This window comes from Hirundo rustica, chromosome Z (assembly GCF_015227805.2).
Source record: "Hirundo rustica isolate bHirRus1 chromosome Z, bHirRus1.pri.v3, whole genome shotgun sequence".
Taxonomy (NCBI): domain Eukaryota; kingdom Metazoa; phylum Chordata; class Aves; order Passeriformes; family Hirundinidae; genus Hirundo; species Hirundo rustica.
Window position 1 is genome coordinate 20635870 of NC_053488.1, and position 108735 is coordinate 20744604.

The window sequence follows — 108735 nt, forward strand, 5'->3', positions numbered from 1 at the left end:
TCCGACAAAATTCACAGTTCCCTGCACTGTCTTTCCGGGAACACAACAGGAAGGGCAGTAGACCTCCCTAATGCTCACACCCTCCCCCCGCCCCAGGTTGGTGGGTTGATGCAACCTTTAATTGCTGTCTTGGCACAGAAAAGAGGAAAAGGAAGCAATGTGCCCAGCCCTGGGCAGAAGGGCACAGGGTTTGTTTTAGGGCCAGCCACTGGCACAGCTGCTCCCCACAGAGGCATTTTCTGGCTCTTTGCCTTACTGTGCCTTGCAGGCAGCAGAGAAGAAAACGAGGGTCAGGTCCTTCCTGCTTTACCTCTGGGTAGGGAGGCACATCCTGCTCCCTCCAGCAAAACTCCGCAAAGAACCAGCCAGGATCTGTCCCCTCCCTGCCTCCCTAGCCCTTCAGCCTAGTCCAGGACGATAAAGGGGAACTGCAAGAGTTCCCTCTTCCAGTTTGGTCCTGTGCCAAAGTAGACACTAAAGAAGAATGAGAGTAGACAGCTGGACAGATTTATTAAGAACTGAAGTGATTTATCCCCTTAAATGTGCTCCACTGCCTGCCCCCGATGCCAGCAGGGAGGGGGGCCATGGTACCAGACCAGGACCTGCTTCTTGGGCTCAGATTGTCACCGTCCAGGGAGCCGGGTCTCCCCTGGGGATTGTATCTGCCACAGGCCCTCCTGGGGCAGAGCCAGTCAGTATGTGCAGTGTCAGGCCAGGACAACTACAGCATCCATGTGCCTGAGTGCACCAGTCCAATATCCTCACGCACACATTCACCCACACCTTGCTTTCCCTGCAGGACAGGTTGTGGGGTCTGAAACCTGATCTCCCCGCTTTGACCTAAACCTAAGACTCCTCCCCTAAAATACCCGATAGAACCCACGACCCTGCCCCTACTCCCCCTCTTTGTCTTCACCCCTCTTCACTTTCACTCCTTCCCTGGCTTGGGATATGGGGGAATAAATGGATTCTCATGCTTACAACGAAGACTTGTCTTGTCTGTTTCCCTGCCGGTGATTGTAACCTCTCTGGACAGGATGCACTGTTGCCACACAACGCAACAAATGGTGGATGAATGCGGGCAACCAGTGAGGACAACAGGACCTGCACCCCATAAGTCACCTCTTCGGGACCGCCATAAAAACATGGGGGTAAAAAGCTTATGGGGAGGGAAACTCCCAAGAAGGAGACTGGTTCTCTGGGACTGAGAGATGAACTAACATCTTCCATCACAAGTCTTTTCATTCTTCATGGGAACGAGTTTTTAAGAGCTACAAGCAGCTAGTCTGCCTGCAAAAAGGACCATGCTGGGGACTCTTACCATCTCTCCTGACATGTTTGCTGCAACTTATGAAAGATAAAGCCCTAGTGGCTACCTGTGGACAATTATGGATGATTTGCATGCAGAGTGTCAGTGCCCTAGATCCGTGGTCCTCTCTCCTGTGAACTTCCAAGTTTTTCAGCTTCTGTGAAGCTGCCTGTATCTTTCCTTACCCTTTCTTCTTAAGAGGGCAGCAAGGAGTGAAAACTGCCAGGATGACACAGAGTTGCTACATTTCTCCGTCACCCTGTGCCCCTCTCCACCCCTATCCCCCTTTCCCTGAAGGCAGGACAAGGTCGGAAACCATCCAGAAGTGATACAGGTGCACTACCATCCTCCCGCCGTCCTGTGTCCTCCTTCGCCCCTGTCTTTCCATATCCTCTATTCCCTGCCTGGGAAGGCAGTGGCTGTGTCGTCCCAGGCGCTCCTTGTAAAAAATGGCGCTTACCGAGGGGTTTTGAGATCTCCTATTTCCCGCCAAAATCTTTCTCTTCCAGTCCTGTGCCTGCCTTTCCCCTGCCTACCTACCCCTTCCTGCTGCGCGGCTGCAGCTGTCCTGCCCCAGGCCCGCACAGCAGTGGAGGTGAGGTGGGGCTGCCCGAGAGTGCCAGGCCCTGCTGTCCCCTGCAGCTGTCCCCAGCAGAGGAGGTGAGGTGGGGCTGCCCGAGAGTGCCAGGCCCTGCTGTGCCCAGCAGCTGTCTCCAGCAGAGGAGGTGAGGTGGGGCTGCCAGAGAGCGCCAGGCCCTGCTGTGCCCTGCAGCCGGCGTGGCAGAGGAGGTGTGTAGGAGGTGTGGCAGAGCCGCACAGCCCCGAGAGAAGGCCGGACCCTGCTGTGTGCTGCTGACAGCTCTAGCACTGCCACTTTCACCATTCCTCGCTTCACAGTCATCATGACTGTCTTGGTTTGAAAAGACAGGTGTCTGCTAAGGAGAGGCAGGCCTCTCCAGGAAATGAGGAATTCAAATCCTTCTCTCCGTGTTATTATATTTTGGAAGATTAAAAAAAAAACAACAAAACTTTTCAGTCAGAGCTATGGGAAAAGGAATAACAGTCTTTTACTAGTAAATATAACAGGACAGACAAAAAAAACCAACAGCAATTATAACAGTAGTAGAACAGAACCAAGAACCCCAAGGGCAAACGGTGGAAGCTCCGGCGCTGATGGCTGGAAGCCGGGCGCGGTGGACTGTCCTCCGCAGGCACGGGGTGTCCTCGGCAGGCAGAGGTGGCAGTGCCGGAGAAGCCGCAGCGGCTGGACCCGGGCTCACCCAAAATCCAGCAGGACAGCGAAGAAACTCCGAATTCCTGGATACTCCAACAGATGGTAGAATTCCCAGGGCCAGACTCCTCCGTTACCCGTGGACTCCAGCAGCCAGCAGTGGCCCGATCGGTGTTCTCCCCGGAAGAAGAGAGCCTCGAGACTCCCCCCACCCTCAGCTCTCTCCGGGAGCTTTTCTCCCTCCCCCAAACTAAGTTATCAGTTCTTTTGTCCAGGTTAAGCACTCAGCATTTAGTCTCCTAGCAACTTGGGAGGGGGAAAAAATTCTACAGTAAACTTAACCCTCAACAATCATCTACAATAATAACACCCACAACACCAGCACCAAAGCTGAGACCAAACAGTAAGAACTGTATCCTTCATAAAGAAGAGATGAAACAACTGCACTCCTTCTGGTAGGAAGAGCAAATGCAAAGGAGATTGAACTATTAACCCATTAAGTGAAAATGTATTCATTTAATTCAGTATCATCAATTCTGTTACTTTATTCTCTGTAATTAAGTCTCAAATGCTTTTGTTACTTGTTAATTTACTTAATAATGTTCATTTTAGTTTTGCAAACCAGTAAGTCATATTCCCAATAATCCCTTATAATAAGTTATTCAACACACCTTTTAAGCAATTTATATAAAGGGAGCAGTTGTGGAGTCCTGTTTTGAGAAGGCTGAAATCTGGTCTCCCCCCTTGACCTAAACCCTAAGACTCCTCCCCTAAAACACCCGATAGAACCCCCAACTCTGCCCCTGCTCACCTTCTTTGTCTTCACCCCTCTTCTCCCTCACCCCCTCCCCAGCTTGGGGAATAAACGGATTCCCGTGTGTCGTGGTGCCTAAGGAGTGGTCTTTCTCACGCTCGCCTGGGCTAGCACAGGCACCGTGGCATGAAAAGGTACAGACAGCTGGCAGCGCCAGCTCATCTGATCCTGTGGGGCCTTGGCTCCCACACAACCTCGGCGGCAGGCACAGGTGGTGCAAGGCAACGATGGTGGAGATAGAAATGCGGACTCTGCTGAGCGGGGTCACAAGAGTTTATTGGAGCCCCAGCACAGAACCTCCTGACCTCCAGGTAACTGCCCAGGCAGAGTCCCCCAGGCTCCTTGCCATCACCTTTTATTTGGGGGTGGAACAAAGAGAAGAGGCAGTGGGTGAACAAATCAGGGATCATTTGGGGGGGGGGGGGGGGGGGGGGGGGGGGCGGGTCACACTGGTGAATGACATTTCTATAAACCAAACATAAGTGACAGGGAGGGTCCCCCTCTGGATCTGACCTATCACTCCACGCCCTTGGAAGAACTTTCATAGCTCCAGGGGAAGGCCCCAAGATGACAGGCAGACCCCATAGGAGGGGGGAGTGGGGGATTGACATATAACGGTCGGAGGGGAGAAAAACAGGGAAAGACCATGGGGGGAACAACCCGGGGTACATAGGAGGAACCATTCAATAAATTAACAGAACATAGAATAAAACCAAAACAAATCCCACACCACTACACTCGTGCTTACAACAGAGACTTGTCTGTTTCCCTACTGGTGGTTGTAACCTCCCTGGACACGATGCACTGTTGCCGCAGACAAAACAACAAGTCCTTACCGTACCCAGCCCAAAGTCTGCAGGAAAGAGGTCTCCCGTGCCCCTGGACAAGGTACCAGCTGCAGTTTGGGATGGCTGGGGAACCTGCAGACTCTAAGAGCTCTGAGCCCACAGAGATGGGGGGCATTGGGCTTAGTGCTCATGTGGAGCCCTCAGGCTCGGTCTAGAGCAGGAATAAATTTTCCATGAGGAAAAGGGCAACACTACTTGCCAGGTCAATTATCCCTAAAGAGTACTTCAGGAAAAAAACAGGAGGAAGCGAAAAACCCTCTTTCCTCAAAAAGATTTTAAAAAATTCTGCTCAGCAGAGTGAATGAACAACTCAGGTGTTGAACTACATTCCATCTTTCTCCTGGGGAGGCTGACACCTCATCCAGCTAGTGCATCTCCAAAATCAACTTCTCTCCTACAGTCCCTGGTTAAAGCTCTCACAACTCTAGAAATTTTGCTTTGGGGCCCTGGCCACCAAGACCACCCTCATCTGGTTTTTTGTTACAAGTGCTTGTTCTGTAGGGTAAGGACTATTTGAGGACCACACTTTCTCCTTCACTATACTGTTCTCTCAGTCTCTTCACCAGCTACAGGAACCATCACAATGCCTTCAAAGAGGGACACCGGCCAAAGGTGGACAAAGGACTGTCCAGGATCAGCAAGTCTGGAGGTGTTTTTCTGCCAAAGGCAAAAATGATGACGAAACCAGTCTGATAACATCAGAATTTATCTTGCAGCTGCAAAGTCCATGTTGTAGATACTGTTAGGTTTGTTTGTGTAACTGCTGGGAATATTGGAGAAAGAAAGTACAAGAAAAGTTCATCTTCAGGTCAAGGAAAAACAAAACCAGCTTAGTCTGGATGAGTTACAAAAAACTTTAATACTTTCAGTTTTGTAATTGGGTGATGATGCAAAGGGTTGTGACTTAGAGTGTGCAACATGGAAGGAGAAGAAGTAGCCTGGGGATGAAGAGGTCGGACTGAGGTACACAGGACCCCTGGTGATTTTCTGTATCTGGTTGTAGATGCCTGGAACTTTTCTCTCAAGGGAAAGTTAAAGACTTCTGAAAGGTCAGCTGTGCTTTCTGGTTAAGCACTTATTTCAGAAAATTATCAGGAAAAAGTAAAAACTACCTCTGACTATAAGGAAAAAAATATTCAAAAAATTAAGTAAGAATTCAAAGTATTTACCAGAATAGACTGAAGTATGAGCTCAGCGCAAGCTATTGCCAAAACAGAAAAAGAGAACAAAGGAACACAAAATGAAACCCTGCAAGCAAAAAGAAACCAAAAACCATCATCTAGCTCCTGAGCAAGGAAACAACCTGCCAGCCAAGCCAAAAGCAGCAGAGCAGCAGCACAGTGAGGAGTACGATGAGATTAAAATCCCCTGCACACAGCTGAAAATAAATACAACATTTGCAACACTTTCATTTTTGACAGTTAAGATAGGAAATGTCATTGCAGAAGTCATGGAGTAACCACAGCATCTACTTGTAAGAGAGGGATGTGCCATGAAGTTCATCAGCACAGCCCAGGGACATGCCAGATACTTAATTCTCAGTCGGGGTATGCCAGAGCCAGGGGAAACTGAGGCTGGGATTGCTGGGCAGTCCAAACAGAGAGCTTTGGTGGACTCAAAGCAAAAGCAGCAAATCCTTCCGCTCTTCTTGGCTCAAGCCAAGCATCCCTGCAGATGTTCTTCCCCTGTGTGGCTCTGAAGATGAGCCCAGGGGATGCTGTGGGAATCAGTGAAGGGGTGGTGTGCCCTTCTCTGTCAGAAGCTTTTGGGCACGCTTTCTTCAGGACTGGATCCCAGGCTGTTCACTGCTGACTTGTGCATGCAGCGAGGCCACGTTAATGAGGTTACGGACAGGAGTGATGCCAGCCAGGCAATGGATCAAAATACATGGAAAACTCCATGAAATGTCATAGTAACAGAGGACAGAAATTCACCAGTCCCACATCCAGCCAGCTCAGAGCTCTCCAGAGAGCAGGGAGAAGTGCCACCTTCAGCAGGGGGAGTCTGAGGCTGGGGAAAAGCAGGCCAGACTCTGGACACCTGCTGTTTCCTCCCCAAAAGAGTATTACTGCAGGAGGGCTGGCCCAGATCCTGCCTGGAGCCACAGGCACAGCCCCGACCCCACTCTGGGTTAAACACAAGAGGGATGACCAGGTAAAGTCACCCGAAGCTCCTCTCTGATTTGCCAACAGACAGTGAAGTGGTTTGTCACCCTCCCACAGATAAAGCCACTCCTCCCTCCACTCACGAGAGCCCTGTGCCTGCCCACGTCCACCAGAAAGCTTTGCTGTGACAACAGCCCACAGAGTACAGATAACCCAATGGTTCTCCACTGCCCCTCCCTCTTTAAGGTATTGCAACATCAGCAGCTGCTCTGACCATCCCACCAGATATGAGGAGTCTGCAGCCAATTCTTCCGTTGCAACTGAAGAGACACAGACTTTAGGATCATGAACAAGTCTCAGCCCTCTTACATATTCATATAGGGGGTTTCAAGACAGCAAATAACGTGTAAAGTTGTGTTATAAATAAATTGACCAAATTCGATGTACCAAAAATTTAGAATTTTATTGTGAGACAAAATATCAGTCTCAGAAAGCCACAATTAAAAGGACAGCGTCGAGCCCGGGATCGCCGCTGGGTGAACACGGATATCAGCTTCTGCCAGCCTGGTATCCCCCCAAGTTCACAATTTTGGGTCTCCAGCCACCCTTTTTTATACACTAGATCGCGGAGTGAAGTCCGAGATTCTGACGTTATCCTCTCTGAGGCGTCTTCATTAATTATGCAAGTCCCGGTATCGGGAGTCTGAATGGACCGGTAGGGTGGAACAATGCAGCTGATGGCCGAGCCCGGGTGTGTCGTGGATATGTTAATTTCGACGGAGACGAGTAGAGATATCCATCTGAAGTGATTATCTTGGTCTCCGGACTTGTATCTCCGTCTTCCGTGGTTCTTTGTCTCTTTTCAGGGATTCCCGGCAGCGATAGTTTCAAGGCCCCCTCTCTGGTAATTCCAATCATACTTTCCTCGTGTCCCTCCTGTGCTTCCCAAGCTGAGGAAATTTTACCATTTTGGTTTCTACATTTTACCTTTGCTTATGTTAGTTTGAGTACATCTTTAACACTCATATTTATACAGTTAACATTTACCCTTTATAATTTGATAACACGAATTAACTTTAGCACATATATCACAATCCCCCCTCTTCCAAATTCACCAATTTAATTCGTGTTCTGGTTATAGTCTTTTTCCTCTGTCAAGATAAAAAAGCCTCTTAACCATTATTCGGTTAACCTTTCCCTTGTCGTTTTGCTCCAATATGTTCTTTCTATGTTTCCCTCCTGTATCTGAGCTTCAAATTTTTCTAACACTTGGGCAGCAGTACTCTTTTCCCCAGTTAAGTTCATAATTTTTGAGGTAGCTTTGTTTTTGGCTAATCCCCCTGAGGCTAATTCAGGGTCCATAGGAAGGGCTGCTATTTGCATTCCTTGGACTACGGTGTGAATTAGTCTTATTAGGCAGGGTATTAAGCAGGGTAAGAACACTAATCCGGCTACAGAACACAGGATAAAGAATCCCACCTTTTTCCACCAATCTCCTGCTCCAAATATTTGATCCCACCATGATGCTTTTAGTATCGAATTCCATTTCTGCACTGGGACATGTGCCACTTTCTTAATTTCTGCAGCCAAATCTCTGATAGTTTCTCCATAGTCATTTATTTCGATACAACACTCTGAGTCATTAAATTTTCCACAAACGCCCCCTTCTTCCGCTAATAAATAGTCTAGAGCTATTCGATTTTCGTACACGAAAGCTCTCATCTGTGAGTGTTGTTTGGCTAACAACTCCAGGGCGTCTGAGGTGTGGTTAGACACTATTTCCACTACAGCTTGTAACCTGATTAGCCGGTTCAACAAGTATACTGGGGTTCGATATCCCCAGCTTCCATCCTGTGCCCAGGTGGCTGGACCATAGTATTCTATGATGCGTTCTGCAGGCCATTCTTCCTCTCCCCATTTCTGATTCCCTCCCACTTGTGGAAATTCCTTCTTCACCTCTCGCTTTCTCCTGCTGAGGGTCTCATACAAAGGAGCCCCTAGTAAATTGCTACCAGTTCTGGGGAGTGTAAAGAAAGAGGGTCTAATCATACCTAGGGTACAGGACCCCTTCCATCTCCGGGGTAGCTCACTGTATGCTCTTTTCCCACAGATCCAATAAATTCCGCTGGGTGCTTTCCATTTAATGTTTATATTTTCCGGCTTGTCCCAAAACTCCACCAACTCAGTCAAGGAGTAATAAGGGTTAGCGTTAGCGAATTCATGCCAACAGAGTTCAATTTCCTCTACCCAATTACATTTTTCTTGCTTTTCCTTTCCCCAGTACCCATTAGGGGGTTCTGGTTGCCATATCTTGGATCTATTGTTGGAATTTACAGCTAGAGTGGATAGACAAGGATTGTATCCCACTACATCACTGTAAACATTTCCTTCTCTGCTTATACAGATTGTTCCTATTACTCGTTCATCCAGTGTCCATCCTCCTGGTCGGGTCAAAGTGTTTAAGATTTTGTTATCCCATTTTAGCAACTGTTCAGGAGTTAAACTCTCACCTTTCCAGGGCCATCTTTCTGTGGATTTTAATCCTCCACAGATCCAACAATTAGTCAGCCCTAATTCGGTAGCAATTTCTTGTACCAAGTCCAGGAAAAGGTTTTTGCTGGAAGTAGCCAGGCTCCAATCATTAGATTGTTTTTCTAATTGTTCATATTGTTCACTTAGTGTTCTCATTCTTTCCTGCTCCATTCTCTTTTTCTTAGCTGCTAATTCCTGTCGTTTAAATTCTAGGGCTACCTTTTGTGTCTTGTTCTCAGGGTCTAACCCTTCCTCATCTTTAGAAAAACAAAAAACTTTGTCCATTCTTAAACAAACCCTTTCATCATTTTCCCCCAACATATCGAGTAATATGGGTCCGTTGGCTAGAGCAGCTGTTTGTGATTTCTCATTTTGTCCCACCCAATATGTTTTCCCACTCAAGGCACACATTTTCAGTTTCCTCTTATCATAACATAAAGGGTTAACTTGTAGATATCCCACAAAAGTACTTTCCCTTTTTCCTCCAATCCAGACAGTTTTGTTACATTCTTTGCAGGTTGTGATCAAAGGAAGACTGCTTACCTCCCTTCTTTTCCTAGCCATTGCCATTGGGTGATTGGATTTGTTCAATTTAACCCCTTCATTCCATTTGTGATTCTCCCCCCTTTTTAGTGTAAACCAGTCTACTCGTACCCTGGATTCTGAAACTCCATTCCTGGTAAGGTTTGAAGGGACCGTGGAGAGATTAGTTCCTTTCCCCATCCCCTCTTGGGGTTTGTGGAGGCCATTCGTGGGGTACATGGCTCGACTCAGGATCACCAGGGTTACCCATAGACCTATCCCTCTGCTCCACCCTTCGCCCGTTGGGTTGCCACCAGCGGCGGGGTAAACCGTCTTCTTGGCAGCAGGGATACTCTTCCGGGTCCCTGCCGGTGCTTCTCTGAGCGTATCGCCTCTTGTACTGCTCCCACCTCGTTCTCCTTATTTGATCTGTTCTACAGGGTACTTTCAACATTCTCCTGCACTCAATTACGAGTGGATCCGCCCTTTTATTTAATCCTCCCCTTATCCCTTTAGTGAAATAGTGGAACCACTCAGGAGAATCCAATTCGAACAATCCCAATTCTGTGGCAACGTATAGGAATAGATTGGTAAGCCTGACTTCCTCCTCGTGACAAGGTACACACAAATTCCAAGGTCTAGCTCCCCAGACACAATGAGTTACCCAAACTTGCTCACAATACCCGCACTTAAAATGAACAAAAGGATAGCAGGGACATCCTGCCTGGGTGCAACTTATCCGATAAGCGCTGGTCATTGGGTGTCTCGATGAATTCTCAGCTTTAAATCTCCAGGCGCTGAGGTGACTTTCCACCGCGGAGAGCTGCTGTGTTGTTCCACCTTTTTCACTCGGGAGGAGTGGGTCCAGCCTTTTTCTGCTGTTCTCACGGCAGTATCTGTAGTGAGGAGGACGAGGAAAGGTCCCTCCCAATGCGATGACAGCGGTGCTTCTTTCCACGCTCTGATCAGCACCCGATCACCCGGCTGGATTTTGTGGATAGCAAACCCCAGGGGGGTGCTTTGTGCTATCAGTCCACGTCTCCGGAGTTCCTGTAAATTTTTGTTAATCAAAACAATATAAGACTGGATCTGACAATCCTCTACCCGGGGGTGTCCAATTGGCATTCCATGCTCATAGGGCATTCCGTACAGCATCTCGAATGGAGATAATCCCAAACCTGAATGAGGTTGCGTCCTAATATTTAGGAGGGCTAGAGGGAGGCATTTAATCCATGTCATTTTAGTTTCCAGCATAAGTTTTGACAACTGTGCCTTCAGAGTTTGATTCATTCTTTCTACTTGACTTTGAGGATGCCAAGGTGTATGATATTCCCATCTGATTCCCAGAGCTTCTGCCAGGTTTCTTACGACTTTGGATGTAAAATGGGTTCCCTGATCTGAATCTATGGAGTCAGGGATCCCATATCTGGGTATTATTTCTTCTAGCAACCTGCGTGCTACCGTCTGAGCTGTAGCCCTGGGGCTAGGGAATGCCTCTACCCAATGTGTTAATTGATCTACTATCACTAGCAGGTATCTATATCTACCTATTTTGGGTAACTCTGTGAAATCCACTTGTATTCTTCCAAAAGGACGATATGCTAAGGGGCGTCCCCCCAATACACTGTGCTTGACCTTTGACTTATTAATTTTCTGGCATACTAAGCAACTCTGAACCTCCTGCTTTGCTAACTCAAAAATACCTTTGCATCCAAAGAACTTTAGCAATTGTTCTGCTAAAGCTTGAGTTCCCCAATGGGTTTGTGCATGTAATCTCTTCAATATGTTCCTGGCATAGGCCTTTGGAATCAATTCCCGACCGTCAGTCAATTTCCATTTTCCATTTACTAAACTACCTCCTGTTTTCTTGAAATCCTCTATCTCCTTTTCTGTGGGATGAGGAGAAAATTCTCTGGGGTTTTCTGTTCTGCTATCCAGGGTGTCCAGGGTTAGGAGAGCTGCTTTCCTAGCTTCCTGATCAGCCAGATTATTTCCACGTATTCTGAATTGCAATCCAGCTTGGTGACTTTTCACATATACTACTGCAATAGCTTTTGGTTCCCTTACTGCCTTGAGAATTTGCCTTATCAAATCCTCATGTATTAAACCTTTCCCTCTAGTGTTCACTAGTCCTCTCTCCTCCCAAATTTTTCCAAAAGTATGCACTACCCCAAAAGCATATTTTGAGTCAGTAAAAATAGTCCCTATTTTCCCCTTAAGTCCTCTGAGAGCTTGTAATACAGCATACAATTCACATGCCTGGGCTGACCAAGAAGTGCCCAAGGGGCCTGATTTGACTACTTCCCCAGTTTTCCCATCTATAATAGCATATCCTGATTTTCTTTTTCCTTCTATAACTCTGGCTGACCCATCTACGAACCATTTTTCCCCTTCTTCAAGTTCCTCGTCCTCCAGATCCTCTCTAATTTTTGTCTGTAATTCTATTAGGTCTGTACAACTATGTATAGGCTCAGATGAAGCTTCCCCAAACAGGAACCCAGCAGGGTTACTTGCTTGTGTTGTTTTTAATTCTAATTCTGGAGCATGAAGAAGGATGGCCTCATATTTCAAAAGTCTTGCATCCGTGAGCCATTTCTCAGCCTTTTGTTGCAAAACTGTTCTTACATTATGTGGGGTATAAACTGTGATGGGAGCCCCAAAAGTAATCTTTTTGGCTTCCTCTACCAATAAGGCAACAGCTACTATTGCCTGTAAACATGTAGGCCACCCCCTGCTTACAGGGTCCAATAGCTTGGAAAGGTAACCTACAGGCTTTCTATCTCCAGCCCATTCTTGTGTCAACACCCCATATGCTGTGTGGTTCCCTACATTTACAAATAATTGGAATTTCTTATTTATATCAGGGAGGCTTAATACTGGGGCAGTTACCAAAGCACCCTTTAATTGTTCCAGTTCTTTATCATCCTGTTCTGTCCATTTGATCTTTTCTGCAGTTAATTTTTCATACAAAAATTTAGCCTTTTCACTATACCCTTCTATCCATTGTCTACAGTATCCTAACAGCCCCAATAGCTGATGTACTTGTCTTTTGGTTTTAGGGGGAGGCAGTTCTATAATCCCAGCTATCCTTGCAGGATCCAATTTCTTTTACCCTTTTACCAACTAATGCCCTAGATATTTCACCCCAGATTCAGTGAACTGTAACTTTTGTTTTGCTACTTTTAATCCTTTTTTCCCCTAGAAAGTTCAATAAATCAATGGTACATTCTCTTACACCTTCCTCTGTTTCACCAGCCACCAATAGGTCATCTACATATTGTAAGATCTTTGTCCCTTTCCTAGGGGAGAACTGACTTAGCAACTGTTCTAATGCCTGTCCAAATAAATTTGGGGAGTCCACAAATCCTTGGGGAAGTGAGGCCCATCTTAACTGTTGTTTCCTGTTAGTATCTGGATCCTCCCATTGAAATGCCAAAAAGTCCCTGCTGCCTTCAGCTAAAGGGCAAGTCCAGAATGCATCCTTTAAATCTATAACACTGTACCAAGTATCCTCCGGGGAAATCCTATTCAGAAGGGTGTAGGGGTTAGCCACCACAGGGAACCGGGTTCTTGTTCTTTCATTTATGGCTCTCAAATCTTGCACTAACCTATAATTCCCATCTCCCTTTTTAATGGCCAGAATCGGGGTATTGTGTCTGGACATACACGGCTCCAATATGCCTTTTTTTATTAAATCCTCTATTATAGGTTTCAGTCCCCGTCTCCCTTCTAAAGGGATTGGGTACTGCCTGATCCTTATGGGATCTTCAGGCCTCTCAATTTCAATTGATATAGGTTCCATAGCCAATTTCCCGGCTTCCTTCCCTGTATGCCATACCTTGGGGTTAATTTTGTCCTCATCTTCACGGGTTAGTTTATATATGCTAACCATAATCTGTGAATTCCTTACAATGAGGTTAATACCCAGTGCAACAATCAGGTCCCTACCCAGCAGGTTGTAATCAGCTTCTTCTACTAACAACATGTCCCCCAAACAAATTTTATTCTCTGATTCAATTTCCACATTTTTTACAATGGGTACCTTAAACGGTTCCCCTTTAGCTCCTATAACCACCATAGATTCTTTGCTTATTTGGCATCCTGGGGGCAACTGTTTAAATGTACTTTTCTCAGCCCCCGAATCTACTAAAAAATCCATTTTTGTTCCTTTGGGTCCTATTTTCAATGTTATCAAGGGCTCCCCCGATGTTATGGACCCCAAAAGATAGAGCCCCTGACGTCCCTAGTCCTCCCGAAACATCTTTTCATCCCTTATCCTCTTTGGACAATCCCTTTTCATATGTCCCTTCTTTTTACAATAAAAACATTCCAATCCCTCCATTCGATTCTCTGAAGTCTCTTTCTGCGGATGTGTTGCCCCCTTCGGAGGTGCTTTCCTTAAGGGTTTCTCCGAAGCTTGTGGGCGTTCCTGTTTCTGGGCTTCCCTTACAGCAGCCACTAACACCCTAGCCTGTATCTTCTGTTTTTCCTCATCCCTTCTCATATAGATTTTCTGGGCTTCCCGCAGCAATTCCTGCAATCCCTTCTCCTGCCATCCCTCGATCTTTTCCAGTTTTTCCTGATGTCCTCCCACGATTTTGCTACAAACTGGGTTTTCAACAGTACCTCTCCCACGGGAGAATCAGGGTCTGTCCCTGAATATATCTGGAGGCTTTTTCTCAATCTTTCTAACTATTCTGTGGGAGTCTCATCTTTCCCTTGGCATTCCCCGAAAACCTTACTTAGATTTTGTCCCCGGGGCACGGCCTCTCTGATTCCTTGTATGATGATGTTCCTCATATCAATCATACTTCTCCTACCCTCCTCGGTCTGAGCATTCCATCGGGGATCTTGGCTTGGCCATTTCTGATCTCCAGGAGTGCTCTGAGGGTTTCTCCGCTCCCATTCCCTTATCCCCGCTTGTCTGATCATTTCTCTTTCTTCTGTATTGAACAAGAACCGGAGAATGGCTGTGAGATCTTCATATGAATAGATGCTAGTTCCCAAAAACTCGTCTAGCCTTTCGGAGACCCCTAAAGGGTCATCCATAAGTTTCCCCATCTCCTTCTTGAAGGCTCTTACATCGCTGGTATTAATCGGGACGTTTACATACCCGATAATTCCCGGAGCAGTGGGTATTTCCCTTAAGGGGAGAAGATTAGCTTTTTCACCCTCCCCTTCACTCTCCACCTCATTCATTCTCTTTAGCTGTCTTCTGGTCCTCCTAGCGGGAGGTGAGTGTTTTGCTTCTGCCCAACTCTGCTGTGTATTTGCAGGGGGACTAAAGAAAGCCGCCAAATCTAAATCAGGCAGCAGGTCATCCCGTGTTGGTGCAGGGGTGTGTGTACTCTGTGTCCTCCCTCCCAGTGGCTGAGGGACCTGCACAGGTTCTAGCGGGAGAGGGAGCCCAACCGGTGGGAACGGGGCCCCTGACTGTGACTCCAACGGAGGGGCAGATGGAAGAGACGGAGGCACAGGAACTCCTCGTCCCAAAGGAGGTCCCAATCTCCCAGGGTTTTGCGGATTATTTTGCTCTGGGAGGGGAGGGGGCGAGGGCACGATGTATGGTGGACGTAAATTGTCTAAGGGTTCCCATTTATCCCCTGAGACAGCGGTAGGGTTTTCTATCTTCACAGGTAGCAACCTTGCATCTATTTTTCCCCAAATCCCAGCATATTCCTGTTCCTCCGCATTTCCCTTCTCTCTGACATAAAGCACTAGTGCCTTACATATCCATCCCTCAAATGTTCCAAACACGGGCCAAGTTACGTGATCCCGTATTTCCATCCCTCCCCACACTTCTATGCAATAATGTATCATCTGTTTCTTGGATTTTCTTTCCCTTATGGGACATTCTTCCCAGTGTTCTAGCATCCATCCCAGCAGGCTCTCAACTGGGATATCGGGGATTCCTTTACCGGTTCCCCGTTTTGTCTTTCTTAAATTCCTTTTACTAGCTTTGCTTTTTGTTTGTCCCATGGTGTGGGTTTACCAGATACTTACCCTTTGTGGGTGATCGCTCCCCCCCCGGGTTTTCTCTGGTGTGTGCGAGCTCTCTCTTCTCCTTACTTCCTCCCCGGACCGTCCCTGGTCCAAGGCTGAAAGGTTTACCAGTCCCCAGAACTCTTGTAAGGACGTAACCTTCCCTTTCAGCCTTCCTGTGACCGACCCCCCCTTTCCGAAAACTCCCCGAGTTTTCAGGGCTTAACGTGTGAGGTGCGTTTTACCCCCGAAACTTTCGCTTCCCCCGCAACCGACCACGTCCCTCACGGAACAATGGAACTGCGATTTTGGGGTCCCACTCGCTTTGTGATAAAATCACGTCTCACTCACACGCTCGGTCACTCCCCACTCAACCACGCAATACTTACGATCCTTTTCCTGCGTGGATTCTTCGTGCACGTAGATTTTTATGAGTAGATTTCTTCGCCGCGGCTCCGGAGGTTCTGCTTCCAAAGAAAAACCTCCCCGAGTTCCCCGAGAGCTCTGACCTCGCCTATCTCCCTTTTAAATGTGGCTTTTGCTGTTTTTGTTCGTCGTGTGGTTGATCGGTTCCACCCGGCTACCCCGGCTCCGCCAGGCCGCTGAATTCAGCAGGGCGCCTCCTGGTCAGAGACGGGGGTCCCACGGGGGTCCCAGTATCACTCCAATCACGTCGGGGTCACCAGAATTGTTATAAATAAATTGACCAAATTCGATGTACCAAAAATTTAGAATTTTATTGTGAGACAAAATATCAGTCTCAGAAAGCCACAATTAAAAGGACAGCGTCGAGCCCGGGATCGCCGCTGGGTGAACACGGATATCAGCTTCTGCCAGCCTGGTATCCCCCCAAGTTCACAATTTTGGGTCTCCAGCCACCCTTTTTTATACACTAGATCGCGGAGTGAAGTCCGAGATTCTGACGTTATCCTCTCCGAGGCGTCTTCATTAATTATGCAAGTCCCGGTATCGGGAGTCTGAATGGACCGGTAGGGTGGAACAATGCAGCTGATGGCCGAGCCCGGGTGTGTCGTGGATATGTTAATTTCGACGGAGACGAGTAGAGATATCCATCTGAAGTGATTATCGTGGTCTCCGGACTTGTATCTCCGTCTTCCGTGGTTCTTTGTCTCTTTTCAGGGATTCCCGGCAGCGATAGTTTCAAGGCCCCCTCTCTGGTAATTCCAATCATACTTTCCTTGTGTCCCTCCTGTGCTTCCCAAGCTGAGGAAATTTTCCCATTTTGGTTTCTACATTTTACCTTTGCTTATGTTAGTTTGAGTACATCTTTAACACTCATATTTATACAGTTAACATTTACCTTTTATAATTTGATAACACGAATTAACTTTAGCACATATATCACAAGTTGCAAACATTTTTTTATTCTGTTCTTATAAGTTATTCAATGCACCTTTTAACCAATTTATAAAGGGAGGAGTTATGGAGTCCTGTTTTGAGGAGGCTGAAATCTTATCTCCCCCCTTCACTTTAACCCTAAGACTCCTCCCCTATAATACCCGATAGAACCCACAGCCCCTCCCCTGCTGTGTTGCGGGGAGAGTTCTGCCACTGGCAGCTGAACCCTGGCCTTTACCACTACGAAACAGTCATCGCCAATCAGGTAGGGTCTTCGAGGGGGGTGAGTGTCGCTGCAGCAGCCTGGGCGGTCAGGACATCTGCCACAGGGCTCGTTTCATCCCCTGCACGTGCTCCTCTCCTCCACAGTTCACGGTGTGCCTGCGGTGCAAGGGGCAGACGATTTACCAGCAGGTCCTGTCCGTGGAGAGACCCAGCAGCCTGCAGGGCTGGAACTGGGGCTACTGCGGCCGCTACGCCTTTTACCACGCCCTGTACCCCCGTGCCTGGCTGGTCTACGAGCTGCCGGGGCAGAGCGTGGTGCTCACTTGCCGCCAGGTCTCTCCTGTCATCCCCCGTGACTATAAGGTAAGGCAGCGACGGCTGAGGGCGGCGAGGGCAGAGCTCTCGCTAGCCGGGTTTCCCCGCCTTTCCCCGTGCGTGCCCTCAGCAGCGGTCCCAGGCGGGGGAAGCCCCGCGGCCCTGCGGGAGCTCGGGATTGCGGCAAGGGATGGCTCAGCGCTGCCCGTGCTGGTGCCAGCCCCGGGCAAGGGCGGCAGCTGTGCTGCTGACACGTCTGACCTTCCTCTTACCCCAGCGCAGCACGTGAGCCTGTATCAACCTGCCAAGCCGATGAGTGATGAGACACCTAGCTGAGCCCTAAATGCCGCTTTCCGCCTCTCTGCTGCCCGATGTGGCGTTTGCCGGCCCAGGGCTTCTCTTTTCAATTTTGTCTCGCCTGCGTCCCAAATTCCTCTGCTCCTGCTGCTGCTCCTCAGCTTGGCAGCAGACTCCAAGACCAAGTTATTAGTCCCGGTGCTCTTTCTCCCGCTGCATCCTGCGTGGTGTCCCCAGCAGCGGGGGATACGATGCTGCGGCAGCTGCCTGTGGAGCAGCAGCCCTGTAGACAGCATTCTGTGTCTCTGCCAGGACTCCAGCTTGCCAGTGGGAGTGTTCATCTGGGAGGTGGAGAACAGGAGGGATGAGGACGTGCAGGTGTCCATCATGTTCAGCCTGCAGAACGGCACGGGAGCGAAGGAGGACGGGAGCGGTGGGCACTGGAACGAGCCCTTCACCTTCCAGAAGGATGGCGAGCGGGTTGCTGGAGTCCTGCTGCACCACTGCCCGGCCGTGAACCCCTTCACCCTGGCCATCTCTGCCCGGGAGAAGGTAAAGGGCTGTCCCTGCTGCTGTGGCTCCTGCTGGGGAGGTTGTGCAGCCCTGCTGGATGTGGGGGAGGAGTTGTTTGCAGGCAGCGGCTAAAGGATGGGTGTGCAATGGCTTGGGGTTGGCAGCGGTTCTCAGTGCTTGCCTGATGCCAGGAGTGGGGACATGACCTCCCTGAGGGCACCCTCTCTGCGGATGGTGTCAGGAGAGCAACAAGATTGGAGTTAGCGTTGCCGGGCAGCATGTGGGAAGTGGGTGTGATGTCCTGGTGGCAGGTGGTGGGGAGCATTAATTTTCTCCTAGGCAGCAGCCCCTGATGATGCTCTTCCCTTCCCCAGGCTGGCACAGGAGTCACTCATGTCACGGCATTCAACCCCACGGGATTGGGTAGAGAGGTGTGGCAGGACCTCCTGCGGGATGGCAGGCTGGATTCACCCACCGGTGAGTCCCTCCATCCTCCGTGGGACGGGTGGAGGAGGAGCAGGAGGAATGGGCGGCTGTGTGGGTTCTGGGCACCCAAGGCAGGGCAGAGTTCTTTCCTCCAGCCTCTGTGGCTGTTAAAAATCTCTCCGAGATGCTGTGGCTTGTTCCCAAATTTTGGCTGTATGCAAACTGCCCTTTCCTTATCCTTCCTGTGGTTCTTCAAAAGCTGTTCGTACCGTGTCCAGACTTTTCCTGGCTATTGTTTTACATGTGCTAGTATCTCATTAGTCTCTGTGTGGTTGCGTACTTCTGCTAGGGAGCCATTGTGCTGCCCAGCCACATTCTCTCAGTTCCTCTGTCCAGATATATGAGCTGTGTCCTGTCAGATTTGTTCCCGGCCAGCATTTAACAGTGCTTGAGGAGGTTTAGTGCTGCCATCACTTGCTGTCCTCTTCCAACTGTAACAGTTCTCTCAATGTCTCTGGTGTTCCTTTGATGATTCTGCATCCATGCTCAGGTCTCTGCTCACTCCCTTGGGAGGAGCCTTGAAGCAGGTGGCATCTCCAGCCTTTGCTCACCTCCTATTGCCATTGAAGGTGACTATTTCCCTAATGTCTCTCAGTTTTTAAACAAGGATGATGCTGACAAACTAGTGATGCTGGGTCTTTGCAAGATTTCTTGAGGCTTAATTTGTGTAAATGAAATGTTTACTACGTAATTTTTTTCCAGAAAAATAAGCTTCCTGCCTAGATGCAATCAGAGCTCTTCAGGCTATTGGGATGTGGTTTTCCTTCATGCATGCCAGACATTATTATAGTCAGGATCTGTGCTTAGGTTGCTCTAATGAGTTTACCTTTTACACATGTCAGAACCAGCATATAATTATCCAGCCACCTCAGGGCTTTTCTTAAATACCATCGTGACACAAGCACCCTGCAAAAAGCTGGAAACAATGACTGTCCCTAGAAAGTCACAGTGTCTCTGAGTGCAATGCAGATACAGTCATGGGATACTCTGTAGCTTCCATTCATGCCTGGTGGCTTTTCCTGCCTGATTTGTTCCTGTTCTTGGATGACTGAATCCTTTTAACCACTACTCCCATGGCAGGTATTTTTTTTCTGAGGCAACATCGTCCCTTAAAGCCCTGGGCTGTACCTTCCAGGCTGTAAAGGGACTTTGGTGTGCCCACTCTTATCTCCCTCAAGGTGTGTGTGAACTTCAGTTACCTTCCCTTTGTCTTCCTTGGTTGCTTAAGAATATCTTAATTTTTCCTGACAGGTAAAAGCAGGCCAACAGAGAAGGGGGAGGTGACAGCAGCAGCAGTGTGTGCCAGCTGCAGGGTGCCTGCCCATGGGCACAAGACATTGGAGCTGGCGCTGGCTTGGGACATGCCCTGTGTTCACTTTGGCTCCAAGGAGAAGCTGCACCTCAGGTGGGTGGGCTGTCTCCAGTGGTGTTTGTCTCATGCCCCCAAAGCCCCCTTTTCCCTACTTCCAGACTTGTGTACCATGTGGGGACCTTTTGGCACCCACTGCTCGTGCCTGTGGCCCTGCCAGCTCAGGGAGGGGACCCTTTGTCCAGCCCCTGCTCCTCAATGCCCCTGCAGTAGCAGCCGAGATCTGCTGTTCACTGTAGTCCAGTACGCCTCTGTGGTGTCCGTGTGGGTTTCCCAGGTGGAGCCCACGGGATCCTCACCAAACCCTCACTTGGCAGGCGGTACACCCGGTTTTTTTGGCAGCGAAGGCAATGCCGGTCCTTCCCTGTCCCATTATGCCCTGACACACTACAAGGAGTGGGAGAGGAAGATCGAAGCATGGCAGAATCCCATCCTGGAGAACAGGTAGGGCAGATGTGAGCACCTTCCCAGTGGCTTCCTGGGGTTGGCTGCTGCAGGAACATCACCAGCTCAGCCTCTGAGGGTGAGCTTCCCTCTTTCCCGCAGCCAGCTGCCTTCCTGGTACAAGTCGGCCCTCTTCAATGAGCTCTACTTCATGACGGATGGGGGGACCATCTGGATGGAGGTGCCCCCTGATTGCTGTGCCGAGGACCTGCAGGGGCCGGCGGGGGCAGGATTCTCCCACCTCCTCCCTGTCCTGCGGGAGTACGGAAGGTTTGCTTATTTGGAAGGTAACTCGCAAGGATGTGAGGGACTCTCCCAACTCAACCCCTCCCATTACTGTTGCCCGAGTTTTTAGCCTAGTGTGGGGATGTTTTTCACACTCCAGTTGTAGGGAGCAGTGCTATTCCCAGGAAAACCCCTTGTAGCCCTGAAGGATTTGGCATGAAGTGTTCCCCAGATCCTTGGTGCTCTATGTAGAGAATGAAACCCTCTTGGAAGGGGAGCCCCTGCCTGTGCTGGGAAAGTTCCCCCTGTCCTGGGCCACGTGGAGGGAGGACCTTTCCCCCTTTTCCCATCCCCATGGCAGTCTCCTTGCCCTCACCATCTGCCCCATCCTGCCAGGCCAGGAGTACCGGATGTACAACACGTACGATGTCCATTTCTACGCCTCCTTTGCTCTCATCATGCTGTGGCCCAAGCTGCAGATCAGCCTGCAGTATGACATTGGTGAGTGTCCCCAGAGGGTTCTGCTTTGGTGCCTGCTCAGGGCTTCACCTTGGGAAGAGACGGAGGCTTTGAGACAGCTGCGGCTGTAGGGATGTGTGCTGTGGAGCCAGCATCCCCCTCCAGCTGCTCTGCTGTGCCCAGGACTTGCAGCCCTGGCATGTTGCTGCCTCAGCACCTCTGTGCCCAGCACTGGAGGTGTCTTCTTGCCATGCTCAGGGTGCACAGCTGGCTCTGCTTGCCCTGGGAGAGCCCCATGTCTTCCCATCTCTGTCCTTGCCCCTTTCAGAGCAGACACATGGAGCTGTTGGTAGACTCCCAGTGCTCTGGCTGGGTTTGATGGCTGCTTGGTGATGGTGTTGGTAGGGGTGTGGAGCGTGGCCCTTTGCTGGGCTCTGGTAGGACTGAGCCCATTGGATTCCCTTCCTAGCCCTCCTTTAAGGGGGTAGTGACAGTTGCAAGTCCCCTGCTGAGTGGGGGATGGAGAGCAGCCTGTCCTCTAGCCCTTTGTAGACAGCTGTGATCTTTGAGCTCCAAAGGACTGCTTAGTGTGCTGGTATTGGTGGTTCTGCCTGTGTTTATGCTTGGACTTCTCCTGCAGCAGTTTCTGCTGCCCTTCTTACATGTCCTGTTTTGTCCTCTGCAGCCGTCACTGTGGTGAACGAGGATGTCCAGCCCCGGCAGTACCTGATGTGTGGTCAGACAGCCCAGGTGAAGATGAAGAATGTGGTGCCACATGATATCGGGGACCCAGGTGAGGGGTCTCTTGGGCCTGTGGAGGAGCAGAGGGGATGCCAAACTGTGGGAAATTAGTATTGTGTATGAAATACCCTGTCTGTTATTGTCAAGCTTTGGAACTGGCTGCCTGGAAAGTGGTGGTGCCACCATCCCTGGTGTATTTCAAAGAAGTGTAGATGTGGCACTTAGGGAGGTGGTTCAGTGGTGGACTTAGCAGTGCTGAGAGGTCTTTTCCAACTTCAATGATTCTGTGATTCTATATTTTCTGGGAATGGAAAGCTGGATGGTGTGGGGTGGTGATGAAGACCGTGCTGCATGGAGCTTTGACAAGGGAGACGGAGGGAAGTAGCAGGAAGGCTGTTCTCACTAGAGATGGCACAGGGTACAACACATTATTTCAGTGCTGTTTGATCACAGCATCCTTGGGTCCTTGCTCCTGTGTAGGAGGAGGGATGTTTGTTGCTTGCTGCGCTGCTGCATCTGCTCTGTCCTGGTGTAGGTGATGAGCCATGGCAGCGTGTCAATGCCTACCTGATGCACGACACTGCTGACTGGAAGGACCTCAACCTGAAGTTTGTGCTGCAGGTGTACCGTGACTACTACCTGACACGTGACTCCCTGTACCTGCAGGACATGTGGCCAGTGTGCCAGGTACTGGGAGATCAGACCATGGAGCATCACCCTTTCCCACTTCCCTCAGGAGCCAAGCAGCTTCCTGAGAGGATGGATGCTCCAGAGCAGAGTGTGAGGAGCTTCCAGGATGTGAGGACTGCGTGACCATCTCCTGCCTCTCCCACAGGCTGTGATGGAGTCGGAGCTGAAGTTTGACACAGATAATGATGGGCTCATTGAAAACGGTGGCTTTGCTGACCAGACGTATGACGCATGGGTGGTGCATGGAGCCAGGTGAGCAACAGAGACAGGTGGGGGTTGGAGATGGGGGCTGTGGGGTATGAACATAGCTGAGAGCTGGGCCCTTGTATCCCATTTGTCATAGAGCCCTTGAGGTGTCCCACATTCCTGATGGTTCTCTTGTTTGGCTCTGGCAGTGCCTACTGCGGTGGACTGTGGCTGGCTGCCGTCTGCATGATGTGCAAGATGGCAGAAGTGCTAGGGGATACTGAGATCCGGCAGAAATACCTGGACATCCTGAGCAAGGGCAAGGAGGCGTTTGAGAGGATGCTCTGGAATGGTGGGTGCTCAGCAGTAGTGAACCACACTCAGCTGGCCGTGTGTCCCTTGGAAGGGAGTGGCTCCTCCTTGGATCATGGAGCCTTGTGGGGAATGGGGGAAGGAAGGGGTGATACTCTCCCTGCAAGCTGGGGAGAAGGAAGGGAGACACTGCCACTCTAAATGGAGGGGAAGAAGCAGGTGTCTAGGAGGGAACAGGTGTAGGAAAGGAAGAAGAGTCTTGTGGAAAAAGCAGCTGTGCCCCTGCCACACAGGGAGGTGTGCAGGGACAACTGACATGAGCCAGTATCCTAATCTACCGATTTTAAACCGCTTCTTGCTTTTTCCAGGAAAATACTACAACTATGATAGCAGTGGAAGTGGCACATCCAGCAGCATCATGTCAGACCAGTGTGCTGGGCAGTGGTTTCTCGGAGCTTGTGGTCTGGACCAAGGGGAGTTTGAGGTAAGAGAAAGGGCTGCCTGGTGTGGTTGGGGTGAGATGGGATCTGTGGCAGGAGGGAAGCAGCAGCAGGGCTCGTATGTATTGGGGGTTACTCTTTAGGGCTGGTGTGGGGGGAGCTGCCTGCTCTCTCACTCTGCGCACCCTAGTGGAGGCTGTTGTATGGATACAATGGAACCCATCCTAAACCAAAACCCTCCCACAGAGCAGCCATGCAGTAGAGATGTGTAACTGCAGATAGCTTTAGCTCCAGTGGGGTTTGCTGTGGGCAAGGTGCTATTTTTTTAAAAACAGTAGAAAAAAGTGTATGAAGCTTCCCACGTTATTTGCTGCTCTAAAAACTCCAAAATTAATACTGGAGGGAGCTATGACTTATTCCAAGTCTTAAAGTCTGTGTCTCTTCAGTTGCAACAAAAGAATTGGCTGCAGACTCCTCATATCTGGTGGGATGGTCAGAGCGGCTGCTGATGTTGCAATACCTTAAAGAGGGAGGGGCAGTGGAGGACCATTGGGTTATCTGTACTCTGTGGGCTGTTGTCACAGCAAAGCTTTCTGGTGGACGTGGGCAGGCACAGGGCTCTCGTGAGTGGAGGAAGGAGTGACTTTATCTGTGGGAGGGTGACAAACCACTTCACTGTCTGTTGGCAAATCAGAGAGGAGCTTCGGGGTACTTTACCTGGTCATCCCTGTTGTGTTTAACCCAGAGTGGGGTCGGGGCTGTGCCTGTGGCTCCAGGCAGGATCTGGGCCAGCCCTCCTGCAGTAATACTCTTTTGGGGAGGAAACAGCAGGTGTCCAGAGTCTGGCCTGCTTTTCCCCAGCCTCAGACTCCCCCTGCTGAAGGTGGCACTTCTCCCTGCTCTCTGGAGAGCTCTGAGCTGGCTGGATGTGGGACTGGTGAATTCCTGTCCTCTGTTACTATGACATTTCATGGAGTTTTCCATGTATTTTGATCCGTTGCCTGGCTGGCATCACTCCTGTCCGTAACCTCATTAACGTGGCCTCGCTGCATGCACAAGTCAGCAGTGAGCAGCCTGGGATCCAGTCCTGAAGAAAGCGTGCCCAAAAGCTTCTGACAGAGAAGGGCACACCACCCCTTCACTGATTCCCACAGCATCCCCTGGGCTCATCTGCAGAGCCACACAGGGGAAGAACATCTGCAGGGATGCTTGGCTTGAGCCAAGAAGAGCGGAAGGATTTGCTGCTTTTGCTTTGAGTCCGCCAAAGCTCTCTGCTTGGACTGCCCAGCAATCCCAGCCTCAGTTTCCCCTGGCTCTGGCATACCCAGACTGAGAATTAAGTACCTGGCATGTCCCTGGGCTGTGCTGATGAGCCTCCTGGCTCTTGTCTCTCTGACAATTGTAAAGCAGATGAGGATGATGTGGTTGGCCAGGCCCCCAAAGCAAATCCCCAAGCGATGGGGAAGGGACTTGGCCAGTGACTGTGGGTGAGAAGGTGTTTTTGGAGATCGACTAGTTGGATGAGCTGTCAGCATCCTCTTGAGGAATGTGGAATGTGGTTCAGCACCTCTCTGTTAAGTACTTTGGGGGCTTTTTATCCTTTTGGGGGAAGAGACATTTCACTTCATCCTGTTATTTTTCTGAGGTGGAAATTTGTTATTATTGACCCAGTGAGCAGTATTGCACTTTTCCTCATGGAAAATTTAATCCCGCTCCAGACCCAGCCTGAGGGGTACACGAGCACCAAGCCCATCTCTGTCCGCCCAGGTTTTCCCCAAGAGTCACATTCTGAGCGCGCTCAAGACCATCTTTGAGAACAACGTGCTGGGCTTTGCGGGCGGCACCATGGGGGCAGTGAACGGCATGAGACCTGACGGCGTGCCCGACACCTCCAGCGTCCAGTCCAACGAGGTGTGGATTGGTGTGGTCTACTCCCTGGCTGCCACCATGATCCAGGAGGTGAGTAGGGATGCTACTGCCGCACTCCCCAGCACGTGCTGCCGCGCAACCTTGCATCCGTGGGTGTGCTGATGGTCCCGTTCCCTCTCCTGCAGGGCATGGTGGAGGAAGGCTTCCGTACTGCGGAGGGCTGCTACCGGACAGTTTGGGAACGGCTGGGCATGGCTTTCCAGACACCAGAAGCCTATCGCGAGAAGAAGGTGTACCGCTCACTGGCCTACATGCGGCCCCTCAGCATCTGGAGCATGCAGCTGGCCCTGGAGCGCCGGGCTGGCCAGGCGCCAGCGCTCGCACAGCTCCCCCCGCGCCACACCCACCCTTGAGCCTCATGGCACTGGGCAGGGCGCTGGGTGCACCGCGGGCTGGTGGGGCTGCAGATGGCAGGCAGAGACCCTCCCCTCCCACACTGTGCTAGTACTCACATTGCTGTTTCCCTTCCCTACCTCCACTACATGCCCTTGACCTCAGGGGCCTTCCAGCTGCTGGTGCTGAGCACAAGGTGGGGACCAGAGGTGAGGGAGATGTCTCCTCGGAGTGCGGTGTGTTGAGTTGCTGCTGGAGCCTGTGCCTCCCCTTCCCCATCGCTCAGGGCTCTGATGGCCTGCAGGTTCCCCAGCCATCCCAAACTGCAGCTGGTACCTTGTCCAGGGGCACAGGAGACCTCTTTCCTGCAGTCTTTTGGCTGGGTAAGGTAGGGACCTGTCCTGCAGGGAAAGCAAGGTGTGGGTGAATGTGTGCGTGAGGATATTGGACTGGTGCACTCAGGCACATGGATGCTGTAGTTGTCCTGGGCTGACACTGCACATACTGACTGGCTCTGCCCCAGGAGGGCCTGTGGCAGATACAATCCCCAGGGGAGACCCGGCTCCCTGGACGGTGACAATCTGAGCCCAAGAAGCAGGTCCTGGTCTGGTACCATGGCCCCCCTCCCTGCTGGCACCGGGGGCAGGCAGTGGAGCACATTTAAGGGGATAAATCACTTCAGTTCTTAATAAATCTGTCCAGCTGTCTACTCTCATTCTTCAGTGTCTTCTTTCCACCAGACCAAGCCAAAAGAGGAAACCCTTTCTGCTCCCATGTTTCTTCCTGGACTAGGCTAGAGAGCTAGGGAGGCAGGGAGGGGACAGGTCCCAGTGGTGGCTGGTTCTTGTGGAGTTTTGCTGACGGGAGCCAGATGTGTTCCAGATGTGGCAGCAGGTAAGACCTGCTTCTTGCTTGGCTCCTGGTTCTGCCCTGCCTTGCAGGCAGCAGGGGAGAGAGCATTACTCCTGAGAAGGCCTCTGTGGGGAGCAGTTGAGCCACAGGGCTCCAGGCCCTCAACTAAATCGAGGTCCCCCCTGCCCAGGCCTGGGCACCTTGCTTCCTTTTCCTTCTTTCTCTGCCACCGCAGTATTTGAAGGCTATACCGTCCCCGTGTGGAAGGGAAAGAAAGGAGGGAGCTCCACTGCCTGTCCTGTTGTGCCCACAGACACACCGATATCCTGGACAGATGGTTACTCTATCCCTATACAGAGAGAGAGACACCCCAGTCCCCTTTCTGTGTCAGGATGCTCTGCCTGCAGTGGGGGCGAAACAACTTGAACAATTCCCTATTTGCAAAGCTACCAGTGGTGAATGGAAAAAGAGGTGTCATGCTGCTTTTGGTGTTGAAAATGCTGAAATGGGTCTGACTCATCAGTCCCCAAAGTTAAGCATCCTGATTAGTGATGTGAAAATGTGATAGAACTGGTAAAGAACCAAGTAAAGCAATGAGCAAGTAACACTATTGATAATGTATCTAAAGCTGCTGAGCTGCCACAGCTGACATCCAGATGACAGTCAATCACATTATACTGTAAAACCTGCTCCCAGTTTCTAAGGGCAGGGTGTTCTAACACCTTCCTTCCCAGAGTGTGTGGGTGGAGATTCCTCCCTTGCATGGGGATACCCGCTTCCTGAGGCTGAACCACAGAGATTTGCCCACAATTACTGGTATGGGTAAGCTCTACTTTGTAATTGGGTTTGCTAGCTTTAATATAATGAATACTGCTTCAAAATAGTGCACCATACTATAGTAATTATTATAGCTTCTAATCTGTAGTAGATAATTGTAATTAAGGTATTTCTGTCTAATTATAATAATAAATTATTTGGTTTTATATATGTATATCTGATTTGCCATCCTCAGTCCTGGGGAACTACATTGTACAAAGTTTCTATTACACCTGTGTAATCCTTTAGACATAATCCATTGACAAAATCTGGGGCTGAGCTGCATCCAGCTGTGCCCAAACTCTTCACTGGGCAAGATTCTAGAATGCCAGAGAGTCCTTTCTGAACCTTGTGATTCAATGAGAGGGCCTTCTTAATAAACCTTGTCTGCAGCTCCCATTCTTCCTGTGACACTCTCCCAGGCAGACACCCCCACACTCCCACGTCCCACATCTCCTCCAAGTCCTGAGGCAGGAGCAGATGTATGGGCTAGGTCTGTGCCCACAGCCAGGACTCCTGTGGGTGCCATGAGGGATTGGGGTGCCAGCTGGGGGACTCCCCCCTCCCAGCGCAGGCAGGTTTCTTGCTGCACTGTACCTGAAAACTGCCACTGCATGGTGAAGCCAAAGGTGGGGTCGCTCTTGGCTGCTGGGCCAAGACACCAGGATCTACTTGCTGGTGGCTGCCACTGCAGTGTGGCAGGAGCCCAAGAAAGTCCCAGCTGTGTTCAGGGCCAAAAGGGTTATGTAAGAGCCCGTCTCATTTCTCCACAGACCCTGCAGGTTACCCTGGGCCTTGTATGGGTGGCTCAGTCAGTGCCGAGGCACAGTCCCACTTTCAGCCTCCCTAAGCAGCTGGATGTGTGTCCTGCGGCGCCGCCCCTCCACCTGTCAGCTGGGACCAGTGCATGGGCATCAACTGGGGAAGCAGTCCTCAGTGTCTGGGCAGGGCAGCAGAGCTGGAGGTACCGGGTACCCCCCCTGTAGCAGGGTAGGCGACCCACAGAACCCCCAGAGACAGCACAGCCAGAGCTGGCATAGCATGGCACAGCATGGTAGAGGACGGTACAACCAGAACATGCAGCCTCTCAGGCACAAACCCTGTGTGCTGGGGTGGCACAGGACAGCACAGCATAGCACAGAGAAAAACATGCACCACAGGGAAGGCACTGCCAGGGCGTGCAGCCCCTCAGCCCCCACCCTGCACCCGGGACAGCATGGCTCGGCTCGGCCGGACTCTGCCCCAGAGCTGCCCTTATCTCCCTGGATGCAACACCATGGGGCACGAGCAGGGCGAGCAGCAGCAGCAGCAGCAGCCCAGGGTTCCCACAGCAGTGATGGCCATGTGTGGTGCCCAGGTTCTGCTCCTTTTATATCAGAGGGGGCTGAGCCACCTGCCAAGGGACACCCGTGAGGTAGGAGAACCGCATTCCCTCTGGACAGTGATGGAGACTGAGTGGACTCTGAGGGAGGTGGCAGGGAGCATGGCCAGGGCAGCAGGTGAGAAGACCATTAAAGATATCACAGGCGACTTCTGGGAATGTTATAAATATGCTGCTAAAATAATACATTTAATAATATAGAAGAGTTAGTTGTGATTATGTGTAGAAAATTGCAATGTATAAGTTAGAGGAGTGTTAACAGTGCTTAAAAATGTATTTAAATATGCTAGCCGTATGCAGCAATAACCCCCTGCATGGAGTTACTGGAATTCCTGTCTTTTTTCGGGAAACTGGAGATTATCATGCACACCAGTGTCATGGGTTGGCACAGTTTTGTTTCTAGTTATGGAGAAATGTGGAATGTTTTTGCCTGCTAGGACCTTGAAGTTGCTTTGGGTGGGGAAGGACAGGGACCTACCAAAAAACTAGCCAAGATATTGGCAGCTAGTTTAGCCACTAAAGATGATGAATGCAACTTTGGGATGGACATATTTAAAACCCTCATCCCCGGCACGTGAGCCTCCTCCTTCTCAGATAGCCGTGAGGTGACATCGTGGGCAGCAGGGGTGGGCCCGGGTCAGGTCTCACTGCCCTCTGGGCAGGCCAGGCCTCCGGGAGCCGCTGCCCGCACGGGGAGCAGCCCAGGGAGGCTGAGCCCCATTCCCTGGCCAAGCCCCCTTTCCTCCAGCTGAGCCCCCCTTTCCTCCGGCTGAGCCTCCTTTCCCCTGGCTGAGCCCCTTTCCCTGGCTGAGCCCCTTTCCCTGGCTGAGCCCCATTCCCTGGCTGAGCCCCTTTCCCTGGCTGAGCCCCCTTTCCCCTGGCTGAGCCCCTTTCCCCTGGCTGAGCCCCTTTCCCTGGCTGAGCCCCTTTCCCTGGCTGAGCCCCATTCCCTGGCTGAGCCCCTTTCCCTGGCTGAGCCCCCTTTCCTCTGGCTGAGCCCCCTTTCCCTGGCTGAGCCCCTTTCGCTGGCTGAGCCCCTTTCCCTGGCTGAGCCCCTTTCCCTGGCTGAGCCCCTTTCCCTGGCTGAGCCCCCTTTCCTCCGGCTGAGCCCCTTTCCCTGGCTGAGCCCCTTTCCCTGGCTGAGCCCCCTTTCCCCTGGCTGAGCCCCTTTCCTCTGGCTGAGCCCCTTTTCCCTGGCTGAGCCCCATTCCCTGGCTGAGCCCCCTTTCCCTGGCGGAGTCCCTTTCCTCCGGCTGAGCCCCCTTTCCCTGGCTGAGCCCCTTTCCCTGGCTGAGCCCCCCTTTCCCCGGGCTGCCAGCAGGGGGGAAAAGAGAACAGCTCAGCAATGCCCCGTGCTTACAGCTTTTGTGGCAGCTCCGAGCCGGGCCACCCTGGCTAAGACCAGGGGGTGGAGGGGAGGACATCCACCAGCCTCCCCCGTCAGCACGGCTTTGCATCTGCGCAGCCCGGGGCAGAGAGCACTGGCCACTGCAGGCCTGGGCAGATTGAACCCTTTCCTGGCAACTTGAAGCTTCTAAGGCACAACTCTTCCTTGAGAGAGAGAAGAAAGAAAACAGAGGGTACGTAGAACAGACACCGCATAAAATCAGTGGATTAAAGTGAAAGAACTGATAATATTATTGGGAATAGGATTGAAGAAGTGGACATTTTTAACCGGACTTCTCTGGAGTAAACTACGGAGAAATAGACTGTTCTTGGTAGCATCTTAATGTTGTCAGGGGAATGCTGATTCTAATAAAAATTGGGGACTGATGTGATTGAGATTTAATTGAGAACTTTAAAGCCCTCACTCCTGGGTTAAAAGGAGGTCTCATTCTTTAACAGTACCCCAAATACACTAAGAGGCCTATATGTAGCCAAGGGAAAGGCAGCTAATAAATAGAACATCACAATCTGCAAAAACTCCAGGCGGACTTGTGACATTGAGAGCCACTGGACTATTTTCACAGAATCACAGAATTTTTTATGTTGGAAGAGACCTTCAAGATCGTTGAGTCCAACCCATCTCTAATACCTCAACTAGACCATGACACCAAGTGCCACATCCAGTCTTTTTTTAAACACTTCTAGGGATGGTGACTCCACCACCTCCCCGGGCAAGCCATTCCAGTACTTTATCACTCTTCCAGTGAAAAACTTTTTCTTAATATCCAGCCTATGTCTCCCTTGTCGCAGCTTGAGACTCTGTCCTCTTGTTCTGTCCATTGTTGCCTGAAGAAAGAGACCAACCCCCAGCTGACCACAGCCACCCTACAGGAAGTTGTAGAGAGTGATAAGGTCACTTCTGAGTCTCCTTTTCTCCAGGCTAAACAACCCCAGCTCCCTCAGTTGTTCTTCATAGGGCTTGTGCTCCAAGCCCCTCACCAGCCTCGTTGCCCTCCTCTGGACACGCTCAAGCATCTCAACGTCCTTCCTAAGCTGAGGGGCCCAGAACTGGACACAGCACTCGAGGTGTGGCCTCACCAGTGCAGAGTACAGGGGAAGAATGACCTCCCTGCTCCTGCTGGTCACACAATTCCTGATCCAGGCCAGGATGCCATTGGCCCTCTTGCCCACCTGGGCACACTGCTGGCTCATGTTCAGCTGCTGTCACCAGCACCCCCAGGTCCCTTTCCTCCTGGGCACTGTCCAGCCACACCGTCCCCAGCCTATAACACTGCAGGGGGTTATTGCGGCCAAAGTGCAGGACTCGGCACTTGGAGTTATTAAACCTTTTGTCTTGTGATGAGTGTCTCCATGAGACTCTAGAGAGACTGCTCTCCCAAAGTAATGAAAGATCATGTTTCAATGGTTAAACTGACTTATTAAAGAAATATGGGTATTGATCTAGTATCGATACCCAACTGTGATGGACAAAAACTCTCTTAACAGTTCAAAGTTAGAAAGTGTATGTTTATTACGGCCGGGCAGCACGCGGGATATTTCCCTAATACGCACTGCGAAATTTACAGGTAATTACAAAGCCTTTTACTTACAAAAGTGTTGAATACCTAAAATAAAAATACATATTCATACCCTTGTCACCTCCTATTCCTCGCTTCATATGCTAATTGGCAAAAAGGCTATTAAGCATGCGTAGTTTATTTCCTAAAATGAGTCGGGGTTCTATTCTGGGGAGGGGTCACTAAAATGAGGAAGTAAGATGAGTCTTCCTTATCCTGACCTTTCTACTTTTTCAATGCATTCGTGACAAGTGAATCCTTGGTAGAACTTATAGTTTCCTGTGTTTAATGGTTCTTTTAAACACGAAATCTGCAGCTATCTTATGCCCTATTTACCACATTTTGGTTTTCATTACAAGCACAGCTACATAAACATAAAGCTCACAAACACTGAGTTACTAAATCCGGGATAGGTTATCTAAGATCCAGCTTCTGCTAAATGCGAACAAAGCTTACCTATCTACTTCAGCTAATTCAGCAACTAACAACTTTCTTAAAAATTCTTAATTCTTTAAAATTAATGTCTCAAAACTGACTGAAAATCACAAGTTGTGTCTTTCTATGTTGTTTTGTAAGAAAGTTAATGGTTTGTAGGGGGAGGGAAGAGTGTTTTGGAGTTTCATTCTGTTTTCTTTTAGTTTTTTTCCTCAACTTTCTTTTTCCATTCTTTTAGTGTGTGTTAATAAAACAATGTTAATTTTTAAGCTTGAGCCTGCTTTGCTTTTCTCCTAACCTCTCTCCCACAGAAAAGAAATAAACACTAAGACCACTATACTAAATTTAGCAACCAGAATTTGGCAAATGTAAAACCACTACATTAATTTTGGTTTCTGCCCAGTTACATTAAATTAAAACCATTACAACCAGTTACTCTGACTGGACATGTCCCACCCTTCCGATCTAGATTCACTATCAGGGGTTTCAACCAAATATGGAAACACCCAGATTGAACAGTGCCCTTTTTTTGCTGCCAACCGCCTACCTGGCAGCAATAAAAGGGAGAGGGACCAGGAGCACCAGCAGAGACCTGCAAGGAGCACATCCCCAGGTACATCAGCTGTCTACCTGCTGCAGAGATGGTGCAAGCAACTCCCTTCCTCCTTGTGCTCTTCCTGGCCCTGGGGGCTCAGGGCCTCTCTGTGAAAAAGGTACTGTCAGGGCAGGATGCACAGGGTGGGGTGGGCAGGGGCCTGTGGCTGCAGGCAGCCGTGCTGAATTCCCTGCTCTCCAGTGCTCCCTGACTGGGATGTGGATCAATGACCTGGGCTCCAACATGACCATCACGACCGTGGACGCAAATGGTGACTTCACCGGCGCGTACTGGACAGCTGTGTCAGCCACCCCAAAAGAGATCGAAGTATCACCACTGCTGGGGTCTCAGCACCTCCCAAATCAGCTGAACCAGCCCACCTTCGGCTTCACCGTCCATTGGAGCTTTTCAGGTACTAAGTCTTTTCTTAGCATCCTTATTGTGTCGCCAGACCTTCCTTCTGTCCTTTGCTGCAGTGTCCCTGCTGGTTCCCTGTTTTCCCCTGCACTATCCTCACTGCTCTCCCTCTCCCTTCTCTGAGGCTCCCCCATCCTTTTCCCTGGAGCTCCTTGGTTGCTGTCAGCTCCCAATCCCGAGGTGCAGGAGAGGCAGCAGGGGCTGAAGCCTGCACTGTCTGCCCATCTCCGTGTGACACCCCCAGCCCTCTGAGCCTTCCTGCCTGCTTTCCCCATCCCCACTGTCCCGGAGGCCAGGGACAGCAGGGGTCTACTGTCCCCTCTGCTGGAGCAGCTACTGACCGGTCACCTTGGCAATGCTCCCCTCCTCCTCCTGTCCTGTCCCTGCAGACTCCATCACTGTTTTCACGGGCCAGTGCTTTGTGGATGATGATGGAAAGGAGGTTTTGAAGACCATGTGGCTGCTGAGATCACGTGTGGAGAGCATCAAAAGTGACTGGAAAGCCACCAGGTGAGCACCCTGTCCCTGCCCTGCACAGGGCCCCTGTGCACCCCCGAGGGGTTGGGGATGTCACAGGTGAGGGGTTTAGGTTGCTTACAGAGCCACTCTTACAGCTGTTGGCAAAAGCAGATTTAATATCTGTTTTAAAAGCACTACTTAACAAAGCTCTATGGCAAGGTTCACTTGATTGCTTTGTGCATGGGTAAAACACAGGAAAAATACCATCCCCTGGGGTCCTGCCAAGGGGCAAATATGGTGGGGGAATACAGAGCTGGGTGCGTGTTTGGACACTGCCACATCCCTCCCTTACATTTCCTCCTCGTCCCCGCAGGGTCGGCACCAACATCTTCACCCGTCTGCAGTCATAGGTGTGAGGGTAGCAGCGGGGGGCTCCCGGGCCAGCAGCAGCGCCAGGGCTGTGGCCCCTGCTCCTGCAGCACCACCTGCTTCTCCCAATAAAGCTTTGCTGCAAATACTCGCAGTCTCCTGTCTTACTGTTGCAAAATGCGGGAAAAGTAAATATTTCTTTAAAAGGTTTGTTCTTTGATTGATTTTTTAATGCTTTCAAGCGTAATCAACAAGAAAGGAGATTTAGTCTGTGAAACAGCAGCAAACAAGCTCTAAGCTATGTCCAGGTGTTAGAAAGAGATATTACTTGGTAGAACTGCCTTGTAAAGGTTTAGGTCTTGACGGGCTTCAATGATCTCAGACCTGGGTGGAAGTTACAAAACTTGGGATGAACAATATACCACTGGTAGTGGACACAAAGAGTGCAGAATTTACAGGACATTTGGCAAAACCCCCAAGATCAGAAAAAACTAATAAAGACAACTGGATCAGCAAAAACTCAGCGCTGAATCAGCTCTGACTGGGTAGAAGGTAAATTCTGGCAGGGGCAGATCGTGACTTATGGCTGTCTTGGTTTGAAAAGACAGGTATCTGCTAGGGAGAGGTGGGGCCTCTCTAGGAATGGGGAATTCCAATCCCTTCCCTCCGAGTTATTATAATTTAGAAGAATAAAAAGGCTTTTCAGTCAGAGCTATGGGGAAAGGAATAACAGTCCTTTACTTGTAAATATAACAGGACAAACAAAAAACAACATCAATAATAATGATAATAAACAGAGCCAAGAGCCCCGAGGGGCTTGTCTCACAAGTCCCGGGCAGTCTGATCTCTTGGGACCCTGAGAGCACTAAGCCGAAAGGGTGGAAACTCGGACTGATGGCTGGAAACGGTGGGGTGTCCCGGCAGGCAGGGGGTGTCCCGGCAGGCAAGGTGAGCAGTGCTGGAGAAGCCGCGGCGGCTGGACCCGGGCTGACCCAGCTCCAGCAGAGCAGGTGAGGGGCTCCAGATTCCTGGGCACTCCAGCAGATGATGGATGGTGGCAGAATTCCCAGGATCGGACCCTCCGTTAACAGTGGACTTCTCCCGACCGTCCTCTCAGAAACCGAGAGCGGAAGAAACCACCCCCAGGTCCTGGGAGCCCCTGAGCATTTCCCTCCCCCCCAAACTAAGTGATCTACCACACTCCCACTTCTTTGTGTGGGTCAAGTACCCTTTAAGCATCAGTATTTAGTCTCTTAGCAACTTATGGGGGGGAAAAATTCTATAGGGAAAGAAAAAAAATCAAAACCAAACTTAACCCCTAACAATGGCCCACTGAGTCAAGGAACCCACCAGCTCAAGAGAAGAGAAAGGCTGAGCCTACAGGTTAATTAGCATCAGATGCAGGAGAATTCTTAACCAATAGGAGAGAGAATAGTATTTAAAAAGAGAACTAAATGACTTGTAGCCAATGAACATTAATGCCTTTGTTTGCTAAAATGTGTAAATAGCAAAATGTTTTGCTGGTTGGTGTGCTTGATCTTTGGAATAACACTGAGGACCCAGGTTTGTCGAACTAAAATAAATTATCAATGTCTCCCTTGAGGTGTACAATTACTGCCTTGCTATGCACCAGGTAACAAATCCAATTTTTCTGGACAATGTCTTGGCTTAGCACACACATCCCCAATCCCCCCCCTACGGTCCCTTCTGTCACCATACCCGAGGCCTGATGCATGTCCCCTGCTGTCACCCTCCACGGCAGAGTCCTCCTATGCAGACTCTCCACACAGCCATGGTCCTTGGGACCCCCAGCTGCCCCAGGGGAACAGGAGCCCATCGAGCCTGGAGCAGTGGCTGGTTGCCCGTCTCCCACGGGGTGTCCTTTGGCAGGAGGCCCGGTTTTGGCAGCCGCTGCCCGGCCACAGCCCCCTCTGCTATAAAAGGGGCTGGGCGGGTGCTGGCAGCACCGCAGGCAGAGCCTGGGCACCGCGCAGCCACTGCCACCGTGGGAACCCCGGGCTGCTGCTGCTGCTGCTGCTGCTGCTCGCCCTGGCCCTGCTCGTGCCCTGTGATGCTGCATCCAGGAGATAAAGGCAGCTCTGTGGCAGAGTCTGGCCGAGCCGAGCCGAGCCATGCTGTCCCGGGTGCAGGCTGAGGGGCTGAGGGGCTGCACGCCCTGGCAGTGCCATCCCTGTGGTGGACTGGGAATGGCCAAGGGGCTGCCTGTTCCTTCTGTGCTTTCTGGCGCTATGCCTTGCCTTGCCGTGCTGTGCTGCTCCATGCTGTGCTGTGCCACAGCCTGCGGTGCTGTGCCGTCCAGTGCCATGCTGTGCCACCCCTGGGACACAGTGTGCAGGGCTGACAGGGTTGCAGGTTTTTACCATGCCATGCTGTGCTGTCCTGTGACACCCCAGCACACAGAGTTTGTCTGTTCATCTTGTGTCCTGCCATGTCCTGCCATGCCGTGCCACTCCACGGTGCAGTGTCCGTGACCAAGGAGGCTGCCAGCTCTGGCTGTGCTGTCCCTGGGGGCTCTGTGGGTCATCTGCCTCTGAAATAGGGAGGTATAGGCTGGAGTATTCCCAGCTCTGCCATGCCCTGCCCAAGGAGGGAGAAGTGCTGTCCAGCTGGTGCCCATGCATTGGTCTCCGTTGCCACACAAAGGAGTCCTGCTATTGGACACACATCCCACTGCTTAGGGAAGCTGGGGTGGCGGGTGGAGAGGGAACTGTGGTTCAGCACTGCCCAAGCTACCCACATGACCCAGTGTGACCTGAAGGGCCTGTTGAGAAATGAGCTGGGCTCCAATATGACCATCTTGGCCATGAACACAGCTGGGACCTTCTCAGGCTTCTACCACACTGTAGTGGCAGCTACCAACAAGCAGATCTTGGAGTCACCCTTGCAAGGGATCCAGCAGCATCCCAGTGCCAAGAAACACCCCACGTTTGGTTTCACTGTGCAGTGGCAGTTCTCAGGTACAGCAGTGACTGTGATCCCCTGCCCATGCTGGGAGCGGGGATCCCCCTGTCCGCAGCACCCAGAGGTACCCCAGCTGTGGGCACAGTGGGGCCACACACACACATTCCTGCCATGGGAAGTGGTGGTGGGAGAGTGGTCTGTCTGTGGCGGGTTTCAGGATTGTCTGGAAGAGATGATGGAGGTGTCCATCTGTCTGTCCAAGGGGCATGGCAGGGCTGATGCCGAAATCTCTGTTGGGTTCATATGTGTAATGGTCTTAATTTAATGAAACCAGGCAGAAACATCAATTAATGTAGAGGTTTTAGTATTTATTATTTTTCTGTGGGAGGGAGAGATTAGGAGGAAAAGCAAAACAGGCTTAAGCTTAAAAATTAACAAAATAGTTTTATTAATACACACTAAAAGAATTTAAAAAATAGAAAAAGAAAACTTAAACTAAAACTGACTGACAATTTAAAACACTCTTCTCTCCCCTTACAAACTATTAACTTTCTTATTAAACAACACAGAAAGATACAACTTGTGATTTTCAGTCAGTTTCACTATTTAGACATAATCACTCATTACTTTAGGAGAAGAGTTTCTCTAAGGTTTTTCATGGGGATGCTTGCTACAAGCAAAATAGTCCAGCGGCTTTTAAATGGTACACATCTGCTACCACCCGGAGTTTTTGCAGACTGTGATTGTTCTATCAGCAAGGCCTCTCAGTGTATCTGGGGTACTATTTCCAAATACTTCTTCTAGTCTAAGATCATCTTTGTCTCAAAGGCTGAGACCTCCTTTAACCCAGGAGCGGGGGCTTTAAAGTTCCCAATTAAATCTCAATTACATCAATTGATTAGAATTAGTATTCTCCCCAACAACACTAAGATGCTACAAAGAACAGTCCATTTCTCCATAGTTTACCCCAGAGAAGTCCAGTTAAAAATGTCCACTTCTTCAATCCTATTCCAATATTTTCAGTTCTTTCACTTCTAACCCACTGACTTCATGCAGTGTCTGTTTTATGTGCCCTGTGTTTTCTTTCCTCTTTCTCTCAAGGAAAAGTTGTGCTTTAGAAGCTCCATGTTGCCAGGAAAGGGTTAAATCCACCCAGGCCTGCAAGGGCCACGTACAGGCCCCGGGCTGCAGGGCTGAAGAAAATACAAAGCTGTGCTGATGGAGGGAAGTTGGCAGATGTCCATTTTTCCACCCCTCGGTCTCATCCAGGGCGGCCCGGCTCAGAGTTGTTATGAAGCTTTCTTTCTCTGCTGCCAGCGGCGATTAAGCTGGGCCGTGTTTTGGCCCCTTCTGCCACAGTCCTGAGCACGTGGCCAGCACTGCCGAACCGCAGCCGCCCCTCTCCCTGGACAGCAGGCAGGGAAAGGGGCTCAGCCGGCCCAGGCTCTCCCTGTGCGGGCAGCGGCCCTCAGAGGCCCGGCTGAGCCCGGCCCGGCCGCCCAGAGAGGGAGCAGGGCCTGACCCGGGCCCGGCCTGGCCGCCCATGATGTTACCCGTGGCTGATTCGGAAGCAAGAGAGCCATCTGCTGAAGGCTGGAGTTTTAAATGTCCTTTCCAAAGTCGCATTGGCATCCTTATTGGTCAAACTAGCTGCCGATATCTTGGCTAGAGTTCTGATAGGTCCCTGTCCTCCCCCGCTAAAACCACTCCGCAGTCCTGGCAGGGAAAAACATCTCACATTTCCCTATAAGCAGAAAACAAAACTGTGCCAACCCATCATAATATGGAAGCGGTCCATCTGGCCAGTCTGGCAGGGAAGGCCCTCACTCTGTCCAGGGCATGTAGCTTCTGGTGTTTGTCTGTCTGTCTGTCTGTCTGTCTGTCTCCAGGATCAGGTGGCCCAGGCTTCCCTATCTTGCGGTGCAGGCTCTCACCCCACTCTGCCTCTCTTGAGCCTTTCCAGACTCCACCATTGCCTTTGTGGGCCAGTGCTTTGTGGATCACTGTGGGAAGGAGACACTGGAGTCCACGTGGCTCCTGCGGGAAGAGGTCCTGTCGCACAAGGACACCTGGAAAGCCCCCAGGTGAGCTCTGCCCCTGCCTTCTCTCCCCACAGCCCTCCCTTCCACCTAGCTGACACATCTTCCCTGCAGGGTCGGCACTTCCATCTTCACCTTCATCAAGTGATGGGAACAGGGACCAGTGCTGCCTGCACCCTGCTGTCCTTCTGCCTCCCCAAGCCTCCCCACTGTCCCAGTCCCGAGCTGGGCTCCTGGCAAGGAAACACACCCTCACCTTGCCCTGCTTCTTCCCAGTGCCTCCCAGCAACCTGCTGGTGGGGCTCCCCATTCCCACACTTGCTGTCCTCACACATGGAGCCAAATAAACCTTTCCCCACTGTCTTGGTTTTGAAAAGACTGGTGTCTGCTATGGAGAGGCAGGCCTCTCTAGGAAATGAGGAATTTGAATCCTTCCCTCCGTGTTATTATAATTTGGAAAATCAAAAGTAAAACTTTTCAGTCAGAGCTATGGGGAAAAGGAATAACAGTCCTTTACTAGTAAATATAACAGGACAGACAAAAAAAACCAACAGCAATTATAACAATAGTAGAACAGAACCAAGAACCCCGAGGGCAAACGGTGGAAGCTCCGGCGCTGATGGCTGGAAGCCGGGCGCGGTGGACTGTCCTCCGCAGGCAGGGGGTGTCCTCGGCAGGCAGGGGTGGCAGTGCCGGAGAAGCCGCAGCGGCTGGACCCGGGTTGACCCAAAATCCAGCAGGACAGCGAAGAAACTCCGAATTCCTGGATACTCCAACAGATGGCAGAATTCCCAGGACCAGACTCCTTCATTAACCGTGGACTCCAGCAGCCAGCAGTGGCCCGATTGGTGCTCCTCCCCGAAAGAAAAAGAGCCGCGAGATCCCCCCACCCTCAGCTCTCTCCGGGAGTTTTTCTCCCTCCCCCAAAAACTAAGTTATCAGTTCTTTTGTCCAGGTTAAGCACTCAGCACTTAGTCTCCTAGCAACTTGGGAGAGGGGAAAAAGTTCTCCAGGAGACTTAACCCTCAACACCCACACAGCAAAGAACTATGTCCCTTTTGTCTCTGATATACAAGCAGCCACTCTGCAGGCACAGGGAGAGCAAGGTGCTGGCAGGGGGACAACAGGAAAGTGTTTTGGAGGGGCTTTGCAGGGGGAAAGATGGGGTTTGGGGACAGTAGCTGGGTAATTCTGCTTCCTGATTGTGATATATGTCCTAAAGTTAATTCGTGTTGATAGATAAAATTTAATATCATCTAAATAAATGTAAGGTTTTATTTTAATCCAACAAACTCTGAGTTAACTCAGAGTTAAGCAACTCAGAAGAGGGTGCAGGAATTCCTCTCGCTTGAAAGGACAAGGGAGGGGGAAACACGAGACATAACATGATTAAGAATTACCAGGAGGGAGACACAAACATGCATCAACTACCAGGAGAGAGACACAAACATGCTTTGGCTACAGATCGTTAAAAAGGAATGTAACATCTGCTCTGAAGTTACTTCATGTTAATAGAATATAAATTGTAATACTGAATGTATGATTATAAGTCCTGTATAAAGTAGCATGTTAGAAGTTAGGTTTTGTTTTAGCATTTTGTGGGTTAACTTGGGAAGAAGGGGGATTCAACAGAATACAAAATATCCCTAGCCTGAAAAGGTTTGGGAGGGACACGGAAAGAGCTTGATTGGAATTACCAGAAAGGAGGACAAAAGACTGTCACTGCCAGGAATCGCTGAAAGGAAACAAAGGGCAACGGAACACAGAGATGATAGCCCGGAGAACCCGATGATGGTTTCAGATCTGTATCTCGATGGTCTCCGGCCAAAATCAGCATGTCTACACCACACCTGGAACCGACCATCGACAGCATTGTCCTCCTCCGCTGATCCATTCAGACTCTTAGAACTGAAACTTGCATACTTAATGAAGCTGCTTCAGATGGAGGACTTACATCATCTCAGGCCTCTCTCCGCGATCCAGTGTATAAAAAGAGGCTGCTGCAAACCCCAGATGTGAACTTGGGGATAACAGACTGGCAGAGTGTGTTATCGTTGTTCACCCGGCGCCGACCCCGGGCTCCACGCTGTCCTTTTAATTGTGGCTGTCCGAGACTGTTATTTTGTCTCTTAATAAATTTCCAAATTTTGATTTATCGAATTTGGTCTTCTCATTTATAATATATGCTAACTACGATCCGTGAATCCCTTACAATTAAGTTAATACCCAGTGCTACTATCAGATCCCTTCCTAACAAGTTATAATCAGCTTCCTCCACCAATAACATGTCCCCGCAACAAAATTTAGTATCTGATTCAATTTCTACATTCTTTACTATGGGAACTTTAAAAGGTTCCCCTTTTGCCCCTATAACCACCATAAAGTCCTTGCTGACCTGGCATCCTGGGGGTAACTGTTTAAATGTGCTTTTCTCGGCCCCAGAGTCTACTAAAAAGTCCATCTTCGTTCCCTTGGGTCCAATTTTTAATGTTATCAAGGGCTCTTCTGATGTTATGGACCCCAAAATGTAGAGCCCTTGACATCCCTAATCTTCTTGAAACATCCTTTCATCCCTCATCCTTTTCGGGCAATCCCTTTTTACGTGTCCTTTTTTCTTACAGTAAAAGCATTCCAACCCCTCTGCTTGATTCACCGGGGTCCCTTTCTGTGGACGCACTGGTCCCTTCGATGGTCCTTTCTTTAGAGGTTTTTCTGAAGCCCGGGGCCGTTCCTGTTTTTGGGCTTCCCTTACAGCTGCTACCAGTACTCGAGCTTGTATTTTCTGCTTTTCCTCATCTCTCCTCATATATATTTTCTGAGCTTCCCTCAATAGCTCCTGTAATCCCTTCTCTTGCCACCCTTCAATTTTCTCTAACTTTTTCCGTATATCCTCCCATGATTTTGCTACAAACTGGGTTTTTAGCAAGACTTCTCCCACAGGAGAGTCAGGGTCTGTTCCTGAATATATTTGTAGACTTTTCCTTAACCTTTCTTACCATTTGGTAGGGGTTTCCTCCTTCCCTTGGCATTCCCCAAAAACCTTACTCAGATTCTGCCCCCGGGGTACGGCTTCCCTGATTCCCTGAATGATTATGTTCCTCATATCGATCATATTTCTTCTACCCTCCTCGGTCTGGGCATTCCATCGGGGATCCTGGCTTGGCCATTTCTGATCTCCCGGGGTACTTTGAGGGTTCCGCCGCTCCCATTCCCTTATTCCTGCCTGTCGTATCATTTCTCTCTCTTCCGTGTTAAATAAGGACCTCAAAATGGCTGTGAGATCCTCATAGGAATATATACTAGTTCCCAAAAACTCATCCAGCCTTTCAGATACTCCTAAGGGGTCATCCATAAGCTTTCCCATCTCCTTTTTGAAAGCTCTCACATCGCTGGTGTTAATCGGGACGTTTACGTACCCGATAATTCCAGGGGCAGTTGGTACTTCTCTTAAGGGAAATAGATTTGCCTTTTCCCCTTCCCCTTCACTCTCTGCCTCATTCATTCTCTTTAGCTGTCTCCTAGTCCTCCTAGCGGGTGGGGCATGCTTAGCTTCTGCTGGGACCTGCGGTGCCATGGGAGCGGGACTAAAGAACGCCACCAGATCTAATTCAAGCGGCTGGCCATCGAGGAGCGGGGCAGGGGCGTGGGGAACCTGCACCACCCCCCCTGATGGCCGAGGAGCCGGCACCAGTTCTAGCGGGGGAGGGAGCCCAACCGGGGGGAACGAGGCCCCACGTTGTGACCTTAACGGAGGGGCAGATGGAGGGGGTGAGGGTCCGGGGATCCCTTGCCCCAAAGGATCTCCCAATCTCCCGGGGTTTTGAGGTTCATCTGGACCTGGGAGGGGAGGGGCTGAGGGCACTAGGTAAGGTGGGGGAAGGTTATCTAAAGGTTCCCACTTATCCCCTGAGACAGAGGTAGGACACTTTAATTTCACAGGGAAAATCCTAGCATCGATCTTTTCCCAGATCCCTGCATATCCCTGTTCCTCTTCACTTCCCCTCTCCTTAACATAAAGTGTTAGTGCTTTGCAAACCCATTCCTCAAATGTCCCAAAAATGGGCCAAGTTACATGGTCCCGTATTTCCACCCCTCCCCATATTTCCATACAGTAATGCACCATCTGACTCTTTGACTTCTTTCTCCTTATGGGGCACTCGTCCCAATGTTCTAACATCCATCCCAATGGACTCTTAATCGGGATTTCAGGGATCCCTTTACCGGTTCCCTGTTTGGCTTTTCTTAAAGCCTTTTTACTATTCTTACTTTTCGTTTGCCCCATGGTATGGGTCCACCAGATACTGTCCCTTTAAGAGTGATCGCTCCCCCTCAGGGTGTTCTCTGGTGATTGCGAGCTCTCCTTTCTCTCTTCCTTGGACCTTTCCCGGTCCTAGGCTGAAAAGTTTACCAGTCCCCGGAACTCTTGCAAGGACGTAACCTTCCCTTTCAGCCTTCCTGTGACCGACCCCCCCTTTCCGAAAACTCCCCGAGTTTTCAGGGCTTAACGTGTGAGGTGCGTTTTACCCCCGAAACTTTCGCTTCCCCCGCAACCGACCACGCCCCTCGTGGGACAATGGAACTGCGATTTTGGGGTCCCACTCGCTTCGTGATAAATCACGTCTCACTTCACACGCTCGGTCACCCCCACTCAACCACGCAATACTTACGATCCTTTTCCTGCGTGGGCTCTTCGTGCACGTAGACTTTTACGAGTAGATTTCTTCGCCGCGGCTCCGGAGGTTCTGCTCCCCAAAACCTCCCCGAGTTCCCCGAGAGCTATGACCTCGCCTATCCCCTTTTAAATGTGGCTTTTTGCTGTTTTAGTCCGTCGTGTGGTTGATCGGTTCCACCCGGCTCTCCCAGCTCTGCCAGGCCGCTGAATTCAGCAGGGCGCCTCCTGGTCAGAGACGGGGGTCCCACGGGGGTCCCGGTATCACTCCAATCACGTCGGGGTCACCAGAAATTGTTATAAATGAGAGGACCAAATTCGATAAATCAAAATTTGGAAATTTATTAAGAGACAAAATAACAGTCTCGGACAGCCACAATTAAAAGGACAGCGTGGAGCCCGGGGTCGGCGCCGGGTGAACAACGATAACACACTCTGCCAGTCTGTTATCCCCAAGTTCACATCTGGGGTTTGCAGCAGCCTCTTTTTATACACTGGATCGCGGAGAGAGGCCTGAGATGATGTAAGTCCTCCATCTGAAGCAGCTTCATTAAGTATGCAAGTTTCAGTTCTAAGAGTCTGAATGGATCAGCGGAGGAGGACAATGCTGTCGATGGTCGGTTCCAGGTGTGGTGTAGACATGCTGATTTTGGCCGGAGACCATCGAGATACAGATCTGAAACCATCATCGGGTTCTCTGGGCTATCATCTCTGTGTTCCGTTGCCCTTTGTTTCCTTTCAGCGATTCCTGGCAGTGACAGTCTTTTGTCCTCCTTTCTGGTAATTCCAATCAAGCTCTTTCCGTGTCCCTCCCAAACCTTTTCAGGCTAGGGATATTTTGTATTCTGTTGAATCCCCCTTCTTCCCAAGTTAACCCACAAAATGCTAAAACAAAACCTAACTTCTAACATGCTACTTTATACAGGACTTATAATCATACATTCAGTATTACAATTTATATTCTATTAACATGAAGTAACTTCAGAGCAGATGTTACATTCCTTTTTAACGATCTGTAGCCAAAGCATGTTTGTGTCTCTCTCCTGGTAGTTGATGCATGTTTGTGTCTCCCTCCTGGTAATTCTTAATCATGTTATGTCTCGTGTTTCCCCCTCCCTTGTCCTTTCAAGCGAGAGGAATTCCTGCACCCTCTTCTGAGTTGCTTAACTCTGAGTTAACTCAGAGTTTGTTGGATTAAAATAAAACCTTACATTTATTTAGATGATATTAAATTTTATCTATCAACACGAATTAACTTTAGGACATATATCACAATCAGGAAGCAGAATTACCCAGCTACTGTCCCCAAACCCCATCTTTCCCCCTGCAAAGCCCCTCCAAAACACTTTCCTGTTGTCCCCCTGCCAGCACCTTGCTCTCCCTGTGCCTGCAGAGTGGCTGCTTGTATATCAGAGACAAAAGGGACATAGTTCTTTGCTGTGTGGGTGTTGAGGGTTAAGTCTCCTGGAGAACTTTTTCCCCTCTCCCAAGTTGCTAGGAGACTAAGTGCTGAGTGCTTAACCTGGACAAAAGAACTGATAACTTAGTTTTTGGGGGAGGGAGAAAAACTCCCGGAGAGAGCTGAGGGTGGGGGGATCTCGCGGCTCTTTTTCTTTCGGGGAGGAGCACCAATCGGGCCACTGCTGGCTGCTGGAGTCCACGGTTAATGAAGGAGTCTGGTCCTGGGAATTCTGCCATCTGTTGGAGTGAGAAAGATAAAGATTTTAACAAAGGGTCCAGGCCATTAGTTATTAGCAGTTAGTAGTTAGTTGTGGGTATCCTCTGTTCTATGTATCAATGTTATCTGTTAGTTATCTGTTTAATGTACTGTTGTACCCTAAAACCCAATCGTAAATGCACTGATTCTGTGGTTCGAATGTTACATTCATCCCGTCCCGTACTTTCCCTGCACCCCTACCTTAGTCTGTAAGCCCTGCTGCTCTCCGAGACACCGCCCACATACCAGCCTGCCCATCAACTTGGGGGCCTCGCCCACTCCTCGCCTGCTCTGGGCCTGTCACCGCCTCTATGCAAATCGAGTATAGCCGGAAGTGAGTCCAGAACCAAGAACCGCTCAGAACAGCGAGCCTGATCAAGACCCGGAGAGACGGAATGCAGCGCTGAGTGGGGAAAGAGCCAAGGTAGCTGCCAGTATCATCTATAAACACCGAAGAGGGGTCGCCATAACCTCTGAAGTCCCTGCTAAGAGTCACCCCCCTAGACATTCGAGCCATCAGCGAGCCTAGGGACTCCCGTGAGGCGTGGCTTCCGGCTCTGCGACGACAGCGACGCAGATCCGACGAGACCTCCTCCTCGGCGGTGTCCGGCTGGTGCAGCGTGGGCAAGGGCATCCCTACCCCGAGCCGTCCCTCTGCTGAAATCACTAATAAAGGCATTAAAAGGAGATAACATCGACTCCTGCCTATTTATAACAATTTTGGGGGCTCGTCCGGGATCGCCACGCCCAGAAGAGGACGAAGAAGGGAAGGCGCCGCCCATCTTCGAACTCCTGGGACAGCTGGCGAACATCGGACCCCAGCAACGAGGGACGCAGCATCGAGGAAGACAGCGCCGAGGAGCGCCGGCTGGTAAGTATAGCCGGTGGCGGGAGTGGAGGCGAGCGAGTGTGGTGTGAATGAGACGGGGGGCCGGCAGCTCGGACCTCCGAAGCGAGTGTGGACCCCTTAGTACCGCGGTTCCGGGACTCCCGCGAGGGGGCCGGCCGGGAACAGGGGGAAGCGAGTGGAGCTTGAGCGAGTGAGGCGCCTCCAGGGGCATAGTGGGCCCCCCTCCGAACGGGCGGAGGAAACCTAGGGTGTGAGTGGCCCGTGTGAGGTTGATAGGCAACTGGTAGGAGGCCCCACTAGGGATCCCCCCCCACAAGGGTAGTGGCTGGGCCCTGAGGGCGGGTCAACAGGCTACCCGGGGTAGTGGCTGAGGCCCTGAGGGTGGGTCGGCAGGCTACCCAGCGAGCAAGGGCGGTAGGAAGCCCGTAGCGCGGCGGCTGGGGTCCTAAGGGCGGACCTACGGGCCGGCAACGAGGGGGTGCGCCGCTAATCCGGCGTAGTACGGTGGGACCAAGAGTGCGAGCCTTACACTGGGCGGGGGTAGCTCAAAGGGGAGTTATGCTACCGGGTGTAAGGGACCTGCCCTGGCGGGGGTAGACGTGCAAACCGGACGGGAGTGTTGGGCGGGGGTACCACTAGGGTACGCTACCGGACACGTTGGGACCGTTGGGCGGAGGCGTCTACGCTATCCGGGGGCAGCCCACCGGCGGGCGGACAGGACGCTGTCCCGGGTGGGAGTGTGTGTGGTTAGGGAATTACTGAGGTGCGAGTAGTTCAAAGCTAGGGACAGAGTGAGTGTCGCACCGCGACGCACTAATCCTGGCTGCAGGCGGTGCCTGACACCTTGGGCCCCGGTCTATCGGCCGTCTGCGGGGATTAGTTTAGTGTGGCGTCGTGAGTAAGAGAGGGACAGTGGCTGGGCCCTGAGGGCGGGCCAACAGGCTGTCTGAGAGAGTGAAAGAGGGATAGTGGCCAGGACCTAAGGGCGTGCCAGTAAGCTATCCAGAGTAAATGAAATTTTAGATTTTAGTTGCCCGTCTTTAAAATTTCCGTTTGAGTAGGGGCACCTTATAAGATTTTAGTTCAAGAAAGGTCGCTTTTCTAGTTTGCGTTGTCCTGTCGTAAAATTTCCTTTTGGGTAAGGACACAGTAGAGTATTTTCATTTGACCAAGTAAGAATGGGTGTGTGCGGAAGTAAGATCAGGAAGGAGAGGAAAGCGGGAAAAGGGAAGGTAGCTAACATCCCTTCTGATAGCCCACTAGGGAGAATGTTAGACCAGTGGGAGAACAATGAGAAAACTAAGAACTTAAACAAAGTGAAAATGATTCACTATTGCGTGGAAGTATGGCCAACCCTTAATCTACCCGGGGAATGGCCATGGTACGGTACCACCGACTCTTGGATGAGCTCACAGTTAAACCAATATTTGAGAGCCCAAGAGGAAGTAGACACAGAGCAGCTAAGGTATGCTGCTTGCTGGATGCATGTAAGATCAGGTACCGAGACAGTAAAAATTTGCAAGATGCAGGAAAAGGAAGGGAAAAATAAAGATAATAAAGAAGAGAAGGGTCCTGTATGGGACCCCCTTGAGCACTTACCCCCTCCTCCTATTTACCCTGATCTACCCCAAGTCAGTCCTCAGACCCCTTCCTCACCAGTTTCCTTCCCTGTACCTAATTCCCCTTCCCCTAATTTTTCGGTAGATACGTCCCCGATGGGGACTAATTTTTCTATGAATGCCCCTCTAGTAGGTGCTGTGAATTTTTCTGGGAATACACCCCTAACAGTAACATCTCATAGCTCTAGTAAAAACCCCTTTTATAGCTTTGTAGCTTCTCCTACTCCTCCTTCAGTCTCGCAGCCAGTCTCTCCAAACTCCATACATTCTCCATCGCCATCTAAACTTCCTGTTCCACCTCGTAGCTGGGAGCTAGACCTTAACACCCCGAATACGGACCCCTCTCACAGTACCAACCTCATAGGGGCAACTGAAGTCCCAGAGGGACATAACTATAACACCCGGTCCAGAACTAAACTTTTCCCCTTAAGGGAAGTCCCGATGGGTGGAGTTGCAGGAGGGGTCGGTTTTGTAAATGCTCCACTAACAGCTTCAGAGGTGAGGAATTTCAAGAAAGAACTGGGAAACCTAGTAGAGGACCCTGTAGGAATATCAAATCAAGTTGATCAATTTCTGGGCCCCAATACTTACACGTGGGGAGAGATGAATTCGATTCTGAAGATTTTATTTAGCCCAGAAGAGATTAGAATGATTAGGACCGCCGGGATGAAAACTTGGGAGAAAGAAAACAGAACGGGTCCGCCAGGGGATTACAAATTACCAGTCGTAGATCCGAGGTGGGATCCGAACAGGGAGGAAGACCGGAGAAGTATGGACGACTATCGGAGTCTAATAGTTAAAGGTATAAAGGAATCAGTACCCCGAAGCAATAATACCAGATTAGCATTTGATAATATGCAGGGGAAAGACGAGACTCCCGCAACCTGGTTAAACAGGTTAAAGAGGAATTTTCAACTTTATTCAAGTATAGACCCCGATAGTCCCGAGGGTCAGGTGTTGTTAAAGACACAGTTCGTCACCAAGTCCTGGCCCGATATTAGGAGGAAATTAGAAAAAATAGAAGACTGGCAAGAAAAAGACGTAAATGAGTTGTTAAGAGAGGCTTTAAAGGTCTATCTAAGAAGGGAGGAGGAGAAAACCAAGACGAAAGCAAAGATAATGGTGGCTGTAGCAAGAGAAGCGATACAAGATCAAAACCCTCCCAATCGGAGAAGTACCAAGTCAGGGGGAGGAAGGGCCTTACCACCTTGGAAGACTCCTGGGAGGCCAGGAGAGGACAGAAAATGCTTCTATTGTGGGGAGGTTGGACACATAAGAAGAGAGTGTCAGAAATTATCCTTTGATGAAGCCATCACAAAAGAACAGGATGCCTTAGAGAAGCTATTAAAGGGCGAAAACAACGAGGATTAGGGGTGTCATGGGCTCTATGCACTAGGGGACCCGATGTACCACCGAGGTGAGCCCATAGTAAATTTTGAAGTGGGTCCCCAACACGAGGAATATGAATTTTTAGTAGACACTGGAGCAGACCGATCCAGTATTAGGAAGCTTCCAGTGGGAGTTAAGGTCGGAACTAGAACATGTGAGGTCGTAGGGGCGGAGGGGAAACCATTCACAGCCTCAATTATAGAAGGAATAGAGGTCAAAGGGAATTCCAAACAAATAAGAGCGGATTTTATTTATTTACCGGACCTAGAGAGCAACCTATTGGGACGCGATTTGCAAGTACTATTAGGAATAGGAGTTATCCCCGAAGGCGGCCAAATGAAAGTAAAGATTATGAAATTAACTGCCGGAGACATAGAGGAAATAAACCCAGAGGTATGGGCAGAAGGAGGGAAGAGCGGCCTCCTGAATATACCACCTATAGAAGTTAAAATGCAACCAGGAACTCCTCCCATCAGGATAAAACAGTATCCAATGTCTTTGGAAGGAAAGAAAGGGTTGATCCCCATTATTGAACAACTGTTAAAAGAAGGCATCCTGGAACCATGCATGTCCCCACATAACACACCCATCTTAGCTGTGAAGAAAGCGGAAGGGAAATATCGATTGGTTCAGGATTTACGGGAGATTAATAAGAGGACTATCACCAAACACCCTGTAGTCCCTAATCCATACAATCTCCTGAGCCAGATTCCCCAAGAGCATGCCTGGTTCACCACCATAGATTTGAAAGATGCATTTTGGGCATGTCCACTAGCAGAGGAGAGCAGAGACTGGTTTGCGTTCGAATGGGACCATCCTGAAACAAAGAGGAGACAGCAGCTAAGATGGACACGCCTACCCCAAGGGTTCACTGAGTCACCAAATTTATTTGGGCAAGCTTTGGAAAGGCTGCTAGAGCAATTCACCCCAGAAAGACAGGTGCAAATCCTCCAGTATGTGGATGATTTACTAATTTCAGGAGAAAACCAACTTGAAGTGAGAACCACCAGCATTAAACTCCTGAATTTTCTGGAGGAAAAAGGGCTGAAAGTATCAAAAAAGAAATTACAATTCGTGAAACCAGAAGTGACCTATTTGGGGCATTTGATTGGCAAAGGATACAAGAAATTAAGCCCTGAAAGGATTGCTGGAATAATAGCAATACCTGCTCCAAAAACCAAAAGAGACATAAGAAAATTATTAGGCCTTTTCGGGTATTGCAGACATTGGATTGATGAGTACACCCAAAATGTGAGATTCCTTTATGATAAATTGGTAAGTCCAGAGCCCATAGAGTGGACACAAGAGGATGAAAAACAATTGGAAAAACTAAAAAACAAGTTGTCCACTGCACCTGTCCTGAGCCTGCCCGATCTGAAGAAAGAATTCGATCTATTTGTGAACACCGAAGGAGGAGTGGCCTATGGTGTGTTAGCTCAGGAGTGGGGAGGGTGCAAAAAGCCAATTGCTTTCCTTTCCAAAATATTAGATCCTGTAGCCCGAGGGTGGCCAGCCTGTCTGCAAGCTGTAGCCGCCACCGCAGTGTTGGTTGAGGAGTCCCAAAAGCTCACATTAAATGGAAAAATTCAAATTCATACACCTCATGATATCAAAACAGTTTTGAGCCAAAAAGCCCCGGGGTGGGTAACCGATTCCCGGATCCTGAAATATGAGATCACTTTAATAAACTCGGAGAACTTGAGGTTAACAGTTTCCAAAAACCTGAACCCTGCACAGTTCCTCTCTGGGGAACCACCTCCAGACTTGGAGCATGATTGTCTGGAACTTATGAGTCTCCAGACGAAGGTAAGGGAAGATTTGGAAAGTACTCCCTTACCTTATGGAAAAAGGTTATTCACTGATGGATCATCACGAGTTCTAGAGGGGAAAAGAGTTTCAGGGTATGCAGTGGTAGAAGGATCCACCATAGAAGACATTCAAGTTCGAGAAACGGGAAAGTTACCCTCGAGTTGGTCTGCCCAACTCTGCGAAATTTATGCTGTAAAAAGGGGACTAGACCTATTAGGAGGAGACCGGGGAACTATTTACACCGATTCGAAGTACGCTTTTGGGATAGTCCATACCTTCGGAAAGATCTGGGAGGAACGGGGATATCTCAATTCAAAAGGGAAAGACCTAGTGCATAAGGAAATGATAAGATCAGTTTTAACGTCCTTGTTAAAACCCATTGAGATTGCTGTAGTACATGTAAAAGGACATCAAAAAGAAACCACATTTGAAGGGAAAGGGAACCAACTAGCAGACAAAGAAGCAAAAAGAGCAGCTCAAGACCCCAAAGGATCAATTAGAATATTAGCCTTAAATGAAACATCAGAGGAAGAGGGAGGGGAAGAGAAACCGAAGTATGATAGAACAGAATTAAAAGCGATCAAGGACCTAGGAATGAGGAAGGGAGAGCATGGGGAATGGTTAACTCCGGATGGCAGGAAGTTTTTGAATAAACCCCTAGCCAGAAGGATTTTAACCGAAATTCACGAACTAACCCACTGGGGAACCCAGGGATTATGTGATCATTTCTTAAAAGAAAACTTTTGCATAGGAATATACAGCATAGCAAAAGCCATAACGCAAGGGTGTACGATCTGCCAAAAAGTCAACCAACGGATAGCGAGGAAAGCCATACCTGGAGGGAGGGAACTAGCTCTGAGACCATTTCAGAGTATTCAGATTGACTTCACTGAGATGCCTCAAATCCAAGGGTACAAACATCTATTGGTCATGGTCGACCACCTTACTCATTGGATAGAGTCGTTCCCGACCAAAAAGGAAACAGCGGAAGTAGTGGTAAAAATACTCCTAGAGCACATAATCCCTCGGTATGGGTTAGTAAATAACATTGATTCGGACAGGGGAACTCATTTTACTGCTAAAATTCTGCGCCAAATTGTTAAAGAATTAGGCATAAATTGGAGATTGCACACCCCCTGGCACCCCCAGAGCTCAGGGAGGGTGGAAAGAATGAACCAGACCCTTAAAAACGTATTAACAAAATTAATCGAAGAAACACAGTTAAATTGGTTAAAGTGTCTACCCCTAGCTCTCCTGAGAATCAGAACTAGGCCAAGATCGGATATAGGGGCTTCCCCCTATGAGATGATGTTCGGGCTCCCCTTTCTTTTAACAACCCACAGCACCGGGGAATATATAGAAGGTGATACAGCCGCCCGAAAGTATTTACAGACCATCGGTAAAACACTAGAAAACCTCAGAATAAAAGGGTATATTCCTCAGACTTCCCCACTCGACGCTAACATACATCAAATAAATCCTGGGGATTGGGTTTTAATTAAATCTTGGAGCACTACCCCATTGACCCCAAAATTTGAAGGTCCTTTCCAGGTACTCCTAACCACTCATACCGCGGTACGCACTAAAGAAAGAGGCTGGACCCACATCACTAGAGTAAAAGGACCTGTGTCACCCCCAAGTGAACCCCCAGACCTAAGCCAACCAGCTGACTCCTCCGATTGGACGGTAACCCCGCAACTGGACCCGCTAAAACTGACGTTTAAAAGGAAAACAAAAACTCAGTAGAAGACTGGAGCAACCCAGTTGAGCCCCAGAGACTGTTAAAGAACTGTGATTAAGAAATTAATTCAAGCGAAAGAAAGTTATTATAAATCACTTGCTGTTGTATTAAGTTTGAAAATTGTTAACATTGTGTAATAAAAGTTCAGTTAATGTTAAAAGCAGTTAAGCAAATAGATAAGTAAATTAGAACATATATTCAAATTTCTCTCCTAGAGCAATCTTTAGAAGGGCGAAATAACCAAATTAACCTCCAAGTGGAAGGAAAGATAACTACAGAACCCTAAGGACTAAACGCGGAGAGCCCCTAAGTCCCAAGAGGCAAGCCCAGGTGAGACCAAAACAATCATGGTTCATACTGGACTCTTGGGGAAGCTGATAGGACTGATACTAGTCCTAGCGATGAATAAACATACAGAAGGGGCCGCTTGCACAAAGTGCTATTCACCCATCTATGATGGGGAGGATTTACAGCAGTTGATAAGGGTTCATACGAATGTAAACCCCACTTGTTTTGAGGCCGGACAACTTACCTCCTGCCAAGAGGAAGGTAAGAAATATTGGGTTGCTAAGAATATAGCCAATTATAGGCAGCGTCTGACTGGAGAATGCCCTATGAGAGAATGGTTCTGCTTAGAAAAGATAGACAATCAGGAAGGGGCCTCAGACCTAGTAAAAGAAAAACCCTTAACCATCAGAGAAGATGAATTAAGTGAACTCCCCAACAAAAATTTAATTGATGCGAGTTAAACTCGATCAAAGAAAAAGAGGGGGGATTGAGAAAGATAAAGATTTTAACAAAGGGTCCAGGCCATTAGTTATTAGCAGTTAGTAGTTAGTTGTGGGTATCCTCTGTTCTATGTATCAATGTTATCTGTTAGTTATCTGTTTAATGTACTGTTGTACCCTAAAACCCAATCGTAAATGCACTGATTCTGTGGTTCGAATGTTACATTCATCCCGTCCCGTACTTTCCCTGCACCCCTACCTTAGTCTGTAAGCCCTGCTGCTCTCCGAGACACCGCCCACATACCAGCCTGCCCATCAACTTGGGGGCCTCGCCCACTCCTCGCCTGCTCTGGGCCTGTCACCGCCTCTATGCAAATCGAGTATAGCCGGAAGTGAGTCCAGAACCAAGAACCGCTCAGAACAGCGAGCCTGATCAAGACCCGGAGAGACGGAATGCAGCGCTGAGTGGGGAAAGAGCCAAGGTAGCTGCCAGTATCATCTATAAACACCGAAGAGGGGTCGCCATAACCTCTGAAGTCCCTGCTAAGAGTCACCCCCCTAGACATTCGAGCCATCAGCGAGCCTAGGGACTCCCGTGAGGCGTGGCTTCCGGCTCTGCGACGACAGCGACGCAGATCCGACGAGACCTCCTCCTCGGCGGTGTCCGGCTGGTGCAGCGTGGGCAAGGGCATCCCTACCCCGAGCCGTCCCTCTGCTGAAATCACTAATAAAGGCATTAAAAGGAGATAACATCGACTCCTGCCTATTTATAACAGGAGTATCCAGGAATTCGGAGTTTCTTCGCTGTCCTGCTGGATTTTGGGTCAACCCGGGTCCAGCCGCTGCGGCTTCTCCGGCACTGCCACCCCTGCCTGCCGAGGACACCCCCTGCCTGCGGAGGACAGTCCACCGCGCCCGGCTTCCAGCCATCAGCGCCGGAGCTTCCACCGTTTGCCCTCGGGGTTCTTGGTTCTGTTCTACTATTGTTATAATTGCTGTTGGTTTTTTTTGTCTGTCCTGTTATATTTACTAGTAAAGGACTGTTATTCCTTTTCCCCATAGCTCTGACTGAAAAGTTTTACTTTTGATTTTCCAAATTATAATAACACGGAGGGAAGGATTCAAATTCCTCATTTCCTAGAGAGGCCTGCCTCTCCATAGCAGACACCAGTCTTTTCAAAACCAAGACAGTGGGGAAAGGTTTATTTGGCTCCATGTGTGAGGACAGCAAGTGTGGGAATGGGGAGCCCCACCAGCAGGTTGCTGGGAGGCACTGGGAAGAAGCAGGGCAAGGTGAGGGTGTGTTTCCTTGCCAGGAGCCCAGCTCGGGACTGGGACAGTGGGGAGGCTTGGGGAGGCAGAAGGACAGCAGGGTGCAGGCAGCACTGGTCCCTGTTCCCATCACTTGATGAAGGTGAAGATGGAAGTGCCGACCCTGCAGGGAAGATGTGTCAGCTAGGTGGAAGGGAGGGCTGTGGGGAGAGAAGGCAGGGGCAGAGCTCACCTGGGGGCTTTCCAGGTGTCCTTGTGCGACAGGACCTCTTCCCGCAGGAGCCACGTGGACTCCAGTGTCTCCTTCCCACAGTGATCCACAAAGCACTGGCCCACAAAGGCAATGGTGGAGTCTGGAAAGGCTCAAGAGAGGCAGAGTGGGGTGAGAGCCTGCACCGCAAGATAGGGAAGCCTGGGCCACCTGATCCTGGAGACAGACAGACAGACAGACAGACAGACAAACACCAGAAGCTACATGCCCTGGACAGAGTGAGGGCCTTCCCTGCCAGACTGGCCAGATGGACCGCTTCCATATTATGATGGGTTGGCACAGTTTTGTTTTCTGCTTATAGGGAAATGTGAGATGTTTTTCCCTGCCAGGACTGCGGAGTGGTTTTAGCGGGGGAGGACAGGGACCTATCAGAACTCTAGCCAAGATATCGGCAGCTAGTTTGACCAATAAGGATGCCAATGCGACTTTGGAAAGGACATTTAAAACTCCAGCCTTCAGCAGATGGCTCTCTTGCTTCCGATCAGCCACGGGGTAACATCATGGGGGCCAGGCCGGGCCCGGGTCAGGCCCTGCTCCCTCTCTGGGCGGCCGGGCCGGGCTCAGCCGGGCCTCTGAGGGCCGCTGCCCGCACAGGGAGAGCCTGGGCCGGCTGAGCCCCTTTCCCTGCCTGCTGTCCAGGGAGAGGGGCGGCTGCGGTTCGGCAGTGCTGGCCACGTGCTCAGGACTGTGGCAGAAGGGGCCAAAACACGGCCCAGCTTAATCGCCGCTGGCAGCAGAGAAAGAAAGCTTCATAACAACTCTGAGCCGGGCCGCCCTGGATGAGACCGAGGGGTGGAAAAATGGACATCTGCCAACTTCCTCCATCAGCACAGCTTTGTATTTTCTTCAGCCCTGCAGCCCGGGGCCTGTACGTGGCCCTTGCAGGCCTGGGTGGATTTAACCCTTTCCTGGCAACATGGAGCTTCTAAAGCACAACTTTTCCTTGAGAGAAAGAGGAAAGAAAACACAGGGCACATAAAACAGACACTGCATGAAGTCAGTGGGTTAGAAGTGAAAGAACTGAAAATATTGGAATAGGATTGAAGAAGTGGACATTTTTAACTGGACTTCTCTGGGGTAAACTATGGAGAAATGGACTGTTCTTTGTAGCATCTTAGTGTTGTTGGGGAGAATACTAATTCTAATCAATTGATGTAATTGAGATTTAATTGGGAACTTTAAAGCCCCCGCTCCTGGGTTAAAGGAGGTCTCAGCCTTTGAGACAAAGATGATCTTAGACTAGAAGAAGTATTTGGAAATAGTACCCCAGATACACTGAGAGGCCTTGCTGATAGAACAATCACAGTCTGCAAAAACTCCGGGTGGTAGCAGATGTGTACCATTTAAAAGCCGCTGGACTATTTTGCTTGTAGCAAGCATCCCCATGAAAAACCTTAGAGAAACTCTTCTCCTAAAGTAATGAGTGATTATGTCTAAATAGTGAAACTGACTGAAAATCACAAGTTGTATCTTTCTGTGTTGTTTAATAAGAAAGTTAATAGTTTGTAAGGGGAGAGAAGAGTGTTTTAAATTGTCAGTCAGTTTTAGTTTAAGTTTTCTTTTTCTATTTTTTAAATTCTTTTAGTGTGTATTAATAAAACTATTTTTGTTAATTTTTAAGCTTAAGCCTGTTTTGCTTTTCCTCCTAATCTCTCCCTCCCACAGAAAAATAATAAATACTAAAACCTCTACATTAATTGATGTTTCTGCCTGGTTTCATTAAATTAAGACCATTACACATATGAACCCAACAGAGATTTCGGCATCAGCCCTGCCATGCCCCTTGGACAGACAGATGGACACCTCCATCATCTCTTCCAGACAATCCTGAAACCCGCCACAGACAGACCACTCTCCCACCACCACTTCCCATGGCAGGAATGTGTGTGTGTGGCCCCACTGTGCCCACAGCTGGGGTACCTCTGGGTGCTGCGGACAGGGGGATCCCCGCTCCCAGCATGGGCAGGGGATCACAGTCACTGCTGTACCTGAGAACTGCCACTGCACAGTGAAACCAAACGTGGGGTGTTTCTTGGCACTGGGATGCTGCTGGATCCCTTGCAAGGGTGACTCCAAGATCTGCTTGTTGGTAGCTGCCACTACAGTGTGGTAGAAGCCTGAGAAGGTCCCAGCTGTGTTCATGGCCAAGATGGTCATATTGGAGCCCAGCTCATTTCTCAACAGGCCCTTCAGGTCACACTGGGTCATGTGGGTAGCTTGGGCAGTGCTGAACCACAGTTCCCTCTCCACCCGCCACCCCAGCTTCCCTAAGCAGTGGGATGTGTGTCCAATAGCAGGACTCCTTTGTGTGGCAACGGAGACCAATGCATGGGCACCAGCTGGACAGCACTTCTCCCTCCTTGGGCAGGGCATGGCAGAGCTGGGAATACTCCAGCCTATACCTCCCTATTTCAGAGGCAGATGACCCACAGAGCCCCCAGGGACAGCACAGCCAGAGCTGGCAGCCTCCTTGGTCACGGACACTGCACCGTGGAGTGGCACGGCATGGCAGGACATGGCAGGACACAAGATGAACAGACAAACTCTGTGTGCTGGGGTGTCACAGGACAGCACAGCATGGCATGGTAAAAACCTGCAACCCTGTCAGCCCTGCACACCGTGTCCCAGGGGTGGCACAGCATGGCACAGGACGGCACAGCACCGCAGGCTGTGGCACAGCACAGCATGGAGCAGCACAGCACGGCAAGGCAAGGCATAGCGCCAGAAAGCACAGAAGGAGCAGGCAGCCCCTTGGCCATTCCCAGTCCACCACAGGGATGGCACTGCCAGGGCGTGCAGCCCCTCAGCCCCTCAGCCTGCACCCGGGACAGCATGGCTCGGCTCGGCTCGGCCAGACTCTGCCACAGAGCTGCCTTTATCTCCTGGATGCAGCATCACAGGGCACGAGCAGGGCCAGGGCGAGCAGCAGCAGCAGCAGCAGCAGCAGCCCGGGGTTCCCACGGTGGCAGTGGCTGCGCGGTGCCCAGGCTCTGCCTGCGGTGCTGCCAGCACCCGCCCAGCCCCTTTTATAGCAGAGGGGGCTGTGGCCGGGCAGCGGCTGCCAAAACCGGGCCTCCTGCCAAAGGACACCCCGTGGGAGACGGGCAACCAGCCACTGCTCCAGGCTCGATGGGCTCCTGTTCCCCTGGGGCAGCTGGGGGTCCCAAGGACCATGGCTGTGTGGAGAGTCTGCATAGGAGGACTCTGCCGTGGAGGGTGACAGCAGGGGACATGCATCAGGCCTCGGGTATGGTGACAGAAGGGACCGTAGCGGGGGTATTGGGGATGTGTGTGCTAAGCCAAGACATTGTCCAGAAAAATTGGATTTGTTACCTGGTGCATAGCAAGGCAGTAATTGTACACCTCAAGGGAGACATTGATAATTTATTTTAGTTCGACAAACCTGGGTCCTCAGTGTTATTCCAAAGATCAAGCACACCAACCAGCAAAACATTTTGCTATTTACACATTTTAGCAAACAAAGGCATTAATGTTCATTGGCTACAAGTCATTTAGTTCTCTTTTTAAATACTATTCTCTCTCCTATTGGTTAAGAATTCTCCTGCATCTGATGCTAATTAACCTGTAGGCTCAGCCTTTCTCTTCTCTTGAGCTGGTGGGTTCCTTGACTCAGTGGGCCATTGTTAGGGGTTAAGTTTGGTTTTGATTTTTTTTCTTTCCCTATAGAATTTTTCCCCCCCATAAGTTGCTAAGAGACTAAATACTGATGCTTAAAGGGTACTTGACCCACACAAAAGAAGTGGGAGTGTGGTAGATCACTTAGTTTGGGGGGGAGGGAAATGCTCAGGGGCTCCCAGGACCTGGGGGTGGTTTCTTCCGCTCTCGGTTTCTGAGAGGACGGTCGGGAGAAGTCCACTGTTAACGGAGGGTCCGATCCTGGGAATTCTGCCACCATCCATCATCTGCTGGAGTGCCCAGGAATCTGGAGCCCCTCACCTGCTCTGCTGGAGCTGGGTCAGCCCGGGTCCAGCCGCCGCGGCTTCTCCAGCACTGCTCACCTTGCCTGCCGGGACACCCCCTGCCTGCCGGGACACCCCACCGTTTCCAGCCATCAGTCCGAGTTTCCACCCTTTCGGCTTAGTGCTCTCAGGGTCCCAAGAGATCAGACTGCCCGGGACTTGTGAGACAAAGCCCCTCGGGGCTCTTGGCTCTGTTTATTATCATTATTATTGATGTTGTTTTTTGTTTGTCCTGTTATATTTACAAGTAAAGGACTGTTATTCCTTTCCCCATAGCTCTGACTGAAAAGCCTTTTTATTCTTCTAAATTATAATAACTCGGAGGGAAGGGATTGGAATTCCCCATTCCTAGAGAGGCCCCACCTCTCCCTAGCAGATACCTGTCTTTTCAAACCAAGACAGCCATAAGTCACGATCTGCCCCTGCCAGAATTTACCTTCTACCCAGTCAGAGCTGATTCAGCGCTGAGTTTTTGCTGATCCAGTTGTCTTTATTAGTTTTTTCTGATCTTGGGGGTTTTGCCAAATGTCCTGTAAATTCTGCACTCTTTGTGTCCACTACCAGTGGTATATTGTTCATCCCAAGTTTTGTAACTTCCACCCAGGTCTGAGATCATTGAAGCCCGTCAAGACCTAAACCTTTACAAGGCAGTTCTACCAAGTAATATCTCTTTCTAACACCTGGACATAGCTTAGAGCTTGTTTGCTGCTGTTTCACAGACTAAATCTCCTTTCTTGTTGATTACGCTTGAAAGCATTAAAAAATCAATCAAAGAACAAACCTTTTAAAGAAATATTTTACTTTTCCCGCATTTTGCAACAGTAAGACAGGAGACTGCGAGTATTTGCAGCAAAGCTTTATTGGGAGAAGCAGGTGGTGCTGCAGGAGCAGGGGCCACAGCCCTGGCGCTGCTGCTGGCCCGGGAGCCCCCCGCTGCTACCCTCACACCTATGACTGCAGACGGGTGAAGATGTTGGTGCCGACCCTGCGGGGACGAGGAGGAAATGTAAGGGAGGGATGTGGCAGTGTCCAAACACGCACCCAGCTCTGTATTCCCCCACCATATTTGCCCCTTGGCAGGACCCCAGGGGATGGTATTTTTCCTGTGTTTTACCCATGCACAAAGCAATCAAGTGAACCTTGCCATAGAGCTTTGTTAAGTAGTGCTTTTAAAACAGATATTAAAACTGCTTTTGCCAACAGCTGTAAGAGTGGCTCTGCAAGCAACCTAAACCCCTCACCTGTGACATCCCCAACCCCTCGGGGGTGCACAGGGGCCCTGTGCAGGGCAGGGACAGGGTGCTCACCTGGTGGCTTTCCAGTCACTTTTGATGCTCTCCACACGTGATCTCAGCAGCCACATGGTCTTCAAAACCTCCTTTCCATCATCATCCACAAAGCACTGGCCCGTGAAAACAGTGATGGAGTCTGCAGGGACAGGACAGGAGGAGGAGGGGAGCATTGCCAAGGTGACCGGTCAGTAGCTGCTCCAGCAGAGGGGACAGTAGACCCCTGCTGTCCCTGGCCTCCGGGACAGTGGGGATGGGGAAAGCAGGCAGGAAGGCTCAGAGGGCTGGGGGTGTCACACGGAGATGGGCAGACAGTGCAGGCTTCAGCCCCTGCTGCCTCTCCTGCACCTCGGGATTGGGAGCTGACAGCAACCAAGGAGCTCCAGGGAAAAGGATGGGGGAGCCTCAGAGAAGGGAGAGGGAGAGCAGTGAGGATAGTGCAGGGGAAAACAGGGAACCAGCAGGGACACTGCAGCAAAGGACAGAAGGAAGGTCTGGCGACACAATAAGGATGCTAAGAAAAGACTAAGTACCTGAAAAGCTCCAGTTGACAGTGAAGCCGAAGGTGGGCTGGTTCAGCTGATTTGGGAGGTGCTGAGACCCCAGCAGTGGTGATACTTCAATCTCTTTTGGGGTGGCTGACACAGCTGTCCAGTACGCGCCGGTGAAGTCACCATTTGCGTCCACGGTCGTGATGGTCATGTTGGAGCCCAGGTCATTGATCCACATCCCAGTCAGGGAGCACTGGAGAGCAGGGAATTCAGCACGGCTGCCTGCAGCCACAGGCCCCTGCCCACCCCACCCTGTGCATCCTGCCCTGACAGTACCTTTTTCACAGAGAGGCCCTGAGCCCCCAGGGCCAGGAAGAGCACAAGGAGGAAGGGAGTTGCTTGCACCATCTCTGCAGCAGGTAGACAGCTGATGTACCTGGGGATGTGCTCCTTGCAGGTCTCTGCTGGTGCTCCTGGTCCCTCTCCCTTTTATTGCTGCCAGGTAGGCGGTTGGCAGCAAAAAAAGGGCACTGTTCAATCTGGGTGTTTCCATATTTGGTTGAAACCCCTGATAGTGAATCTAGATCGGAAGGGTGGGACATGTCCAGTCAGAGTAACTGGTTGTAATGGTTTTAATTTAATGTAACTGGGCAGAAACCAAAATTAATGTAGTGGTTTTACATTTGCCAAATTCTGGTTGCTAAATTTAGTATAGTGGTCTTAGTGTTTATTTCTTTTCTGTGGGAGAGAGGTTAGGAGAAAAGCAAAGCAGGCTCAAGCTTAAAAATTAACATTGTTTTATTAACACACACTAAAAGAATGGAAAAAGAAAGTTGAGGAAAAAAACTAAAAGAAAACAGAATGAAACTCCAAAACACTCTTCCCTCCCCCTACAAACCATTAACTTTCTTACAAAACAACATAGAAAGACACAACTTGTGATTTTCAGTCAGTTTTGAGACATTAATTTTAAAGAATTAAGAATTTTTAAGAAAGTTGTTAGTTGCTGAATTAGCTGAAGTAGATAGGTAAGCTTTGTTCGCATTTAGCAGAAGCTGGATCTTAGATAACCTATCCCGGATTTAGTAACTCAGTGTTTGTGAGCTTTATGTTTATGTAGCTGTGCTTGTAATGAAAACCAAAATGTGGTAAATAGGGCATAAGATAGCTGCAGATTTCGTGTTTAAAAGAACCATTAAACACAGGAAACTATAAGTTCTACCAAGGATTCACTTGTCACGAATGCATTGAAAAAGTAGAAAGGTCAGGATAAGGAAGACTCATCTTACTTCCTCATTTTAGTGACCCCTCCCCAGAATAGAACCCCGACTCATTTTAGGAAATAAACTACGCATGCTTAATAGCCTTTTTGCCAATTAGCATATGAAGCGAGGAATAGGAGGTGACAAGGGTATGAATATGTATTTTTATTTTAGGTATTCAACACTTTTGTAAGTAAAAGGCTTTGTAATTACCTGTAAATTTCGCAGTGCGTATTAGGGAAATATCCCGCGTGCTGCCCGGCCGTAATAAACATACACTTTCTAACTTTGAACTGTTAAGAGAGTTTTTGTCCATCACAGTTGGGTATCGATACTAGATCAATACCCATATTTCTTTAATAAGTCAGTTTAACCATTGAAACATGATCTTTCATTACTTTGGGAGAGCAGTCTCTCTAGAGTCTCATGGAGACACTCATCACAAGACAAAAGGTTTAATAACTCCAAGTGCCGAGTCCTGCACTTTGGCCGCAATAACCCCCTGCAGTGTTATAGGCTGGGGACGGTGTGGCTGGACAGTGCCCAGGAGGAAAGGGACCTGGGGGTGCTGGTGACAGCAGCTGAACATTGAGCCAGCAGTGTGCCCAGGTGGGCAAGAGGGCCAATGGCATCCTGGCCTGGATCAGGAATTGTGTGACCAGCAGGAGCAGGGAGGTCATTCTTCCCCTGTACTCTGCACTGGTGAGGCCACACCTCGAGTGCTGTGTCCAGTTCTGGGCCCCTCAGCTTAGGAAGGACGTTGAGATGCTTGAGCGTGTCCAGAGGAGGGCAACGAGGCTGGTGAGGGGCTTGGAGCACAAGCCCTATGAAGAACAACTGAGGGAGCTGGGGTTGTTTAGCCTGGAGAAAAGGAGACTCAGAAGTGACCTTATCACTCTCTACAACTTCCTGTAGGGTGGCTGTGGTCAGCTGGGGGTTGGTCTCTTTCTTCAGGCAACAATGGACAGAACAAGAGGACAGAGTCTCAAGCTGCGACAAGGGAGACATAGGCTGGATATTAAGAAAAAGTTTTTCACTGGAAGAGTGATAAAGTACTGGAATGGCTTGCCCGGGGAGGTGGTGGAGTCACCATCCCTAGAAGTGTTTAAAAAAAGACTGGATGTGGCACTTGGTGTCATGGTCTAGTTGAGGTATTAGAGATGGGTTGGACTCAACGATCTTGAAGGTCTCTTCCAACATAAAAAATTCTGTGATTCTGTGAAAATAGTCCAGTGGCTCTCAATGTCACAAGTCCGCCTGGAGTTTTTGCAGATTGTGATGTTCTATTTATTAGCTGCCTTTCCCTTGGCTACATATAGGCCTCTTAGTGTATTTGGGGTACTGTTAAAGAATGAGACCTCCTTTTAACCCAGGAGTGAGGGCTTTAAAGTTCTCAATTAAATCTCAATCACATCAGTCCCCAATTTTTATTAGAATCAGCATTCCCCTGACAACATTAAGATGCTACCAAGAACAGTCTATTTCTCCGTAGTTTACTCCAGAGAAGTCCGGTTAAAAATGTCCACTTCTTCAATCCTATTCCAATAATATTATCAGTTCTTTCACTTTAATCCACTGATTTTATGCGGTGTCTGTTCTACGTACCCTCTGTTTTCTTTCTTCTCTCTCTCAAGGAAGAGTTGTGCCTTAGAAGCTTCAAGTTGCCAGGAAAGGGTTCAATCTGCCCAGGCCTGCAGTGGCCAGTGCTCTCTGCCCCGGGCTGCGCAGATGCAAAGCCGTGCTGACGGGGGAGGCTGGTGGATGTCCTCCCCTCCACCCCCTGGTCTTAGCCAGGGTGGCCCGGCTCGGAGCTGCCACAAAAGCTGTAAGCACGGGGCATTGCTGAGCTGTTCTCTTTTCCCCCCTGCTGGCAGCCCGGGGAAAGGGGGCTCAGCCAGGGAAAGGGGCTCAGCCAGGGAAAGGGGGCTCAGCCGGAGGAAAGGGACTCAGCCAGGGAAAGGGGGCTCAGCCAGGGAATGGGGCTCAGCCAGGGAAAAGGGGCTCAGCCAGAGGAAAGGGGCTCAGCCAGGGGAAAGGGGGCTCAGCCAGGGAAAGGGGCTCAGCCAGGGAAAGGGGCTCAGCCGGAGGAAAGGGGGCTCAGCCAGGGAAAGGGGCTCAGCCAGGGAAAGGGGCTCAGCCAGGGAATGGGGCTCAGCCAGGGAAAGGGGCTCAGCCAGGGAAAGGGGGCTCAGCCAGAGGAAAGGGGGCTCAGCCAGGGAAAGGGGCTCAGCCAGGGAATGGGGCTCAGCCAGGGAAAGGGGCTCAGCCAGGGAAAGGGGCTCAGCCAGGGGAAAGGGGCTCAGCCAGGGGAAAGGGGGCTCAGCCAGGGAAAGGGGCTCAGCCAGGGAATGGGGCTCAGCCAGGGAAAGGGGCTCAGCCAGGGAAAGGGGCTCAGCCAGGGGAAAGGAGGCTCAGCCGGAGGAAAGGGGGCTCAGCTGGAGGAAAGGGGGCTTGGCCAGGGAATGGGGCTCAGCCTCCCTGGGCTGCTCCCCGTGCGGGCAGCGGCTCCCGGAGGCCTGGCCTGCCCAGAGGGCAGTGAGACCTGACCCGGGCCCACCCCTGCTGCCCACGATGTCACCTCACGGCTATCTGAGAAGGAGGAGGCTCACGTGCCGGGGATGAGGGTTTTAAATATGTCCATCCCAAAGTTGCATTCATCATCTTTAGTGGCTAAACTAGCTGCCAATATCTTGGCTAGTTTTTTGGTAGGTCCCTGTCCTTCCCCACCCAAAGCAACTTCAAGGTCCTAGCAGGCAAAAACATTCCACATTTCTCCATAACTAGAAACAAAACTGTGCCAACCCATGACACTGGTGTGCATGATAATCTCCAGTTTCCTGAAAAAGACAGGAATTCCAGTAACTCCATGCAGGGGGTTATTGCTGCATACGGCTAGCATATTTAAATACATTTTTAAGCACTGTTAACACTCCTCTAACTTATACATTGCAATTTTCTACACATAATCACAACTAACTCTTCTATATTATTAAATGTATTATTTTAGCAGCATATTTATAACATTCCCAGAAGTCGCCTGTGATATCTTTAATGGTCTTCTCACCTGCTGCCCTGGCCATGCTCCCTGCCACCTCCCTCAGAGTCCACTCAGTCTCCATCACTGTCCAGAGGGAATGCGGTTCTCCTACCTCACGGGTGTCCCTTGGCAGGTGGCTCAGCCCCCTCTGATATAAAAGGAGCAGAACCTGGGCACCACACATGGCCATCACTGCTGTGGGAACCCTGGGCTGCTGCTGCTGCTGCTGCTCGCCCTGCTCGTGCCCCATGGTGTTGCATCCAGGGAGATAAGGGCAGCTCTGGGGCAGAGTCCGGCCGAGCCGAGCCATGCTGTCCCGGGTGCAGGGTGGGGGCTGAGGGGCTGCACGCCCTGGCAGTGCCTTCCCTGTGGTGCATGTTTTCTCTGTGCTATGCTGTGCTGTCCTGTGCCACCCCAGCACACAGGGTTTGTGCCTGAGAGGCTGCATGTTCTGGTTGTACCGTCCTCTACCATGCTGTGCCATGCTATGCCAGCTCTGGCTGTGCTGTCTCTGGGGGTTCTGTGGGTCGCCTACCCTGCTACAGGGGGGGTACCCGGTACCTCCAGCTCTGCTGCCCTGCCCAGACACTGAGGACTGCTTCCCCAGTTGATGCCCATGCACTGGTCCCAGCTGACAGGTGGAGGGGCGGCGCCGCAGGACACACATCCAGCTGCTTAGGGAGGCTGAAAGTGGGACTGTGCCTCGGCACTGACTGAGCCACCCATACAAGGCCCAGGGTAACCTGCAGGGTCTGTGGAGAAATGAGACGGGCTCTTACATAACCCTTTTGGCCCTGAACACAGCTGGGACTTTCTTGGGCTCCTGCCACACTGCAGTGGCAGCCACCAGCAAGTAGATCCTGGTGTCTTGGCCCAGCAGCCAAGAGCGACCCCACCTTTGGCTTCACCATGCAGTGGCAGTTTTCAGGTACAGTGCAGCAAGAAACCTGCCTGCGCTGGGAGGGGGGAGTCCCCCAGCTGGCACCCCAATCCCTCATGGCACCCACAGGAGTCCTGGCTGTGGGCACAGACCTAGCCCATACATCTGCTCCTGCCTCAGGACTTGGAGGAGATGTGGGACGTGGGAGTGTGGGGGTGTCTGCCTGGGAGAGTGTCACAGGAAGAATGGGAGCTGCAGACAAGGTTTATTAAGAAGGCCCTCTCATTGAATCACAAGGTTCAGAAAGGACTCTCTGGCATTCTAGAATCTTGCCCAGTGAAGAGTTTGGGCACAGCTGGATGCAGCTCAGCCCCAGATTTTGTCAATGGATTATGTCTAAAGGATTACACAGGTGTAATAGAAACTTTGTACAATGTAGTTCCCCAGGACTGAGGATGGCAAATCAGATATACATATATAAAACCAAATAATTTATTATTATAATTAGACAGAAATACCTTAATTACAATTATCTACTACAGATTAGAAGCTATAATAATTACTATAGTATGGTGCACTATTTTGAAGCAGTATTCATTATATTAAAGCTAGCAAACCCAATTACAAAGTAGAGCTTACCCATACCAGTAATTGTGGGCAAATCTCTGTGGTTCAGCCTCAGGAAGCGGGTATCCCCATGCAAGGGAGGAATCTCCACCCACACACTCTGGGAAGGAAGGTGTTAGAACACCCTGCCCTTAGAAACTGGGAGCAGGTTTTACAGTATAATGTGATTGACTGTCATCTGGATGTCAGCTGTGGCAGCTCAGCAGCTTTAGATACATTATCAATAGTGTTACTTGCTCATTGCTTTACTTGGTTCTTTACCAGTTCTATCACATTTTCACATCACTAATCAGGATGCTTAACTTTGGGGACTGATGAGTCAGACCCATTTCAGCATTTTCAACACCAAAAGCAGCATGACACCTCTTTTTCCATTCACCACTGGTAGCTTTGCAAATAGGGAATTGTTCAAGTTGTTTCGCCCCCACTGCAGGCAGAGCATCCTGACACAGAAAGGGGACTGGGGTGTCTCTCTCTCTGTATAGGGATAGAGTAACCATCTGTCCAGGATATCGGTGTGTCTGTGGGCACAACAGGACAGGCAGTGGAGCTCCCTCCTTTCTTTCCCTTCCACACGGGGACGGTATAGCCTTCAAATACTGCGGTGGCAGAGAAAGAAGGAAAGGAAGCAAGGTGCCCAGGCCTGGGCAGGGGGGACCTCGATTTAGTTGAGGGCCTGGAGCCCTGTGGCTCAACTGCTCCCCACAGAGGCCTTCTCAGGAGTAATGCTCTCTCCCCTGCTGCCTGCAAGGCAGGGCAGAACCAGGAGCCAAGCAAGAAGCAGGTCTTACCTGCTGCCACATCTGGAACACATCTGGCTCCCGTCAGCAAAACTCCACAAGAACCAGCCACCACTGGGACCTGTCCCCTCCCTGCCTCCCTAGCTCTCTAGCCTAGTCCAGGAAGAAACATGGGAGCAGAAAGGGTTTCCTCTTTTGGCTTGGTCTGGTGGAAAGAAGACACTGAAGAATGAGAGTAGACAGCTGGACAGATTTATTAAGAACTGAAGTGATTTATCCCCTTAAATGTGCTCCACTGCCTGCCCCCGGTGCCAGCAGGGAGGGGGGCCATGGTACCAGACCAGGACCTGCTTCTTGGGCTCAGATTGTCACCGTCCAGGGAGCCGGGTCTCCCCTGGGGATTGTATCTGCCACAGGCCCTCCTGGGGCAGAGCCAGTCAGTATGTGCAGTGTCAGCCCAGGACAACTACAGCATCCATGTGCCTGAGTGCACCAGTCCAATATCCTCACGCACACATTCACCCACACCTTGCTTTCCCTGCAGGACAGGTCCCTACCTTACCCAGCCAAAAGACTGCAGGAAAGAGGTCTCCTGTGCCCCTGGACAAGGTACCAGCTGCAGTTTGGGATGGCTGGGGAACCTGCAGGCCATCAGAGCCCTGAGCGATGGGGAAGGGGAGGCACAGGCTCCAGCAGCAACTCAACACACCGCACTCCGAGGAGACATCTCCCTCACCTCTGGTCCCACCTTGTGCTCAGCACCAGCGGCTGGAAGGCCCCTGAGGTCAAGGGCATGTAGTGGAGGTAGGGAAGGGAAACAGCAATGTGAGTACTAGCACAGTGTGGGAGGGGAGGGTCTCTGCCTGCCATCTGCAGCCCCACCAGCCCGCGGTGCACCCAGCGCCCTGCCCAGTGCCATGAGGCTCAAGGGTGGGTGTGGCGCGGGGGGAGCTGTGCGAGCGCTGGCGCCTGGCCAGCCCGGCGCTCCAGGGCCAGCTGCATGCTCCAGATGCTGAGGGGCCGCATGTAGGCCAGTGAGCGGTACACCTTCTTCTCGCGATAGGCTTCTGGTGTCTGGAAAGCCATGCCCAGCCGTTCCCAAACTGTCCGGTAGCAGCCCTCCGCAGTACGGAAGCCTTCCTCCACCATGCCCTGCAGGAGAGGGAACGGGACCATCAGCACACCCACGGATGCAAGGTTGCGCGGCAGCACGTGCTGGGGAGTGCGGCAGTAGCATCCCTACTCACCTCCTGGATCATGGTGGCAGCCAGGGAGTAGACCACACCAATCCACACCTCGTTGGACTGGACGCTGGAGGTGTCGGGCACGCCGTCAGGTCTCATGCCGTTCACTGCCCCCATGGTGCCGCCCGCAAAGCCCAGCACGTTGTTCTCAAAGATGGTCTTGAGCGCGCTCAGAATGTGACTCTTGGGGAAAACCTGGGCGGACAGAGATGGGCTTGGTGCTCGTGTACCCCTCAGGCTGGGTCTGGAGCGGGATTAAATTTTCCATGAGGAAAAGTGCAATACTGCTCACTGGGTCAATAATAACAAATTTCCACCTCAGAAAAATAACAGGATGAAGTGAAATGTCTCTTCCCCCAAAAGGATAAAAAGCCCCCAAAGTACTTAACAGAGAGGTGCTGAACCACATTCCACATTCCTCAAGAGGATGCTGACAGCTCATCCAACTAGTCGATCTCCAAAAACACCTTCTCACCCACAGTCACTGGCCAAGTCCCTTCCCCATCGCTTGGGGATTTGCTTTGGGGGCCTGGCCAACCACATCATCCTCATCTGCTTTACAATTGTCAGAGAGACAAGAGCCAGGAGGCTCATCAGCACAGCCCAGGGACATGCCAGGTACTTAATTCTCAGTCTGGGTATGCCAGAGCCAGGGGAAACTGAGGCTGGGATTGCTGGGCAGTCCAAGCAGAGAGCTTTGGCGGACTCAAAGCAAAAGCAGCAAATCCTTCCGCTCTTCTTGGCTCAAGCCAAGCATCCCTGCAGATGTTCTTCCCCTGTGTGGCTCTGCAGATGAGCCCAGGGGATGCTGTGGGAATCAGTGAAGGGGTGGTGTGCCCTTCTCTGTCAGAAGCTTTTGGGCACGCTTTCTTCAGGACTGGATCCCAGGCTGCTCACTGCTGACTTGTGCATGCAGCGAGGCCACGTTAATGAGGTTACGGACAGGAGTGATGCCAGCCAGGCAACGGATCAAAATACATGGAAAACTCCATGAAATGTCATAGTAACAGAGGACAGGAATTCACCAGTCCCACATCCAGCCAGCTCAGAGCTCTCCAGAGAGCAGGGAGAAGTGCCACCTTCAGCAGGGGGAGTCTGAGGCTGGGGAAAAGCAGGCCAGACTCTGGACACCTGCTGTTTCCTCCCCAAAAGAGTATTACTGCAGGAGGGCTGGCCCAGATCCTGCCTGGAGCCACAGGCACAGCCCCGACCCCACTCTGGGTTAAACACAACAGGGATGACCAGGTAAAGTCACCCGAAGCTCCTCTCTGATTTGCCAACAGACAGTGAAGTGGTTTGTGACCCTCCCACAGATAAAGTCCACTCCTCCCTCCACTCACGAGAGCCCTGTGCCTGCCCACGTCCACCAGAAAGCTTTGCTGTGACAACAGCCCACAGAGTACAGATAACCCAATGGTTCCTCCACTGCCCCTTCCCTCTTTAAGGTATTGCAACATCAGCAGCCGCTCTGACCATCCCACCAGATATGAGGAGTCTGCAGCCAATTCTTTTGTTGCAACTGAAGAGACACAGACTTTAAGACTTGGAATAAGTCATAGCTCCCTCCAGTATTAATTTTGGAGTTTTTAGGGCAGCAAATAACGTGGGAAGCTTCATACACTTTTTTCTACTGTTTTTAAAAAAATAGCACCTTGCCCACAGCAAACCCCACTGGAGCTAAAGCTATCTGCAGTTACACATCTCTACTGCATGGCTGCTCTGTGGGAGGGTTTTGGTTTAGGATGGGTTCCATTGTATCCATACAACAGCCTCCACTAGGGTGCGCAGAGTGAGAGAGCAGGCAGCTCCCCCCACACCAGCCCTAAAGAGTAACCCCCAATACATACGAGCCCTGCTGCTGCTTCCCTCCTGCCACAGATCCCATCTCACCCCAACCACACCAGGCAGCCCTTTCTCTTACCTCAAACTCCCCTTGGTCCAGACCACAAGCTCCGAGAAACCACTGCCCAGCACACTGGTCTGACATGATGCTGCTGGATGTGCCACTTCCACTGCTATCATAGTTGTAGTATTTTCCTGGAAAAAGCAAGAAGCGGTTTAAAATCAGTAGATTAGGATACTGGCTCATGTCAGTTGTCCCTGCGCACCTTCCTGTGTGGCAGGGGCACAGCTGCTTTTTCCACAAGACTCTTCTTCCTTTCCTACACCTGTTCCCTCCTAGACACCTGCTTCTTCCCCTCCATTTAGAGTGGCAGCGTCTCCCTTCCTTCTCCCCAGCTTGCAGGGAGAGTATCACCCCTTCCTTCCCCCATTCCCCACAAGGCTCCATGATCCAAGGAGGAGCCACTCCCTTCCAAGGGACACACGGCCAGCTGAGTGTGGCTCACTACTGCTGAGCACCCACCATTCCAGAGCATCCTCTCAAACGCCTCCTTGCCCTTGCTCAGGATGTCCAGGTATTTCTGCCGGATCTCAGTATCCCCTAGCACTTCTGCCATCTTGCACATCATGCAGACGGCAGCCAGCCACAGTCCACCGCAGTAGGCACTGCCAGAGCCAAACAAGAGAACCATCAGGAATGTGGGACACCTCAAGAGCTCTATGACAAATGGGATACAAGGGCCCAGCTCTCAGCTATGTTCATACCCCACAGCGCCCATCTCCAACCCCCACCTGTCTCTGTTGCTCACCTGGCTCCATGCACCACCCATGCGTCATACGTCTGGTCAGCAAAGCCACCGTTTTCAATGAGCCCATCATTATCTGTGTCAAACTTCAGCTCCGACTCCATCACAGCCTGTGGGAGAGGCAGGAGATGGTCACGCAGTCCTCACATCCTGGAAGCTCCTCACACTCTGCTCTGGAGCATCCATCCTCTCAGGAAGCTGCTTGGCTCCTGAGGGAAGTGGGAAAGGGTGATGCTCCATGGTCTGATCTCCCAGTACCTGGCACACTGGCCACATGTCCTGCAGGTACAGGGAGTCACGTGTCAGGTAGTAGTCACGGTACACCTGCAGCACAAACTTCAGGTTGAGGTCCTTCCAGTCAGCAGTGTCGTGCATCAGGTAGGCATTGACACGCTGCCATGGCTCATCACCTACACCAGGACAGAGCAGATGCAGCAGCGCAGCAAGCAACAAACATCCCTCCTCCTACACAGGAGCAAGGACCCAAGGATGCTGTGATCAAACAGCACTGAAATAATGTGTTGTACCCTGTGCCATCTCTAGTGAGAACAGCCTTCCTGCTACTTCCCTTCGTCTCCCTTGTCAAAGCTCCATGCAGCACGGTCTTCATCACCACCCCACACCATCCAGCTTTCCATTCCCAGAAAATATAGAATCACAGAATCATTGAAGTTGGAAAAGACCTCTCAGCACTGCTAAGTCCACCACTGAACCACCTCCCTAAGTGCCACATCTACACTTCTTTGAAATACACCAGGGATGGTGGCACCACCACTTCCCAGGCAGCCAGTTCCAAAGCTTGACAATAACAGACAGGGTATTTCATACACAATACTAATTTCCCACAGTTTGGCATCCCCTCTGCTCCTCCACAGGCCCAAGAGACCCCTCACCTGGGTCCCCGATATCATGTGGCACCACATTCTTCATCTTCACCTGGGCTGTCTGACCACACATCAGGTACTGCCGGGGCTGGACATCCTCGTTCACCACAGTGACGGCTGCAGAGGACAAAACAGGACATGTAAGAAGGGCAGCAGAAACTGCTGCAGGAGAAAGTCCAAGCATAAACACAGGCAGAACCACCAATACCAGCACACTAAGCAGTCCTTTGGAGCTCAAAGATCACAGCTGTCTACAAAGGGCTAGAGGACAGGCTGCTCTCCATCCCCCACTCAGCAGGGGACTTGCAACTGTCACTACCCCCTTAAAGGAGGGCTAGGAAGGGAATCCAATGGGCTCAGTCCTACCAGAGCCCAGCAAAGGGCCGCTCCACACCCCTACCAACACCATCACCAAGCAGCCATCAAACCCAGCCAGAGCACTGGGAGTCTACCAACAGCTCCATGTGTCTGCTCTGAAAGGGGCAAGGACAGAGATGGGAAGACATGGGGCTCTCCCAGGGCAAGCAGAGCCAGCTGTGCACCCTGAGCATGGCAAGAAGACACCTCCAGTGCTGGGCACAGAGGTGCTGAGGCAGCAACATGCCAGGGCTGCAAGTCCTGGGCACAGCAGAGCAGCTGGAGGGGGATGCTGGCTCCACAGCACACATCCCTACAGCCGCAGCTGTCTCAAAGCCTCCGTCTCTTCCCAAGGTGAAGCCCTGAGCAGGCACCAAAGCAGAACCCTCTGGGGACACTCACCAATGTCATACTGCAGGCTGATCTGCAAGCTTGGGCCACAGCATGATGAGAGCAAAGGAGGCGTAGAAATGGACATCGTACGTGTTGTACATCCGGTACTCCTGGCCTGGCAGGATGGGGCAGATGGTGAGGGCAAGGAGACTGCCATGGGGATGGGAAAAGGGGGAAAGGTCCTCCCTCCACGTGGCCCAGGACAGGGGGAACCTTCCCAGCACAGGCAGGGGCTCCCCTTCCAAGAGGGTTTCATTCTCTACATAGAGCACCAAGGATCTGGGGAACACTTCATGCCAAATCCTTCAGGGCTACAAGGGGTTTTCCTGGGAATAGCACTGCTCCCTACAACTGGAGTGTGAAAAACATCCCCACACTAGGCTAAAAACTCGGGCAACAGTAATGGGAGGGGTTGAGTTGGGAGAGTCCCTCACATCCTTGCGAGTTACCTTCCAAATAAGCAAACCTTCCGTACTCCCGCAGGACAGGGAGGAGGTGGGAGAATCCTGCCCCCCGCCTGGCCCCTGCAGGTCCTCGGCACAGCAATCAGGGGGCACCTCCATCCAGATGGTCCCCCCATCCGTCATGAAGTAGAGCTCATTGAAGAGGGCCGACTTGTACCAGGAAGGCAGCTGGCTGCGGGAAAGAGGGAAGCTCACCCTCAGAGGCTGAGCTGGTGATGTTCCTGCAGCAGCCAACCCCAGGAAGCCACTGGGAAGGTGCTCACATCTGCCCTACCTGTTCTCCAGGATGGGATTCTGCCATGCTTCGATCTTCCTCTCCCACTCCTTGTAGTGTGTCAGGGCATAATGGGACAGGGAAGGACCGGCATTGCCTTCGCTGCCAAAAAACCGGGTGTACCGCCTGCCAAGTGAGGGTTTGGTGAGGATCCCATGGGCTCCACCTGGGAAACCCACACGGACACCACAGAGGCGTACTGGACTACAGTGAACAGCAGATCTCGGCTGCTACTGCAGGGGCATTGAGGAGCAGGGGCTGGACAAAGGGTCCCCTCCCTGAGCTGGCAGGGCCACAGGCACGAGCAGTGGGTGCCAAAAGGTCCCCACATGGTACACAAGTCTGGAAGTAGGGAAAAGGGGGCTTTGGGGGCATGAGACAAACACCACTGGAGACAGCCCACCCACCTGAGGTGCAGCTTCTCCTTGGAGCCAAAGTGAACACAGGGCATGTCCCAAGCCAGCGCCAGCTCCAATGTCTTGTGCCCATGGGCAGGCACCCTGCAGCTGGCACACACTGCTGCTGCTGTCACCTCCCCCTTCTCTGTTGGCCTGCTTTTACCTCTCAGGAAAAATTAAGATATTCTTAAGCAACCAAGGAAGACAAAGGGAAGGTAACTGAAGTTCACACACACCTTGAGGGAGATAAGAGTGGGCACACCAAAGTCCCTTTACAGCCTGGAAGGTACAGCCGAGGGCTTTAAGGGACGATGTTGCCTCAGAAAAAAAATACCTGCCATGGGAGTAGTGGTTAAAAGGATTCAGTCATCCAAGAACAGGAACAAATCAGGCAGGAAAAGCCACCAGGCATGAATGGAAGCTACAGAGTATCCCATGACTGTATCTGCATTGCACTCAGAGACACTGTGACTTTCTAGGGACAGTCATTGTTTGCAGCTTTTTGCAGGGTGCTTGTGTCACGATGGTATTTAAGAAAAGCCCTGAGGTGGCTGGATAATTATATGCTGGTTCTGACATGTGTAAAAGGTAAACTCATTAGAGCAACCTAAGCACAGATCCTGACTATAATAATGTCCGGCATGCATGAAGGAAAACCACATCCCAATAGCCTGAAGAGCTCTGATTGCATCTAGGCAGGAAGCTTATTTTTCTGGAAAAAAAATTACATAGTAAACATTTCATTTACACAAATTAAGCCTCAAGAAATCTTGCAAAGACCCAGCATCACTAGTTTGTCAGCATCATCCTTGTTTAAAAACTGAGAGACATTAGGGAAATAGTCACCTTCAATGGCAATAGGAGGTGAGCAAAGGCTGGAGATGCCACCTGCTTCAAGGCTCCTCCCAAGGGAGTGAGCAGAGACCTGAGCATGGATGCAGAATCATCAAAGGAACACCAGAGACATTGAGAGAACTGTTACAGTTGGAAGAGGACAGCAAGTGATGGCAGCACTAAACCTCCTCAAGCACTGTTAAATGCTGGCCGGGAACAAATCTGACAGGACACAGCTCATATATCTGGACAGAGGAACTGAGAGAATGTGGCTGGGCAGCACAATGGCTCCCTAGCAGAAGTACGCAACCACACAGAGACTAATGAGATACTAGCACATGTAAAACAATAGCCAGGAAAAGTCTGGACACGGTACGAACAGCTTTTGAAGAACCAGCAGGAAGGATAAGGAAAGGGCAGTTTGCATACAGCCAAAATTTGGGAACAAGCCACAGCATCTCGGAGAGATTTTTAACAGCCACAGAGGCTGGAGGAAAGAACTCTGCCCTGCCTTGGGTGCCCAGAACCCACACAGCCGCCCATTCCTCCTGCTCCTCCTCCACCCGTCCCACGGAGGATGGAGGGACTCACCGGTGGGTGAATCCAGCCTGCCATCCCGCAGGAGGTCCTGCCACACCTCTCTACCCAATCCCGTGGGGTTGAATGCCGTGACATGAGTGACTCCTGTGCCAGCCTGGGGAAGGGAAGAGCATCATCAGGGGCTGCTGCCTAGGAGAAAATTAATGCTCCCCACCACCTGCCACCAGGACATCACACCCACTTCCCACGTGCTGCCCGGCAACTCTAACTCCAATCTTGTTGCTCTCCTGACACCATCCGCAGAGAGGGTGCCCTCAGGGAGGTCATGTCCCCACTCCTGGCATCAGGCAAGCGCTGAGAACCGCTGCCAACCCCAAGCCATTGCACACCCATCCTTTAGCCGCTGCCTGCAAGCAACTCCCCCACATCCAGCAGGGCTGCACAACCTCCCCAGCAGGAGCCACAGCAGCAGGGACAGCCCTTTACCTTCTCCCGGGCAGAGATGGCCAGGATGAAGGGGTTCACGGCCGGGCAGTGGTGCAGCAGGACTCCAGCAACCCGCTCGCCATCCTTCTGGAAGGTGAAGGGCTCGTTCCAGTGCCCACCGCTCCCGTCCTCCTTCGCTCCCGTGCCGTTCTGCAGGCTGAACGTGATGGACACCTGCACGTCCTCATCCCTCCTGTTCTCCACCTCCCAGATGAACACTCCCACTGGCAAGCTGGAGTCCTGGCAGAGACACAGAATGCTGTCTACAGGGCTGCTGCTCCACAGGCAGCTGCCGCAGCATCGTATCCCCCGCTGCTGGGGACGCCACGCAGGATGCAGCGGGAGAAAGAGCACCGGGACTAATAACTTGGTCTTGGAGTCTGCTGCCAAGCTGAGGAGCAGCAGCAGGAGCAGAGGAATTTGGGACGCAGGCGAGACAAAATTGAAAAGAGAAGCCCTGGGCCGGCAAACGCCACATCGGGCAGCAGAGAGGCGGAAAGCGGCATTTAGGGCTCAGCTAGGTGTCTCATCACTCATCGGCTCGGCAGGTTGATACAGGCTCACGTGCTGCGCTGGGGTAAGAGGAAGGTCAGACGTGTCAGCAGCACAGCTGCCGCCCTTGCCCGGGGCTGGCACCAGCACGGGCAGCGCTGAGCCATCCCTTGCCGCAATCCCGAGCTCCCGCAGGGCCGCGGGGCTTCCCCCGCCTGGGACCGCTGCTGAGGGCACGCACGGGGAAAGGCGGGGAAACCCGGCTAGCGAGAGCTCTGCCCTCGCCGCCCTCAGCCGTCGCTGCCTTACCTTATAGTCACGGGGGATGACAGGAGAGACCTGGCGGCAAGTGAGCACCACGCTCTGCCCCGGCAGCTCGTAGACCAGCCAGGCACGGGGGTACAGGGCGTGGTAAAAGGCGTAGCGGCCGCAGTAGCCCCAGTTCCAGCCCTGCAGGCTGCTGGGTCTCTCCACGGACAGGACCTGCTGGTAAATCGTCTGCCCCTTGCACCGCAGGCACACCGTGAACTGTGGAGGAGAGGAGCACGTGCAGGGGATGAAACGAGCCCTGTGGCAGATGTCCTGACCGCCCAGGCTGCTGCAGCGACACTCACCCCCCTCGAAGACCCTACCTGATTGGCGATGACTGTTTCGTAGTGGTAAAGGCCAGGGTTCAGCTGCCAGCGGCAGAACTCTCCCCGCCAGCCACGGGTGATGGTGCCTCTCCCGATCCCGCCCAGCGGACACCCTGGCAAAGACACCAATAGTTAGTGCCCCCATTCCTCCCCCTGGTGGCACCTCGCTCAAGAACTCTCCCCACGCGTCTCTGCAGGGGAGAGCCACTGGCATCACCCACATTACAAAAGCTCCTTGACTCACTCGTTCCATTCGTGATAACACCATGTGAATCCCTGCCCACCCCAGTGCCCAAAGTGGAGGCTGACCATAGATCTGCTGCAGAGGAACAGCACACAAGAGGTCAATGAAGGCAGATTTCTTCTCTATGAGGGTCTTCTTGAACCACCATCTGAAGTATCTACACAGGAAAGAGAAGTATTGAAGAAGTCAGGATCAGGCAACACCATCCCTTCAGTGTCACCGGGCAGGACGAGCACAGGTTGAGGTTTCCCTCCTTGTAGAGATGTACAACAAGATGCACAAGACCCAGCTGTGTCCTCATGTCCATGACACAAGGGGTGATAAGGCTCTATGACCCATCTGGAGCATGCATTGGTCAGCAAGCACAAGCAAGCAGAGTTCAGGCAGCTCAGGACTGACTGCAAGGTTAATTCAAGAGCAGGACTCCCAGCTCAGGTAGCACAAGAAGTTTTTCCAGATGTTCATAGACCAGTGGGAATGCACACAAGGACCACCTCCATGCCTAGTACACAATGTCCTGCTAAGGAAGGCCTGCAAGCAGAGGTGCAAACCCAGAGGAGACACACTGCCTTGCTCTTCTACCTCCATGTCCCCACTGTCATACACTACCACATCCCTGTGACACATCATCAGAGGCAGAGGGCACAGGGCAGCCTTGCTCTGGAAGTGGTGATGGTTACTGTCTGCAGCCGGATCCTGGGGATTTGCCTCTGCCCACACACCAGCTGCGCAGACCGGCACTGCCCATCTGATAATTTCTCACCCAAAGGTCTGGGAATCAAGACACCCAAACAGGGGCACACCTGCAGCTGGGTGTGCCAGCACCACTCCAGGCAAGAGGAGCAGGGCTGGGCTCCAAGTCAGTGCTTGTAAAGTACTGGCTTTGGCTAATTAACTGCCCCAAGTTAAGCCTTCTATACAGAGACAATTAGCACACGGAAATCAGCTACCAGACCAGACACTGCTGAACCTTGCCCAGTAATCAGGCAAGACCCAGCTGGCAGTTCTGTGGCCCTGGGCGCCATGTGGGCAGTGGGGGCACAGGAACCCCACGGTGGGCAATGTCTCTAAGCTACCTACAGACACCCATGCCATACTGTCGAGCAGAAAACCACCCCAACCAGGAGCACACAGCCTATCCTGCTCTCGGTTTCACAGCATGCAGAGTGCAGGCAATGATGGGCAATGAACAATAATCCCCTGGGACATGTATACCCAGGTGCAAGGGGGAGACGCTCTTCCATGACACCTCTACTACTATGCTTCCAAACAGAAACAACTCACACTTGACTTTTTGGCTGCTCACTGGGCATTCACCTTTATTCAGCACCATCTAAGGTCCTCAAATCCCTCTCAGGGTGAGATTTTCTGGGTTGCATCCTCACAGGACCTAACTGCAGCCTGCTCTCCACTCCTACAGACCCAGCTTTGTGTTTCACTGTCTATGGATATTTTGCTCACAGAAGTTCAGGGCATGATGAGAACCAGCCTGTCCTGTGTGACTGCCCTGAACCAGGGCCTGCCATTATCTTCCAGCTATATCTGCTGCAGCTGCTCTTCTCCAGCTAAGATAGCCCCGGCTTTACTCTGCCAAGGCAAGGTTTTGGCAGTGCTCTCTCTCAACGAAATAATGATTATTCTTTTTCAACGCAGCATCAGGGAACCAACTCAGCTGCTTTCCCAGCAGGCTTCTGGCAACAGGAAATAAGGTGCCCAGGCAGAGTGGCTGCAGCACAGCCTAGTGGGGCATCCCAACTCCTTGGAGAGGAGGCGGGAGATGGATTTCAGGAAGCAGTTTTTACAGAACACAGTATTAAAAGTTTGGGATTTTCTGCCAAAGTCATTTTAACATCTCAATAGCCAACTCTTCTGCCAGTTTCCCCCAAAATCGTGCAGGCCAAGAAGAGAAACCCGGGTGCTCAATTGCTGGCTATTAACAGCACTGCCAGGGCTGAAGGATAACCAGGAGAGAGATTTTGTGTTCTGAGCACCAAAAGTCCTGCCAGGGCTGGAGGGCATTTCTTCCCCTTCAAATTGGCAGTGGAATTAAAACCTGTCTGAACATCACCCAGCTGATCTGGATTCATGCTGTGACCCCTCTCAAGACACACGAGCCACCTCTGCAGAAAGCTACCTGCACCTCTTCTCCTGCCTCACCAGCCCCAGCTGAGTCCTCTGCACAACCCGTTCTTTCCAGATATGCATGTGCTCCACAGTTACCCCAATGAGCCCTGATTAACAAAAAAACCTGCCCCAGAACTGTTAACACCCCCAGCCAATATCTGCATCTAGGGCTGGCGAGGGCACCTATCATCATGTTTAATTCAACGCAAAGCCAACCCAGGATGTGGTGGCTCCTCTGCTGGCCCTGGACCTCCTGAGCCAAAGACGTGCAGTGACCCCAAGGCACTCCCAGTGGCAACTGGGACCAGGTGACCTTGCACTTGATGCACCAAGCCATGCCAAGGTGGCATAGGGGCCACTCACCATGGGTCATTCAGGAAAGGGCAGGCCAATCTGCAGGGCTTCACCTACCCCTGCACCACGACACAGAACTGAGCTCCAGGCTCCTCTTGCAGCACCAGCACCCAGGTTTCCAGGAGCTGGCTGCCCCAACCAGGCAGATGCTGAGGCGCCCACCAATGCCTGGAGCACGCCGTCTCCCGTGTATTCTTGCATTCCAGAATGGGCTGCCCTTCCAGCCAACAATGTTGGCCTTGGGTTTTAAATCAAACCCACAGAGGTATTTTCAAACCCACACAGGTATTTCTCATCACCCTAGCACTTTGTCTTTTCTGCTCTTGAAGCTGGAATCTCCTTGCAAGGAAGCTCTTGCCATTGCAAAAGTATTTTGAGATAACAACCAAATTACCTCCTAAACTTGAAGAAGAGACAGTAGTTCAACTTCAAGCTTCTCTTTCAAAGACCTTTCCCCAGGACTGATGCAAGGCACTTCCAGACTTCAGTGAGAACAAGGCCGTGATCGCTTCTCCTCCCTGCTCACCCCACCAGAACTTCATGCTTTCCCACATACTCAGCTCATCCCAACTTGCCACAGCAGCTTTTCCAGCAGCCTTTATTTATCTCCGGTGCATGACCCACGCTCACCCTTCCCCGATGCCCAGGCTCGCACTGGGGTGTCTCATGTCAGACCAGCATGCCATGCACCCCGAAGCAACCCATAATCTGCCCTTTCATCCAGCTTTGCAGGAACCAGCTTGGCAAGCGGCTGCCTCCAAGGACACCAGCAGAAAATGGAGGCAGGAGACATAAATCCAACACAAGGAAATAAGCAATGCCGTCGCTGGTCCCAGCGTTCAGCCTGACGGGTCCACAAACACTTGCCAGCACACGGACTCCAGCGTTAAAGGTTAAAAACCACTCTTGCTTTCCACGCGTGCTCTCCGTCGTTACTTCCAGATCACCCCAACGCAAAGCCGGGAAAGGTGCCCCGTTCCCACACCTGCCACAGCACACAGCGTTCCAAACCCCTCCCAGCTGGCCTCAGCTTAACCTCCAGCTGCCAGCACTGGGGACGATGCCGGGAAGGATTCGGCAGCGACGAACCCGAGGGGCGGGAGACGCAGGTCCCCATCGCCAAGCGATGCCCCCAGTCCTCCCAGCTGCCCCGTTTTGAGGAGCCCAAGCGCCGGGAGCTGCCCCTTTAGCACCAACTGCTCTCGTTGCCGGCGCCAGAAAGGCTGGCGACTGCCGGCGGCTCCGGGCGGCAGGAGGGCGGCTCCCGCCAGCCTGGGGCCTTCCGTGATCCACCGGACTCTGCCCTCCGTACGCCGGGACACCGCCGGTGCCTCTCCGGGGCGAGGCCCCCGCGGCACCGAGCGGCTCCAGCGCAAAGCTGTGTGCCCCGCGGGACGCCTTCCCTCGTCCCGGTGCGCTCCCGGCCCCCTCCATCCCCTGCCGTACCGCAAGGCGAGGCCGATGTGCCGCAGGACATCGCGGAGCGGCACGTCCCCGGCGCCGTAGGGCTGCCGCAGCTCCTCGAAGCTGTGTGCCAGGCAGATGCGCCAGCAGGGAAATGCTGTGTGGCAGAGGTGTTGTCAAAGCAACCCTTTGTTCTGCCTCACCCACACCTTGTTTTGGGAGGTGTACTGCTGTCTGCAGACACCATCCAGACTGGGGAGTGACCAGGGAAGGAGAGACACGAGACAGCAGAGAGAACAGAGGGATCAGGATGGGCATTGAGACCTGCCTGAGCTCCCCTCTCCATCCCACCACCCCATCCAACAACAGCCATCATGCAACTACAGACCTGAGAACTTCTTCCAGTTGACAGTGAAGCCGAAGGTGCACTGTCCATTCTCATCCAGGTGCTGGGAGCCAATCAGTGGGGCTGGCTGGATGGGTTTCTTGGTGCTTGACACGGCGGTGTAGTACTCGCCAAAGAAGGTTCCATCATTGTCTACCTTGAACACTTGCATCTTGGAGCCCAGATCGTTCTTCCACAAGCCAGTCAGGTTGCATGGCTGCAGATAAGCAGCCGTGTCCCTGGGGGCTGCCTGTACACAGCCCATACAGGCTGAGCCCCCTGCCCACAACCCCAACACCCACGGGGTGCTGGCACTCACCTTGATATCCTTTTCACCTTTCCCCCTGTAGCTCGGATACCACCTGCTTTTGTCTGCCTTTTCCTCTTTCTCTCTGGCCTTTTTCTCCCCAGGGTGCTCACTTCCCTGGCAGAGGAGCTTGGAAAAGAGCAAAAACACAGGTCAGGCTGTGGATGGTGTCACTGCAGAGTGTTTCTGGAGTCCTGAGAGTGCTCGAGCATTCCTTTTCAAAAGACATGATTCATAAAGTTGATGCCATCTCAGCTACATCAAGAGGGCCAAAAGCTAGGGTAAGCCAAGCAAAGGGGAGAGCTGAAGAGGAAAAGTGAAAGGTTGGAGCCCTGGATGGCAGGAACGTGGGTGGGACCCCTGCTGTAGCCCTGGCAGGTGAGCTGTGGGAATCCAGGGCACATCTGCCCGTGTTTGTGGGTACCTGTGCTTTGCTCAGCACACATGTAGCACGACAGGGAAGCTCACTGGGATGGCCATAGCCCTCAGGTCCACAGGGAACTCCGTCTCAGCCAGAGCCCTGCACATCACATCTGCAGTTCTAAGTGCTGCCTGTTCTCTCCCACACTGCACCGTCCGAGACAGGGGCAAGTCACCCACTGGGGTAGGGTCCCCATGCGACCTCTGCCCCAATTTCCTTCCAACCTCCCTTCCTGGGAGGGAACTGGGGCATTTTCACATGCATGGCCCCTGCACCAGAGAAGGAATCTCCATGCACATCCCTCCCGGGCACACGGACAACCCTGGAGCATCGCTTCCCTCACCTCCGTCGGCAGGAGGTCCCGTCTGGATACCCGCTGGAGCAAGGAGGGGATCCTCTTGTTTCCGAGTATTCCCCCCGCAGATAGGTCTTCCACGCGCGTCCCACCCCTAACAAGCGCTACAGCTCCCATATCAAGTTCCCCCCCTCCAGCGAGTCTGCCACTCGTATCGTCCCCCGAACACCGGGATCCCCAGGCGTGCTCCCATGCAGACTTCCCTGGAGCTGAGTTTCCCAGGCGTGTCTCCCCGCAGGAGCTCCCACCTGGAAACCTGCGGCTGCCGCGGCCACGGACACCCCCACAGGCAGGGCGAGAGCGGAGAGGACGCGGCGGCTCATCGGGATGCAGCTCGGGATGCAGCTCGGGGTGCAGCGGCGGCAACGAATCACGCCGTGACAGTGATTCACAGACTTTTATTCTTCGGCTCCGCCGCTGTTTCCGGGAAAGCCTCGGGAGGTATCTGAGGGAAGGACTGGTACTGGGACAAGGAAGCAAAAGGAGAGAGGGACGGGGACAGGTGTGGGAACAGGGACAGGAGTTAGAACAGCGATGGGGACAGGGCTGGGGATGTAGACAGGACGAGGCTGTACGATGTGGTGCGATGGGAACGGGAACTGGGGTGGGGGCAGGGCAAGGATGAGGGATGGGGGATTTGCACGTGCATGGGGACGGGAACAGGGACAGGGATGGGGGCAGGGCAGGGATGGCGGATTGGAGGCAGGGATGGGGGTAGGTATGGGGACTGGGACAGGATGGACACAGAGTTGGGATGGGCAAAACAATTGGGATGCAGGAGGGGTTGCGTGGGGCTGCCCACTGACATCACCCATCCTGGAGGTCTTTAGCCCCACGTCTGTTGGTGGAGGGCTAGGTCTACGTTTCCATCCTGCCCTGCAGGAGCTCCTGTGTCCCAAAGCACCCTCTGGTCACTGCAGGGCATGGACAGAAGGACAGAGAGTCATGAGGGCTGGGCAAGGTAAGTGTGCAGGTACAGCAGGTGATCTGCAGTGGGTCCAAGGAATTGGAAGATGAAGGAAGCAAACCCGCCCCAACAGCAATAGGAAAACCTCTAAGTACGGCATTGCAGGCTGGAGGTGAGCAGCCCAGGTTGCACATACGAGGCAAAAGGATAAAGCAAGTGAAAGGTTAGTAAAAGGGCAGGAACACATCAGGGCGAGGGACAGGATGTGGGATAGATAGGACAGACGATGAACAGACTGTGATGCAGAGAGGGTGGTGCCCCCAGTGCTGATTTCTTGTAAACTCTACAGTTTTACTTTCAGTTTCCTTATTAAGCAAGCACAATGCTTGGATCATTCTCTGTCCTGTTGACTGCCTTAGGAGAAACCAGAAACCCTAAGATTTGCAGCTGTGGGGGTAATGAAAGGACAGAAATTAAGTCTTGTGTCCTGGGCCAACATGGTTCTCAGTGACCTCGTGTGCCCCACTGTGCAGGGCTCCCAGCCTCACCCTCCACTTTAGCTGGGGTCCCAATGCATTAGCCTGACAGACCACTCAGACAAGTCTTTGGGTGCTTATGGTGCTGGTGGCAGCCACAGTGGGTGTTTTGGAAGAGGAAGCGGGAGAATGAGCCCAGCACGACCAGGGCAGTGCCAAGGATCAATGGGGATGAACTGAGGGCTCTGCACAGAATGCAGGCAGGAGGACGAGAGTGCGAGGATGAGGATGCAGGGTGACTTTTGACTAAAAAGCTGGAGCACCAGGCACATCAACCTGTTGTGCTCAGTCAGTACAAGCATACCCTGGAGCGTCTCAGATGTGTGTATGTGGGGTGCAGCCCCAGAGCCCAGGAGGGAATGAGGGGAAAGAGAGAAGGCTGAGGAAGGCTGGCAAAGGACAGGCATGCTGTCAGAGGAAGAGGATGGCAGACAGGCCCTGACACTTTCTTGGGGCACTGTGTGCTTTCTGCCCCAAAGTCCCTGCCCCATCCAGCAGTCTCTTGCCCCAGCAGCCCTGCAGTCCCCAGGGAGCATTGCTCTTAACACCCTTTGCACCTCTCCCTGCCCACACAGCTTCTCCTTGTGGTCAGGAGCAGGAGCTGGGAGCTGTGAATCATGGATTAAGTAACTAGTGAGTTGGAAACTTCATGAGCTGCTGAAATTATGGATTAATGAGTCTAATGTTAGACCGGTGCAAAGGGTATTTGGCCTGTTTGATTTGTTTCCTTTCCTAAGGTGCTGATAAAATAAAGTTTAATGTTCAGAGAACATCCTGTGAATATGAACATCAGAAAGGATCCATATCCTGTTCCACCCTCCGGCTGATCAGGTGCCAAGGATCAGTGGGGATGAGCTGACAGCCAGTCAGTGGAAAGTACATGTACACCTGCATACTGTACAACAGGTACACCTTCAGTATCTGTCTTTAGCCACCCAGGCTGCCCAGTGGAGTCCCAGGTCTCTCTCCTGATGCCCCCAGCGTCCAGCCTGGATTCTGGACCACTCCAAAACCCCAGACTTCCCTAGCCCCAGGGCAACAGCACAAACCGTGGCTCGAAGGTTACTGGAAGAAATAGTACCTAGATATGGGATCCCTGACTCTATAGACTCAGACCAAGGAACCCACTTCACATCAAAGATCATAAAACACTTAGCAGAGGCCTTGGGGATCAGATGGGAATATCACACTCCTTGGCACCCTCAGAGTTCAGGCCAGGTAGAAAGAATGAATCAGACTCTAAAAGCTCAATTATCCAAACTTATGCTAGAAACTAAAATGTCATGGGTGAGGTGCCTTCCTTTAGCTCTCCTAAATGTTAGGACCCAACCCCATTCAGGTTCTGTTTTGTCCCCCTTTGAAATGCTATATGGAATGCCATATGAGCATGGAATACTGGTTGGACACCCCCGAATAGAAGATTGCCAGATCCAGTCTTATCTTGTCTTAATTAACAAAAATTTACAGGAGCTCCGAAAACGCGGACTAATAGCACAAGGCACACCTCTGGGATTTGCTATTCACAAAATCCAGCCGGGAGACCAGGTGCTGATCAAGACGTGGAAAGAAGCCCCATTGTCACCGCACTGGGAGGGACCTTTTCTCGTCCTCCTCACCACTGACACAGCAGTGAGGACAGCAGAAAAGGGTTGGACACACTCATCTCGGGTGAAAAGAGTTGAACGGCAAAGCAGCTCTCCGCAGTGGAAAGTCACCTCAGCTCCGGGAGACTTAAAGCTGAAGATACATCGGGAAACCTAATGACCAGAGCTTATCGGATAAGTTGTAACCAAGCAAGATGTCCCTGCTATCCCTTTGCTCATTTTAAGTGCGGGTATTGTAAACAGATTTGGGTGACTCATTGTTACAGAGGGGCCAGGCCATGGGGTTTATGTGAACATTGCTTTGAGGAGGAGACCAGGCTTACAAATCTATTTCTATACATTGCCACAGAATCGGGTCTTTTTGAATTGGATTATCCTGAGTGGTTTCATTATTTCACGAACGGGGTAAGGGGAGGACTAAATAAAAGAGCGGAGCCACTCGTGATTGAGTGTAGGAGAACAGTGAAAGTACCCTGTTTAGCTGACCAAGTGAAGATAGCTAAGTGGGAACAATACAAAAGGCGATACGCTCAAAGGAGCACCTGCAGGAGCCCTGAAGAATATCCCTGCTGCCAGGAAGATGGTTTACCCCGCCGTTGGTGGCACCCCAACGGGCGAAGGGTTGAGCAGAGGGATAGGCCTGTGGGTAACCCTGGTGACCCTGAGCCTAGCCGTGTACCCCACGAATGGCCTTCCCAACCTCAAGGAAGAGACGGGGAAAGGAACTGACCCCCCAGAGGTTCACTCAGAACTTACCTGGGATCAGGCCTTGAAATCCAGGGTACGAGTAGACTGGTCTACATTGCAAAAGGGAGGGGACTACAAATTGAATAGTAGGTTTCAAATGAACAAAACCAATAACCCGATGGCAATGTCTAGGAAAAGAAGGGAACTAAAAGGCTTACCTTTCATTCCCACCTGCATGGAATGTAATAAAACTGTATGGATTGGGGGGAAGAAGGAAAGTACCTTTGTGGGATACTTACAAGTGAACCAATTGTGTTATGATAAGAAAAAGCTAGACATGTGTACCCTTAACGGGAAAACATATTGGGTGGGACAAAATAAGAAATTGCAAACCAATTCTTTAAGTGGAGGACCCATATTGCTGGATTTGCTGAGTGAAAATGATGAAAGGGTATGTCTGAAACTAGAAAAGGTGTTTTGTTTTTCTAAAGATGAAGAAGGGTTGGACCCAAAAAACAAGATACAAAGGGTAGCCTTAGAGCTAAAAAGGCAGGAATTAGAAGCAAAGAGGAAAAGAATGGAGCAAGTAAGGATGAGGACACTTAGCAAGCAATATGAGCAATTAGAAAGAGAATCTAGTGATTAGAGCCTGTCTGCCTCCAGCAAAAATCTCTTCCTGGATCTAGTGCAAGAGATTGCTACCGAATTGGGGCTAACTAACTGCTGGATCTGTGGAGGATTGAGATCAGCAGAAAGGTGGCCCTGGAAAGGTGAGAGTTTGGCCCCTGAACAACTGCTCAGATGGGATAACAAAATCTTAAAAACAATGACTAGACCAGAGCGTTGGACACTGGATGAACGGGTAATAGGGACAATTTGCATTAGCAAGGAAGGAAATACATACAGGGAGACAGTAGGTTACACCCCATGCCTATCCACCCTAACCGTAAATTCTAATAATAAGTCCAAAATGTGGCAACCCGAACCCCCTAACGGGTATTGGGGAAAGAAAAGAGAAGAAGGGTGTAAATGGATAGAAGAAATTGGACTCTGCTGGCACCAGGTAACAAATGCTAACCCATACTATTCCCTGACTGACTTAGCGGGATTCTGAGAATACCCAGAGAACATATATATCAGATGGAAAGCCCCAAGTGGAATCTACTGGATTTGTGGGAAGAAAGCTTATAGCGAGCTACCCCGTAAGTGGAAAGGGTCCTGCACCCTAGGAATGATTAGACCCTCATTCTTTACACTTCCCCGAACGGGCAGTAATTTACTAGGGGCTCCTTTATATGAGACTCTCAGCAGGAGGAGACGAGAGATAAAGAGAGAATTTCCACAGGTAGGGGGGAATCAGAAATGGGGAGAGGAGGAGTGGCCTGCAGAGCGCATTATAGAGTATTATGGCCCTGCCACATGGGCCCAAGATGGGAGCTGGGGCTACCGAACCCCAGTATACTTATTAAATCGATTGATCGGGTTACAGGCTGTAGTAGAAATAGTTTCAAACCACACTTCGGATGCTCTAGAGCTGTTAGCCCGACAGCACTCGCAGATGAGAGCATTTGTATACCAAAATAGAATTGCCCTGGACTATTTATTGGCAGAAGAAGGGGGTGTGTGGAAAATTTAATGACTCAGAGTGTTGCATAGAAATCAATGACTATGGAGAAACAATTAGAGATTTAGCTGCAGAAATTAAAAAGGTTGCACATGTCCCAGTACAGAAATGGAACTCTATACTCCAAGCCTCTTGGTGGGATCAACTATTTGGGGCAGGAGATTGGTGGGAAAAGGTGGGATTTTTTATCCTGTGTTCTGTAGCTGGATTAGTCTTCTTGCCCTGTCTGATACCCTGTCTAATTAGATTAATCCGTACAGTAGTCCAGGGAATGCAAATAGCAGCACTCCCTATGGACCCTGAATTGGCCTCAGGGGGAGCAAATAAAACAAAGGCAGTCCCAAAAATCATGAAATTGAGTGAGAAAAGGAGTAAAGCTGCTCAGGTGTTAGAAAAATTTGAAGCTCGAATGCAGGAAGGAAGCATAGAAAAAACCTATTGGAACGAGACAACTGGAGAAATATAACCTGAATAATTAAAATGGTTAAGAGGCTTTTTTATCTTGATAGAGAAAAAAGACTATAACCAGAACACGAATTAAATTGGTGAATTTAGAAGAGGGGGGATTGTGATATATGTCCTAAAGTTAATTCGTGTTGATAGATAAAATTTAATATCATCTAAATAAATGTAAGGTTTTATTTTAATCCAACAAACTCTGAGTTAACTCAGAGTTAAGCAACTCAGAAGAGGGTGCAGGAATTCCTCTCGCTTGAAAGGACAAGGGAGGGGGAAACACGAGACATAACATGATTAAGAATTACCAGGAGGGAGACACAAACATGCATCAACTACCAGGAGAGAGACACAAACATGCTTTGGCTACAGATCGTTAAAAAGGAATGTAACATCTGCTCTGAAGTTACTTCATGTTAATAGAATATAAATTGTAATACTGAATGTATGATTATAAGTCCTGTATAAAGTAGCACGTTAGAAGTTAGGTTTTGTTTTAGCATTTTGTGGGTTAACTTGGGAAGAAGGGGGATTCAACAGAATACAAAATATCCCTAGCCTGAAAAGGTTTGGGAGGGACACGGAAAGAGCTTGATTGGAATTACCAGAAAGGAGGACAAAAGACTGTCACTGCCAGGAATCGCTGAAAGGAAACAAAGGGCAACGGAACACAGAGATGATAGCCCGGAGAACCCGATGATGGTTTCAGATCTGTATCTCAATGGTCTCTGGCCAAAATCAGCATGTCTACACCACACCTGGAACCGACCATCGACAGCATTGTCCTCCTCCGCTGATCCATTCAGACTCTTAGAACTGAAACTTGCATACTTAATGAAGCTGCTTCAGATGGAGGACTTACATCATCTCAGGCCTCTCTCCGCGATCCAGTGTATAAAAAGAGGCTGCTGCAAACCCCAGATGTGAACTTGGGGATAACAGACTGGCAGAGTGTGTTATCGTCGTTCACCCAGCGCCGACCCCGGGCTCCACGCTGTCCTTTTAATTGTGGCTGTCCGAGACTGTTATTTTGTCTCTTAATAAATTTCCAAATTTTGATTTATCGAATTTGGTCTTCTCATTTATAATATATGCTAACTACAATCCGTGAATCCCTTACAATTAAGTTAATACCCAGTGCTACTATCAGATCCCTTCCTAACAAGTTATAATCAGCTTCCTCCACCAATAACATGTCCCCGCAACAAAATTTAGTATCTGATTCAATTTCTACATTCTTTACTATGGGAACTTTAAAAGGTTCCCCTTTTGCCCCTATAACCACCATAAAGTCCTTGCTGACCTGGCATCCTGGGGGTAACTGTTTAAATGTGCTTTTCTTGGCCCCAGAGTCTACTAAAAAGTCCATCTTCGTTCCCTTGGGTCCAATTTTTAATGTTATCAAGGGCTCTTCTGATGTTATGGACCCCAAAATGTAGAGCCCCTGACATCCCTAATCTTCTTGAAACATCCTTTCATCCCTCATCCTTTTCGGGCAATCCCTTTTTACGTGTCCTTTTTTCTTACAGTAAAAGCATTCCAACCCCTCTGCTTGATTCACCGGGGTCCCTTTCTGTGGACGCACTGGTCCCTTCGATGGTCCTTTCTTTAGAGGTTTTTCTGAAGCCCGGGGCCGTTCCTGTTTTTGGGCTTCCCTTACAGCTGCTACCAGTACTCGAGCTTGTATTTTCTGCTTTTCCTCATCTCTCCTCATATATATTTTCTGAGCTTCCCTCAATAGCTCCTGTAATCCCTTCTCTTGCCACCCTTCAATTTTCTCTAACTTTTTCCGTATATCCTCCCATGATTTTGCTACAAACTGGGTTTTTAGCAAGACTTCTCCCACAGGAGAGTCAGGGTCTGTTCCTGAATATATTTGTAGACTTTTCCTTAACCTTTCTAACCATTTGGTAGGGGTTTCCTCCTTCCCTTGGCATTCCCCAAAAACCTTACTCAGATTCTGCCCCCGGGGTACGGCTTCCCTGATTCCCTGAATGATTATGTTCTTCATATCGATCATATTTCTTCTACCCTCCTCGGTCTGGGCATTCCATCGGGGATCCTGGCTTGGCCATTTCTGATCTCCCGGGGTACTTTGAGGGTTCCGCCGCTCCCATTCCCTTATTCCTGCCTGTCGTATCATTTCTCTCTCTTCCGTGTTAAATAAGGACCTCAAAATGGCTGTGAGATCCTCATAGGAATATATACTAGTTCCCAAAAACTCATCCAGCCTTTCAGATACTCCTAAGGGGTCATCCATAAGCTTTCCCATCTCCTTTTTGAAAGCTCTCACATCGCTGGTGTTAATCGGGACGTTTACATACCCGATAATTCCAGGGGCAGTTGGTACTTCTCTTAAGGGAAATAGATTTGCCTTTTCCCCTTCCCCTTCACTCTCTGCCTCATTCATTCTCTTTAGCTGTCTCCTAGTCCTCCTAGCGAGTGGGGCATGCTTAGCTTCTGCTGGGACCTGCGGTGCCATGGGAGCGGGACTAAAGAACGCCACCAGATCTAATTCAAGCGGCTGGCCATCGAGGAGCGGGGCGGGGGCGTGGGGAACCTGCATCACCCCCCCTGATGGCCGAGGAGCCGGCACCGGTTCTAGCGGGGGAGGGAGCCCAACCGGGGGGAACGAGGCCCCACGTTGTGACCTTAACGGAGGGGCAGATGGAGGGGGTGAGGGTCCGGGGATCCCTTGCCCCAAAGGATCTCCCAATCTCCCGGGGTTTTGAGGTTCATCTGGACCTGGGAGGGGAGGGGCTGAGGGCACTAGGTAAGGTGGGGGAAGGTTATCTAAAGGTTCCCACTTATCCCCTGAGACAGAGGTAGGACACTTTAATTCCACAGGGAAAATCCTAGCATCGATCTTTTCCCAGATCCCTGCATATCCCTGTTCCTCTTCACTTCCCCTCTCCTTAACATAAAGTGTTAGTGCTTTGCAAACCCATTCCTCAAATGTCCCAAAAATGGGCCAAGTTACATGGTCCCGTATTTCCACCCCTCCCCATATTTCCATACAGTAATGCACCATCTGACTCTTTGACTTCTTTCTCCTTATGGGGCACTCGTCCCAATGTTCTAACATCCATCCCAATGGACTCTCAATCGGGATTTCAGGGATCCCTTTACCGGTTCCCTGTTTGGGTTTTCTTAAAGCCTTTTTACTATTCTTACTTTTCGTTTGCCCCATGGTATGGGTCCACCAGATACTGTCCCTTTAAGAGTGATCGCTCCCCCTCAGGGTGTTCTCTGGTGATTGCGAGCTCTCCTTTCTCTCTTCCTTGGACCTTTCCCGGTCCTAGGCTGAAAAGTTTACCAGTCCCCGGAACTCTTGTAAGGACGTAACCTTCCCTTTCAGCCTTCCTGTGACCGACCCCCCCTTTCCGAAAACTCCCCGAGTTTTCAGGGCTTAACGTGTGAGGTGCGTTTTACCCCCGAAACTTTCGCTTCCCCCGCAACCGACCACGCCCCTCGTGGGACAATGGAACTGCGATTTTGGGGTCCCACTCGCTTCGTGATAAATCACGTCTCACTTCACACGCTCGGTCACCCCCACTCAACCACGCAATACTTACGATCCTTTTCCTGCGTGGGCTCTTCGTGCACGTAGACTTTTACGAGTAGATTTCTTCGCCGCGGCTCCGGAGGTTCTGCTCCCCAAAACCTCCCCGAGTTCCCCGAGAGCTCTGACCTCGCCTATCCCCTTTTAAATGTGGCTTTTTGCTGTTTTAGTCCGTCGTGTGGTTGATCGGTTCCACCCGGCTCTCCCAGCTCTGCCAGGCCGCTGAATTCAGCAGGGCGCCTCCTGGTCAGAGACGGGGGTCCGACGGGGGTCCCGGTATCACTCCAATCACGTCGGGGTCACCAGAAATTGTTATAAATGAGAGGACCAAATTCGATAAATCAAAATTTGGAAATTTATTAAGAGACAAAATAACAGTCTCGGACAGCCACAATTAAAAGGACAGCGTGGAGCCCGGGGTCGGCGCCGGGTGAACAACGATAACACACTCTGCCAGTCTGTTATCCCCAAGTTCACATCTGGGGTTTGCAGCAGCCTCTTTTTATACACTGGATCGCGGAGAGAGGCCTGAGATGATGTAAGTCCTCCATCTGAAGCAGCTTCATTAAGTATGCAAGTTTCAGTTCTAAGAGTCTGAATGGATCAGCGGAGGAGGACAATGCTGTCGATGGTCGGTTCCAGGTGTGGTGTAGACATGCTGATTTTGGCCGGAGACCATCGAGATACAGATCTGAAACCATCATCGGGTTCTCCGGGCTATCATCTCTGTGTTCCGTTGCCCTTTGTTTCCTTTCAGCGATTCCTGGCAGTGACAGTCTTTTGTCCTCCTTTCTGGTAATTCCAATCAAGCTCTTTCCGTGTCCCTCCCAAACCTTTTCAGGCTAGGGATATTTTGTATTCTGTTGAATCCCCCTTCTTCCCAAGTTAACCCACAAAATGCTAAAACAAAACCTAACTTCTAACATGCTACTTTATACAGGACTTATAATCATACATTCAGTATTACAATTTATATTCTATTAACATGAAGTAACTTCAGAGCAGATGTTACATTCCTTTTTAACGATCTGTAGCCAAAGCATGTTTGTGTCTCTCTCCTGGTAGTTGATGCATGTTTGTGTCTCCCTCCTGGTAATTCTTAATCATGTTATGTCTCGTGTTTCCCCCTCCCTTGTCCTTTCAAGCAAGAGGAAATCCTGCACCCTCTTCTGAGTTGCTTAACTCTGAGTTAACTCAGAGTTTGTAGGATTAAAATAAAACCTTACATTTATTTAGATGATATTAAATTTTATCTATCAACACGAATTAACTTTAGGACATATATCACAATCAGGAAACAGAATTACCCAGCTACTGTCCCCAAACCCCATCTTTCCCCCTGCAAAGCCCCTCCAAAACACTTTCCTGTTGTCCCCCTGCCAGCACCTTGCTCTCCCTGTGCCTGCAGAGTGGCTGCTTGTATATCAGAGACAAAAGGGACATAGTTCTTTGCTGTGTGGGTGTTGAGGGTTAAGTCTCCTGGAGAACTTTTTCCCCTCTCCCAAGTTGCTAGGAGACTAAGTGCTGAGTGCTTAACCTGGACAAAAGAACTGATAACTTAGTTTTTGGGGGAGGGAGAAAAGCTCCCGGAGAGAGCTGAGGGTGGGGGGATCTCGCGGCTCTTTTTCTTTCGGGGAGGAGCACCAATCGGGCCACTGCTGGCTGCTGGAGTCCACGGTTAATGAAGGAGTCTGGTCCTGGGAATTCTGCCATCTGTTGGAGTATCCAGGAATTCGGAGTTTCTTCGCTGTCCTGCTGGATTTTGGGTCAGCCCGGGTCCAGCCGCTGCGGCTTCTCCGGCACTGCCACCCCTGCCTGCCGAGGACACCCCCTGCCTGCGGAGGACAGTCCACCGCGCCCGGCTTCCAGCCATCAGCGCCGGAGCTTCCACCGTTTGCCCTCGGGGTTCTTGGTTCTGTTCTACTATTGTTATAATTGCTGTTGGTTTTTTTTGTCTGTCCTGTTATATTTACTAGTAAAGGACTGTTATTCCTTTTCCCCATAGCTCTGACTGAAAAGTTTTACTTTTGATTTTCCAAATTATAATAACACGGAGGGAAGGATTCAAATTCCTCATTTCCTAGAGAGGCCTGCCTCTCCATAGCAGACACCAGTCTTTTCAAAACCAAGACAGTGGGGAAAGGTTTATTTGGCTCCATGTGTGAGGACAGCAAGTGTGGGAATGGGGAGCCCCACCAGCAGGTTGCTGGGAGGCACTGGGAAGAAGCAGGGCAAGGTGAGGATGTGTTTCCTTGCCAGGAGCCCAGCTCGGGACTGGGACAGTGGGGAGGCTTGGGGAGGCAGAAGGACAGCAGGGTGCAGGCAGCACTGGTCCCTGTTCCCATCACTTGATGAAGGTGAAGATGGAAGTGCCGACCCTGCAGGGAAGATGTGTCAGCTAGGTGGAAGGGAGGGCTGTGGGGAGAGAAGGCAGGGGCAGAGCTCACCTGGGGGCTTTCCAGGTGTCCTTGTGCGACAGGACCTCTTCCCGCAGGAGCCACGTGGACTCCAGTGTCTCCTTCCCACAGTGATCCACAAAGCACTGGCCCACAAAGGCAATGGTGGAGTCTGGAAAGGCTCAAGAGAGGCAGAGTGGGGTGAGAGCCTGCACCGCAAGATAGGGAAGCCTGGGCCACCTGATCCTGGAGACAGACAGACAGACAGACAGACAGACAAACACCAGAAGCTACATGCCCTGGACAGAGTGAGGGCCTTCCCTGCCAGACTGGCCAGATGGACCGCTTCCATATTATGATGGGTTGGCACAGTTTTGTTTTCTGCTTATAGGGAAATGTGAGATGTTTTTCCCTGCCAGGACTGCGGAGTGGTTTTAGCGGGGGAGGACAGGGACCTATCAGAACGCTAGCCAAGATATCGGCAGCTAGTTTGACCAATAAGGATGCCAATGCGACTTTGGAAAGGACATTTAAAACTCCAGCCTTCAGCAGATGGCTCTCTTGCTTCCGAATCAGCCACGGGGTAACATCATGGGCGGCCAGGCCGGGCCCGGGTCAGGCCCTGCTCCCTCTCTGGGCGGCCGGGCCGGGCTCAGCCGGGCCTCTGAGGGCCGCTGCCCGCACAGGGAGAGCCTGGGCCGGCTGAGCCCCTTTCCCTGCCTGCTGTCCAGGGAGAGGGGCGGCTGCGGTTCGGCAGTGCTGGCCACGTGCTCAGGACTGTGGCAGAAGGGGCCAAAACACGGCCCAGCTTAATCACCGCTGGCAGCAGAGAAAGAAAGCTTCATAACAACTCTGAGCCGGGCCGCCCTGGATGAGACCGAGGGGTGGAAAAATGGACATCTGCCAACTTCCTCCATCAGCACAGCTTTGTATTTTCTTCAGCCCTGCAGCCCGGGGCCTGTACGTGGCCCTTGCAGGCCTGGGTGGATTTAACCCTTTCCTGGCAACATGGAGCTTCTAAAGCACAACTTTTCCTTGAGAGAAAGAGGAAAGAAAACACAGGGCACATAAAACAGACACTGCATGAAGTCAGTGGGTTAGAAGTGAAAGAACTGAAAATATTGGAATAGGATTGAAGAAGTGGACATTTTTAACTGGACTTCTCTGGGGTAAACTATGGAGAAATGGACTGTTCTTTGTAGCATCTTAGTGTTGTTGGGGAGAATACTAATTCTAATCAATTGATGTAATTGAGATTTAATTGAGAACTTTAAAGCCCCCGCTCCTGGGTTAAAGGAGGTCTCAGCCTTTGAGACAAAGATGATCTTAGACTAGAAGAAGTATTTGGAAATAGTACCCCAGATACACTGAGAGGCCTTGCTGATAGAACAATCACAGTCTGCAAAAACTCCGGGTGGTAGCAGACGTGTACCATTTAAAAGCCGCTGGACTATTTTGCTTGTAGCAAGCATCCCCATGAAAAACCTTAGAGAAACTCTTCTCCTAAAGTAATGAGTGATTATGTCTAAATAGTGAAACTGACTGAAAATCACAAGTTGTATCTTTCTGTGTTGTTTAATAAGAAAGTTAATAGTTTGTAAGGGGAGAGAAGAGTGTTTTAAATTGTCAGTCAGTTTTAGTTTAAGTTTTCTTTTTCTATTTTTTTAAATTCTTTTAGTGTGTATTAATAAAACTATTTTTGTTAATTTTTAAGCTTAAGCCTGTTTTGCTTTTCCTCCTAATCTCTCCCTCCCACAGAAAAATAATAAATACTAAAACCTCTACATTAATTGATGTTTCTGCCTGGTTTCATTAAATTAAGACCATTACACATATGAACCCAACAGAGATTTCGGCATCAGCCCTGCCATGCCCCTTGGACAGACAGATGGACACCTCCATCATCTCTTCCAGACAATCCTGAAACCCGCCACAGACAGACCACTCTCCCACCACCACTTCCCATGGCAGGAATGTGTGTGTGTGGCCCCACTGTGCCCACAGCTGGGGTACCTCTGGGTGCTGCGGACAGGGGGATCCCCGCTCCCAGCATGGGCAGGGGATCACAGTCACTGCTGTACCTGAGAACTGCCACTGCACAGTGAAACCAAACGTGGGGTGTTTCTTGGCACTGGGATGCTGCCGGATCCCTTGCAAGGGTGACTCCAAGATCTGCTTGTTGGTAGCTGCCACTACAGTGTGGTAGAAGCCTGAGAAGGTCCCAGCTGTGTTCATGGCCAAGATGGTCATATTGGAGCCCAGCTCATTTCTCAACAGGCCCTTCAGGTCACACTGGGTCATGTGGGTAGCCTGGGCAGTGCTGAACCACAGTTCCCTCTCCACCCGCCACCCCAGCTTCCCTAAGCAGTGGGATGTGTGTCCAATAGCAGGACTCCTTTGTGTGGCAACGGAGACCAATGCATGGGCACCAGCTGGACAGCACCTCTCCCTCCTTGGGCAGGGCATGGCAGAGCTGGGAATACTCCAGCCTATACCTCCCTATTTCAGAGGCAGATGACCCACAGAGCCCCCAGGGACCGCACAGCCAGAGCTGGCAGCCTCCTTGGTCACGGACACTGCACCGTGGAGTGGCACGGCATGGCAGGACATGGCAGGACACAAGATGAACAGACAAACTCTGTGTGCTGGGGTGTCACAGGACAGCACAGCATGGCATGGTAAAAACCTGCAACCCTGTCAGCCCTGCACACCGTGTCCCAGGGGTGGCACAGCATGGCACAGGATGGCACAGCACCGCAGGCTGTGGCACAGCACAGCATGGAGCAGCACAGCACGGCAAGGCAAGGCATAGCGCCAGAAAGCACAGAAGGAACAGGCAGCCCCTTGGCCATTCCCAGTCCACCACAGGGATGGCACTGCCAGGGCGTGCAGCCCCTCAGCCCCTCAGCCTGCACCCGGGACAGCATGGCTCGGCTCGGCTCGGCCAGACTCTGCCACAGAGCTGCCTTTATCTCCTGGATGCAGCATCACAGGGCACGAGCAGGGCCAGGGCGAGCAGCAGCAGCAGCAGCAGCAGCAGCAGCCCGGGGTTCCCACGGTGGCAGTGGCTGCGCGGTGCCCAGGCTCTGCCTGCGGTGCTGCCAGCACCCGCCCAGCCCCTTTTATAGCAGAGGGGGCTGTGGCCGGGCAGCGGCTGCCAAAACCGGGCCTCCTGCCAAAGGACACCCCGTGGGAGACGGGCAACCAGCCACTGCTCCAGGCTCGATGGGCTCCTGTTCCCCTGGGGCAGCTGGGGGTCCCAAGGACCATGGCTGTGTGGAGAGTCTGCATAGGAGGACTCTGCCGTGGAGGGTGACAGCAGGGGACATGCATCAGGCCTCGGGTATGGTGACAGAAGGGACCGTAGCGGGGGTATTGGGGATGTGTGTGCTAAGCCAAGACATTGTCCAGAAAAATTGGATTTGTTACCTGGTGCATAACAAGGCAGTAATTGTACACCTCAAGGGAGACATTGATAATTTATTTTAGTTCGACAAACCTGGGTCCTCAGTGTTATTCCAAAGATCAAGCACACCAACCAGCAAAACATTTTGCTATTTACACATTTTAGCAAACAAAAGCATTAATGTTCATTGGCTACAAGTTATTTAGTTCTCTTTTTAAATACTATACTCTCTCCTATTGGTTAAGAATTCTCCTGCATCTGATGCTAATTAACCTGTAGGCTCAGCCTTTCTCTTCTCTTGAGCTGGTGGGTTCCTTGACTCAGTGGGCCATTGTTAGGCGTTAAGTTTGGTTTTGATTTTTTTTCTTTCCCTATAGAATTTTTCCCCCCCATAAGTTGCTAAGAGACTAAATACTGATGCTTAAAGGGTACTTGACCCACACAAAAGAAGTGGGAGTGTGGTAGATCACTTAGTTTGGGGGGGAGGGAAATGCTCAGGGGCTCCCAGGAGCTGGGGGTGGTTTCTTCCGCTCTCGGTTTCTGAGAGGACGGTCGGGAGAAGTCCACTGTTAACGGAGGGTCCGATCCTGGGAATTCTGCCACCATCCATCATCTGCTGGAGTGCCCAGGAATCTGGAGCCCCTCACCTGCTCTGCTGGAGCTGGGTAAGCCCGGGTCCAGCCGCCGCGGCTTCTCCGGCACTGCTCACCTTGCCCGCCGGGACACCCCCTGCCTGCCGGGACACCCCACCGTTTCCAGCCATCAGTCCGAGTTTCCACCCTTTCGGCTTAGTGCTCTCAGGGTCCCAAGAGATCAGACTGCCCGGGACTTGTGAGACAAAACCCCTCGGGGCTCTTGGTTCTGTTTATTATCATTATTATTTGTAATATATGTGCTAAAGTTAATTCGTGTTATCAAATTATAAAGGGTAAATGTTAACTGTATAAATATGAGTGTCAAAGATGTGCTCAAAATAACATAGGTAAAAGTAAAATGTAGAAACCAAAAATGGAAAATTTCCTCAGCTTGGGAAGCACAGGAGGGACACGAGGAAAGTATGATTGGAATTACCAGAGAGGGGGCCTTGAAACTATCGCTGCCGGGAATCCCTGAAAAGAGACAAAGAACCACGGAAGACGGAGATACAAGTCCGGAGACCACGATAATCACTTCAGATGGATATCTCTACTCGTCTCCGTCGAAATTAACATATCCACGACACACCCGGGCTCGGCCATCAGCTGCATTGTTCCACCCTACCGGTCCATTCAGACTCCCGATACCGAGACTTGCATAATTAATGAAGACGCCTCGAAGAGGATAATGTCAGAATTTCGGACTTCACTCTGCGATCTAGTGTATAAAAAAGGGTGGCTGGAGACCAAAATTGTGAACTTGGGGGGATATCAGGCTGGCAGAAGCTGATATCCGTGTTCACCCAGCGGCGATCCCGGGCTCGACGCTATCCTTTTAATTGTGGCTTTCTGAGACTGATATTTTGTCTCACAATAAAATTCTAAATTTTTGATACATCGAATTTGGTCAATTTATTTATAACAATTCTGGTGACCCCGACGTGATTGGAGTGATACCGGGACCCCCGTGAGACCCCCGTCTCTGACCAGGAGGCGCCCTGCTGAATTCAGCGGCCTGGCGGAGCTGGGGTAGCCGGGTGGAACCGATCAACCACACGACGAACAAAAACAGCAAAAGCCACATTTAAAAGGGGATAGGCGAGGTCAGAGCTCTCGGGGAACTCGGGGAGGTTTTTCTTTGGAAGCAGAACCTCCGGAGCCGCGGCGAAGAAATCTACTCATAAAAATCTACGTGCACGAAGAATCCACGCAGGAAAAGGATCGTAAGTATTGCGTGGTTGAGTGGGGGTGACCGAGCGTGTGAGTGAGACGTGATTTTATCATGAAGCGAGTGGGACCCCAAAATCGCAGTTCCATTGTTCCGCGAGGGGTGTGGTCGGTTGCGGGGGAAGCGAAAGTTTCGGGGGTAGAACGCACCTCACACGTTAAGCCCTGAAAACTCGGGGAGTTTTCGGAAAGGGGGGTCGGTCACAGGAAGGCTGAAAGGGAAGGTTACGTCCTTACAAGAGTTCTGGGGACTGGTAAATCTTTCAGCCTTGGACCAGGAACGGTCCGGGGAGGAAGTAAGGAGAAGGGAGAGCTCACACACACCAGAAAAAACCCGGGGGGGGAGCGATCACCCACAAAGGGTAAGTATCTGGTAAACCCACGCCATGGGACAAACAAAAAGCAAAGCTAGTAAAAGGAATTTCAGGAAGACAAAGCGGGGAACCGGTAAAGGAATCCCCGAAATCCCAGTTGAGAACCCGCTGGGATGGATGTTAGAACATTGGGAAGAATGTCCCATAAGGGAGAGAAAATCCAAGAAACAGATGATACATTATTGCATAGAAGTGTGGGGAGGGGTGGAAATACGGGATCACGTAACTTGGCCCTTGTTTGGAACGTTTGAGGAATGGACATGTAAGGCACTGGTGCATTATGTCAGAGAAAAGGGAACTGCGGAGGAACAGGAATATGCTGGGATTTGGGGAAAAATAGATGCAAGATTGTTACCTGTAAAGATAAAAAACCCTACCACTGTCTCAGGGGATAAATGGGAACCCTTAGACAACTTACCTCCACCATACATCGTGCCCTCGCCCCCTCCCCTCCCAGAGCAAAATAATCCGCAAAACCCTGGGAGATTGGGACCTCCTTTGGGACGGGGAGTCCCTATGCCTCCGTCTCTTCCATCTGCCCCTCCGTTGGAGTCACAGACAGGGGCCCCGTTCCCACCGGTTGGGCTCCCTCCCCCGCTAGAACCTCAGCCACTGGGAGGGAGGACACAGAGTACACACACCCCTGCACCAACACGGGATGACCTGCTGCCTGATTTAGATTTGGCGGCTTTCTTTAGTCCCCCTGCAAATACACAGCAGAGTTGGGCAGAAGCAAAACACTCACCTCCCGCTAGGAGGACCAGAAGACAGCTAAAGAGAATGAATGAGGTGGAGAGTGAAGGGGAGGGTGAAAAAGCAAATCTTCTTCCCTTAAGGGAAATACCCACTGCTCCGGGAATTATCGGGTACGTAAACGTCCCGATTAATACCAGCAATGTAAGAGCCTTCAAAAAGGAGATGGGGAAACTTATGGATGACCCTTTAGGGGTCTCCGAAAGGCTAGACGAGTTTTTGGGAACTAGCATCTATTCATATGAAGATCTCACAGCCATTCTCCGGTCCTTGTTCAATACAGAAGAAAGAGAAATGATCAGACAAGTGGGGATAAGGGAATGGGAACGGAGAAACCCTCAGAGCACTCCTGGAGATCAGAAATGGCCAAGCCAAGATCCCCGATGGAATGCTCAGACCGAGGAGGGTAGGAGAAGTATGATTGATATGAGGAACATCATCATACAGGGAATCAGAGAGGCCGTGCCCCGGGGACAAAATCTAAGTAAGGTTTTCGGGGAATGTCAAGGGAAAGATGAGACTCCCACAGAATGGTTAGAAAGATTGAGAAAAAGCCTCCAGATATATTCAGGGACAGACCCTGATTCTCCCGTGGGGGAGGTACTGTTGAAAACCCAGTTTGTAGCAAAATCATGGGAGGACATCAGGAAAAAGCTGGAAAAGATTGAGGGGTGGCAGGAGAAGGGATTGCAGGAATTGCTGCGGGAAGCCCAGAAAGTCTATATGAGAAGGGATGAGGAAAAACAGAAAATACAGGCTAGGGTGTTAGTGGCTGCTGTAAGGGAAGCCCAGAAACAGGAACGCCCACAAGCTTCGGAGAAACCCTTAAGGAAAGCACCTCCGAAGGGGGCAACACGTCTGCAGAAAGGGACCTCAGGGAATCGGATGGAGGGATTGGAATATTTCTATTGTAAAAAGAAGGGACATATGAAAAGGGATTGTCCGAAGAAAATAAGGGATGAAAAGATGTTTCGGGAGGACTAGGGACGTCAGGGGCTCTATCTTTTGGGGTCCATAACATCGGGGGAGCCCTTGATAACATTGAAAATAGGACCCAAGGGAACAAAAATGGATTTTTTAGTAGATTCGGGGGCTGAGAAAAGTACATTTAAACAGTTGCCCCCAGGATGCCAAATAAGCAAAGAATCTATGGTGGTTATAGGAGCTAAAGGGGAACCGTTTAAGGTACCCATTGTAAAAAATGTGGAAATTGAATCAGAGAATAAAATTTGCTTGGGGGACATGTTGTTAGTAGAAGAAGCTGATTACAACCTGCTGGGTAGGGACCTGATTGTTGCACTGGGTATTAACCTCATTGTAAGGAATTCACAGATTATGGTTAGCATATATAAACTAACCCGTGAAGATGAGGACAAAATTAACCCCAAGGTATGGCATACAGGGAAGGAAGCCGGGAAATTGGCTATGGAACCTATATCAATTGAAATTGAGAGGCCTGAAGATCCCATAAGGATCAGGCAGTACCCAATCCCTTTAGAAGGGAGACGGGGACTGAAACCTATAATAGAGGATTTAATAAAAAAAGGCATATTGGAGCCGTGTATGTCCAGACACAATACCCCGATTCTGGCCATTAAAAAGGGAGATGGGAATTATAGGTTAGTGCAAGATTTAAGAGCCATAAATGAAAGGACAAGAACCCGGTTCCCTGTGGTGGCTAACCCCTACGCCCTTCTGAATAGGATTTCCCCGGAGGATACTTGGTACAGTGTTATAGATTTAAAGGATGCATTCTGGACTTGCCCTTTAGCTGAAGGCAGCAGGGACTTTTTGGCATTTCAATGGGAGGATCCAGATACTAACAGGAAACAACAGTTAAGGTGGGCCTCACTTCCCCAAGGATTCGTGGACTCCCCAAATTTATTTGGACAAGCATTAGAACAGTTGCTAAGTCAGTTCTCCCCTAGGAAAGGGACAAAGATCTTACAATATGTAGATGACCTATTGGTGGCTGGTGAAACAGAGGAAGGTGTAAGAGAATGCACTATTGATTTATTGAACTTCCTAGGGGAAAAAGGATTGAAGGTAGCAAAACAAAAGTTACAGTTCACTGAATCTGGGGTGAAATATCTAGGGCATTGGTTGGTAAAAGGGAAAAAGAAATTGGATCCTGCAAGGATAGCTGGGATTATAGAACTGCCCCCCCCTAAAACCAAAAGACAAGTACGTCAGCTATTGGGGCTGTTAGGATACTGTAGACAATGGATAGAAGGGTATAGTGAAAAGGCTAAATTTTTGTATGAAAAATTAACTGCAGAAAAGATCAAATGGACAGAACAGGATGATAAAGAATTGGAACAATTAAAGAGTGCTTTGGTAACTGCCCCAGTATTAAGCCTCCCTGATATAAATAAGAAATTCCAATTATTTGTAAATGTAGGGAACCACACAGCACATGGGGTATTGACACAAGAATGGGCTGGAGATAGAAAGCCTGTAGGTTACCTTTCCAAACTATTGGACCCTGTAAGCAGGAGGTGGCCTACATGTTTACAGGCAATAGTAGCTGTTGCCTTATTGGTAGAAGAAGCCAAAAAGATTACTTTTGGGGCTCCCATCACAGTTTATACCCCACATAATGTAAGAACAGTTTTGCAACAAAAGGCTGAGAAATGGCTCACGGATGCAAGACTTTTGAAATATGAGGCCATCCTCCTTCATGCTCCAGAATTAGAATTTAAAACAACACAAGCAAGTAATCCTGCTGGGTTCCTGTTTGGGGAAGCTTCATCTGAGCCTATACACAATTGTACAGACCAAATAGAATTACAGACAAAGATTTGAGAGGATCTGGAGGACGATGAACTTGAAGAAGGGGAAAAATGGTTCGTAGATGGGTCAGCCAGAGTTATAGAAGGAAAAAGAAAATCAGGATATGCTATTATAGATGGGAAAACTGGGGAAGTAATAAAATCAGGCCCCTTGGGCACTTCTTGGTCAGCCCAGGCATGTGAATTGTATGCTGTATTACAAGCTCTCAGAGGACTTAAGGGGAAAATAGGGACTATTTTTACTGACTCAAAATATGCTTTTGGGGTAGTGCATACTTTTGGAAAAATTTGGGAGGAGAGAGGACTAGTGAACACTAGAGGGAAAGGTTTAATACATGAGGATTTGATAAGGCAAATTCTCAAGGCAGTAAGGGAACCAAAAGCTATTGCAGTAGTATATGTGAAAAGTCACCAAGCTAGATTGCAATTCAGAATACGTGGAAATAATCTGGCTGATCAGGAAGCTAGGAAAGCAGCTCTCCTAACCCTGGACACCCCGGAAAGCAGAACAGAAAACCCCAGAGAATTTTCTCCTCATCCTACAGAAAAGGAGATAGAGGATTTCAAGAAAATAGGGGGTAGTTTAATAAATGAAAAATGGAAATTGACTGACGGTCGGGAATTGATTCCAAAGGCTTATGCCAGGAACATATTGAAGAGATTACATGCACAAACCCATTGGGGAACTCAAGCTTTAGCAGAACAATTTCTAAAGTTCTTTGGATGCAAAGGTATTTTTGAGTTAGCAAAGCAGGAGGTTCAGAGTTGCTTAGTATGCCAGAAAATTAATAAGTCAAAGGTCAAGCACAGTGCATTGGGGGGACGCCCCTTAGCATATCGTCCTTTTGGAAGAATACAAGTGGATTTCACAGAGTTACCAAAAATAGGTAGATATAGATACCTGCTAGTGATAGTAGATCAATTAACACATTGGGTAGAGGCATTCCCTAGCCCCAGGGCTACAGCTCAAACGGTAGCATGCAGGTTGTTAGAGGAAATAATACCCAGATATGGGATCCCTGACTCCATAGATTCAGATCAGGGAACCCATTTTACATCTAAGGTCATAAGAAACCTGGCAGAAGCTCTGGGAATCAGATGGGAGTATCATACACCTTGGCATCCTCAGAGTTCAGGTCAAGTAGAGAGAATGAATCAAACTCTGAAGGCACAGTTGTCAAAACTTATGCTGGAAACTAAAATGACATGGATTAAATGCCTCCCTCTAGCCCTCCTAAATATTAGGACGCAACCTCATTCAGGTTCGGGATTATCTCCATTCGAGATGCTGTACGGAATGCCCTATGAGCATGGAATGCCAGTTGGACACCCCCGGGTAGAGGATTGTCAGATCCAGTCTTATATTGTTTTGATTAACAAAAATTTACAGGAACTTCGGAGACGTGGACTGGTAGCACAAAGCACCCCCCTGGGGTTTGCTATCCACAAAATCCAGCCGGGTGATCGAGTGTTGATCAGAGCTTGGAAAGAAGCACCGCTGTCATCGCATTGGGAGGGACCTTTCCTCGTCCTCCTCACTACAGATACTGCCGTGAGAACAGCAGAAAAAGGCTGGACCCACTCCTCCCGAGTGAAAAAGGTGGAACAACACAGCAGCTCTCCGCGGTGGAAAGTCACCTCAGCACCTGGAGATTTAAAGCTGAGAATTCATCGAGACACCCAATGACCAGCGCTTATCGGATAAGTTGCACCCAGGCAGGATGTCCCTGCTATCCTTTTGTTCATTTTAAGTGCGGGTATTGTGAGCAAGTTTGGGTAACTCATTGTGTCCGGGGAGCTAGACCTTGGAATTTGTGTGTACCTTGTCACGAGGAGGAAGTCGGGCTTACCAATCTATTCCTATACGTTGCCACAGAATTGGGATTGTTCGAATTGGATTCTCCTGAGTGGTTCCACTATTTCACTAAAGGGATAAGGGGAGGATTAAATAAAAGGGCGGATCCACTCGTAATTGAGTGCAGGAGAACGTTGAAAGTACCCTGTAGAACAGATCAAATAAGGAGAACTAGGTGGGAGCAGTACAAAAGGCGATACGCTCAGAGAAGCACCGGCAGGGACCCGGAAGAATATCCCTGCTGCCAAGAAGATGGTTTACCCCGCCGCTGGTGGCAACCCAACGGGCGAAGGGTTGAGCAGAGGGATAGGTCTATGGGTAACCCTGGTGATCCTGAGTCGAGCCATGTACCCCACGAATGGCCTCCACAAACCCCAAGAGGGGATGGGGAAGGGAACTAATCTCTCCACGGTCCCTTCAAACCTTACCAGGAACGGAGTTTCAGAATCCAGGGTACGAGTAGACTGGTTTACACTAAAAAGGGGGGAGAATCACAAATGGAATGAAGGGGTTAAATTGAACAAATCCAATCACCCGATGGCAATGGCTAGGAAAAGAAGGGAGGTAAGCAGTCTTCCTTTGATCACAACCTGCAAAGAATGTAACAAAACTGTCTGGATTGGAGGAAAGAGAGAAAGTACTTTTGTGGGATATCTACAAGTTAACACCTTATGTTATGATAAGAGAAAACTGAAAATGTGTGCCTTGAATGGGAAAACATATTGGGTGGGACAAAATGAGAAATTACAAACAGCTGCTTTAGCCAATGGACCTATATTACTCGATATGTTGGGGGAAAATGATGAAAGGGTTTGTTTAAGAATGGACAAAGTTTTTTGTTTTTCTAAAGATGAGGAAGGGTTAGACCCTGAGAACAAGATACAAAAGGTAGCCCTAGAATTTAAACGACAGGAATTGGCAGCTAAGAAAAAGAGAATGGAGCAGGAAAGAATGAGAACACTAAGTGAGCAATATGAACAATTAGAAAAACAATCTAATGATTGGAGCCTGGCTACTTCCAGCAAAAACCTTTTCCTGGACTTGGTACAAGAAATTGCTACCGAATTAGGGCTGACTAATTGTTGGATCTGTGGAGGATTAAAATCCACAGAAAGATGGCCCTGGAAAGGTGAGAGTTTAACTCCTGAACAGTTGCTAAAATGGGATAACAAAATCTTAAACACTTTGACCCGACCAGGAGGATGGACACTGGATGAACGAGTAATAGGAACAATCTGTATAAGCAGAGAAGGAAATGTTTACAGTGATGTAGTGGGATACACTCCTTGTCTATCCACTCTAGCTGTAAATTCCAACAATAGATCCAAGATATGGCAACCAGAACCCCCTAATGGGTACTGGGGAAAGGAAAAGCAAGAAAAATGTAATTGGGTAGAGGAAATTGAACTCTGTTGGCATGAATTCGCTAACGCTAACCCTTATTACTCCTTGACTGAGTTGGTGGAGTTTTGGGACAAGCCGGAAAATATAAACATTAAATGGAAAGCACCCAGCGGAATTTATTGGATCTGTGGGAAAAGAGCATACAGTGAGCTACCCCGGAGATGGAAGGGGTCCTGTACCCTAGGTATGATTAGACCCTCTTTCTTTACACTCCCCAGAACTGGTAGCAATTTACTAGGGGCTCCTTTGTATGAGACCCTCAGCAGGAGAAAGCGAGAGGTGAAGAAGGAACTCCCACAAGTGGGAGGGAATCAGAAATGGGGAGAGGAAGAATGGCCTGCAGAGCGCATCATAGAATACTATGGTCCAGCCACCTGGGCACAGGATGGAAGCTGGGGATACAGAACCCCAGTATACTTATTGAACCGGCTAATCAGGTTACAAGCTGTAGTAGAAATAGTGTCTAACCACACCTCAGACGCCCTGGAGTTGTTAGCCAAACAACACTCACAGATGAGAGCTTTCGTATACCAAAATCGAATAGCTTTAGACTATTTATTAGCGGAAGAAGGGGGTGTTTGTGGAAAGTTTAATGACTCAGAGTGTTGTATCGAAATAAATGACTATGGAGAAACTATCAGAGATTTGGCTGCAGAAATTAAGAAAGTGGCACATGTCCCAGTGCAGAAATGGAATTCGATACTAAAAGCCTCATGGTAGGATCAAATATTTGGAGCAGGGGATTGGTGGAAAAAGGTGGGATTCTTTATCCTGTGCTCTGTAGCCGGATTAGTATTCTTACCCTGCTTAATACCCTGCCTAATAAGACTAATTCACACCGTAGTCCAAGGAATGCAAATAGCAGCCCTTCCCATGGATCCCGAATTAGCTTCAGGGGGATTAGCCAAAAACAAAGCTACCTCAAAAATTATGAACCTAACTGAGGTACTGCTGCCCAGGTGTTAGAAAAATTTGAAGCTCAGATACAGGAGGGAAACATAGAAAGAACATATTGGAGCAAAACGACAGGGGAAAGGTTAACCGAATAATGGTTAAGAGGCTTTTTTATCTTGACAGAGAAAAAATACTATAACCAGAACACGAATTAAATTGGTGAATTTGGAAGAGGGGGGATTGTAATATATGTGCTAAAGTTAATTCGTGTTATCAAATTATAAAGGGTAAATGTTAACTGTATAAATATGAGTGTCAAAGATGTGCTCAAAATAACATAGGTAAAAGTAAAATGTAGAAACCAAAAATGGAAAATTTCCTCAGCTTGGGAAGCACAGGAGGGACACGAGGAAAGTATGATTGGAATTACCAGAGAGGGGGCCTTGAAACTATCGCTGCCGGGAATCCCTGAAAAGAGACAAAGAACCACGGAAGACGGGATACAAGTCCGGAGACCACGATAATCACTTCAGATGGATATCTCTACCCGTCTCCGTCGAAATTAACATATCCACAACACACCCGGGCTCGGCCATCAGCTGCATTGTTCCACCCTACCGGTCCATTCAGACTCCCGATACCGAGACTTGCATAATTAATGAAGACGCCTCGAAGAGGATAACGTCAGAATTTCGGACTTCACTCTGCGATCTAGTGTATAAAAAAGGGTGGCTGGAGACCAAAATTGTGAACTTGGGGGGATATCAGGCTGGCAGAAGCTGATATCCGTGTTCACCCAGCGGCGATCCCGGGCTCGACGCTGTCCTTTTAATTGTGGCTTTCTGAGACTGATATTTTGTCTCACAATAAAATTCTAAATTTTTGATACATCGAATTTGGTCTATTTATTTATAACATTATTGATGTTGTTTTTTGTTTGTCCTGTTATATTTACAAGTAAAGGACTGTTATTCCTTTCCTCATAGCTCTGACTGAAAAGCCTTTTTACTCTTCTAAATTATAATAACTCGGAGGGAAGGGATTGGAATTCCCCATTCCTAGAGAGGCCCCGCCTCTCCCTAGCAGATACTTGTC

General features: G+C 50.4%; 7 protein-coding genes across 7 annotated transcripts; 3 read left to right on the forward strand and 4 right to left on the reverse strand.

The window, feature by feature from the left end:
* The first annotated feature begins 17840 nt into the window (after positions 1-17840).
* LOC120765350 (non-lysosomal glucosylceramidase-like) lies at positions 17841-25835 on the forward strand. Its single transcript, XM_058424081.1, is given in 14 exon segments — positions 17841-18091; positions 18427-18529; positions 19790-19943; positions 20225-20237; positions 20239-20351; positions 20454-20638; positions 20973-21077; positions 21721-21828; positions 22312-22463; positions 22612-22718; positions 22862-23004; positions 23333-23448; positions 25172-25363; positions 25459-25835. Coding segments are annotated over 14 exon segments (1884 nt in total). The 5' UTR covers positions 17841-17926; the 3' UTR covers positions 25687-25835.
* A 6882-nt stretch (positions 25836-32717) lies between these two features.
* LOC120765517 (avidin-like) lies at positions 32718-34101 on the forward strand. The gene is made up of 4 exons (XM_040090455.2): positions 32718-32826; positions 32910-33120; positions 33515-33635; positions 33958-34101. Exons 1-4 carry the CDS (start codon positions 32755-32757, stop codon positions 33992-33994), a joined length of 441 nt encoding a protein of 146 aa, XP_039946389.1. The 5' UTR covers positions 32718-32754; the 3' UTR covers positions 33995-34101.
* Positions 34102-36711: 2610 nt separating this feature from the next.
* LOC120765639 (avidin-like) lies at positions 36712-39062 on the forward strand. The gene is made up of 3 exons (XM_040090692.2): positions 36712-36931; positions 38839-38959; positions 39029-39062. The coding sequence occupies exons 1-3, from the start codon at positions 36712-36714 to the stop codon at positions 39060-39062; spliced, it is 375 nt and encodes a 124-aa protein (XP_039946626.2).
* A 15775-nt stretch (positions 39063-54837) lies between these two features.
* On the reverse strand, positions 54838-57187 carry LOC120765659 (avidin-like). The gene is made up of 3 exons (XM_040090742.2): positions 56968-57187; positions 54941-55061; positions 54838-54871 (listed from the first exon to the last, which is right to left on the reverse strand). Exons 1-3 carry the CDS (start codon positions 57185-57187, stop codon positions 54838-54840), a joined length of 375 nt encoding a protein of 124 aa, XP_039946676.2.
* Positions 57188-59800: 2613 nt separating this feature from the next.
* On the reverse strand, positions 59801-61184 carry LOC120765676 (avidin-like). Its single transcript, XM_040090765.2, has 4 exons — positions 61076-61184; positions 60782-60992; positions 60267-60387; positions 59801-59944 (listed from the first exon to the last, which is right to left on the reverse strand). The coding sequence occupies exons 1-4, from the start codon at positions 61145-61147 to the stop codon at positions 59908-59910; spliced, it is 441 nt and encodes a 146-aa protein (XP_039946699.1). The 5' UTR covers positions 61148-61184; the 3' UTR covers positions 59801-59907.
* A 6339-nt stretch (positions 61185-67523) lies between these two features.
* LOC120765281 (non-lysosomal glucosylceramidase-like) lies at positions 67524-82851 on the reverse strand. The gene is given in 22 exon segments (XM_058424064.1): positions 67524-68437; positions 68533-68724; positions 70451-70566; positions 70895-71037; positions 71181-71287; positions 71436-71587; positions 72071-72178; positions 72821-72848; positions 72850-72926; positions 73261-73324; positions 73327-73447; positions 73550-73675; positions 73957-74110; positions 75373-75475; positions 75808-76047; positions 76609-76827; positions 76932-77047; positions 77244-77335; positions 81103-81217; positions 81449-81662; positions 81765-81881; positions 82777-82851. Coding segments are annotated over 22 exon segments (2907 nt in total). The 3' UTR covers positions 67524-68209.
* Positions 82852-94248: 11397 nt separating this feature from the next.
* Positions 94249-96601, reverse strand: LOC120765677 (avidin-like). Its single transcript, XM_040090766.2, has 3 exons — positions 96382-96601; positions 94352-94472; positions 94249-94282 (listed from the first exon to the last, which is right to left on the reverse strand). The coding sequence occupies exons 1-3, from the start codon at positions 96599-96601 to the stop codon at positions 94249-94251; spliced, it is 375 nt and encodes a 124-aa protein (XP_039946700.2).
* Positions 96602-108735: the final 12134 nt, after the last annotated feature.

Bases quoted from the DNA above. Each gene is read 5' to 3' on its own strand.
- LOC120765517 (XM_040090455.2), top strand. From the start codon at position 32,755: ATGGTGCAAGCAACTCCCTTCCTCCTTGTGCTCTTCCTGGCCCTGGGG. The intron at 33,121-33,514 runs GTACTAAGTCTT...CTGTCCCTGCAG, and splicing joins CGTCCATTGGAGCTTTTCAG to ACTCCATCACTGTTTTCACG. The intron at 33,636-33,957 runs GTGAGCACCCTG...TCGTCCCCGCAG, and splicing joins AGTGACTGGAAAGCCACCAG to GGTCGGCACCAACATCTTCA.
- LOC120765639 (XM_040090692.2), top strand. From the start codon at position 36,712: ATGACCCAGTGTGACCTGAAGGGCCTGTTGAGAAATGAGCTGGGCTCC. The intron at 36,932-38,838 runs GTACAGCAGTGA...GAGCCTTTCCAG, and splicing joins TGTGCAGTGGCAGTTCTCAG to ACTCCACCATTGCCTTTGTG. The intron at 38,960-39,028 runs GTGAGCTCTGCC...TCTTCCCTGCAG, and splicing joins GACACCTGGAAAGCCCCCAG to GGTCGGCACTTCCATCTTCA.
- LOC120765659 (XM_040090742.2), bottom strand. From the start codon at position 57,187: ATGACCCAGTGTGACCTGAAGGGCCTGTTGAGAAATGAGCTGGGCTCC. The intron at 55,062-56,967 runs GTACAGCAGTGA...GAGCCTTTCCAG, and splicing joins TGTGCAGTGGCAGTTCTCAG to ACTCCACCATTGCCTTTGTG. The intron at 54,872-54,940 runs GTGAGCTCTGCC...TCTTCCCTGCAG, and splicing joins GACACCTGGAAAGCCCCCAG to GGTCGGCACTTCCATCTTCA.
- LOC120765676 (XM_040090765.2), bottom strand. From the start codon at position 61,147: ATGGTGCAAGCAACTCCCTTCCTCCTTGTGCTCTTCCTGGCCCTGGGG. The intron at 60,388-60,781 runs GTACTTAGTCTT...CTGTCCCTGCAG, and splicing joins TGTCAACTGGAGCTTTTCAG to ACTCCATCACTGTTTTCACG. The intron at 59,945-60,266 runs GTGAGCACCCTG...TCGTCCCCGCAG, and splicing joins AGTGACTGGAAAGCCACCAG to GGTCGGCACCAACATCTTCA.
- LOC120765677 (XM_040090766.2), bottom strand. From the start codon at position 96,601: ATGACCCAGTGTGACCTGAAGGGCCTGTTGAGAAATGAGCTGGGCTCC. The intron at 94,473-96,381 runs GTACAGCAGTGA...GAGCCTTTCCAG, and splicing joins TGTGCAGTGGCAGTTCTCAG to ACTCCACCATTGCCTTTGTG. The intron at 94,283-94,351 runs GTGAGCTCTGCC...TCTTCCCTGCAG, and splicing joins GACACCTGGAAAGCCCCCAG to GGTCGGCACTTCCATCTTCA.